This window comes from Podarcis gaigeae (assembly GCF_964106915.1).
Source record: "Podarcis gaigeae genome assembly, chromosome: 8".
Classification (NCBI taxonomy): domain Eukaryota; kingdom Metazoa; phylum Chordata; class Lepidosauria; order Squamata; family Lacertidae; genus Podarcis; species Podarcis gaigeae.
Genome location: NC_139684.1, coordinates 71,337,625 through 71,459,520, shown reverse-complemented (window position 1 = coordinate 71,459,520; position 121,896 = coordinate 71,337,625). Strand labels below are relative to the sequence as shown.

General features: G+C 47.9%; 2 protein-coding genes and 1 long non-coding RNA gene across 6 annotated transcripts in view; 2 read left to right on the top strand and 1 right to left on the bottom strand.

Moving 5' to 3' along the window:
• Positions 1–3,228: 3,228 nt before the first annotated feature.
• Positions 3,229–63,204, top strand: KIRREL2 (kirre like nephrin family adhesion molecule 2). Of its 3 annotated transcripts, none has more exons than XM_083751050.1 (15): positions 3,230–3,841; positions 40,169–40,318; positions 40,475–40,624; positions 43,513–43,670; positions 45,526–45,676; positions 46,699–46,804; positions 48,013–48,161; positions 48,811–48,938; positions 49,382–49,508; positions 49,933–50,033; positions 53,530–53,728; positions 54,645–54,752; positions 56,456–56,565; positions 59,510–59,593; positions 61,460–63,204. In XM_083751050.1, exons 1-15 carry the CDS (start codon positions 3,772–3,774, stop codon positions 61,901–61,903), a joined length of 2,235 nt encoding a protein of 744 aa, XP_083607176.1. In that variant the 5' UTR covers positions 3,230–3,771; the 3' UTR covers positions 61,904–63,204. The 3 variants fall into 3 exon arrangements, with proteins under 3 accessions (XP_083607177.1, XP_083607176.1, XP_083607175.1); XM_083751049.1 differs by having other exon boundaries at positions 3,231–3,841; positions 54,642–54,752; XM_083751051.1 differs by lacking the exon at positions 59,510–59,593 and having other exon boundaries at positions 3,229–3,841; positions 54,642–54,752.
• A 12,510-nt stretch (positions 63,205–75,714) lies between these two features.
• The window catches only part of APLP1 (amyloid beta precursor like protein 1), a 51,144-nt gene continuing 4,962 nt past the window's right edge, over positions 75,715–121,896 (top strand). The window contains exons 1-15 of one of the 2 annotated variants that reach the window (XM_083751059.1): positions 75,730–76,129; positions 83,501–83,668; positions 86,996–87,125; positions 87,512–87,624; positions 90,396–90,574; positions 90,917–91,173; positions 92,854–92,984; positions 93,697–93,771; positions 94,722–94,880; positions 99,799–99,927; positions 100,064–100,163; positions 102,459–102,605; positions 111,490–111,513; positions 111,679–111,746; positions 113,300–113,368. In XM_083751059.1, coding sequence (XP_083607185.1) covers positions 76,028–76,129; positions 83,501–83,668; positions 86,996–87,125; positions 87,512–87,624; positions 90,396–90,574; positions 90,917–91,173; positions 92,854–92,984; positions 93,697–93,771; positions 94,722–94,880; positions 99,799–99,927; positions 100,064–100,163; positions 102,459–102,605; positions 111,490–111,513; positions 111,679–111,746; positions 113,300–113,368 — 1,851 coding nt within the window. In that variant the 5' untranslated portion in view covers positions 75,730–76,027. Of the gene's footprint in view, positions 76,130–83,500; positions 83,669–86,995; positions 87,126–87,511; positions 87,625–90,395; positions 90,575–90,916; positions 91,174–92,853; positions 92,985–93,696; positions 93,772–94,721; positions 94,881–99,798; positions 99,928–100,063; positions 100,164–102,458; positions 102,606–111,489; positions 111,514–111,678; positions 111,747–113,299; positions 113,369–121,896 lie in introns of both variants that reach the window. The other variant, XM_083751060.1, reaches the window with a different exon arrangement.
• LOC310850089 lies at positions 89,489–92,295 on the bottom strand. Its single transcript, XR_014567214.1, has 2 exons — positions 91,534–92,295; positions 89,489–89,731 (listed from the first exon to the last, which is right to left on the bottom strand). It is a non-coding gene; the product is annotated as an uncharacterized lncRNA (long non-coding RNA).

Sequence of the window (121,896 nt, the reverse complement as noted above, 5' to 3'; positions counted from 1 at the left end):
GTGGAGACACTCCTTCAGGTATACTGGACCAAGGCCATTTAGGGCTTTAAAGGTCAGCACCAACACTTTGAATTGAACTTGGGAACATAGTGGGAGCCAATGTAGGTCTTTCAGGACTGGTGTTATATGGTCTCGGCACCCGCTCCCAGTCACCAGTCTAGCTGCCGCATTCTGGATTAGTTGTAGTTTCCGGGTCACCTTCAAAGGTAGCCCCACGTAGGACTGTATTATGCAGCCTACCTGTCTCTCACTTCTTCCTGGTCAGTCACAGACCTTACCTGTGAACGTTTCCCCCCACTTTCCCACTGAACCACAGAGCCAGCCCCTTACAGGACGTGGAAGATGCGTTTAGCAGGTCTGTCCAAATGATCTCACTTATAGGTCAGAACAGAGAGCAAACCTATCAGATGTGCTGATCAAACCTCCAACATCTCATAGGTCAACAACCCCTGCTGCTCCACACCAAGAAACATGGCTGTGCTCGCAAGGAATGCAGGGACGCTGCAGTGCCAGTTCACATCATGCCATGCGATCACCGCATCAAAAAGAACAGAGTTGCTCATTTTGGCAGTGTGGGGTAACCTGTCTTGCAAATGCAGAAATGCAGCCCATCCTAACTCTACATGCTTTTCACTCACAGCAGGTGACAGAACAGTCACAAAGCCATGCCAGTTGACACCTTTTTTTTCTACCTCAAACCATTAGCATAAATCAGCTTGTCTTTTCTCATATTGTGCAGAATTCCAAGCGCACGGGGAGCTACCTTTGAAACTGCCCCGCATGTGCACATATATTAATGGTAGCAATGCAGGATCAAAAGCAGAAGAAAGCTATTTTTGAGACTGAATATATTTTCTAATCAGTGTAGGGTTTGTAGTCAAACTACGGGCACAGGAAAGGAAGAGATAGTAATCATGGTAAACATGATGCAAAAAAATGCCTCTGACTCCACCCCCCCACCCCCACCCCGCTCCTTCTCTCCCAGGTCATCCCCCACCCATAATCACATGCTGCCCATCAACTAAAAACCAAGAAAGCCAGCCACTGATGCAGCCAAGCTCAGAACTGTTCACACTGACTTGGCAGGGTTTGAGGCAGAGCTCCTTCCCAACTTTATCTGGAGGTGCAGAGGTTGAACCTTGGATTTCCCACTGTAGCCTTTCTGTAATCTCTTTCATTACAGAAAGTATTTTGCAGGATTGCCATTGGTCCAGGCCCAGTCCAGGTTGCATGAAGTCATGGCGGTGTGCATTTTCCTCACCAAAGAATAACCGCAACTCCGAACATCTGGGATCAATGAAAAAGCCCAAGCCGCTCTGCCTCACCCCTCTCCCATCTTCAGTATGGGGATAATGACGACCCACTTTGCAGATGGTTGAGATCAGGTATACAAAGTTCTCTGAGCTGTCTCAAAGCACAATCCTATCCACTGCGTTCAGGATTTCAGCCTGGTAGTGCAATCATATACTTGTCTACTTCAATGGGATTTAAGGTAAAGGTAAAGGTACCCCTGACAGTTATGTCCAGTTGCAGACGACTCTGGGGTTGTGCGCTCACCTCACTCTATAGGCCGAGGGAGCCGGCATACAGCTTCCAGGTCATGTGGCGGCCAGCATGACTAAGCCACTTCTGGTGAACCAGAGCTGCGCACAGAAATGCCGTTTACCTTCCCGCAAGAGCGGTACCTATTTATCTACTTGCACATTGACATGCTTTCAAACTGCTAAGTTGGCAGGAGCACGGACCGAGCAACAGGAGCTCACCCCGTCATGGGGATTCGAACCGCCGACCTTCTGATCGGCAAGCCCTAGGCTCAGTGGTTTAGACCACACCGCCACCCGCATCCCTATCAATGGGATTTACTCCCAGGTAAATGCATATAGGAGTGCAGCCTAAAAGTACTGAATGAATGCCAACCTAACATTATTCATTTCCAAAAGCAGGATGGGAGAGTAGACTGGGTGTCATGTGACCTTTTGCCCTGAGGACTTGTGTACACATTCCCTCCTTTGCTCTGCATACAGTGCACTACCACTGCTGGTTTGGCAAGCAGAGTTAGCTACAACCCATATCTCTCCTGCCATTTCTTAGGCAATACTGCATTTATATGCATTCTCCCCCCCAAAAAAACCCCCGTCAATGCAAATTGAAGAAAAGAACAATAGCATTTTTTGATAGTAATGTGTACATAGCCCGATACTAGGGAGTCAAGAGGAATGCACTCTGAGTCAAGAGGAATGCACTCTGGGAGGAATGCACTCTGCACATGCTCAATGCACTCATGTTCCAAGGGTCTGCAGGTTAAAAAAAAATAGAGCTAAAATTTGGCTCCTATTAATCCCTGCCTATGAATTAGACAAGCAGAAATTTGAATTAGACAAGCCCCTCCAGCCTACGATTTAAACTATGGTTTTGCTTAGGCCTGCCTGGGGCAGTTTAAGGAGGGAGCTAGGTTATGTGCAAAAGGGGGCAGGCAGAGTCTCTTGGGGACAAGCAAGGCCCGGTCAGAAAGCTGCCTTGATGCATGTAGTTGTTGCATCAGATTGTTGCGCAATGTGCTTTCCCACCCCAGGGCCTTGCTGTTCAGCCCCCGCTATTTCTCGCCTTTCTCTTTCCCTGCAAAGCGGGTCAGCAGATCATCCCACCAGCACACCCACCACAAATAAATAATGCAACTTCCACACTTTTCAACATAGGAGCCCAGAACAGGCAAAATATCAGAGGAGAGATTGGATTTCAACAAAATAAAAAAATACCTTTTTCCAGGGTAGGGTAGGGGAGAGAAACCAGGAAAACAAATACTTTCCCCACCACCACCCCAGAGAAAAATGCAATTTAACGAGGTTCTATGTGGAAGGAGTTTGGAATATTGGAAGGCACCTCTGCATCCTTCCTGGGACTATCGGATGCTGGCATTCTCAAGATCCTTTTAAATATTAAAAAAGGACAATTAGCAACACACACACACAGCCTTTAATTTAACACTCAGTATACACGATGCGTTGGACGAGGTGCGTTTGCTAGCGTGCTGCACACCCTTCCGCAGGCAGCAGCTGCCTCCTCCCCCTCACACTCCCCACCGCACCCACTAAGCTCGGACCTTTTCACCCACGGGGGTGGGTGGGGAGGCGGGGAGAGGGGGGGCGATGCGCGAGCTGGTTCACCCATGCCCGCCCGCCCGCGAGCGAACCAGCAAGCCAGCCACCGCTAGCCAGCGAGTGGTTTCTGAATGCGAGCGTGTGATATATATTTTTTTTTTCTTAATGAGTGCAGCTTCCCAGGCAGCCAATCGGGAGCCGCGGTGGGCGTGGCCATGCTCTACCCTTGCTGAATGAGCAGGAGCTCCCTGGAGGTGGACGGCTACAGTGTGGAAGTAGCTGGGGAGCTGGCGAGTCCTGCAGGAGAGCGCGAGGAAGGCAGGAAGGAAGAAGGGAGAAAGTGGTCCGGTCCCTCCCCGCTTTCCTTTCCTTTTTTATTTTAAGGAGATGAGCTTCGGGATTTCCCTTGCAACTTCAAAAATCCCCCCTCCTCCCCCAACATCCTCCACTTTTGCTTTAAACCATCCCAGTCCCAGACACCAAGGTCACGGTAGACGCCCCCTCTCTTAAAAGCAGGAAAGAACCCGCAACTGTTGGAATCCCCGAGACCCGGGTCAGCCTCGCTGGGGAATTCGAAGGCGGACACGGGAGAAGGACGGTCGTGTGAACGGGAGGCTCCTGCAGTGAGACCCATCCCCGCTGAAGCGCCCATTCCCACCAGCACCCACCCTCGATGCCACCCACCATGAGGACGGCACTCCTGCTGACCTGGACCGTATCCCTGAGTTACTTTGCAGACCCAGGTATGAACTGCAACTGCTTTATATTTGTCAAACTTCCTTCTGATGGAGACGGGAGGGGTGTGTGAGGGGGGGGAATCTCTCAGTTTGCCAGCCTTAAGGAGACCCCCCCCCCCAAAAAAAAGCCACCCCACCTACTGACGCTAAACTGAAGACTTTTTAAAAAAAAAATTGAACGGGTCCAACTCTTTCACGAATGGTACCAGGCTATATATTATTAGGATTGGGACCGGGCTGAGAGTGCGGGGAGGTTGCTCTGTTTCTGGCTACAAGGGGGAGGGGGGACAAGGAGCAGTGCCTCAGGACACCTGGGTTCTATTCCTGACTCTGGGGGAGATCATGGGGCTTAATGGTTTGAGCAGAGGAACGGGAGGCGGCCGGCTGGGACCTTCCTTGAGGAATGGGACTCGGAACTGCTGGGGCGGGTGTTTTTTCTTTCCTGGGGTGGGGGTGGGGGGCTCATCCGGACTGTGCCAACGATTCTTGAGTACGCATGTATGTATGACCTTGAGGAGAAGTCGCCTTTGTACCACCGCCTTTGCCGCTCCCTGTTATCTGCGGGGGTGAACTTAAGCAAATAACCTCTGGTGCAGCCAGCAACGAAGTGAGTGGGTCCTTCCCCCTTTCTATGGGGAGGGGTATTAACCCCCCCCCCACACACACACACAGCCTCGTTAAAACCACGCGTTGCAGTTTCATCTCAGGGAGGGATTTTTATTTTTTTTTGCGCGTGGGGTGTGTGTGTGTGAATAATTATTCTAATTTTTCCCTGTGGGAATGGGAGGTCTAGCATCGCCCTGCCTGGTTCCCTGAAGTGCTCTTCTCCGCGGGGGCGTGCTTGGGGTTAGGGTTGATCTTTGAGTTCCCTTCCACCCGCAGACTCCCTCTCGTGGTTAACCTTGAACGGCTAAATCTCAAGCGAGCTCGGTTCGCACGCCGACCAGCGCCCCCCTCCCACCCACTCCCCCTTCCCTCCCCCACAGTGCTGCAACCCCAGCACCCACACCTCGTTGTCATTCAGGTGCGGCTTTATTATTTAGCAAGCATACGCGATCAGTCTTGAAGAGGGCGGGCGGGGGGGGGAGGAAGAGGAGCGCGGAACCTCTGAACTCCCCCCTCCCCTTCTGAATCTGGGTAAGCCTCGCCTGGCACTGGTGTGCTTCTCCCCATCCCACCCCCATCCCGCAGCACCTTTACTTTTAATATGATTTAATTTCTCCCCCTCCCCTTCCTGTCTTGTAATTTCTACCAGAGGTTCAGGATTTGGGAGGGGTGTTTCAGGAGGCCTGGCAAGTTCAATGCTAACCCTTCTTTGTACAGAAGTAAGTCCTATTGAGTTCATTGGACGCTTGCGCCCAGGTAAGCGGAATTTAGGATAAATTCCAGAAATACCAAATTCTGGTTGTTGTGGATGAGTAAGTGGAAACTTGGGGGGGGGGGGCGCTCTGCAGATGCTCAGAGTTGTGCCTCTCACCTCCCACAACTGGCATTGGTGTCTAGGGAAAGAGTTCTGTGATTGAGTCATGTAGGGAATGTTGGAAGGTGGTTGGCTAGTTAACCTGCCAATCAGCTTCAGTCTCTGGTTATGAGATTTCTTTGCCTTTATTTGGGGTCAGCCCCTCAATAGGCTGCACCCCCTACATGCACAGGAGCAGGCCTAGCTGGAGACTCATATACATTTAAAGCAATCCCCCCCAAAAAAAGAATTTTGGGAATTGTAGTTTTAAGAGTCCTGTGAAGAGTCCTCTGGATGAGTAAACTACAGCTGCCAGTGTGTTCTTTGGGTGTTGGAAATGTGCTTTAAATGTATGGTATTTAGGCAGCCTATGGCATGTTGGGGCCTGAGGCCAGGGGGGTGGAATCCAAAGAGCACTCTTCTCTCCACACTCTGTCCCCATTGGCATGTAGCGCCATGCGCTGGGAAAGTTTGCCTGTGCAACCCCCCCCCCCATGGAAAGAAGCAGGATCTGCATGTTAAGAGATAACATGGTTCCATCTCAGTGGGGTTTGTGCGGTGCAGCGGACAGGCCTGGTGGATTGTGGGTCAGGCATCTGCCTGTGTTCTGCTGTGCCTCCCTTAAGGGCATCATACACACACACACACACCTCCCCTTGGCCTGCTGCAACATGGGAAGCCTGCTTCCAAGCAGGGCACCCCAGGGTCATCCTGGCAGTGGGTCACTGGGAGGAGCCACCTGGGCCAGTGAGCAGCTGTGGTTGTGCCTCCTCCAATGTAGAAATGAAATCCTGTTAAATGGCTCTGCTGTTCGGCCAGGAGGAGCTCTCCTCCAGTCGCAGTGCAGTCATGGGGGAAGGTGCACCTGCTGAACTTCTCCCTGACAGCTCTTAAAGGCACAGGAGCCGTTTCATTTGAAGAGGACCAGAAGCTGCCTTATGCAGAATTGCACCAATGGTCTGCCTATAAGCTCAGTATGGTCCATACCAACCCTGGCGCAGCGCCTCTCCAGGGTTTCGGACAGCGGCCTCTCCCAGTCCTAGCTGGAGATGCTGAGGACTGAACCCAGGGCCTCATGAGTACAAAGCAAAAACAGGACTCTACCACCGATGCCAGGAGTTGAATGTGTCTTCCTTTGGGCCTGGCAACCCTCCGGAGTTGGCCGGGTTCTCTTGGCTCATCTGCTGTCAGATGCCTTCAGTGGCAGCGATGGGAGTGCAGAGCGGCGCCCCCAGGGCAGGGTTTGGGGGTGTCGGGGATGCGTGGGTTGCGGAGGTGTCGAGGGGATAAGTGAGTTCACACTTGCACGCCTGGCTTAGCCTCTGCCCCCTGGCTACAAGTTCCCTTTGCAGTAACGCTAATGATTCCTGAGTGGTTGTGGCGCTCTTTTCCCCCCATGGCGCCTGCTCTTCGCTGGCGTTGAATCAACCTCTGCACAAGGGTGGGGAGGGAGCTGGGGACGGAGGGGGGCAGTGTCTAATGATGATGTGTCTTGAGCCAGCAGCCAGAGGCAGCAGCCGAAACATGGGAGACTAAGATGCAGGGCGGGGGAGTTTAAGGACAGAAACAGGATTTCAAACGGTCGCGTTAGGGCAGCTGAACACTTCTCCCTAGAAAAAGAATTTCCCTGTGGCACTAATGCATGGGGTGGAAAGTTAACAGCCACCGCCGTCCTAGCACTGTGATTTATGACAGGAACCTGTGGGCATCCCCTGATGCCGTACTACAACTCCCAACACCCGCTGACCATTGGCCATACTGGCCGTGGGCCAATGCATATAAGCAGCTGGGGGATATTGACTCCATGCAAAAGATGGTCTCACCGGTGGTGCTAGAGAACAGCAGCCTATTGTAACTGGGGCCTTCAACATCCAAGCCAAGGCTCTCATTATCTGGGCTGCCTCAGGAGGACTCCGTGGCTGCCATCTTGGGGACCCTGTAGGCATCCAGATGTTGAGCAGATGATCATTGGTTATGCTGACTGGAGCCAATGGGAGTTGGAGTTCAGCAACAGCTGGAAGGCCACAGCTTCCTTCTCAGCTCTTTACCAACAGAATTTGGTTCAGTTATCTTTAAAAACAAAAAACCCCACACCCCTCCTGTTCCTATCTTCATTTCCCACAACAGGTTCGGTGTTTGCAGGAGACTGAGGAAGCAACCTGCAAAGTAGGTTGTTGTCTGTGACGGCGTGTGCAGTGATGCACTTAATTTCCAAGGAGCTGTTTTTCGTCCCCCCCCCCCCCTCATTCTCTGACATTGCAACGTCCTTATAATCTCCGACTTTTTTTTCAGAGCTGGGACCTCTCTTTAACATGGATCTCCAATACGGAACCCCTTTCTAGGTCTGATGTCCTCCTTTGCCGCATTTTTTTCTCCCCTCCCCCTTAACCTCTTTCACCTTCTGTAAAGGCAAAAGTCCCTCAGTCACTTCCCCCCAAGCCCCGGATAAAACAAAGGCTCCATCACTGACACAACCCAGTACACCAGGGATGGCCATGTTGGACTACAACTCCCATCATCCCTGACCATCAGCCATGCTGGCTGGGGTTGATGGGCGTCGGAGTACAATGACCTCTGGAGAACAGCACATGAGCTAACCCACATCACACCATTTGAAGGCTATTGGTCTTTGTCAATGTTTGTTGGTTTGTCCAATACTTCCTGCCTTCATCAAGGACCTACCACATATCTGGACCAACAATAAGTACTACCTTTGACAAAGGATTCTAAGAAATGTTTGGAGGAAATCTTGTTTTCAGCCCAGGGACCGCTTTCCTCAGAGGCAACCTTTCAGGGGTCACTTGGCAGAGTTGGGCACTCAAAGGAAGACACAGAGCAAGTCAGGGGTGTGGCCTTCAGCGGGTGGGTGTGGCTGTGAAGGGCAAAGGGGCATGGCCTGAGGAATAGTCCCGTATGTGGACAGAGGCCTTGAGGATGACATTTGAGTATCCCCTTCTCTATTTTATGGTGTACTTTTTCATCAGGGGGGTAACAATGGGTTGGTGAGATCAGGTTCAAGGGGGGCACAAAAATTGCAGCTCTCCACTCTGCTTGGGAGTGGCTAAGAGCCCACCCACCTGTTTGCACACTCTCCTTGCCAAGGGTTCAAGGGACGGGCAGGGGACGCCCTTGCCAAGGGCACAAGGGAGCCTAGGTACGCCTCTGCTCTTGGTTCCCATAAGGACCTGGCTATGGCTTTGCAGTTGTGACCTCCATGCTCCCCTTCATTGTAGGGGAAGGTCTGTAGTTACGGAGACTGTGCCTTTTGCAGGAGCTGCTTTTCTCTCCATCAAGGAACCCCTGGCAAGCTGCTATGGAACCCCAGAGTTCTTTGGAATATATTTTGAAAAGCACCGTTCTATTTTAGTAACATAGAATAAGGCAGACTCTCCCCCCCCCCCCCGACACACACACACTTTCCCTCTTTTTCTTTAGTTTAAACAAAGCTTTCAAAGAGCACACAATTCTCCACCAAGCCAAAGGTGTTCCGAGCTGGCAAAAAAAAAAATGGTATTGTGCGTCCCTGTTCTGTCCTTGCTTAAAAAAAAAAAAAGCATCTGATCTGAAATAGTCGTAATGAACCTGCTATTGTCAAACATTCACAGCTTCTGCCCATCTAAGGCTGCTTTTCTCTCTTCCCGCCCCCCCCTCCCCTCCTTCCTCTGTGCTTCAGGGTTCTGTTTGGTGTTCCAGCAGCACAAATAAATAAATAAATGCATTTCCAGCTGGCTCCCAGAATTCTAGAAAAGGGGATAATTTTCCCTCTTAAACCTTCAAAAAAAAATTATTTTTATTTTTTATTTTTTTAAATGCAGCCATCTCATTGAGAAGCTGTGTGACTGAAATTTGGCAGGAGCAAAAGCTGGCCTGGGGGATGTGCCTTCTGTTGTCTCTGTGGAAATCCACTCAAATTTGCAGTGATCTCAAGTTGGCAAAGTTGCAACGAGTGCATTTATCTGAATACTAATGCTGAGCCTTGCCTGTATTAAGTTATGCAAATGACTACCCCCTCCGCCTATCACTGACACAGAGCTGGGAGGTGGGGTGGGTGGGAGGAATGGCTGGTCGGCAGCCCCCAGCAGTGGTGGGGGTGGGGTGGGAGAGGAGGAGGAGGAGGAGGAGGAGGAGGAGGAAGAAGAGAAGGCTGCCTTGGTAAGGCTGACAAAACAATTATAACTGATGCATTGATCAACTAAAAATAAGCCTTGCCGTAATTCAAGGTGATCTTTAGAGTATCTCGGAGGAAACTTAACATGGTGCGGCTTCTTTCCCCCTCTCTGGGTGAAATGACAAATCGTTGAAGTGCTGGGAAACCTGCTTAGCCAGAGAGCTGCAGAGAGCGGGCAGGAGGGGTGGAGTGGGGGCCACGTGGCCGTCAGACGCCAGCTTCCGAACCATTGGGCATGCTGGCTTGAGCCAACAGGAATGAAAGGGCTTCAGGTTGGCCATATCCGGTATGCACAATGCATGCATATACAGTGGTACCTCGGGTTCAGGTTACACGCAGCCTTTCTCAACCTTTGGGTCCCCAGATGTTGTTGAACTACAACTCCCATCACCCCTAGCTAGCAAGGCCAGAGCTCAGTGACGATGGGAGTTGTAGTCCAACAACATCTGGGGACCCACAGGTTGAGAACCACTGGTACAGACTCCGCTAACCCAGAAATATTACCTCGGGTTAAGAACTTTGCTTCAGGATGAGAACAGAAATTGCGTGGCGGTGGCAGCAGGAGGCCCCATTAGCTAAAGTGGTGCTTCAGGTTAAGAACAGTTTCGGGTTAAGAACGGACCTCCGGAACGAATTAAGTACTTAACCCGAGGTACCTCTGTATATATATTTGCATACATTAACCTTCTGCAGGTCAAAGGGGCAAAAATGCATAGTTAAATCTAGTCCTATGATCCACTGAAAAACACCAAGTCCTTCAAGCCTTCGCCATTTCACCAGGCCCTGTCTGCAAACATTCAAGCCGGTCTTCTTAACCCTATGGGGTTAAGCGTGCTTTTATACTTTAAAAAAAAGAAGTGATTTTCCCCATGAGGCTGAATCCATCACTTGTTACCTGTTTCCACACTTGCACGGGAATTGGAAAATGGACACCATCCTGTTAATAGTTGTTTGGGCCATAAGAACTAAACAAATGCGCTGAATGATGGGTTGCATCTAGAGCCCATGTGCTTAACACGAAAAGAGAGAGAGAGAGACTTCTATGCTGGTGTGTTCTTTGCTGTGGAATGCTATTTGCTTCGATCACTTTGCATCTGTCCTGGGTTCATGTTGCAAAATTAAGTATTTCATGCATGTACTGACCACCACATATAGAAAAGTGTTAATAAGTTAAGTTTGGCACGGCACCAGGCAATTTGTCCCTGGCTGTTGGTGACCATGCCGCTTAGGGGGAATCACTAGAAGTTCTCATCTTGCCCCCGGCACACCAAGAAACTTGAGTATTGAAAAACTATGCTTTGCAGGGGCTTTGTGCTGGCTGTCACAGCTTGAGTTCTCCCATTTTGCTTCTCTGTTGGTTCAAGCAGGTAAAAAAAGCTACAGGTATGTGAGGGTTAGCACAGGGCTGGGTGTTTGTGACACCTGGCCCTCCAAATGCTCTTAGACTCCATATCCCATCAGCCCTAGGCCAAAGGTCAGGGATGATGGAAGTTGGAGTACAACAATAGGTTTTCCGGCCCTGAGCTAGCATCACATTCCATCCAAAACCCGGGACTGTGGTTTGTTTTGCTAGCCAGCCTTGAACCAAGGTTTGCTGGCTTTACTGGTCATGGTTCATCTGGGCAAAATGCAAAGGTTTCCCCTTTTGAAACCTTTACTTTATGAAGTAAGGGATAAAAGTAGGAGCCTTGAGCCTTGCACCAACCCATAGATCAGCAGTTCTCAACCTGTGTGTCCCCAGATGTTGTTGGACTACAGCTCACATCATCCCTGAGCTCTGGCCTTGCTAGCTAGGGGTGATGGGAGTTGTAGTTCAACAACATCTGGGTACCCACAGGTTGAGAAAGGCTACCAGAGATCATGCGCATTGTGTAAACCAGGGTTTCCCAAACTTGGATCCCCAGCTGGAGACCCAAGTTTGGGAAACCCTGGTGTGAGCCAAGCTAATTAGCTGGACAGTGTGTCCAAACACAGCCAGTGCTTGGCTGAGGATCCCCACTGTGCCTTTCCCCAAACCTTGGTGTTTTCTATGGATTATTCTGTTTACAGATTTTGGTTTGTGTCCACCAGCCTGTTGCATTGGCACAAACCGGGGCGGGGGGTGACGGGGAGGAGGAGAAGAGTCTATAGATTTGAAAAAAGGACGCATGAAAACAAATGAACAGCTCAGTTCCATAATGAATGGGGCATAAAAGTGCCTATCTCTCCATCTCCTGTAAATACTGGCATGCTTTGTGGATGTGAGGCTGCTTACACTGTATGAAGTGGCAGTTGCTATTAAACAAAATAAAGCTCTTATTTTCTCGCGTCTCATCTTCTGTCACGAAGTAATTGTCTGCTCCCTTAATTTCCTGCGGCAGTAAACATTTTGGATTGATTTTTCCTCCCTTTTTTTAACACGTCTGGAGAGATGCTTTAAGATAGCCATTGATTATTACCAGTGAAAATTGTTGGAGGAAATAGGGAAAATTGAATTTTCTCGGGGAGAAAAGACACAGAAGCCTTCAAAAACTGCAGTTATTACATGCTTGATGGCCACTAGATAGATTGGCAGGCTCCCAAAGATTTTGTCACTGCTGAACATATTTCATGGGGAAGAGAGGATTCAAAGAGCCGTGTGACTCTTCTCCTGCAGTTATTGCTCCTTCCAGAGCCAGGACTTAACTTGATGTATTGGTTTCGCCCTAGAACCTGGGGGTTTTTGTGCTTTTTTACTGCCAGAGCCCAGCCCCAGAACACATGGAGCTGTAGAATAATGGGTGTATCTGCTGTAAAATGAGGATGCTGTTCTCAATACATTGTTTTCTCCTCTTGCCATGGTGGGGCAGGATTGTGGTTCACTGGTAGAGCATGCACCATGTATGCAGATGGTCCAGGTTCAATCCCAGCATCTCCAGGTAGAACTGGGAGAAACGCTGGTCTGAAATCCTGGAGAGCCACCAACAGGGTAGACAGTGCTGAGCTTGATGAACCAATTCTGTAACAAGCCAGTTCATCTGTTGTTGAATTCAATTTCCCATCAGCCCTGTCCAGCATGAGCAATGGGTTAAGGTTGAAGGAGGCTGTAGTCATATCTGCAAGGACCTGCTGAGAAGTGGAATACAATGATCAGGCCCATAAGCTGGCTTCCATGGTGGTAGACAGGCTGGTGCCATCCAGATGTTGTGGACTACAACACTCGTTCTCCTAGGTTATTGGCCAGACTGGCTATGCCTCATGGGAGTTGCAGTCCACAACTGGAGGCCACCATGTCTGGCTGCCCCAACGCCCAATACATTGTTCAGCTGTGGTTTGTTACATGTTACACACCTCAAGGACCTTCAGACAGCTTGGACAAGAGTAGAATCAGCTTTTGTCCTTTTGTGTTTACACCCTCTGCTTGGAGTGGTACAATCCTCTCTCTTTTTTGGTGTGTCATAATGGGTATGAGTCCTGAACAACCTGGGATTTGGCTGCCTTTGCAAAAATCAGCATTTTGATTCCCTATGTTCTGTAGCACTTGGTCCACATGCAGCTTTAGTACTATATAAAATTTCTAGACCTCATGGTTGTGGTATGAAGTTGGGAAATGTGCAGCTGGTGTTTGCTGAAGCCCTTGAAAACCAGAAGACTGAACTGGGTGGGGAACCCCAGAAACCCATCTCCCTATGGGCGTTGTTGTTGTTTAGTCGTTTAGTCGTGTCCGACTCTTCGTGACCCCATGGACCAGAGCACGCCAGGCACTTCTGTCTTCCACTGCCTCCCGCAGTTCGGTCAAACTCATGCTGATAGCTTTGAGAACACTATCCAACCATCTCGTCCTCTGTCGTCCCCTTCTCCTTGTGCCCTCCATCTTTCCCAACATCAGGGCCTTTTCCAGGGAGTCTTGTCTTCTCATGAGTTGGTCAAAGTATTAGAGCCTCAGCTTCAGGATCTGTCCTTCCAGTGAGCACTCAGGGCTGATTTCCTTCACTATGGGCGTAGCCAAGATTTATTTTGGGGGGCAGATATTGTTAGAGGTGGGCAGAACCAAGTTATCTGTGGTACAAGTGTTCAATTAAGAATTTTTATTAATTTGCTTGATTTGGGGGGGCAGCTGCCCCCCTGGCTACGCCCATGCAGCTTCCCACTCCATAGGTGGGGTTTTTTGTTTTTCATTAAAGGTAAGTGTAGCTTCAATGCATGCATAAATTAGGACAATCTTTACAGGATGTTATCGTGGCATAATAAGCCACTAATCTATTAATTCCTGTGCATTCAGCTCCTTCTTTCCCCCTATTGCAGCACAAGGAACCTAACCAGTGCCTTTTCTGGTTTGTCCTGAACTGGAAACCTGTGGTTACCAAATTCAGAACAAAGCAGGATATGAATCCATGGGGCTAGTTCCTTTACATCCTGTCTTTTTTTTAACAAACTTCGCAAACCCTTTTCAGTTAAGAGTCTTCCTGATTTAATCACAGTTGGTCCAAAGGTAGGAGAGCACAGGGGCTCTGTTGGGGAATAGGCTAGGTAATATTTCAGCTGACAAACCTGAGATATTGTCCATACCGCACAAAGTCTCCAGCTGTAACTGTATCGCTTCACGAACACTATCTCAAGTGCAAAAACGCGTACAAAAAAATGATGGCCGGGACTGATGGGAGCTGGGCTTCAACAACATCTGGAAGGCAGCAGGTTTGGGAAGCCTGCTTTTCTGTTACGGTAACCCTGGAGAAACAATATAAACTTTCAGAAGTGCCCATCTGTGATCTTCCAGTTGTGGTTGGACGACCATTGGCCATGCTGCCTGAGGCTGATGAGAAGTGGAGTCTGGCAACATCTGGTGGGTCACAGGATTCCCGCCCCTGGTCTTCCTTGCTTCCCCTTCTGCCTGGAATTGCTTCCCCAAACACCTTTGTGATGCTGTTTCTCTCTTCCGCCTACCCTTCAAATCCTTCATCAAAGGCCAGCTTATCTGGGACGCATTTAGCCCAGCCCCTTCCCTTAGTCCTCACCCTCTACTGCAGATATAGCCTATGCAGTGGCCTCCAGATGCTAGTGGCTTACAACTCCCATTATCCTTCAGCATTGGCCAGGCTGATGGGAGATGGAGTTCTGCAACAGTATTATATCATTTCCCACCCAACCTTTGCCTACTCTCCACCTGTTATGTACTGAGGTTCTCACCCTGGGCCAGCAGGGGGATACTGTAGATAGTTTTCACTCAGGTCCACATATGCAAATAAGGAATTGAAAGTGACGTTCAGTGATTGGATAGTTACAGAAAGTTGTTACTGTTGCCTTGTAGTTGAGCTCTAAATAAGCAGGTTGGCTGAACCCTTCAGTTCAGTTCTGTTCTGGCCTGTGAATAAACAAGAGCTGTCTGAAAAATCGCTGTGTCGTCTGATCACCCACAACTTAACACCACCTTTCAGCAGTATCTGGAGGGTCACCACATTTGCTGCCCCCCTGCATTATGACAACGAGGCTCCCCTTTTTCAGTCATCATAATAATAATAATAATAATAATAATAATAATAATAAAAAATAAATAAATAAATAAATAAATAAATAAATAAATAAATAAATTTATTATTTATACCCCGCCCATCTGGCTGGGGTTCCCCAACCACTCTGGGCAGCTGCCAAGAGAATAAAAAAAGAATAAAACATCAGACATTAAAAACTCCCTAAACAGGGCTGCCTTCAGATGTCTTCTACAAGTCAGGTAGTTGTTTATTACCTTTACATCTGATGGGAGGGCGTTCCACAGGCCAGGTGCCACTACTGAAAAGGCCCTCTGCCTGGTTCCCTGTAACCTCACTTCTTACAGTGAGGGAACTGCCAGAAGGCCCTCGGAGCTGGACCTCAGTTAGAACCCTTCTCAACAGAATAAAAACAAACAGACAAGTGGAGCATTGGGTGCCACAATTTAGGGAGGAGGTTGCCAAGCTGGAGCTTGTGCAGAGGAGCGCAACCAAGATGATCAAGGGTCTGGAAACCAAGCCTTATGAGGAACAGTTGAAGGAGGTGGGTTAGTTTGGCCTGGAAAAGAAGAGACTGAGAGGATACCCATTTTCAAATATCTCAAGGGCTGTCACATGGAAGAGGAAACAAGCTTGTTTTCTCTGCTCTGGAGGGGAGGACTCAGACCAATGGATTTAAGTTACAAGAAAGTAGATTCAGACTAAATACCAGAGCTCTTCGACAGTGAAACAGACTCCATTAGAAGGTGGTGGACTCTCCTCCTTTAGAGGTTTCTAAACAGAGGTTGGATGACCATCTGTCATGGATGCTTTAGCTGAGATTCCTGCATTGCATGGGGTTGGACTAGGTGAATTCTATGATTCTCTATTCTGTTTCTGGATTTGTCATTTGTTCTGCTTCTAATGTTCAGGTGGGAGTAGCAGTGCTAGCATTGCCAAAACAGTGTCATGCAAGAGGGAGGTATGGGCAGGCTTGTGGGGACCCCAAAATTTGTAGGAATGCCCCCCAAATCATTAAAAAATTGATGGCTGGGGGAAAACACAAAGGGGAGGCGAACCCCAAAACAGACCAGTTGTAGACTGCATGTGTGCAGCGGCCACAGAATTCTGCCAGGGTCAGAGGGGGAATGGGATGGAATATCCTGGAGGGGGAATGTGGCTGGCTGGCTGGAACAGGATCGCTCCGTACTGCAACATTTTGTTGCAGGTCCTACTTGTAGGCATTCAGTCTGCCTCCCCAACACACCTAGCAGGCCCACGTTATCAAATGGCATTGGTGGTGCTGTCATGATTCGTGAAGCTGCGTAACTCATTAAGACACTGTTGTCTGCCATATTTTTGAAGTGTATATCCTTTAAAGACCGGGTACATGAATCACGAGAGCTGCATTTAAAGTGCAGTGCTGGTTGCGCATGATCCGTGGAGGGAGCGCATCAGAATGTGCCAGATAATTCCCCAGGTGGTTAGTGACATCTATATGCAAATATAGATGGATGTACATCCTGCAATCTGTTACATGCCACTGCCTCTTGGCAAAAAAAAAAAGGAAAAAAAGAAAAAATCCTTCATATACAAGGTAAAATGAAATGTCTGTATCATCCCAATGCCTGAGACTTGTGGGGCAGACCATAGTGCTATCATAGGGTGAGGCTATGTAGGACACCATGGGGCTGCCAACATAAAAGATCTAACTCATAGATCTCTTGAGTAATTTGCAGCAGATGAGCAAGATAATTGACTTCCCACTGTAATAACAAAAATAAGGGTCGTTCCCCCCCCCCCAACAAGGCAGCTGAGATGAAGAAAGCTTGGATTGTGGGGGAAACCAGGAAAAAACATGACTGACCTCTATTCTGGTACCCGAAACAAATTCCTGAGAATGTTCTCCAGGGGAATTCTGTTCCATAAACCTGAAGGTACATGTCTCACCACCACCCACTGCCAGCTGCTGTTTTCCACCTGGTTCCAGCTGGTGAATCTCTGGATTCCGGTGACAAATGAAGTAGACCACACAAGCCTGGTGTCTGCTTGCCCAAGTTACAGAAGACTTGCAGCCAAAATCTAGGCAGGGCCTGGGGAAGTGGTCCAGCAGGAAAAGGGCAAAGGTGACGATGTAAAGATGCAGGAATATGACAAACAACGAGGCTTTCCAGGTTCTCTCTCACGTTTTGGGCAAATTTTCCACCATGGAAAAATGAGGATCTGGGGGAAGCACTGGGAAAGAGGAGTATATTCTCTCTTTCATATCACTGTTCAAAAGCAACAGCTAGTATTTTGAAATAATATTGCCGCAAAACACCCAGGCCCAAGATTCAAATAGTTTGCAATATGAGACTGGTTCATGGTCTTGATATTGATGCTCGCTGGTCTCAGGCCCCGAGAATGGGCTTCCTGAACTGGATACTGAGCAACCTTAACTTCACGTGTTCAGAAGTCTCTGGGACAGCAAAGGAGCAGTGGAGGGATTGTGAAAAGACATGACAGGAGGCTTGGCAGTGTTCCTGATCCATGCTAGCTTTTGCCTTGAATGCAGCTCTCTTCCCACTTTCCAACTCGTGTGTCAAATGAGGGTGGCTGCTCTCACACTGCTGATAAAGACTCAATGCATTGCCAGAAAGACTGTTTTTGCATGCCATGTGCATTTGTTTGTTAATGTTAACTGCATCGATCTGCTAATTCATATGGATGGAGGCAAATTTAGAAATAACTACTATAATTTAAATCAGGGGTGGGGAACGTTTTTCAGTCTGAGTCATAGGCAGCCTTCTGGGGACCAGCCACTTAGTAAGTTGTGGGCAGCAAAAGTGGGCGGAGCAATGGATGCAAATGTTCTCCTTGTATGGTAGGCTAGTTTCTGCACATACTCATGTTCCCCTCTCTCTTCGTCTACCCAGGCAAGCAAGAGGCATTAGCAGAATTCGAGGAAACATTCCAGGCAGGCAAAAAAAAATTCAAGGGAGGTGCAAAGCAGGGCTAGCGAAAGGGTGTGGCCTGTGGAGAGTGGGGTGGTGGTCCAGGAAGACTCCTGGGGCCATGTTTGGCCCCCCAGGCCTAAGGTTCACAACCCCTGATTTAAATAGAAATATGGCACATCTCATCCAAGTGGGGAGGAAGAAGTGACCTGTGCAGTCTGCTGTCCTACACATTTTGCTGTCCTGGTGATTCAATGTCTCTGCTTTCTCACAGCTCAGTTGGTTAGAGCATGGTGCTGATAATGCCAAGGTTGCAAGTTTGATCCCCGTATGGGACAGCTGCATATTCCTGCATTGCAAGGGGTTGGACTAGATGATCCTCAGGGTCCCTTCCAGCTCTACAATTCTATTATTATTATTCTTGACATTATTCATCTTTCAACCGGACTTCAGCCAGACAGCCCTTCAGATAGGCATGGGAAACCTTTAGGCCACCAAACATTGCCAAACTACAACTCCCATCATCCCAGGCCATTGGTTACATTTGCAAGGACTGATGGGAGTTGTAGTTTGGCAACCTCTGGAGGGCCAAAGGTCCCCCACTCCTGAAATAGAGGGTTGTCCCTCTGCAAAGCAGGGCTGATGGCCAACCGACTTCAAACAGCATTGGGGAAAGCCCTAGCAATGTTGAAGAAGGGTGAGGCTGCTGCCCTCTCTTTCCCTCTCTCCACCCTGCCAGCTCAGGCTCACCTTTCTCCAGAACATTAACCAGACAGAAAAGCCCTTAAATTTGGCATGTGGCTCTGTGTTAATCTACTCAGGAGTCCCTTATCGGGCCTCACAGCCACTTAGGCATTTCCAAAAAGGAGACGGCACAGCCGACTTGCACTTTGTCACATCTTGAACACTTGTTGTAGCAGAAAGGGGAGAAGGTGAAAGAATTGGCAGGAGCTGCACCAAATGAATTGTCTGCCTCTCTCTCATTCCTTTTGGGGTTTTTTTGGGGGGGAATGTCTGCTGGGCAGGACTGGTGGGGGGTGCCTGGGCAGCAGTTTCACGGTTCCCCAACCCAACCAGCCACCATCAATTAGTGAGAAATGAAATTGCATTTTAAAGTTATGCACAGAAAGGAGAAGCTTTGGTGGAAAACTCGTGGCAGAGTGCATTGTTCTGGTTGTGCTTTCATCACTTATGAGTCCACCAAGGCATTGGGTGGCTGTCCGTCCTTTTATTCTACAAATGATATCTCTGGTAGGCTGCATCCTGCTCCTTTTCAGGGTGTGCGTGTCTCCTGGGGGAAAAACTACAGCATCCTCTGCGGGGCTTCGCTGTAAGGGCAGGAAGCTGGGATAGCAATCTATTGTACACCTGACTACTGCTGGTAGTGGTTGTTTTTTAAATTGAATGTAAAAGAAATCATTCTGGAAAGGTCTCTTTTTAAAAAAAACAACAAAAGAAAAGATAAAAGGGAAGACTTCCCTTAAAGACAAGATCAGCAGATGCACCTGTTTCAGGCACAATGGTTGCCAGCTTCCATTCTTGAATTCAAGCCCAGAGGAAGATATGAGAACACAATGGGGTGAAATTTGATTCAGTGCAAACCTCCCCGATTTGTACTTTCTGAAACAATAGATGACCTGAAACGCAGCTACGCTTTGAAATCCACGCCTCTCCAAAATTTGCAACGCAGTTCTTCAGCCAAGCAATGAGTACAAAAATGCATACACGTGAGACCAAATATGCATAAAAATGCATATATTAGTGGTAAATGCCTAAAAACGTGGTGGGGGGATATGGATAAATTTGGCATTAAAATGATGGTGAATTTTCTGGGGGGCTTTTAAATAAAAATCAGAAACGGATGTGGAAATGACAACAATTGAACCTGAGACTGGGAAAATGAGAAACCGAGAGGAGTTGAAAATGGCAGATTCTCCCATCCACCCTCCTCCTATGAGGTTTTTCCATATTGGGAAGCAGCTGTAGTTTAGGAAGCTGCGGAGCACAAGGCAAATGTTTAATGGAAAGAAAAGTACACCACACCAACCAAAGCGATAAAGGGTGTTCAAAACTTTCTTGGCTGTGAATGAGGAAGCAGCAGCAGAAGCCTCTTTCACAGGAGCAGAAAACCTCCAAGTAGTTGGAAGAATGGTTTTGACACAGCTCATGTAAAGGAACGGAAGTATCCAGTATGTAGCGCTAATTCATAGGGAAGAAAGTGGTCTGCTGCAGAGGACATCCAAACAGTATTCTGGAGCTCTTTACACCATTCTTGGGGCCAACCTCAACAAATGTGTCATAAGTCACAGGGCTCCTCTGCACTCACTTGCCCTGACACTTCCCTGTGGGAAAACCCAATTTTTACTGCAAATGTCAAAAGGGTTTTCTCCTGGTTGATGTTTGCTCTAATTTAGCTCTAAAGAGCAGGTTTTCGTGGGGAAAGTGGAGAGGCAAAGGTAAAACTTAACAGACCCTCCAGGTGTCCTTATTTTCCAGGGACAGTCCCAGATTTACAGAAGCCGTCCCAGTTTCTGATTGATCCTGGAATGTCCTGCTTTTCCTTAAGACATCCCTATTTCCACCAGAGAAATGTTGGAGGGCTGTGAGTCAAGCTGAGAAACCACTCAGACCCATGCTTCCTTGACATGAGACAAGTCCTTACGCAATCTTAACCCCACGGTTATTATTAATATGGGACATCAGGGATGGAGAACCTGTTTCTCTCCAAATGTTTCTGGGCTCCAACTCCCATCCACTGCATTCTGCATGGGCCATGACCACTGAAGAGGATAGGAGTTTTATTCTACCATCCTCTGGAGGGCCACGGGTTCCCCATCCCTGACACAAACACATAACGGGTGGTGTTTGCTGTGAGCCCTACTTAGATGAATATTATTTCCCAAAGGAGTTCGTATCAATAAAACAAAGTTCCAGACGAGAGCCATCTCCCTGCCTTCAGGCTTACGGACTAAAAAAAGACAGCCAGGGCAGGAGAGCGGAGGGAACAGGGACATCCGTTTTGACAATGCCAGGACAAAGTCGTGAGTTATAAACAGACATGCACATCCAGCTGTGGCCAGGCTGGTTTCGTCTTGCTTGGGCAGGGGTTGTGCAACTAACCCAGGATCCCTTAGTCCCTGGGATGATGACAGAGTCCAGAGTGTGCTTTCTTCCAGCTCTACAATCCGAGGGCTATCCATACAGATATATTTTAAAAGGAGATGCCCTGTTGGCTTACTAACACACTTGCTTCAGAAGTACAGGGCAGTTGATTGCACAGTCAAGGGATGTAGCAGGTGGAGAAGAGAACCGTAGAATTGTAGAGTTGGAAGGGACCCTGAGCATTGTCCAGTGTTTCCCAAACTTGGGTCTCCAGCTGTTTTTGGACTACAGTTCCCATCATCCCTGACCACTGGTCTTGCTAGGGATGATAGGAGCTGTTGTCCCAAAACAACTGGAGACACAAGTTTGGGAAACACTGATCTAGTGCAGCCCCTTGCAATGTGGGAATATGCAGCTTTCCCATACCGGGATTGAACCTGCAACCTTGGCGTTATCAGCACCTGACTCTAACCAACTGAGCTATCCATCTGCAATAGCAGTGGAGGCTGGTCCATTAGGACAGGTGAGGCCTTGCTCCACCAAAGATCATCTGCCCTCAGCCTAGACCCCACCTGCCTGCCTTCTTACTTCTTACAGTACATCACTTTCTCTAGGCTGAGGGCCTCCATCAGGCTATGGTTGGGGATGAAGGGAGCTGTAGTCCAATGACATCTGGAAGGCAACAGGCCAGGGAAGGCTGCAAACAAGTTGGAGCATATGTCCTAAGGCAAGAATAGGCAGCCTATGTACCTCCAGAGGTTGCTGGATTTCTCCTCCATCAGTGCCAGCTAGTATGATCAATGATCAGGGATGATATAAGTTGTCATGAAACAACATCTAGAGAGCCACATGTTCTCCACCTCTAGGAACATAGGAAACTGCCTTATCCTGAGTCAGGCCTTTGGTCCATCTAGCTCAGTACTGTCTACACCAGGGGGCCCCAAACATGCATGAGGGCCGACCATTTTGCCTGACATTATTTGATTGTTCCCCCAAAGTTATTGACTTTTTTTTAGGATTGAAGTCAATGCAGGGTCTCACAATCCTTACAAAATGGAATAGCGGAAACTAGGTTCATAGCAGAAACTAGGTTCACAGGCAGAACAGAGAGCCAAACGATGGGCTGCTGCAGAATTCCCCTCTCGCTTGCTTCGTCTGCATCATGCCTGCACACTGAGATCCTGAGCAGCACCACCTAAGCGACCAAACACACAGTACCACCGCCGGAGACGGACCAACCTCAGCCCGCCCTGCCCACCTCTAACCTTCCTTGGTGGAGCGTTGGCTCCAGGGGAGAGCAAGCAGACCAGCAGGCATGTGCTCGGGGGCCGCAACAGATAGATTTTTCCAAATTGCCTGTGGGGCCGGTTTAAACCAGGCCCTGGGCCGCAAATGGCCCCTGGGCCAGACTTTGGACATGCCTGGTCTACACTGACTGGCAGTGGCATTCCAGGGTTTCAGACTGGAGATATTTCCAACCCTACCTGGAGATCCCAGGGACTGAAGCTAGGACCTTCTGCATACAAAACAGATGGTCTACCACCGAGCTATGGACCTTCCATGTTTTGCCCCATGTTGGACACAAGGTTCCTGCATTTCATGGGGTTGGACTAGATCAGTGTTGGCCAAACTTGGCCCTCCAGCAATTTTTGGACTACAACTCTCATCATCCCTAGCTAACAGGACCAGTGGTCAAGGGATGATGGGAATTGTAGTCCCAAAAGAGCTGGAGGGCCAGGTTTGGCCATCACCGGACTAGATTATCCTCATGGTCCCTTCCAACTCTCTGATTCCCCTACAATCTGCCCAAGGGGTTCCTAGATTTGATTTTGGTTTAGCCTGAAGCTACTGGGGACAGAGTGTGAGGGCACCAGGGCCTGGGAAGACTCACAGAGCAGATAGTGGTGGCTTATATTAACATGGCGCCGTCCCCAAACTTTGTGTGCGTTTGTGGCAATAGAGGGGGTAAGCAGATGTGCCTGGTGGATTTCCACATGCCCTGTAATTCAGGGCAGAGGGGGAGGAGACCAAAGGAGTGGCCAGCTTTACAGAGACAAATGCACAAAATTAACATCTGTTGGCTTCTGGGAATGACCTAATTTCTGGCGGTTGAGCTGGTGCCAGGCAGCTATGGCAACATACTGCAGGGGTGTGCAAAGCTCAATGCCAGGCCTGTCAGCGTGAAGGGCTGGTAAAATGAGAGAGGTGTGTCCTTGTCACCATGATCTGTGCATGTTGGTAGCACAGACGAAGGTGCCTACGCTCACTCCCTTCATCAAAGTTGGTTCTGAGGAGCTTGGACAAGAGCCAATGGGTTTCCTTTGCTGTAAAAGCATCCTCCATACCAGGCATAGGCAAACTCGGCCCTCCAGATGTTTTGAGACTACAATTCCCATCATCCCTGAACACTGGTCCTGTTAGCTAGGGATGATGGGAGTTGTAGTCCCAAAACATCTGGAGGGCCGAGTTTGCCTATGCCTGCTCCATACTCCGCTAATAACTAGGGGGAGGTAGGAAAGACCTATCACAACTTCACGACACATCAGCCTCCCCCCCCCCCTCCCCGGGGAGTGGTTCATGTGCCTTATTTGATTTATTTTAACTTATTAATTTTTTTTAGCCATTCCCCCCCACCGCAGTGCAACCAAAAGAGACTTACAGCAACCAATAAATGGCATGCTTTAAAACCACCAGGAAACAAAACACAATACTGTACAGTCATACCTTGGATCCCAAACGTCTTGCAAGTCAAACATTTGGGCTCCCAAATGCCGCAACCCCGGAAGTGAGTGTTCCGGTTTGCGAACGTTCTTTGGAACCCGGAAGCCTGATGTGGCTTCCGATTGGCTGCAGGAGCTTTCTGCACCCAATCAGAAGCCATGCTTTGGTTTCTGAACATTTTGGAAGTTGAACGGACTTCCGGAAAGAATTCCGTTCGACTTCCGAGGTACCACTTTAAACGTAAGAAAAATCTAAAAAGCAGGAAACGTCATAAGGAATGGGCCGATCATAAAAATGTAGAACTGGAAAGGACCCCAAGGGTCATCTAGTCCAACCCCCTGCAATGCAGGAATCTCAGCTACAGCATCCATGGCAGATGGCCATCCAACCTATGCTTAAAATGTGGCCTGCAAGACTGTAACTCAGTGGTAGAGCATTCCCTTTGCATGGAAAAAATCCCTGAGTCCATCCACAGGTAAAGCTGAGAACGCCCTCTGACAGAAACCCTGGAGAGCTGCTGCCGGTCAGTGCAGACAGTACTGAGATAGATGGACCAATGATCTGACTCAATTTAAGGCAGCTTCTTATTTGTGCTACGTGTGCTATTAATGTGTTTTAATCTACATAGAGGGAAAGGCTGTGACGGGCATCGCATCAGTCAGGCCCTGTGTCCTGCATTGGCCAGATTCCCTTCTCCCAAAGTAACACAGGCAGCTGCTTTCTACTGGTTCAGACCCCTGGCTTATCTAGCTCAGTTCTGTCTACACAGACCGGCAGCAACCGTCTGGGATTTCAGGGATGGGAGATGCTGGGGACTGAAGCTGAGGCCTTCTGCATGCAGAGCAGATGCTCCCTTCCTTCCAGGCTCCAGCCCTCCCCTAAGCACAGGTGTGTGGAAAGTTACCAATTTCCCGGCGGGCAGAAGCTGAAGTCTTTTGAGAGGGTGCCCGAGCAAGGGGCACACATGGGTCAGAAGTCCTGGCAGCGCTGCTGAGCATGAGGGGCACCCAGACCAGACAGCCTGGAGGTGGCTGGATGGCGGAACTGATGGGAATTGAATGAGGCTGTGATACAAAGCGCCTATTGTCCGCCTGCCGACTTGCGCACTCACAAGCTGCCAGCTCTGGCTGAATTCCCCCAAGCCCACCCCCCACTCGCAGGACGGCAAGATGGGATTTGTGACACACACACACACACACACACACACACACACGGCTTTCCCCTCTTTTTGCCCTGTGTTCTCCCTCCAGGCTCACTTCTGAAAAGCATTCTTACTGAGCAAGAACCGATCGCGGCTTTCGATTGCCGTTGAGCCAATATCCCACCTCTGGGAGACCAAGCTGCCACCACAACCTCCTTTCTGCTTCCCATCATAGAGGAGAGCCAAGGCTCTCTGGAGCTGTAGGGGGCAAAGCACCTGTTTTGTACCCAAAAGACCCCAGCTTCAATCTCTCCATTGCCAGGTAGGGCTGGGGGGAACCCTGGAGAGCCACTACCAGCCAGTCAGGTGGACCACTGCTCAGAATAAGGTCACTTCCTGTATTTCTATCAACCCCCGTTAGCGCATTTGGATGACCATTTGGCTGGATGATTTTCGGAAGTGATCCTGGGAGGATGACTCAGCCTGTTACCCCATTTGCTAGCAAATTCCCTCCGACAACAACCCCAATTCCTATTGGATCCTTGTGGAATGGCTCTGGAAAAGTTATATACAGTGGTACCTCGGGTTACAGGCGCTTCAGGTTACAGACACTTCAGGTTACAGACTCCGCTAACCCAGAATTAGTACCTCGGGTTAAGAACTTTGCTTCAGGTTGAGAACAGAAATGGTGCAGTGGCAGCGGGAGGCCCCATTAGCTAAAGTGGTACCTCAGGCTAAGAATAGTTTCAGGTTAAGAACAGACCTCCAGAACAAATTACCGTAAGTTCTTAACCTGAGGTACCACTGTATACCATCCAACCTTTCTCCGATGAAAATAAGGACGTCCTATTCCACGATGATAGTAAGAATAATTTTATTATTAACCTAGCCCATCTGACTAGGTTGCCCCAGCCACGCTGGGTGGCTTCCAACATATATAAAACCATAATAAAACATGAAGCATTAAAAAACTTCCCAATACAGGGCTGCCTTCAGATGTGTTCTAAAGGTTGTGTAGTTACTTATCTCTGTGGCTTGGGGGTTGCGTAACTCCGTACCCTCCAACAGTTCTCCACTGAAAATGGGGACACCCTGAGGAAAAGCGGGACATTCTGGGATAAATCAGAAACTGGGACGGCTTCTGTAAATCCAGAACTGTCCCTGGAAAATAGGGACACTTGTAGGGTCTGGTCATTGACACCTATTGTCTGCTTCTCTCATCCTTGAGTTTTTATGCCGCCCAATTAAAAGCACTGGGGTTCTTTTAACCGACAGATGAAGCAACTTTCCATTTTATTTTTCATTGCCGCTCAGCCTCAAACACCTTTTCCAAATTTCTGCCACAGCAATGCCTCTTAATGCATAGTCTGCTCTGCCAGTTGCTATCAGCGAGCCGAGCATCACAAAAACATCCCAAACCCAAAGCCCAACACCAGCCAATTTTTTTGCCTGTTTGTGGGGGGAACGGGACGCCCTCTGTTCTGTGTTCTGCACTCTGCGGTTGGGGGGAGAAGGTGGATTCACTGCTAGCTTTAGAGCCGAGGGGCCAGGAAGTCCGCTGTGGGGCACAGCTGGGCCTTCCACACGAGGTTCATTCTACCCAGGTTTCTATCCAGCTTGGCGCTGCCACGGTCTCCTGCCTACTCTAATTGGCTCCCGGAGGTGAATTTGTTCCTGGACCCAGTGGTTTTCCGGCTTCTGTTCTTCTGGGCAAACTTTTTTGCTGGGGAGGAGGAGCCGCACACCTCCCTGGTGATCCTGCCCTATTTCCGTGGGGGTGGACAAGGAGCCTGGCAAGAGCTATTTGTGCTATCTGGGCGGCTTTCATCTCCCTTCCCCCTGCAGCTCTGGCACAATGGACCGCCGATTTCACGCCTATTAGCAGGCAGGAATGCAGCGGTTCGCCTCTGCCTCTGTGTAGCTTCAAAAAGGATTTGCCGTGAAGCGTGGAAATACAACGCAGAGGCGGCCCTGGGCCCGAGGCGGGGAGGGTGCGCGGTGGGAGGAGGACGAACGGAGCCAACAAGTGGGGAGATGGGAGGGGAAATATGCAGGGCAGTGTTTTCTAAGTGGAACACGGGAGTCGCACCTCCCGGCAGGCCCCGGCGATTGCAGCCATACGAAGAGCCGTGGATCCGGGGCAGACACATGCCTTGCTTGCAGAAGGTCCCAGATTCAATCCCCTGCATCTTTAGGCAGGGTTTGAAAAAACAAAAAACTATGGAGAACTTCTGCCAGTCCCTGTAGCCTAAAGGCTGGGCAACTTTTTCAGAGCCTAAGACTCATATTCCCTTCTACAGTGGTACCTCGGGTTACATACACTTCAGGTTACAGACTCTGCTAACCCAGAAATATTACCTCGGGTTAAGAACTTTGCTTCAGGATGAGAACAGAAATCGTGCAGCTGCGGCGTGGCAGCAGCAGGATGCCCCATTAGTTAAAGTAGTGCTTCAGCTTAAGAACAGTTTCAGGTTAAGAACGGACCTCCAGAACGAATTAAGTTCTTAACCCTACATTTAAAGTAGTATCGTAGCACTTTAAACAGTCACAGCTTCCCCCAAAGAATTCTGGGAAGTGTAGTTTGTAAACAGGTGCTGAGTGTCCTTAGGAGACCACCTCCCTATTGCCCTCCCAGAGCTACTGTTCCTCCTGCCCGTGAGTAGGCTTGTCAGCTTTTGACCCACCTCTGTGTCTTTTAACAGCCATTTGATTGGCAGCAATTAAGCCAGTGACTGAGCTTTATCTCCAGTCTATGAAATTCCTTTAGAGCTGATGACTCTGTGGCACATCCAGTACAAGAAGTTGGCAACCCTCTATTCTCATTCTCTCTCTCTCTCATCACTTGCACTTCAAGTACAACAGTTCTGACAAAGGGTTGTATTGCATGCTAGTTCTGCTCAGACTAGACTGATTTGAATTAATGAACAAGACTTAATATAGAGTCATGATTTCCAGTGGGTCTACTCTGAGTAAGACTTGGTTGGCTACGACCCCCATATCTGGTTTAGGGGATCCTGAAAAAGCATCCCTAGGTGTATTTTCCAGATGAAGTGTCCTTGTTTGTGGGTGCTATGCTGCCCTCTCTGACCCAGGGGCAGCAGAATTGTGATATCAGGTGAAGAACCTGCCACTCTTAAATGTTGTTGAACTACAACTCCCATCATCCCTGATCATTGGCTAGCCTGGCTGTGGCTCATGGGAGTTGGCCCAACAAGAGCCAGAGGTTCCCATCCATGATATAAGCTGTTTCAGGACTGGCAAAAAGCGGGGAGTGGGGGGGCATAAGAAGAAATGTTAGCTAGAGATGTTGACAAAGTTCTCAAGTTCAAGAAGCAACTCTAAGGACTTGTAAAAACCTACCTTAAATGAGAGCTGGGCTTGTAAAGTCCCCCTCTCTGTTCTTCTTGGGCTCAGATTAAAATCTAAACCAAAGAAGAATTCATGGCTTCCCCTGGCCCATCCCTGCTAAGCTTTCCTTCCCCCAAAGCTACCCATAAAGGTACCCATTAGGTCCAGTCGTGACCAACTCTGGGGTTGCGGCGCTCATCTCGCTTTATTGGCCGAGGGAACCAGCATACAGCTTCCGGGGCTTGTGGCCAGCATGACTAAGCCGCTTCTGGCGAACCAGAGCAGCGCATGAAAACGCTGTTTAGCTTCCCACCGGAGCAGTGTCTATTTATCTACTTGCTGACGTGTTTTTGAAGTGCTAGGTTGGCAGGAGCAGGGACCGAGCAACGGGAGCTCACCCCGTCACGGGGATTCGAACCGCCAACCTTCTGATCGGCAAGTCCTAGGCTCTGTGGTTTAACCCACAGCACCACCCGCATCCACCCACTCTAAAATGCATTCCCTTCCCATTCCCTGAAGCTGTGGCAGCAGCAGTGAAGGTGTGAAGGGGGGTAAAAGAAGGGAGGTGTGTTTTGGGTGTTGGTGGGGGGCTGGCCAGCTGGCTTTTGAGGGAGGGTATTTTTTCTGAACTCTCAGATTTGCTTGGGGAAATTACCTGAGTGTTTCTGATTCTCACCTCCCCCAGGAAAAAAAATTGTTTGGATAGTTTCCAGGTGAATGTAAGGCAGGTTTTTGGAGAGTTCACCCATTTCTAATCTTGGCTGCAGTGGTATCTTTTTGTGTATGGAGACGGCTCTCATAACAAAGGGACGTCTCCTAGCCAGATGACAGCCGTTTCTCTCCTCGCAGTCTATTCCTGCGGTGTTGACAACTTCTAATGGTAAAGCATTCCTTGCCTTGGTCTCTCCTTTCCAGAGCTGACAACAGAGCCCAGGCATCCTGACGCTTGATCTTTTCCCTCACCCCCAACCTCAGGGACGCAGGAAAAACAATTCTACTTACAAAGTGCAGTTACGAAGTACAATCCGGAAACTGCAGCTAGTGCAGAATGCTGCAGCACAATTGCTGACAGGAGTGAGGATTTGTCAGCATATAAGACCTGAGCTCTGGTTGCTGATGTTGCAAGGTGTTAATGTTAGCATATACAGACCTTAAAAACATGGGACCAGTTTACCTACGAAATCACCTTACCCCACATGTGCCCACTCAACTGCTTCGATCGGTTGAATTGGCACCATTACAGGTGCCACTCAATACCCATTTATGAGAATTCAATCATTTAGTGTGGCAGCAGCTGAACTTTGGAACTCCCTGCCACTTGAAATCAAGCAAGCGCCGTCATTGTACACCTTCCATTACCTGCTGAAAACATTCTTGTTTTGGCAAGCCTACCCAGGTGCTTAGAAAGTTGAAGTGATTTGAATCCGTTTTAGTATTTTAACTTTCGTACGTTTTAATGTATGGTTGTGCATTTCTCTCAAATTTACTGTTTTATCTCTTTGTAAACCGCCTTGAGGTTTCTCACAGTCAAGTGGGGTGTACCTTTTTGTGAAATAAATAAATAAGCATGTGTCTCACAAAGTCACACGGTGCACTCCTGGTTTAAAACGGAGCACAGATCAGACAAATCATAGTGTTTACATCTTAAAAGTTTCTAGATATCATTGTTCCTGGAATAAACAATCCCTGTTTAAAATGTGTAATGAATGTAAATCATGTCCCCGTAACCCTGTTCCATGCAGGGAACCTAGGAGTGGGCGGTTGCTATGGGCTATATTTGGAAGTGGAGTTATGGGATGTTTTCAATTTACATATTGGTGAACTTTGCAATCCCTTTGGTTCTGATGTACGCCGGTTAATTGTGGATTTGTTTATTTTTAGCGTTAGGTTGTAGCGGTGGTATTAGACTCTTTATTAGGTGTTATCGCGCTTCTGTATTTAGACTGTTTGTTTTGGTCCTGAACATCTTTGCACACAGATTTTTTTTGTGGGAATTGTGATATATATATATATAAATAAATTGGCTATGAGCAGGCTATGAGTAGACCAGGCGCCCCCTCTCAGTGGGTGACAGTGAAGGCCTATGAGTAGATGAGGGCCAGGGATGAACTATGAGTAGACCAGGCTCCCACTCCTTGTGGGTGGCAGGGACATTGGCAAAGGGGGCAGGGCTGGCACACTCATCCCCACCTCCACTTCAACGTGATTGGAATTGTGTGACTAACGGGATGCCCAAAGAGGACTGTAGCTTTGTAGCTCTTTACCACCACCACCCTCCATCCCAAACCTACGCACAATTTTGAACTCTGTCTTAGCAACATGGGGAGCTGCCTAAATGAGACCAACAGCCCATCTAGCTCAATATTGTCTGCACTGACTGGCAACGGCTTTCAGGCTGTCCCCCAACCCTACCTGGAGATGCTGGGGATTGAACCTGGAACCTCTTGCATACCTAGAATCAAAAAATCATGGAACTGTAGAGTTGGAAGGGACCGTGAGAGTCATCTAGTCCAACCCCCGCAATGCAGAAAAATGCAGTTGTCCCTTACGGGGATTGAACCTGCAACCTTGGCATTATCAGCAGCACCCTCTAACCAACTGAGCTATCCAGGCTGGTAATGCTACAGCAAAGCAGATGCTCTATCCCTGAGCTATGGCCCTGCCGGCTAGCCCCATGCTCTCACAACTATCCCAAAAGAAAGAAATGGTGTCACGTCCTTTAAAGGTGATCAGGTTGGTTGGAAGTCTCCAGTCTTGGGCACTGGAGAGTTAGTGGCTCATTCTGGCTCAAGGAAGGGAATCTCCAACCATGAATGTTCTTCCCTGCCTGACACTGCACTCCGGTTTCTGCCGCTTCCCCTCTCTCTCGCCAGCCCCTTTGCCTGCTATTTACAAACGGCATCTGCCGGCACCCCAACAGCCGTGGGGAGCATGGCACAAAGGAAAGGCGTTTGCCAGAACTGGAGTCCAGCAATGGTGCCACACACCCCCCAACCAGCAAAAGGGCACAAAGCGAAGTGATGGTTTAGGGAGGGTGGTAAGGTCAGGAGGAGAGCTCATCCACCCTGCCGTTCAGATGGAGTCACACTGCCCTACATGAGGCTCCCTTGCAATGGTGCAATGCTTTCGAATGTCACCAGATGGGAGCCCATATGGAGTCCCCCTTGTGGGATTGTGGCAGGAGTGTCCCCTGCAGCTGTGTGTGTGTTCAGGAAGCGTGTGTGTGTGTGTGTGTGTGAGAGAGAGAGAGAGAGAGAGAGAGAGAGAGAGAGAGAGGAGAGAGAGAGAGAGAGAGAGAGAGAGAGAGAGAGAGAGAGAGAGAGAAAGAGAAAAGGAGGGAGGTGAATGAATGAATTTGCCAGGCAGTGTCAGCTCCAGATATTTGGGCGTCCCATTGGGCAAGATGACCTCATCAGGGTCCCTGAATGTGCCCATCACCTCTCTGCTCTCCCCACTGCCAGCTCACTCTAATAATAATAATAATAATAATAATAATAATAATAATAATAATAATAATTTATACCTTCCCCAGCCACTCTGGGCGGCTTCCAACAAAATATCAAAATACAGTAATGCATCAAACATTTAAAGCTTCCCTAAACAGGGCTGCCTTCAGATGTCTCCCTCTGGATCTGAACTGCACCCAAAGGAGAAGGCAAGGCAAGCTGCTTGCACCCTTGGGGTTTGTATCCAGTTCCACTCAGAGTACACCCATTGAAATGAACAGACTTTTGTTAGTCAAGTCCATTGATTTCAAGGGATCTGCTCAGAGTAGAATTGGCTTTGGATACAACCCTCGCATACCCTACAACATTTCTCCGATGAAAATAGGGACATCCTCTTTCATTATTCTTATTATTTTATTAATACCCCACCCATTTGACTGGGTTGCCCCAGCCGCTCTGGGTGGCTTCCAACATATATAAAAACAAAATAAAACATTAAACATTAAAAAACTTCCCTCTGCAGGGCTTCCTTCAGATGTCTTCTAATAGTTATCTCCTTGCTCGGGGGTCGCATAATTCCATACCACTGAAAATAGAGGTGTCCTGGGGAAAAGAGGGACATTCCAGGAGTTTTTCCAGGCCAAGGGCCATATTCTTCTCTTAGCAACCTTCCAAGGGCCACATGCCAGTGGTGGGCAGGGCCAGAGGCCAAAGGGAGAGCAGCAACAGATGACAATTTTACCTTTCAGCATGTGGCTAATTCCCCCACATACATGTACCTCTCTTCCTCTGGAACACACTTCAGCCAGGAAAAAACACTCAAGGAACATGCAAAGCACAGCCAATGAAGGGGAGATTTATGAGGGCCAGGCAGAGAGACCTGGAGGGCCACATTCAGCCCCCCTGAGCCTGAGGTTCTCCACCTCTTGGGGGCATGTTCTCACTTTTCAATTATTTATTAATTACCCCCACTTTTTATTATTTCCCTGGTGGCCCCATCCAATCCAGAGGAGCAGGTGTGAGAAGTGACTTGCGATGGAAGAAGAGAATGTGCCCCATTTGTGCCTGGGGGGGGGGCTCAGGAGGGAACACGCACAAACACACCCCGTAAAAATAGGTCTGGTCCTTTCACTGTTTCATCGCTTTAAGAACTGTTTTGTAAGTGAGGTGATGGAGATCAAAAAGTGTTCTCCCTTGGGTGGTGAGTGCGATGAAACAGAGCCGTACAGAGGGCCCTTCTCTTCCTTGCTGTAAACACACACCCACACACCAACACACACACCATTTTAGAAAATGGTTGGGCAGCCGGCGCTCAGGCGGGGAGTTCAGGTTGGTACCAGGCTTGGTGGCCCTGTTCCAGCCGGCACCAGATCCCCTATTCCCCTGGGGTGGTTGGACCAGCCTGCCTTTCTGACTCTCTCCCAGCCCTTTGTCTCTGGCTCCATCTCCATGTCTCAGCCCTCTTGACCCTCTTGAGAGGATTATCGTGCTATTCAGACCCTCGTTTAGTGGGTAAACTTTTAAACAATAGGACAAAGGCCTGGCGTTATTGGATTGCATTTAAGCAGGCTTTAGTGAGGAGATAAGAGTCTCAAGATGGAGGGATCTGTGTGCCAATAAAGGCTCTTTCAGCCTTGGAGATCTTAACAGTCTCCCAGTGGCTGAAAGGGTGGAAGGCGCGGGGGGGGGGGGCAAAAGCTGGGTGCTGGAACAACTAGATATGCTTCAGCAGGGAGTGTGTGTATGCAAACCATCAACATTTATTTTATTTCTTTATTTAAAAGCATTCAGAAACACATTAAACAGGGTCTGATCTTATGGGTTCAAGAAAACCCGAGCAGAAAGGTGCATCTTTATCATATGTTTGAAGCAGCGGGCAGATGCTGCTTCATGTATAGAAGGGGAAATACTATTGCAGGTCACCCCAATCTCCAAGCATTGCAAGATTCCAGGGGTTCCAGGCAGACTTACCCAAGGTCTGTGTTTCCTTTTGGAAAATGAGGTACGGCAGAGACTGCAGTGTCTTCGTGATATATGGTTTATTTATACATATATACAACCTGAGCCGACGGTGGAGGAGTTCCCAGCATTACACTCCCAAGAGGATTGTTTCCTCTGTAGGCACAATTTAGGATCCCGATGGACAACAGCCGTCATGCCCTGGCTCCATTCTGCTTCCCTGTTGCATAACTGCTCCCCAAGCTCCTAACTCACATCGCTTTAGCTGTGGCATGAAAGCCCCCACTCACTTTACCGTCTCGCATAGTTCCCTTTGAAGCTTTGTGTTGTCCTAATGGCCCATCCCCAGGCTATCACCTCACACAGAACGCCAGCCTGGCATAATTAGCCCTTGACACATGCTGATTCCAAGGGACTAGCATCATCTAGCACACAGCTATATCCATATGGGTCTGGTCTAGTGCACATGAGTCTAATACTCAGGGTCTAGCTATTTCCTGGTTTTAACACTCCAAGCATTGATTAAATTCTAACGGCTATTAGGGAAGTTTTTAATGTTTGATGTTGTTGCTTTTGTATTATTGTTATTGGTGTTCTGTTGGGAGCCGCCCAGAGTGGCTGGGGAAACCCAGCCAGATGGCTGGGGCATAAATAAACTACTACTACTATTATTATTATTATTATTATTATTATTATTATTATTATTATTAGACCCAGGAATTTAGGGTGTCTAGCAGGCACCAACTCACAACAATACATTTCCATTCAATCTATTTATTTACTTTTATATCTCACCTTTCCACCCCTCCCCATCTTATGGTTTCCCCCACAAGACATCCATTTTATTCCCATAGCAGCCCTGTCAGGTAGACCAGGTGGAACAAGAATGATTAGTCCAAGATGATCTAAGTGCCTGTGAGTTTGAACCTGAGTCTCCACACAGTACTAATCTGACACTCACGCCACAGTAAGAAGGAAGCAGAATGAAAAGGCTGCTTCTGCAGTCTCAAAACCCAACTTTTTAAGGCTGATTCACCCATCCCCGTGTATCGCTCAGTTATTACCTTGAGCAGCTTTAGGGCCTTCCAGATCCCTCATATCCCAGCCTGATCACTGAGACCATCCATGGAAGCAAGGCTGGTTTTCCCCTGAGTTAGTGAGGCTCATTTGACATTGGCACAAAACTGAGCCTTTCAAGTCACAGTCCCCAGTCCTGTGGAAGCTTCTTCCAATAGAGATTCAGGAGACGTCTTCCAGATTAACCTTTAAACGTTTGCTGAAAACGTCTCTGTGCTACCAGGCTTATGCAGATAATAAAGACAAAATATTATCTGCAATAGTTAGCTGGTGGTCCGCTAACTACATAATTTTACATTTTTCTGAAGTTTATCACCATATGTGTGTGCGCGCGTATCTGCTTTGTGTGGTTTTTAAGTGAAAGTGCAGTATACGTGTAATTCTTACAAATGGGTGAATGTGTTGAATGTTACCTCTAGCAATACAGTGGTATCTCGGGTTACAGACGCTTCAGGTTACAGACTTCGATAACCCAGAAGTAGTACCTCGGGTTAAGCACTTTGCTTCAGGATGAGAACAGAAATCATGCGGCTGTGGCGCGGCGGCAGCAAGAGGCCCCATTAGCTAAAGTGGTACCTCAGGTTAAGAACAGTTTCAAGTTAAGAACGGTCCTCTGGGATGAATTAAGTTCTTAACCCGAGGTACCACTGTAGTAAGGATCTGTTTTATAGTGTGTGGACCACACCAGGATGTTGCAGCCATTGGAACATAAGAAGCTGCCCTATGCAGAGTCAGGCCATGGGCTCACCTTGCTCAGTAATTGCCCACACTTGATGCAGGAAGTCTGCTGCCACAGCATCCCCGACATTTGGCCGCTCAGCCTCTGCTTAAAAACCTCTTTCCCACTACCTCCTGAAGCAGGTTGTTCCAAGGTCCCACAATTGTCCCCTGAACAAGCTCTTTTCTCTCTCTCTCTCTCTCTCTCTCTCTCTCTCTCTCTGAGGACAGCAATGTCCCTTGAAAGAACCCCAGCTTGAAATGCATTTTCTACAGACAAGCAAGTGTTAGATTTTTCTCATTAGTCCCCCGACTAATGAATGATCAGTCCTCCCGACTCCTGGATAGGTCTGATCTCAGGGTTGCACAAGTTCACTCTGCAGTAAGCAAGCGAGCTTTATATGGATCAGCAGTCTCTGGGGAAACTTCTCTAAAATATCTATTTAAGCATCTCTTGTTTCTTTAATGGTCAATTGAGCAGGAAACCACGAGCTATTCAACGGAGCATGACATCCTCAGCAAGCAAACCTAGCAAATCCCCTTGGGGGATCTTTACACACAGAGAGTTGTGAAAAAGGATACCCCCCAATACATAAGTGGGGTAACATAGGAACAATAAGCAGAGGCCCTGCTGCATCGGACCAAAGGATCAGACCATCATCTAGTCTTGCCTCTTTTTCTCGCTATTTTCATATGCCTATGGGAAAATGAGGGCAATAGCTCTGGAGGTAAAGCGTAGAAATCTTTGTCCTCTGTGCATTTGTATAATCCCATTTTATTATTTACTTGTTGCAACGTTTCCATCCTGTCTTTCCTCAAAGGAATTCAAGGCAGCGTGCCTGGTTTTTCTGCTCTCTGTTGTGATCTTCACGACTACCTTGTGAGGTAGGATAACCGGGGAAACTTGCCCCTGTGCACACACTGCACCTTTGAAGCCCATTTGAAGCCCATTATTTCCCTCAAAGAATTCTGGGCACCGCAGTTTGTTGCTGGGAACCGTAACTCTGTGAGGGGCATACGACAATGCCCAGATTTCTTTAAGAGAAAGGAAGTGCTTTGACAATAAAGGCCTCAGGTGTACGCAGCCTTAGAGCGGACGAAGTGAGCTTTATGGCCGAGTGGGGATTTGAACCCTGTTCTCGCCCAGGTCCTAGCCTAGCACTTCCACCAATTCCCCATGTTGGTTCTATCTAAAAGCCACTTAGTATCCTCCACCGCAGCTGAAGGTAACTTCAGGGTGGCATGGGAGGCGGTGTGGCACACCTTGAATTATCCACAAGCATCTTCCTGCCCGCTGCTCTCCTGCCATCCACAATCTGCCCGGTGGTGGTTCCAGCAAGACATGATACCATTCACCTCTTTACCCTGGCCATTGAAAACCAGAGAATTGATTTTGGCATCTGCCCAGCAATGTGTTGCATGGATTATTGATTTTGGAGTTATGGACAGGTTGGTGTTACTTTTACTGTTTTAACTGCATTTTTATATGCTGTGATCCTCCCTGAGACCTTCTGGCGAAGCAGGGGCGGCTGGTACCCAAGAAGGACTGGGAGTGCGCAAGGCAGGGAGGTCATCAGTAGGGGGAGCTAGAGCAACTAATTCTAGGTTTGGCCTCCTCCCTGCTGAGTTCCACTTGAGCCATTCTAAGGAGGAGGAATCATAGGCTTGTGGAGTTGGAGCGGATCACAAGTATCATCCAGTCCAATTCCCTGTAATGAAGGAATCCTGCCAACAGCCGCCCCAAGGTGGCTAACCCTGGCTTAAGTCACCTCATTGACTCCAAAGGAAAAAAAGTTCACCCAACTTAGTCTGGATCCAACCAAAGAAGAAAGAAGTCATCTACCCACCAAGATCAAAATTGAAAGAGTAGTCCAAACTGAAGAGAGATAAATAATCCCTTACATTGGGTCCACTACACACACACACACACACACACACACACACACACACACACACATCTTTGTAACATTTCAAACCGCGATAGGAAACGGGTCTCAGTCCCTGGCACCTCCAGGTTGGGCTGCGAATATGCCTTGCCTGAAATCTTGGAGAGCTACATCAGTCAGTGTAGACAATGCTGAGCTAGATAGACCAATGGGATAGCTCAGTCGGTAAAGCATGAGTCTCTTAATCTCAGGGTTGTGAGTTCAAGCCCCAGGCTGGGCAAAAGTATCCTGCATTGGAGGGGGTTGGACTAGATGACCCTCGTGGTCCCTTCCAGCTCTACAATTCCATTTCTCTATATAGCTGGTTGCTAATTAACACAGAAAAAAGCTCTGCAAGTGATCCAGTTTTCACATCACAGACGCATGGGTCACCTCCAGAATGCTAGAACTTTGCAGAGGAGATTGAAGCGCATTCTGGAAATCTTGGTTTCCCGGATTAAAGTGCTCTGTTGCCCTACTGCAACAAATCCACTATTATTTTTATTATTTTTAAAAAAAACTTTTTGCAGTTAGGAAAGTGTTGGGGAAATGCACTGGGGAGGGTGGAATGTACATATGATGAACACCGTACCAGCAAATCAGGATGAAAGCTCATTGTCGTACAACTTCCCTGCCAATGGATTGGAACGAATGCATGATAAAAAGACTATGCACCGCCTACCCTTTGCATAAGCTTTGTGCAAGCAAATGAGGGGGAAATCTGAGTCTTCAGGTCCCCGGGAGGAGCCCATGGTCTCCGGGGCAGTAGCATGGATCTGTTCCACTGTCTGCGCGAAGGCAGGGAGTGGAGATCATCCACGGCTGCCTAGGCACATGTACGATCCTTGAAATCCATTTGTGTAATAGCCCCTGATAAGACATGGCACTCTGGCTGCATGAACATGTTCAGGATTTTAAAGGACATGCACAGGTGGAAAAACAGTCCTTGGTCCTATGCAAAGCTGCTCTGGGGATTTTATTGAAGCATGGAGTATAAATTCCTCAGATAAACAAAATAGCAAAATAAATGCAAGGGGACTGTTTCGTTTCTTTGTTTAAACAGTTTATATACCGGTTGGAAGGGTAAGGATTGTACACTGGCAGACAAAGGTTGGGGAGGGGGGCTGTCCACCCCTGATGCCATTCAGGGGGTGACATCGTGGCCACGCCCCCTCGGATGCGTGCCAGCCACGCCCCCTGATGTACGCCACTTCCGGTGCTGGACCAGGTAGCTTCACCACTGGGATTGTATCCATGTTTTACTCGAGTCAATCCATTAAAATGAATGGATCCAAGTTAGTGATGTCCATTACACTCAGTGGGTTTACTCTTAAGTATGATTAAGGTTAAATAGAACCCCAAGCACACATCTGACAATGTGTATGCGCTATGCCGTTAAAGCACCATTCTTTTCCTCAAAGAATTCTGGGCATTGTAGTTTGTTAACGGTTTCTGGAAATTGTTGCTCTGTGAAGGGTAAACTACAGTGCCCAGAATTCTCTGAGGGAAACAATGTGTTCCAAATGTGCCTTAAAGGTATAGTGTCTACACAGCCTCATAACATAATAAATAAAGATTCAGTGGGGGGGGACCCCACCCTTTAAAAACCCTACATTACAGATCATTATAGTTAACTGCTGAACAGGATGTCAGAATAAACCATTGCACATGAAGAACTACAAGCAATACAACGGAAATTCCACATTTTCAAGCAACAGCTAAACAAAATATCCTCCTAATACATTCATGACAAATGAAAAACAACTGCAAAGCAGGCAATAAAGAAAAACCTACATTGTTTTATTGGGATTGACAGTATAATGGGATATACTGATTTATTCCTGCATAATTTGGGCATTTCCTGCATTCTTATTGACCCCCAGATCCTCCCTCCACCCAAAACAAATATAGGACCCCAGAGGGTGCAGTGATTTACTTGCTTGCGCACGTGTGTGTGTCCGCACACACACACACACACACACACACACACACACCATCTCTAAAGTTTCTTTTAATGCAGTTGCCTAGAGCCAGGGGAAGGGAGAGCAAAAGAAAGCTGTTTGACGGTGGGAACACAGAGTGGAAACAGAGGCTTCCTTGGCTGAAGGGCATGTGCAGAGCACACCAAACCAGCACCTCAGCAGTCTGTGGCGCGGAGATAAGGCAGTGCCAGGGACCCGGGGGCTCCTGCGGCGCCTCAAAAAATTGAAACTCTCCTCTATCAGCTTTTCCTCCCTGCTCTCCTGCTTCGCAAACCCCCCTCTCACTCCTCCCAGGTCTCCTCAGTGTGTTTGTGGCTTTTGCTGCTTCTCCCACAAAAGGAAAGAGATGGAAGAATTTACCAACAGGAGGAGGAATATTTTTGGGACATGCACTCACCTCAGCTGGGGTACAGGTTTTTCCCCAGGGAGGAGGGTAAACAGGCACAGATCTCCCACATCACTAGTAGGGATGTGCAATTCTGTCGATTTCAGCTCCTTTCCATTTCCCCTTCTTCCGTTCTCTGCCTTTCCACATCAGAGTGTGTGTGTGTGTGTGTGTGTGTGTGTGTGTGTTGGGGGTGAATTCCACCTAAAATGCACAATTTCATGTACGATTTTGCCTGAAGTACACACGTCTGCAAAGCAATCTCCCCAACCCAGACACATCTCCCCACTCTGTTTTCACTCTTGTGTGCACTTGTAAGCACACACTACCCTCCTACATGCGTTTTCACAGACGTTTCTGGGCTGGGAGAACCACGCCGCAAGATTCGGAGGAGCTCAGGTCTCGACGGAAGGCTGTGTTTTGGCTCACGTGTTGTTTCAGAAAGCACAAGTGTGGGAGGTTCATCTTTAAACGCAGACTGAACTCTGAATCTCTCCCTAATTGCTTGACCTTAACCACCTTGGTACTGTTGTTCTTTCTTCCTCAGGGTTGGCAGCCTATTTCTTCCAACAGCCCATGGACCAGGTGATTGTGTCCGGGCAGTCCGTGACGCTGGCTTGCGTGGTGATGGGCTACCGAGGCATGGTGCAGTGGACCAAGGACGGGCTGGCCTTGGGGGGAGAAAGAGACCTGCCAGGTACGCTCGCCGTGGTACTGGGAGGGAAGCAGGTACAGTAGCGATTAGTCGCTGTAGTAAACCTGTACGACTCCAGGGGGCGCTGCGGGTGCCTCTGTCCATCCTGGGTTCTGCAAACTCACCTTACGTGATAACCTGCTTTTCTCCTCGCTCCAGGCTGGTCACGCTACTCCATCGTTGGAGATGCATCTGCTGGGCAGCACAACCTGAAGATTGACTACGCCGAACTGGATGATGATGCCATCTATGAATGCCAGGCCACTCAGGCCGCCCTGCGATCGCAGAGGGCCAAGCTGACCGTACTCAGTGAGTTCTCTTCCCTCCTACTTCATTTCTTAGACCACTGACACGATTCTCCCACTTCACCCTCTTTTTGAGGCGGCCCCATCCTTGACCAGTGTTGCTCAGGCTCGAGAGAGCTTAAAATCCAGTTTTTCAAAACCGTTCTTTCTCCACCCAATAATGATAATGATAATAAGGGCTCTACTTGTATTCTTAGCAGGCTGTGTACTTTGTGCATTGAATTAGTAGTAGTAGTAGTAGTAGTAGTAGTAGTAGTAGTAGTAGTAATAATAATAATAATAATAATAATAATTCATTATTTATACCACGCCCTAGGTTTCCCCAGCCACTCTGGGTGGCTTCGAACAAAATATTAAAAACACGTTACAACATCAAACATTAAAAACTTCCCTAAGCAGGGCTGCCTTCAGGTGTCTTCTAAAAGTCAGATAGTTGTTTATTTCCTTGACATCCGATGGAAGGGTGTTCCACAGGGTGGGCACCACTACCGAGAAGGCCCTCTGCCTGGTTCCCTGTAACCTTGCAGTGAGGGAGCCACCAGAAGGCCCTCGGAGCTGGACCTCGGTGTCTGGGCTGAATGATGGGGGTGGAGATGCTCCTTCAGGTATACTGGACCAAGGCCGTTTAGGGCTTTAATGGTCAGCACCAACACTTTGAATTGTGCTCAGAAACATACTGGGAGCCAATGTAGGTCTTTCAGGACTGGTGTTATGTGGTCTTGGCGGCCGCTCCCAGTTACCAGTCTAGCTGCCGCATTCTGGATTAGTTGTAGTTTCCGGAGCCCGTTCAAGGGTAGCCCCACGTAAAGCGCATTACAGTAGTCCAAGCGGGCGATAACCAGAGCATGCACAACTCTGGCGAGACAGTGGGCAGGTAGGGTCTCAGCCTATGTATCAGATGGAGCTGGTAAACAGCTGCCCTGGACACAGAATTGACCTGTGCCTCCATGGACAGTTGTGAGTCCAAAATGACTCCCAGGCAGCGCACCTGGTCCTTCAGGGGCACAGTTACCCCATTCAGGACCGGGGAGAAGACAATCCTGGTTAATATATAACGAGAGTTGAAAATTCCTGCATCCAGTTCTGGCTTCTTAGATCTCGTACTGGCAAAGCCTTCCTGGCTTTTCTGCTAATCTATCAATGTGTCTTGGCAGCATAAATGGAGCTGGAGGATACGTTGTTGTGACAGCCCATCAGAACACAGCCACAGGGGCCTTTCCAGTCCAGGCCCAGAGGCATAGCTAGGGGGGTGTGGGGCACTGGGTGCTACATCATGGAGGTGGCACTTGCCACAGGACCTGCAGCACGCCCGAGCCACATGTCTCTCCTGGGAGTGATGCAGTGGCTTGGGCGCCAGCGGGCTCTGCTCTGCCCAAAAAAGCAACACGGGCCTGCAGGGTCCCGGAGTGGAACATGGCTAGGGCACTGGGATTCCGGCGTGCCCTGCCTCACCCCACAGTCACCTCGCCCTGCCCCCTTTCTGTGGCATTCACATGCAGGGCGCTCGTGCCACCCCGGGTGTCCAAGTGGCTAGCTGCACCGCTGCCCTGGCCGAATCCTGTACTCTTTTAGTTGCTGGGAAGTAGGGCTGAACAAATGGGTCATTTGCAGTTTCTCTCATTTTTCCCAGTCTGGAATTTAGCTCCCCACATTTCTGCAGCAATTTGAGATTATTATTTTTTGCCAAAAACGAAAAACCCCGCCCTCGTGAAAATTCACCAATTTCAGTGTGGATTTCTCCTAACAGCTGCCATTTTGACAAACATACGCATTTCTGCAAGCAAGGTCCCCTAATACAATGCATTTTTTGTACATTATCCATTCATAGGCATGCTTTACCCTAATCTAGGCATTTTTGTACGCATGGCTTGGCTGCATTGCAAAATTCGGAGCTGTGTGAATTTTAAAGGGCAGCTGTGCCTCAGTTCATTGGCTCGTTTGGAAACGGCAAATTAGGTAGCTTTGCCTTTAAATGTGAGATGAATTGAATTTCTTCCCCATCCCTATGGGGTACTCAAGACGTCTCTCCACTAGTTAGGAATTCCTGACTCACTGCTTTTGTAGCACACCTTCCTATGTCTTGGCTGAATCAGAAATATACTTTTACTCTGGCTCAGTCTCCTATGTGTGGTGAAGAGTTGCCTGCATCTGCCCCATTACCACCAATGTGCCTACCTGGGGGTTGAACCTGGGACCTTCTGCATTCAAAGCAAGTGTCCTACCACTGAGCTACACCCCTTCGCTGCTATCAGAGGCCTAGATCTCAGTGCCATTTTAATGCCAGCTTTGCGAACAAGCTCATGCTTTGCATGCATAGTTCCTGGTTCTATCCCCACCATCTCACATTTAAAGGATCTGGCGAGCAGGTGATGGAACTTTCCACCTGTCAAAGTTGGCTTGTCGCAGGTGTGGGCAGGTAAGGATCCAGCCCACCAGCTGCGTTCAGCAGCCCACCCCAGCCCTATATTAAAGATGCACCCAAGGACCAGCTACTGCAGCCAGGACTTTGCTGCAATCCTATCTGGCTCTGCTCACACCTGGCAGTGCTGCTCCCTCTGTAGACCTCAGCTAATGGTTTTCTGGAGAAAGGACCCACATACATGATAAGCTGGTTTTGGTGCGTATCCCCTGAAGAATGGGGGCCAGCCAGAAAAATCTGCTGGCAGGAAGCTGCTGGCTGTTGTGCAGTAAACGATTAAGTGCTTCACTTCTCCCTCTTTACAAAATCTGGCTCTGATGGAAACTCTCTCCTGCTGCTTCTGCCCTGCCCAGAGTGTTTTTGGTGGGTTTTTTCTGGAGAAGCTTGTGTGGCCCAGTCCTCTTGCACCTGGGAGTGTGCCCCCTTACCAGATAACACAGCTAACTTATCTTCTCCATGTCTCTTCTTCCAAGTCCCTCCCAATGACCCCGAGATCCAGAACGGTCCCATTGTGCATGTGATATCCAACATCCCCTACAACCTGTCGTGCCGTGCTGCCGGGGCCAAGCCAGCTGCCGAAATCAGCTGGTACCGAGATGGGCAACGCCAGGAGTCTGCCGTGTACTCCAAGGTGAGACTTTGCTGAGTGTTGGCAAGAGCTAGCCAAGCAGAGGAGGGGGATCAAAAGTAGGACAGCGAGTCTGAGATCTATCTGGGTAAGCCTGCCGAAACGTCCAGCACCCTTCCTTTGTCCAACACAATCTGGGTTGTCAGGCTGACTTATCCTTTCACCTAATGCTGCTGTTGCCAAACGACAAGTCGGTCCGTAATAAAAGCAGGCTCCTCCACAATTTAATTGTGGATGACAGGACTGACCTGGTATGTATTACCGAGACCTCAGTGGACAACTGGGAAGGCCAGATCTCTCCCAAGCTCTTGGTGGTGCAAAAACACAGGTTGTCACTGTCACTCATTGTAACTCCATCCTTCTCCATTATTTTTCACCGAGAAACTAATGTCAGGTTTTAGGGGTTGTTCTGAGTGTTACGGTTAGGATTGGGGTCCCAGAGATGAAACAATAGCCCCCACTGCCCAATAAAAAAGGTAAAAGGTAAAGGACCCCTGGATGGCTAAGTCCAGTCAAAAGCGACTATGGGGTGCGGCGCTCATCTCGCTTTCAGGCCAAGGGAGCCGGCATTTGTCCACAGACAGCCTTCTAGGTCATGTGCCCAGCATGACTAAACCGCTTCTGGCCCAATGGGACACTGTGATGAGTGCCATAGCGCACGAAAAAACTGTTTACCTTTCTGCTGCAGTGGAACCTATTTATCTATTTGCACTGGTGTGCTTTTGAACTGCTAGGTTGGCAGGAGCTGGGACAGAGCAACGGGAGCTCACTCTGTCATGGGTATTCAAACAGCCAGCCTTCCAATCAGCAAGCCCAAGAGACTCAGTGGTTTAGACCACAGCTCCACCTGCGTCCCTGTTACTGCATGAGGGGTGCATGAGGGGTGCTGGTGAACCCACAGTTGATTGTGCTTGGGGACTTCAACCGCCACACCAAGCCTGCCTTATCTGGGCTGGCTCAGGACTTTGTGACCATATCAACTAAGGGACTATCTAAGCATACCAGGCATGGGGAGCCTGTGGCCCTCCAGATGTTCAGTGAATCATAGAATTGTAGAATTGGGTGGGACCACAAGGTTCATCTCGTCCAACCTCCTGCAATGCAAGAATCTTTCACTCAATGTGGGGCTCAAAGCCACAGTCCTGAGATTAACAGTCTACTGCTCTACCAGCAGGGTTGGACTACAACTCCCAGCATTCCTTAGCACTGGTCATGCCAGCTGAGGCTGGTGGGAGCTGTAGTCCAGTGGCCACTGGAGGGCCACAGATTCCTCAGTCCAGCTTCCTCAGTTAAGCCACCACCACTTTGAATCATGCTCAGGAACAGACCAAAGCCCAGCAAAGTTATTTCAATATAGATGAGATGCATTGCACAGCAGCGAACTTGGCTCCAACACTCAGTGTACATTTGAACAAGAAGACATGATCGATCCCGGTGTTCTATGAAATGTACCTGATGATATACAAGCTTTCAGCCACTGGTTGTTGTATTCACACATTCACAAATGGTAATGTTAGACCTGCCTGCCCTGAGGGAAGGAAGAAGCAAGGGAGCCTAGGCCACAAAGCATGCATGCCTCCAGATCCCCATTGGCCAGAGAGGACTCTGTTGCTCTACATTTGGTATATAATGTATTCATTTTAGGGTTTTAAAATGGTAAATCCCCTTGGGTGCCTTGGCGGACAGGCAGTGTACAAATCCAATAAATGAATACTAGATGCAGGCTGGAAAAAGGAAAAGAGTGTGTGTGTGTGTGTGTGTGTGTGTGTGTGTGTGTGTGTGTAGAGGCGCTGTCTCCAGAGAGTAGCTATCCAAGGAAATATTCAACATGGAAACCCTTCTCCTTCCTCTCCTGCAGGCCCTCATGGACGACGGCAAGCGAGAAGTGGCTGTCAGCACCCTCCTCTTGACCCCAAGCAGCAGGGACATGGGCAGCTCCTTCACCTGCCGAGTCAGCAACCCAGCAGCCCCAGCCGGCAAGCAGACCACGGTCACCCTCAATGTGCAATGTGAGCCCACAGGGCATGGGCCTGCCGGGAAGGGGTGGGACTCTCTGACAGCGCATCTTCCTTCCGCACAGAAGTTCCTGGGTTCAATCTCCCGGCACCTTCCGTTGTGGCTGGGCGTTTTCCCTGCCTGGAGGGGCGCTGCCAGTCAGTGTAGGCAATACTGAGTTGGTGGTCTGATTCAGTATGAGGGAGGCAGCTTCCTATGTTGAAGGAGAGCTGGGAAGAGAGGAAACGGAGCTGTTTCACATGGCGGGATGGCTTTGTGGTGCAATAAACGTGGCCACATTCGCACTGTAAATTTGAAACACTACGATGCCATTTTAAACAACCACGTCTTTCCCCAAGGAATCCTGGGAAATGTGGTTTGCTAAGGGTGCTGAGAGTTGTCAAAAGAGATTCCAGTTCCCCTCACAGAGCTACAATTCCCAGAGGGGTTGAACAGTCAATCCCCTTTCCCAGGGAACACTCTGAATTGTGTGTAGTTCTGTGAGGGGAATAGGGGCCTGCTGACAACTCTCAGGATCGTTGATAAAGTACGGTTTAAGTGCTGTGATACCGCTTTAAATGCATAGCTCAGATGGGGCCTCGGCCACTGTGGGGTGGTCCAATGAAATAAGAGCTTGGAGCCGCCCTTGGAGTCCTTATGTCCTGCAGAAGCAGTGCTCTTGGTACCTTGCTGTGGCTTGGGGCTTCTGAAAGCATGGAAACCTGGAGGAGCAAGCTATGTGGAATCCTAGCTATCTGCCCTGGCAGCAGCCTAACTGACTGTACCCAGGTGGAACAGCTAATAGACACTGCATAGGTTGATAATAAGGGTGCTAAGCAGATTCAGCGATGGATAGTAAAAGATCCAAGCTGATCCTGGCTATAGGTACAAACTTTGGTACCCATTTCCCAATTGGGATAAAGGCCTCGGGGAGAAATAAGGCATAAACCTTACCTTTGCTGGGTCACTGGGGCCTTTACACTAAAGGAAATAAATGTTCAGGATTTTCATCCGTTCCTCTCCCTCCGTCTTGCAGATCCACCGGTTGTCATGCTCTCGGTGCAGCCACAAACTGTGGCCGAGGGTGGCAAAGTGAGCTTCCTCTGCACGGCCACCTCCAACCCCGAAGTGACAGGCTACAGGTAAGGGCTAGAAAGAGCAGACAGCCTGCCCATCAGAGATCATGCATCAGCAATGGTGTAACTGGGATGCCCTCTAATGGCAACACTGGAGATGGCATGCTTGTTGACGCTTGCCAGTTAGCAAGACAGCAAAGTGTATTTGCTTTCTTTTGCTGTGGTTCTTGCACTTTCCTCGCCCTTCCTCACCTTTCAAAGGAAGACAAGACCCCTAGGGAATCAGGCCAGAGGTCCATCTAGTCCAACATCCTGTTTCCTTCAGTGGCCAGCCAGATGCAAAATGCAGGACATGAGAGCAATTTGGCCCTCTGCCGCCCTCTCAGGCGGTGGCGTTACTGCATAGCCATCATGACTAGTACCCACTGACAGCCTGACCCTCCAAGCATCTGCCTAATCCCTCTTTTAAACCTTCTAAGTTGCTTGCCATCTCCAAATCTTGTGGCAGAGAGTTCCACAGTTCGACTCTGCCCTGTGTGAGGAAGTAGTTTCCTTTTGTCCATTCTGAATCTCCCACCTTTCCACTTCATTGGATGGGCCCCGGGGAGGGAGATGAACTTCGGTTCACTTTCCCCACCCAGCGCATGATTTTATATATCTCTCTCAAGTCCCCACACGCTCCTTATGCACCTGCTTTCTAAATGAAAGATCCCACAGCATTGTATGGCATTCCACACAGGGCAGGAGAGGGCAATATTTTGGGGGTCCATTGGGTCAGAGATCTTCCCTTCCTTCAATGGGCCAACTTTGATGAACCAACCACCTGACATCGTATTGACTTTGGGTGATTGACAAGTGGGTTGTCACACCCTGCTGTCCAAGCTGAACTGCCGAGGTGAGCAGAGATCCTGCACAAAGCCAGGAGTGAACTGTCTGCCCATCAGGGGGCTCAATCCTGCTTTGTGCAGGGTTCGGGTACTGGGAACTGGCTGGTGCACCTGAAGTAAGCAGGAGTGAACTCCCCACATGTCAGCGGGTGTAGGGATGGTTCAATCCTGCTCTCTGCAGCTGTATCCCCACCTGCCCTGCACCTGATGTCACATACGATGGGCATGGTTTTAGGGGGGAAATGGCCTTGTGGTCCACAATGGGGAGGCATTGCGACCCACATTTGGCCCATGAGCCAGAACGTCCCTGGCCCTGACGTCGGGGAACCTTTCCTCATAAAGGACCCCTTGAGCCAATCTCTCGTAAGACCGCACATCTCTTCACAGGTGGGCGAAAGGAGGTGTGCCTATCTCGGAGGCCAATGGTGACAGCTACGAGGCAACGGTTGACCAGTCCTTCTTCACAGAGCCTGTGTCGTGTGAAGTGTCCAATGCTGTGGGCAGCACCAATGTCAGCACACTGGTGGATGTGCATTGTAAGTAAAGGAGGTGGCTCCAGATCCCAAGATAAATGGGGTGTGTAGCTCAGTGGCAGAGAACACACTTGATCCCAGAGTCAGCCCCCGCCATCTTCCCTTAAAAGAATAAAGAAGTAGAGCAATGGGAAAGACCCCTCTAGGAGACCTGAGAATGCCAGAGACAGTCCGAGTGAAAAACACTGAGCAGGGTGGATAAATTGCCAGACTTAACTTTGCAAAGAGTTAAGCTTTTGCACACAGACAGCAACCATTATTTTGTGATCAGCCCTGCTAGAAGTGCCCCTATGCAAGCTATTGGAGACATCATTTCCTTCAGTTTGCAAATAGGTCCTTTGATGGACTTGACCTTGGCTCAGAGTGTGACAACCTTGCTCAGAATGGGCTGTGGCTGCTTCAGTCCAGCTCACAAAAATTTGAGCAGGGACGCTCATAGATTAGTCAGGCACTAGCTCTAAATTTTCACCCCAACCCTAATTTACATGGGTCAATGTGCTTCCTATACACTCTTGCCATGATTCTTACAAAACCTCCAGAAGGTAGTTACTTCCAGTATCATTATTCCCACATTGCAGATAGGGAGACTGAGGTTGAAGGTCAGTCCCTCCATTCAACTAACTCTCGGCAACCCCTTTCTTTCTGTCTGCAGTTGGACCCCGCCTCGTCTCTCAGCCAAAGCCCCTGACGGTGGACATTGGTGCAGACGCCTCTTTCACCTGTACCTGGACTGGGAACCCTCCTCTCACCCTGGCCTGGACCAAGAAAGGGTCTAGTGTGGTAAGTGCAGCATCAGCCCCCTGTTCAGATTTTTATTATAGGAACAAATATGAAATAGAAAGAGTCTAATATGGCGAGTGATTTACACCAGGAGCCCATGCGCTCTGAACTTGCTTGCAACTTTCAAATCATGCCAATTTCCCTTTTTTTTTCCCAAAAGTTGGAAGTTAAAAAAATAAATAGCTCTGGGATTGTAATTTGCAAATTACACCAATTTTTGAAGAAGAAAAGAAATAGATCTCGGAGGCCCACCTGCCACTGCTTCACTTGCCTATAAACACAGAAGGCAAGAGAATGAAGGATGCCCCGCCCACTTTGCCTCTGGCCCCGCCCATCGCCAAATTACCCCTAGGGACTGGGGTCAGGAGAGAGACTCCCCACCCCTGCTGGAAAGATTCCTTTGGTCCTAAGAGAGCCACGACCAGAACTCCTTGTACCAACAGGTGCTGAGCAACGGCAACACTCTGCATCTCAAGGCAGTGACGCAGGAAGACGCCGGCGTTTATGTGTGCAAAGCCATTGTGCCACGCATTGGAGTGGCAGAGAAGGAGGTGACCCTGGCTGTGAACGGTGAGGGGCCTGGCCTTGCATTGGGACCGGGTGGCGGGTGTGGCAAGACTGTTCAAGGGAGCAGAGCAAAGCAAAGCAAAGATGGGATAGGATTGCAGCTTGCCTTGCCTGGGGACCATAAGAAGCTGGCTTAGCTTAGACCATTCTCGTTCCTACCTGGAAAAGCCAGGGATGGAACCATGGATCTTTCTGCTCTGTATGCATGGCAGATGCTTTACTATTGAGCTGTATGCCCCCCCCCCTTCCCTGGGAAAGATAGGAGGGAGCCTTGATGAAATCCGCAAGCCTCTACATCTGAGATGCTCTCTTTTTAACCAAATCATAGCCAGCTCCTGTAGCCTTCTAAAACAGTAACTAAGGGATGGGGAGGGAGAAAGGGCCTCTTCTGTTTTGAACACTGCCCTGATTGTGTCCTCTTTTCCAGGTCCGCCCATTATCAGTGCAGAACCAAGCCAGCAGACTGCGGTGGGGACCAAGGCACGGCTGGAGTGCTTAGTGGGGAGTGTTCCACCTCCTGATAGGATAGTAAGTGCTTCAGTCTGCTAGCCTTTACAGACCTGCTGTTCCTTGTCCCTTAACCTGTGTGTACTTCAGTATACCTGAAGGAGCGTCTCCACCCCAATCGTTCAGCCCAGACACAGAGGTCCAGCTCCAAGGGCCTTCTGGTGGCTCCCTCACTGCGAGAAGTGAAGCCACAGGGAACCCGGCAGAGGGCCTTCTCAGCAGTGGCACCTGCCCTGTGGAATGCCCTCCCATCAGATGTCAAGGAAATAAACAACTATCTGACTTTTAGAAGACATCTGAAGGCAGCCCTGTTTAGGGAAGTTTTTAATGTCTGTTGTTTTATCGTTTTTTTAAATATTATTATTATCATTAATTCTGTTCCCCAGAGTCGCTGGGGAAACCCGGCCGGATGGGTGCATTATAAAGAATGAATTATTATTATAAATTATTATAGTAGCACTTTGCAAGCTCAGGAATTCAGCATTCTGGAAATCTCAACTTTTAAATCAAGAGTACACAGGTTTCTAGCCCTCTGGAAGTACATAATATTACATAGGCACAGCGGCTATTGGATAGCTGTTCTTAAAACGTGTGCATTTTTTTCTGCCCATCTTGGGGCAAGCTCTGGCAGCTTTCACTATCGTTTCAAGTTGAATTTCACTATTTCTTTATTATACAAGTATCTTCATCCTACCTTTCAGCTGGAAAAAGGGGGAGGGAAGTGATGGTCAGGACTGCTTATAACAAATTTGACAGGAGCACATTATAAAAATGAAAACACATAAAATCAGGGATGAGCTGCAGCAGATAAAGCTGCTGTTAAAAATAAGGATTGATTCAATGAGCTCTTCAACTTGTGCTCTACAACAGAGTTATGGTTGTTCCCCAACCAAAACTGCTTGCGATATCCCAAATGTGGCTATGCTGCAGCTTCAGGGTTGCTCTGAGCTGAGACACATTCTGAGCAGGCTCTCCATTGGAGGGTGTGGGGCTCCGCCAGACACAGCATTGCCCTTTGCCCCCTTCAGCAGTGGCAGAGTGAATTGTGCAAAATAAGCAGCTCAGTGTGCAAAAGTTGCTTAATCTGCAGGATTTATATGGGTCACTGAATTCAGCGTTTCTTGGCCCAGAATCCCAATGTTCCTATCCCAAAGCACACAGCGTTCTGGCCTTTTAATTTCTCCTTGACCAACTAGAGGAGATCCATGGGATTTTTTATTTTTGCTTTTTGTCCGGTTCAGATTAGAGTTGCAGGGCTTTGTGGGGAACTTTGGGGCTTCCAGTTGTTGCTGAACTGCAACTCCCATCATCCCTGGCAATTGACCATGCCTACTGGGGCTGATGGGAGTTATAGTTCAGGAACGTCTGGAGGACCAAAGGTTCCCCACAATTGGGGTTAACCTTTGCCCCTCTGTGCTGTTGTTGTTTTTTCTGGCAGAAATCTCCCTCCACCTGCTAAAAAAAAACCTACTAGCTAATGAGTCAAAACATAGATGCCGTGGTTGCTCTCGGGCAAATGGCTTAAGGGGAGGGGTGCGGTGTTCACCTGAGAGAACAGCGCGGAGGGGGAAGGGTTAAACCCCTCCTCCAGTCCCAGCCTGAATCAGGATCCCATATGTGTTTCCACCTGCCTCCAGATGGCAGATTGCCACCCCCCACCCAATCCCAGATCAAAGGTTTTTGAGAGGCTGGTGGGTTTTTACAAAAGGGGGAGTGGGGAACCCTGCATTCTTGAAAGTCAGTGAATGATACAACTTGGATACACCAAGCAGAGCAAAGGTTTATTGACTTTGTTCCCACCACGCCGAGAAATCCTCAGAGGGCCTAGCGCTCCCCTTGCAGCTTTAAATCACTACGCAAGGTGCCTATTAACATCTGGAGAGCTATTTGTGGGTCATGACTGACTGTGCAGTTCTGGTGATTTCCCAGCCCCCTTCCACTTGAGAGGCAGAGATCAAACAGATCTGCAGCAGCCTGGACAAAAATAAGCAGATTTTTTTGTGTGTGGTCTATTTTTCTACATTTCACACAGGACTTTTTCTATGTTGCGCACAAGAAAGATTCTTGCATGGTGATTTTGGTGCACCATGAGTTGTTAGTTTATGTTTTATTTTGTTTTTGTATGGTGCAAACGATCCCATTTTTTCCATAGTGGTTTTTTATGTTGTTGTTTTTTGCACGATGCACGTGATCAGCCAGCCACCAGGTGGAGGAAATGCCACATGGAGTTGTGTTTCTAAAGAGTGTGCATGTGACAACTGTCACACATGCACTGGCTCTGGGTCAAAACCCTCTTAGCACACTTGAGTTTCCCATCTGCCTACCAATGGCATAAGGATACATTCCAAAGTGCAGGAGCTCTCCATGACAACCACCATTGCCATGACCTTTCTAAGGTGTACAGCAAATAATGAATATATGACAAATGCAAACAGTATAGCCACAAACCAGCTCTTCTAGCACACCCACCCTCCTGTTTTGCTTAGCATCCAGCCTGGTAAAGTCTTCTGGCAGACTCTAAAGCTTGCTCAATAGTTTGTGACATTTTGGCTGAGCATAATGAGGAATTGGGGACGCAGGTGGCGCTGTGGGTTAAAGCCTCAGCGCCTAGGACTTGCCGATCGAAAGGTCGGCGGTTCGAATCCCTGCGGCGGGGTGCGCTCCCGCTGCTCGGTCCCAGCGCCTGCCAACCTAGCAGTTCGAAAGCACCTCCAGGTGCAAGTAGATAAATAGGGACCGCTTACCAGCGGGAAGGTAAACGGCGTTTCCGTGTGCGGCTCTGGCTCGCCAGAGCAGCGATGTCACGCTGGCCACGTGACCCGGAAGTGTCTCCGGACAGCGCTGGCCCCTGGCCTCTTGAGTGAGATGGGCGCACAACCCCAGAGTCTGGCAAGACTGGCCCGTACGGGCAGGGGTACCTTTACCTTTACCTTTAATGAGGAATTGTGCAAAATAAAAGGGTAGCCATTTGGCCCGTCACCTTGCAAGCTGATGTAACCTCCCTCTCCCTCTGCTCGGCTTATTTGCTGGATATCTCTCTAGCTTATTTGGCATGCAGAGTGTTTGCAGATAGCTCTCCTGCAGGTGCCCCCATTCTCCCTTAGGTCCAGGTGCTGCGCCCCTGCCCACCTCCGTCCCAGTGCCCCACTGCTGTTCCATAGCTGTCAAGCGTCCCTTATTTGGTGGGACAGTCCCTTATTCCAAGGCCATGTCCCGCTGATGTCCCTTATTGATGATGTCCCTTAAATAAGCTACTGAAGGTAATGGGGCCCTTTCTATGTCCAGCTGTCCTTTGTCAACAACAAATTGTTGCTGTTTTTTTGTGTTGAATATATGCTATATGGTAACTTATGGACCTAATAGGTATCTAAAGCCATTTGCACGCAACAAAATATGTATTTTATCAAAGTATTTGTTGATCCCTTATTTTGGCTGCTGATCCCTTATTTTCAAATCTGTAAGTTGACAGCTATGTGCTGTTCATAGCCTTGATCCTCTCCCTTTCCCCTTGTCGCAGGCCTGGGCATGGGGAGAACGGGTGCTGGATGCTGGCTCGCTGGATCGCTTCACTGTGGACACAGTGGTGACGGACCAAGGGGTGCTCTCAGCCTTGCTGATCGACCCGACCCACGACGCCGACTTTGCCCTGCCCTACAACTGCACGGCCTGGAACCGCTTTGGTGCCCGCTCTGCAGCAGTCAGCTTGCGCCGCCAAGGTGAGGCTCCCATCTTTGGCCAGGAAGCCTGGGGCATGGAGGGAAGACTTGCAGCCCTCCAGATGCTGGCAGACTCCAAACCCCATCAGTCACAGCCAGCATGGCAGGGACGATGGGAGTTGTAGTCCAATGACATCTAGAGGGCCACATTTTTATTCCTCCAGGTTCTTTGAACCTTAATTTCTGCTTATCTTTTGATGGGGGTGGGATTCCGTTGCATTTGCTTTTTTATACATACTATTGGTGAGCATCTTAGGTTGCTTTTCCTCTTGTCCCTACGCTTATTTTTAACATTTGCTTCTCCAAGTTGCTTTGAGCTCACCTTTCTGGAAAAAAGTGATGATATGATGATGATCATTATTTCCCACAATGCCCCTAGCATGGCACTGCCCAGAGTATAGCAGGCTAGAAAAATAAAATTGTGGGGAATCCCAGAGCAGGCAGTATGGGTGAGTGCTTAGACAGTGGCGTAGCGTGGGGGGTGCAGGGGGGGCCAGCCACACCGGGCGCAACATCTGGGGGTTAGGGGGCGCAAATCCACATGTTAGGGGGCGCAAATTACTTGCCTTGCCCCGGGTGCTGACAACCCACGCTACGCCACTGCTCTTAGAAGCTGTCTGAGCATGCCAAGTGCTGACCCAGCCCTGCCACTACTAGGCCACCTAGTGTCAAATTCGGAGCAGGGAGATCTGAGTTCAAATCATAGCCACAAACCTCCTGTGAGCAAATTGCTGTCTCTCAGCAGCCACAACGTAGTTGCAGTGACAACATGGGATAATAAACCCTTGTAAATTGCTCTGAATTCTTTCAAGAGAGGGCAGGGCTACCTAATACGACAAATAAAAAGAGAGTGAGTGAGTGAGTGAGTGAGTGAGTGAGTGAGTGAGTAAATAACCCATCTTATTCCCATCAGAAGTCCTGTCCGTCCTAATTTTGGGTGCTTTGGCTGCCTCCGGCGTTGCTGCTCTCCTTCTCCTGGTGGTCTTCTTCTCTCTCTGCTACCGGCGCAAGCGCTGTGGGAAAGGTGAGGATCCCTGCAGCCCCTTCTCCCCCCCCCCCTTCCCTTGCTTTGTAGGTCGTTCCAGACTTGAAGTGCACCTGGAGGACTAAAGGAAGCCTGGGGAGGTTGCATTGTGTTTGAAGGAGGTGACAGGAGCTGGAATAGCACAGCAGAGAAGAGAAGGGAGGCTGGGAGGTCAAGTCCCAGCAGGAGGCTTTCTGTCATTACTGGAGAGGAGGGACCATTGCTCAGCACACCTGCTCAGAGCACATGCCTCACCTGGAGAAACTTCTTTCTCCAGTGTCCCCCAGTTCAAAAGGGGCTCCAAGACCTGTGTTTGGAGATCTGGCACTGCCAAGCAGAGTGAGCAAGACCGTACCAGATGATAGATAGATAGATGATAGATAGATAGATAGATAGATAGATAGATAGATGATAGATAGATAGATAGATAGATAGATAGATAGATAGATAGATGGTAGATAGAGATGGTAGATAGATAGATGATAGATGATAGATAGATGATAGATAGATAGATGATAGATAGATGATAGATAGATAGATAGATAGATAGATAGATGATAGATAGATAGATAGATTGATAGATAGATAGATAGATAGATGATAGATAGATAGATAGATAGATAGATAGATAGATAGATAGATAGATATAGATGATAGATAGATAGATGATAGATAGATAGATGAGAGAGAGAGAGAGAGAGAGAGAGAGAGAGAGAGAGAGAGATGGATAGATAGATAGATAGATAGATAGATATAGATAGATATAGATAGATAGATAGATAGATAGATAGATAGATAGATAGATAGATAGATAGATATAGATAGATAGATAGATAGATAGATAGATAGATAGATAGATAGATAGATGATAGATAGATAGATAGATAGATGATAGATAGATAGATGATAGATAGATAGATAGATAGATAGATAGATAGATAGATAGATAGATAGATGATAGATAGATTGATAGATGATAGATAGATAGATAGATAGATATAGATAGATAGATAGATAGATAGATGATAGATAGATAGATATAGTTAGATAGATAGATAGATATAGATAGATAGATAGATAGATAGATAACAAGCAATTCTGTAACATTTCAAGTTTAACAACCAATCACGCCACCTACGACCTCCCCTCTCTCCTTCCAAGGTTCTCCCAAAATTTCAATTTATGTTGCATATTATAGTTACCCTATACCTTCACCTTATCACAGAATTAAAACAGAAAGGTTGCCCCCCCCACACACACACACTGCTGTTCTTACTCAAATCCTATCTGCATGGGCATCTAGGAGCACGTACTGGAAAATGTTAAATTTGTGCCACTAAACAGTAGATTAAAGGGGTCTGATGCCCCAGTACGACAAATCCACTTTTTTTAAAAAAAAAAAGAAACAGACTCATTGCAGATCAGAAATGGACTGGTTTGGGGGAAGGGTACTCTCCCAGCCCTACCTTGAGGTGCCTGGGATTGCACCTGGAATCTCCTGCAGTGTTGCACCACTCAGCCATGCTGCCCTGTATAAAGGAGCAGACATTCAAGGAAGCACAATGGGGCCTAAGGTATCTCCTCCTGTGATACCTTCATGTGTGCGTCCATTCAAAAGCTCAAGTTCTATGACACAAGGAAGGTCATCTTTGTGTGGAGCTGCAGGCAAGGAAGGCCGATCTGTCACTCTGCCTCTTCTGCAGCCAAGCGGGGAACACAGCTCTCCAAGGCAGACATCCTGGTGCAGATCACGACGAGCGAGAGCAGCCCCAGCCGGCCGAGCGAGACCGAAGACGATGCCAAGGAGCCCATGGTGAGTAGAGCCGGTGTCCTGATGCACTGCCCAAAGACTCAAAAGGTACTTAATATACATGAAAGCACTCTCTGGGGGTCCTCTCTTGCAAGCCTATGGAGCAGGGGTGTGGAGCCCATCACCCTCCAGATGTTCTGGGACTCCAAGGGTTGTTGCCAACTAAGTTCTAATCAGAGTAGACCCATTTAAATTCATGGACCAAAGCTAGTCGTGTTCATTTATTGCAATGGGTCTCTCCGAATGGGACTGTGCAACTCCTCAGCCCCACCCAACACAGCCAATTAAGGCCAGAGGTGATGGAAGTTATCATTGAGGTTGAATCCTGACAAGACAGAAGTACTCTTTGAGAGGGCAGAAGTAGGGGACTCCCTGGTCCTGAATGAGGTAACTGTGCCCCTGACTCACAGCTGTCTATGGAGGCGCAGGTCAGTTCTGTGTCCAGGGCAGCTGTCTACCAGCTCCATCTCAGCCTCCATAAGCAGGCTGAGACCCTATCTGCCCGCAGACTGTATCGCCAGAGTGGTGCATGCTCTGGTTATCTCCCACTTGGACTACTGCAATGCACTCTATGTGGGGCTACCTTTGAAGGTGACCTGGAAACTACAATTAATCCAGAATGAGGCAGCTAGACTGGTGACAGGGAGTGGCCGCCGAGACCATATAACGCCAGTCCTGAAAGACCTACATTGGCTCCCAGTATGTTTCTGAGCACAAGTCAAAGTGTTGGTGCTGACCCTTAAATCCCTAAATGGGTTTGGCCCAATATACCTGAAGGAGCGTCTCCACCCCCATCGTTCAGCCCAGACACAGAGGTCCAGCTCCAAGGGCCTTCTGGTGGCTGCCTCACTGCGAGAAGTGAGGTTACAGGGAACCAGGCAGAGGGCCTTCTCAGTAGTGGTGCCCACCCTGTGGAATGCCCTCCCATCAGATGTCAAGGAAATAAACAACTATCTGACTTTTAAAAGACATCTGAAGGCAGCCCTATTTAGGGAAGTGCTAAATGTTTAATGCTGTAGTGTGTTTTTAACATTCGGTTGGGAGCTGTCCAGAGTGGCTGGGGAAACCCAGCCAGATGGGTGGGGTATAAATAATAAATTATTATTATTATTACTACTACTACTACAACTTCAAAGCACAAAGCACACAGCCTGCTAAGAATACAAGTAGAGCCCTTCCAGAGTCCAGCATCCCTTTCCCACTAGTGGGCAAGCAGATGTTTCCGGAAAACCCACAAGCCTCCAGTATTCAAAAGTGCAAGTGGGGCATACAATAAAATGTTGCAGGATGGAGTGCTGGGATAGCTTAGTCATTAGAGCATGAGACTCTTAATCTCTGGGTCATGGGTTTGAGCACCAAGGTGGGCAAAAGATTCCTACATTGTAGGGGGTTGGACTAGATGACCCTTCTGGTCCCCTCCAGTTCTACAAGTCTACGCTTCTGTTCTCTTCAGGGTGTCTGGCTGCCAGCCATGCACTTTCCCAATATATCCCATTCCCCCTACCAACCTGGTTTTCCATTTTTCTCCCCACTCCATTAGTTAGCAAAGTCTGGGCCCTCTTTTTTAATGCTCAGTCTTCATTGGGTTGTTAGAGGGTTTCGCCGACCACCAAGAACTGGCACCCAGGTATACATAGGCTGCGACATGGCCTCTGAACATGGAGGCTACATTGCTCCTCTCATGGTACCAATTTGTTCTACCCGCCATTAATTTTTGCCTAACTCTTCTAAAAGGCCATCTAAGCTAGCAGCCATCCTTGCATACTGATAATTAACCAAGACTTGAGCACTGCAATGCGCTCTTTGTGGGGCTACCCTTGTGTCTGGTCTGGAACCTCCAGCTGGCGCAAAATGCGGCAACTAGACCATTGATTGGGACAGGCTACCTACCACCAGCACATGCTTCAAGCTTATACTGGCTGCCCATGTGTTACTGGGACAAGTTCAGGGTTCCTGTATTAATTTGCAAGGCCCTTAACAACTTGGGTCAAGGCTATCTTAAGGACTGATCCTTTATATCCTGGCCTGACCACTGAGATCCTTCGGGGAGTCTCTGTTGGGGTTCCCCATAACTTAACTACTAGAAGCCCTGAATTCAGTGTTGAGGGCCCAAGTCCATTATATAATAGTGCTCATAATACTTATAACTCCCACGGGCACCTTTCTGGCACTTCGCACACATGACAAAAGACTTCCTTGTTCCAGCAGGCATGTTGAAGTAGGGATTGGCTTAACGGCAAACTTTAATGTTTTGTTGTCCCATTATCTATGGATTGTTTTTATGCACACGACACTTAGAAATGCAAACAATGACTTAAATAAATAAATGTGCTGTGTCTATTAATTTCAGCAGTCTAAACCAGTGATTGCCAACCTTGGATCTCTAGCTGTTGCTGGACTACAACTCCCATGATCCCTAGCTAGCAGAATGGTCAGGGATGATGGGAACTGTAGTCCAAAAACAACTGGAGGCCCATGGTTGAGAAATACTGGTTTAAACCATACGTTGTGTCATTGATCAATATCATCAGGCACCCGTGCCTAAGTTCTAGTAGGATGAGAGAGAAGATCCCTCTCCACCCTTTCCATACCATTCAAAACTCAGTAATAATTTGTCTTCCCGCAGCCCCACCTCCCTTAGACTGGTCCCTGATAGGACAGGAGGGTTTGGGCTGTTAGCCAGAGGTGGGGGTCTTCCCTTGAGCTTAAAACAATGTACTTCTGCCAGCCTCATTGTTTCTCTGAGCCTGCAGATTATGCGCCTGAAACTAGGCCTGTGAGGGAATGGCCCTCACAGCCTGAATGATAAAGAGAAGACAAGCGAGGTGCTGTCATGGATCTCCACTGTCTTGCCTCGCCTGGTCCTAAGGGACCTAAAGAACTCAAGCCAGGACAAGGAGGGCATTTTCTATAGGCTGCTCATCTTTCCCCCTTCATCTCCCTCCAGGCCACAAGCAGTGAGTCTCCAGCTACATCCCACACTGAGCACAGTGAGATCCTGGAGGATGACGAAGGGAGCCAAGAGCTGAAGGTGAGCTCAGCTGCGACTTTGGGAGGCTGGCCGCTCTGCCTACCGTACAAGAGCCCTACCTTAGGGTTGGCCAGCCAGTGGCTTCCAGATGTTCTTGGCTCCATCTCCCATCATCATCCCTGACTGTTGGCCAGGCTGGAAGGGGCTGATAACATCTGGAGTCCAAACATCTGGAGGGCCACAGGTTCACCACCACTGCCCTAAGTATACCTTTCTGAACCTCTCAAAGACCAAAGAGTCACACGAACATTTAAAAATGCCTTCCTAATCCATACCAAAAGCTTGTCCCATTTTCTAGCTATCTGTCTCCTCCAATAAGGGCATGGGAGTAATAGCCATCTCCTCCTCCTTTACAAAAAATGTTTAATCATTTAAAATACTTCTTCACCACCACCAAAGATTTCAAAACATAAATACAACATAAAAACCAACAAATAAACAATAGATTCTTAAATAAACAAATAAAATATTGCTATATTCAGCCAAGCAGAGGCAGGTAAAAACCGTTTTTAAAAGAAGTGAGAAACGAAGTAAGGCAAAATTCCACCTAAAATGTCACCTAAAATGCATAGGACTTGACAAGATTGTAATATGGGCACCAAATGTGCCTATTTGGAGAGGGCATTCCAGAGTGTGGGTGCCACTGCAGAAAAGGCCCTCTTCTTTTTTGTAAATACATAAGGCGGCTCAGTTAAAGGCAGGTCCCAGTAGTTGAAATTTAGCTCTTGGGTGCTATGGTTAAGCAACAAAATCACATCAGTGATTATTATGATTATTTGTCATAATTGTAAATGGCCCTTACCCCAAAAGAACCCTGGGCAATGAACAACAAAGGATAAATGACAGAACTGCATGACAGATTTAAAAAACATAGTTAAAATTTGGTGGCAAAACCCAGTTAAAAAAACAGTCATTTGACAATTGGCAGTAATCCTAAATTGGTGGTATACAATTGTACCTTGGAACTCGAACGCCTTGGCTCCCGAACAAATCGGCTCCTGAACAATCGAGATCCAGAAGTGAGTTTTCCAGTTTTCAAACAATTTTCGGAAGCTGAACGTCCAGCGTGGCTTGCGCGGATCTGGGAATTTTTAAGCCACTCTGGGGATTTTTAGCTCTCTGAAGAATCTCCAAACAGCTCTTGACACCCTTAACAAACCGCAGTTCCCAGGATTCTTTGGGGGGAACCATGGCTGTTAAAAGGGCTCTAACTGTGCTTGGAAGTGGCCAGAGGTGGTTTCAACCTGGGTCTCCTGAGTTCCAACCACTACGCCACACTGTCAATTCTCTCTCAGATTCTTTGCATATAATTTTTATTACCTTTTCTGTTTTACCATTGAAAATACTCATTTTACATCCTTAAGATATCAATGCCTTCCATTCTTCTCTTGCCATGGTTCATTTTACATATCATAAATCCCTGCACATTTTACAAAAGCAATACCATTCAGTATTGCATTACTGCATCCATCAAAACTTATTTACACTGTTGAATTTATCTTAATGCTGCCAGCGTTTTCAGCTGTACACAATTCTTTCCCATATACAGTGGTACCTCAGGTTACATACGCTTCAGGTTACATATGCTTCAGGTTACATACTCCACTATCCCAGAAATAGTGCTTCAGGTTAAGAACTTTGCTTCAGGTTGAGAACAGAAATCGTGCTCCGGCAACGCGGCAGCAGCAGGAAGCCCCATTAGCTAAAGTGGTGCTTCAGGTTAAGAACAGATTCAGGTTAAGTACGGACCTCCAGAACGAATTAAGTACTTAACCCGAGGTACCACTGTATTCAGATTCTTTGGGGCACAGCCTGACATTTGCTTCCCTGGCATTCCAATACAGATATATATATTTTCTTCCATAGGATCCCACCAATGGCTACTACAAGGTGCGTGCCCACGAGGAACCAAGTTTGGTTAGCAGCTTCTCGGAGTACACGCCGGCCCCCCGCCCATTGTTCGGGGCGACCTCTCTGTACCCTTCCACGGGGCCAGTTCAGCCCAAGCTGTACGAATACGCTCACCGCTATACCCTGGGCACGCCCGGCTCCCGCTCAGCCTACGACCCCCATGAGCGTCTTTTCCCCCAGGAGAACATCTACAGCGGGACGGCCTACCTCACCGCCCCCTATAGCCGGGCCTTCACCAGCTACGTCAAACCGAGCAGCTACGAGAAAGCGGAGAGTGGCTACGGGCAGTCGGACCAGGCCAGCAAAGTCTCGGGTTGCTCTCGCTTCTCCTACACGTCCTTGTCCCAACAGTCTGACTATGGGCGCCCCGCTCACCAGCGCATGCAGACCCACGTATGACTCATGCCCGTCCCCTGCCAAATGCCGGTCACCTCCGGAGAAAGAGAAAAGGGAACAGACTCCGCTCACTTGTGGCTAACGGACTCAGAACTGCCAGGGTGATAGACTTGCGACCCTCATTTTCCTCCTGAGGGTGCCCAATTCTCCTTGTGTGTATATCGGTGGGGTGGGGTGGGACGGCGGCAGGTAGCTGGCTTGGCAGCCAAGATGGCCGACAGCCCTCTTGCCATCTTCTGACAGAGACCAAGCCCATCTCCCTCGGGCAGCAAGGAAACCAACAACCTGCCTGCCTTCACACCAGGACGTGAAGAGTGGGTTTGAAAACGGCGGAAAGCGCACTGCCTTGGCTGAAACAGAGGACAGACTTTCCGGGGAATCTGTCTTCACTTGTAAGAATCCGGATTCAAAATGGCGGGCACGGTTGTCTGTCAGACAAAAGCATTGGCTTAAGAAGCTAGTGGGTGCTGAAAATGGTGCACAGTATGGTGCCGGGACAGTGACGGGACTACATGATGCTTGTTCTCTCTCCTCACCCTGAAACAGAGCTGCCTCGAGGGCAAATCCCCTGCCGTCAAGGCAAGATTCTCCACCAGCCGCATGATTCTGGGAAATCTCCAAGCATGGGCCCCTCCCTAGTGCTTGCCTTTTAATTTTTTCCTGGCTTGATGCTGTGGTTTAAATCATTCCCTCTGCCCCCCTCTTTAGCTGGGGTGTCTCCTAGACTCCCGCCCATCCCCTTTAATTAAAGACAAGCAAATAAACCAGGCACTGCGCTTCGAACAGGATGGCACCTGCACTGCACTGGATGGACAGGGAGGTGGCGATAGTGCTCAACGTTTATGCCATTTTAAGACTTGCCGGGACTCTCTTTAGGCACATTTAAAATGACAGGATGATGCTGAGGATTAAAATCCAATTATTAAAAAAGCCAAGGATGGGATGTGGGAGGATATAGGAAGCCAAAAGCCAATGGGATCTGTTGATTTCATTTGTGGGATTCTTTTTCTTTTCTTTTTAATAAGTTATTCCTTGTTATTCCTTTTTGCCTTAAGTGTGTTTCTCTGCTATTGATGGTTCTGACATTTTTGTTTCGGTCTTTCCAGAATCGCTTGGGAGTGGTTTAGGGTTGGGGGGGTTCTTTCCCCCTGTTTTGTTTGTTTTTGCATTTTTTTATTATTAGACTGGGATTTCACTCTAGCACACAACGGTCACGCCTGTTTGACTGCGTTGCGTAAGACAAGGGGGAGTTGTAAATGTATTGCCTACTGCAGAATTCAAATATTTATATTTAATTTAAAAAGCAGGATGGAGTTATGCTTTTGTTATTTTAGCCTTAGAATCCTAGGCAGCGGGACAGAGCACAAATACCAACCAGGGGAATTCTGGGAATAGAGGAAGCTGCCTTGTACCAGGTCAGACTGGCTGGTAGAGAAAAGTGTATGTTACCCATATACAGTGGTGCCCCGCAAGACGAATGCCTCGCTAAACGAAAAACCCGCAAGACGAAAGGGTTTTCCGATTTTTTAGCGGCTTCGCAAGACGAATTTCCCTATGGGCTTGCTTCGCAAGACGAAAGCCCATTGGGAAATCTCCGGGGACAGTGGGGAAGCGCAGCGCGCCTTCTCCTCTGTTCCCGGACCTGTCCTAAGGCTTGCGGTGGGAGGTCCGGGAACAGAGGGGAAGGTGCGCAGCGCTTCTCCTCTGTTCCCGGGGCTTGCGGTGGGAGGAGGGTTTTTCCTCCCCACCGCCAACATTCAGAACAGCATTCTGAATGTTGGCGGTGGGAAGGAAAGCCCTCCTCCCACTGCAAGCCTTCAGGACAGTTCCGGGAACAGAGGGGAAGGTGCGCAGCGCTTCTCCTCTGTTCCCGGGGCTTGCGGTGGGAGGAGGGTTTTTCCTCCCCACCGCCAACATTCAGAACAGCATTCTGAATGTTGGCGGTGGGGAGGAAAGCCCTCCTCCCACTGCAAGCCTTCAGGACAGGTCCGGGAACAGAGGGGAAGGTGCGCAGCCTGCTGCCCCGCGCGAGGGGCGCTCTTAAGCAGAGTGCCCCTCGCGCGGGGCCGACATTCGCCACTTGGAGAGCCCTGCGGGGAAGTCCTGCTGGGTTCCCCAAGCTGCGAATGTCTGCCCCTCGCGCGGGGCAGCAGGCTGCTATCCGCAGCTTGGAGAGCCCTCTGGACCTCTTCTGAAGGCGGGTGGGGGGCAAAAGTCTTTGTCCCCCCTGCCTGCCTTCCCGGGGGATTTTAAAATGCTGGCGGGCGGCAGCGCTGCCGCCCGCCAGCATTTTAAGATCGCCCCGGACAGCGGAGAAGTCCTCCGCTGTCCCGGGGTTTTTAAAATGCTGGCGGGCGGCAGCGAAGGCTTCGCTGCCGCCCGCCAGCATTTTAAAATCGCCCCAGGACAGCGGAGAAGTCTCCGCTGTCCCGGGAAGGGGGGGGAAGCAAAGACTTTGGCCCCCCGTCGGCCTTCAGAAGAGGTCGGGGGACAGACTGTCCCCGGACCTGGTCTGAAGGCGGTTTCCATAGGAACGCATTGATTGATTTTCAATGCATTCCTATGGGAAACCGTGCTTCGCAAGACGAAAAACTCGCAAGACGAAAAGACTTGCGGAACGAATTAATTTCGTCTTGCGAGGCACCACTGTACTTTCCAGCATATATTTGCAACCTATGAGATCTGGAGCCTTTCCTTTTAAAACTCAAAATCTGAAGGAAAAGGTGGGGAACCGTTGGCCCGCCAAATGTTGATGGTGTTAAGTTGTGGGTGAACATATCAGACGACACAGCGATTCTTCAAACAGCTCTTGTTTATTCACAGGCCAGAACAGAACTAGACTGAAGGGTTCAGTCAGCCTGCATATATAGAGCTCCAATACAATGTAACTGTAACAATTTTCTAAAACTATCCAATCACTGAACGTCACTTTCAATCCCTTATTTGCATAACTATCTACAGTATCCCCTGCTGGCCCAGGGTGAGAACTTCAGAACATAACAGATGGACTATAATTAAAGGTCACAGGTTGCCCACCTCTGCCTTAGATTCTCCAAAAGCGGTACCCAATACTCTCTTCTGCACTTCCATGGAACTGAAGCAGAGCCACAGCTCTGACCCAATGCAACAGTGAACACAACTCCTGCACATTTGACCCTTTTACAGAAGAACAGATTTCAGCAGCATTGGTAAAATCCCCTGTTGTACAAAAAACACTGAAGGTGCTGAACCCCTTTTCTCCTCCACAGTGGGGGCTTCCCCCTAGGATCTCTGACATAGCACAACACTCTTTGGGGAGAGACAGCATCTCAGGTTCCAGCCCTGGCATCTCCTGCTACAAAAACCAAGTAGCAAGTGGGTATGCAAAGGCCAGGTAAAGGGTTTTTTTTTTAAAAGGTAAAGGTACCCCTAACCATTAGGTCCAGTTGCAGACGACTCTGGGGTTGTGCGCTCATCTCGCTCTATAGGCCGAGGGAGCTGGTGTTTGCCCACAGACAGCTTCCAGGTCATGTAGCCAGCATGACTTAGCTGCTTCTGGTGAACCAGAGCAGCCCACGGAAACGCCGTTTACCTTCCTGCCAGAGTGGTACCTATTTATCTACTTGCACTTTGATGTGCTTTCGAACAGGAGCTGGGACTGAGCAACGGGAGCTCACCCCTTCATGAGGATTCGAACTGCTGACCTTCTGATCGGAAAGCCCTTTAGACCACAGCGCCACCCACATGAGAAGTAATTTGCACTTCTCAAACCGTTACACAACCCGAAATGCATCCTTCAAAATCCGTGCGTCTCCAAATTTTGCAATGCTGTTTTCCTACCAAATTATGTGAACAGAAATCATATATCAGGGGAAAGTTTGCAGCCCTAATGCACAGATTAGAGGAAACTACATACGAAAAATGCATTACGTTCGCAGAAGTTGCTTGTGTATATTAATCAAAACTGCATACAAAAATGTGTTTATTAGGAGAAATCCGCTGACAAATTTTCCTGAGGATTTGGGAGGGGGAGAGTTTTCACAAATCACTATGGAATTGTGACAAACTGAATTTAAGACTAGGAAAATGAGAAATTGAGCCTTGTCTATCCCTAAGTTACACCGGATGAGAAGTGCTTTATTTTGGGGGAAGGGGTGCACACGTTCGGTGGCATCACACAAGCACTGCATGCAGAAGACCTCAGGTGCAATAGCTGGTTGCAGGTGAAGGACACATGCTGGAGACTCCAGTCAGAGTGGATAATACCAGACGAACAAACAGTTTTACTTGATGTATAAGACAGGTTCCTATGTTACACATACACAACACAGTGAGCGAAAGAGATTTGCTTGCTACACCAAACCCTTCCTGTTTCAGCATTTCTTTTTCCACTTCAGCGATATTTCACAGGTTTTCTGCTGTGGCACTGCTGCTTTTGAAACCAGATGGGTGGGCGGGTATCTCACCGGCTGGGGGGCGGGAAATGACTGTGTGTGTGAAATCAGTGAAGATCTCTATTTCTCGTGAGTGTTACATTAGCCACATGCTTGCGTTGTTTAAAGAGCATCATCATTTTTATCCTTACTATATTTTAAATTGTCTGCTAAAAGTAGTGCTCCTCTTTGCTGCTGGTATACAACTTGCAGGGAATGGCAGCTTTCCCTGCACACGCGCACACACACACACACACACACACAAAAATGTGTGGTGCTGTGGCAGGGAGTGTGGGATGGTTTTGGTAAAACATCATCCCAAATGGGTGTCATGGAAGATATTGCTACCAAGAGATACTAGCATTGATAGTTGTGTTTCTCACTGCCAGAGGCAGTACCCTTATTAATGCAGTTGATGGGGAGAGTGTTGTTCTGCTGAGGTCCTGCTTGCAGGCTCCTGTTATTATTGTTGTTCTTGATGATGATGATGATGATGATATTATTTACTTGCACTTCAGGTTAAATGAACCTTGAGGTCCTTCCAACTCTACAATTCTATGATTCTACGATGTATGTACACACAGTGGTGAGCACATGAGGTTCCCAACTGTCCAGAAAAATAGCAGCCTGGCCTTTTCCTTTGTCATTTAACAGCAGCTTGATGTACAGAAATAAGCAGGAACATTCCACAACCCAGAGATAACAAGCGATATCACTTGCTAATTCGTGGTACATAATCATTATTTATTTTTGTTGCCAGTCTTCTTAACCTTGTGCCAGCTGGATGCATTGTGCCTTCAAGGTTAGAAGAGGGCAGCTCCCTGCCCCAAGGAGCCTACCATCTAACATTGCACAAAGGGCAAACAGGGGGAAAGGAAGTACCAGAAGCAGAGTAAACAGAAAAGCAATAGGCGATTATTTCCATTACATCAGCTTAGACAAGTTGAGTTACAGTAAGGTATGGAAACTAGGAGGCTTGTCCTTTTGTTACCTGAGGAAGTCCTGTAGCTCAGTAGCAGAGCATCTGCTTTGCATGCAGAAGGCTCAAGCCAAAGCAGCTTTGTGTAGGGCTGGGGAGGAAGGACTCCTGATCTGAAATCCTGGAGAGCAGCTGCCAGTCAGTGTTGACAATACTGAGCTAAATGGACCAATGGTCTGAGTCAGGAATACAGAAATCTGACTATTTCATTGTTGAAGTTCACATCCTACCCTTTCAACTCCCAAGAGTTCTCAGGAGGGCAAACAAATTAAACGAATAAAAACCAAAAGCACACAATAATAAAAACGCACAAAAGCGAAGCAGCACCAAAAGCCAATCTAAATTTGTGAACCTTACTCCACTGTTTAAAAAATGCAGACCACAAAAGCTGCAGCTTGAAGGCTCAGCTACACAGACCAGTTGCGCAAGTTGCCCACTCTGCAGCCATGTGTTTGAGATGCTACGAGGTGTGATATAATCCTAAATCTTAGGCAAGTCAGCTTCCCTCCACCAGCTGGCTTTGACTGCCTAGAAAAAAAACACAAGCCCCGCAACCGAGACAGACCCATTCTGTAAGCTTATGGGTTGCAGAATTAGCTCTACACAACCTATGCCAAGTTACAAAATATAACACTCATTTATTATTATAGCATTGCATTAATCAAATGCTATTGATTTATTCCACCACTTGCTGTTAGGTACTGCACAGGCAAATGCACAGGCAGGACTTATTCACGTGACCAGCAGACGCAGCACATAGCTGTGGCAAATAAGTTTCCAACGCTTGCTTGTGTGCTTTTGGCAAGTGCCGTTGCTGTGTGTTACTTAAGCGCAGGAGCTCTCGTGTAGCTCTTTTTAGAAAGTAGCAAACACCAGCAAAACTGCCTCCCTGCCTGAGATGCACATAACCACTCTCCCATTTTGAGGGCCCTCTATTTTCATTCCTATGATAACGCTTTAAAAGAAAAAGTGGTATGTTCTCCGCAGCACCACCAGGTTGCCAGCGTTCTCCGCACAAGGGTGCCTCTGCAGAGTTGTAACTGACGGATCTTTCCCCATCATGCCCCACAAGAAGGAAAACTTCACCTTATTTTTATTTCTTATCTGGCAGGGGGTGGGGGGGTGTTGCTGTTGTTGTTAAGGCACTGGAGTCCTGCCAGATAATAAGTTGGCAAACTTGCACTCCAATCTTCCTTGATTCCCCTCCCCTCCATTATAAACAGGGGACAGGATATTGCTTGCTCTACTCCCACGGGCATAAATGTCGTGCAGAGAGAAAAGTGCAGCATTTGTCATCTGGAAAGATCCTGGTTCGCCCCTGGAGGGCTTCTTCCACAACAGCTGGCAGACTTCACTCATCCTACTGGGGGCGCATCATGCAATATCAAGCCATCATCAGTAGAGGGCTGCCAGTGGTGTCTCTAGAGCAGGGGTAGGCAACCTAAGGCCCAGGGGCCAGATGCAGCTCAATCGCCTTCTCAATCCGGCCCTCGGACGGTCCGGGAATCAGCGTGCTTTTACATGAGTAGAATGTGTGCTTTTATATAAAATGCATCTCTGGGTTATTTGTGGGGCATAGGAATTGGTTCATATTATTTTTCAAAATGTAGTCCGGCCCACCACATGGTCTGAGGAAGGCATGGCCAAACTCGGCCCTCCAGATGTTTGGGGACTACAATTCCCATCATCCCTGACCACTGATCCTGTTAGCTAGGGATGATGGAAGTCGTAGTCCCAAAACAACTGGAAGGCTGAGTTTGGCCATGCCTGGTCTGATGGATGGTGGACTGGCCCACAGCTGAAAAAGGTTGCTGACCCCTGCTCTAGAGCGGCAGGAAGGGCCAACAGGCATGCTGGTTAAAAGAGGTCAGCAGGTTAATGTGACCTTCAGCAGCCCCAGCATGTGTCCTCTGAGGGCTGGTATGCAGATGGCCCAGCCAAATTCTGCTGTAAGCAATGAATCGCCATGTAAGTGTGTCATATAGATGGTTATCTCATGCATGTTCCAGGAAGCCAATGGATTGTGCCCAGCCTGCTTCTTGAAGGATCTAATGAAAAGCCCAATTGTTCCTCAAGTGCTCTTCTTACTTGATGACCTCACACTCACCCAAGCCTGTGTTTCATAACCATGAAGCTCTTAGTTCAGACACTGGGGTGAACTTTCCTCAGCCTGAGAGCCACATTTCCTCGTGGGCAAGCTTTCAGGGGCCGCATACCCTCCAACATTTTCTCCAATGAAAATAGGGACATCCTATTCTATTATTATTATTATTATTATTATTATTATTATTATTATTATTATTATCATCATCATCATCATCATCATTATAACTCACTCATTAGACTGGGTTGTTCCAGCCACTCTGGATGGCTTCCAACATATATAAAAATATAAGAAAACATGAAACATTAAAAAAAAACTTCCCTATACAGGGCTGCCTTCAAATGGCTCAGGGGTTAGATAACTCCATACCCTCATTTATCTGATGAAAATAGGGACATCCTAATGCAAGGCAGGGCATTCTGAGATCAAATCAGAAACTGAGACGGCTGAAGGAGCTTCTCCACCCCCATCATTCAGCCCAGACACTGAGGTCCAGAGCTGAGGGCCTTCTGGCAGTTCCCTCACTGCGAGAAGTGAGGTTACAGGGAACCAGGCAGAGGGCCTTCTCAGTAGTGGCACCTGCCCTGTGGAATGCCCTCCCATCAGATGTCAAGGAAATAAACAACTACCTGACTTTTAGAAAACATCTGAAGGCAGCCCTGTTTAGGGAAGTTTTTAATCTTTGATGTTTTTAATATTCTGTTGGGAGTCGTCCACAGTGGCTGGGGAGTCCCGGCCAGGTGGGCGGGGTATAAGTAATTTCTTTTTCTTATATTATTAAAATCTGGGACTGCCCCTGGAAAATAGGTCTACCTGGAGGGTCTGCATCCCAGTGGTAGATATGGTCAGTGGCAAAACATGGGTGGTAGAGGTGCCACTAAGCTATTTTCTAAATACACAAGTCATAGGTTCCTAGAACTCTGCCCCCCCCCTCAAAAAACCCATCTCAAGCCTCACAAGCAAGAGCCATTACCAGAGTTCGAAGATACACTCCAGTCAGGCCAAAGAGCTCAAGGAGGGTGCAAAGCAGGGCAAATCGGGTGTGGCCTAGGGAACATGGCCTGGAGAGAGTCCCAAAGGTAGAGAGGGCCTTGTTGGGTTGTTTTCAGCCCCCAGGCCAGAGGTTCCCTACCTCTGACATAGTGTTTTGAAGGGTGTTTCTCCAGCCACTGACTTCTCCACCTCCCTGTTCCTTTAAATCTGCAGATGTTTGGCCTATCCTGGGCCAAATGGTGCCCCAAGTGAGAGGCATTTTTGGCCCATCCCACATGAATACTGTCGCACCATCTCCAGAGGAGGAAAAATCTTTAACACAATGCAGAATTCCCAAAAAATAGACCAGAGGCAATTGTATTTCATTCAGCAGAGTTTTACTTCTACTGACGGCAAGTGAGCATCGTGGTCACAAATCCAATACATTCAGGATTGGCACAGTCCATTAAAAATCCAGTTGCAGCGCTTACAGCAAAACTTACAATACTTATAATAAGACAAACTTAACACTATAGCATACAGAACACCACTCTATAACAAAGAGACAGAAAGAGAAAAGTGTGTGAGATCCAGGCTTCTCCTGCCCTTACTATTATAGTCAGCACAACCTTGACAGAAAGATTGCAGAACCCGTTTAAACCAGCTGTACTCAGCTTCCCAGAAGAACTAACCCAAACATCAGAAACCTTCTTGAACCTTCTTGTATTAAACAGAATAGGAAAGATCTCTATACATCAGATCAGTACTTTCTGTACTAAAAAATACAAACTGACAAATACATGGGGTGGCATTCAAGTAAGTTATACGCCAAGTAGACCCACTGAAATTAAAAAGCAGGGCTAAATTGGTTCCGTTCTTTTCCGTGGGGCAGCTGGTGAGCAAAACATGGTTGACTACCTCCTCTTGTTTTTAAGAAAAGCATTTATAGCCCATTTCACAACTTCATGGCACCATTTATTCCCTTGCACTCTATATATAAGGTGGTAAATTTGCATGTGTGAATCTGCGATCGTTCAGATGTGGATGACTTGACCAAAAGGACACTGATATTGTCAATTTTTAATGCCAATGCAATGTTGACTGCACAAGTTAGTCTCACTAGCTTTGGGCCAATGTCTGGAGGGCACCAGGTTGGCAAAGGATGCTATATATTTTTCAGCTGCTGGATAGATAGTTGAGTAGAGGGGGCCAAAGCAGTGTTGCCAGCTCACAAGGTACAAAGCTCAGTCGTGCCAATGGGGCAGCAACTTCTAATCCTTCTATCCCTGAATGTGTCATCTCCACCCCCTGCTGTAAAAAGCAAGAATCTCTGGAATGGGGTGGAGATGGATGACAGGAGATAGGGGAGAAAGGTCAGCTTCTCTGCCCACTGCCGTTTCAGGGAATTTAAAGGTACAGGGTAGATCTCCAGGTTGCAACCCGAAATCATGCACGTGACCAGCAAATTTCATAGGTTTTGGCCCTTCCTAGCTAAACCTTGCTTCCTGCATATAAAAACACTCCAAAAGGACAGCTTCTTTCAGAAGAGGAAGGAGGGTTTTCCATATTCAGTAGTGAACTTTCCTTCATTTAAGGTTTTGGATAGCCACCCTTCAGCTGTGATTCCTGCATTGCAGGGGGTTGGACTTTTGCAGCCTCTTCCAACTCTGCAACCTCCACCAGCCCCCCAGCCAGGTGATCTGTGCTGCTTGAGTTGACGCTGCTCAACACCTGCTTGGTAATGTGCCTGCATTGGGGTGTGTGGACATGCAAACACACACACGGGATGCAAGGATTTTTCCTTGATGCTGATGAAAAACCCAGAAGGGCAATTTGTGGCTCCTGTGCTGAACACAAGGAACATCCTCGCCGGGTGAGAGCAACAAGCTGTGATTTAGCAAACCATCCAGCCTCCCCCTGCCAGTCATGCAAGGCGAGAGAGAGAGAGAGAGAGAGATCCTCTTCCTTCTCTCAGCTGCCTTAAGCCTTAATTGCATTTGCTGCACTAGCATGCTAGCTGGTTGCCATTGGTTGCAGCAGTCTCCTGGCCCTGGCTGCAGCTCTCCATAATGCATTCTGCTTAACACTGCTGGGCATCATAACAAGAGTGGAGAGCAGCTGGGTCCTTGCTCTGCGAGTGTTTGTTCACAGAGTGTGTCAGTGTCACAAGGCAGAGATGAGGTGATGCGATGTGGTTGTAACTGAATGCCAGAGGGCACTTTTCCTCCCTAAAAGAATTACGTCTTGATTTGGGGCATGGAGGACTTCTGCTTCCTCATCCTTCCTGTGCCGGCTTCACATCCCAGTTCACCATCAAGGGAGCAAAAAGATTCCCAGTTTTTCAGACATCAGTGAAAAGCCGAAGTTTTTAACTAGGGATGCTTGAGAACTTCAATCTGCACAAATCCTGACAAATCAGAATGGGCAAAAGATCACTATTGCGCTCACAGTCCTGTTTGCAGGATTCTCATAGGCATCTGGCTGGCTAGCTGCTATGAGAACGGGATGCTGGCCTTGACAGGCCAATGGCTCAGATCCTGATGTTTTTACAAGAGTAGCTATGCTTTGCATTTCACTCCAAGTGCATCTTAGGAGGAAATAGTATAAAAGCGTGACTTTAGGAGATGCTACAGAAATGCAAATGACAAAAGACATTCAAAAGTAGGTGTTTAAATATGAACTTTTGTGCAGTTTTTTTTTCTTTTTTTAAAAAATGTGCAGATTAGCACAGAAACAGGACAGAATGGGTATGGAACAAACACAGGCAAGAGTGGCTCCGACAGGAAGTTTTCCAGTATGAAGCACCAGAGGAGAGGAAGGAAGGAAGAGAGCTCCACCAGACTCATCCTCAGGCCAATAATGCCATGTTTACTGGACCAAGATGGTAACATCAATGTAGGGCTGGGCAGATCTTCAAAGCATGGAGAGAAAAGGGATCCAGCACCTGCAGATCAAGCAGCTGTTAAGAGGCAGTGGTCAGTCCAATGAAACCAGCCATTCTTCGTCCATTTGATCTCTCTCATTACTCAAAAATAAAGAGCAGCTAAATGTGCAAATGGCCTCTTTTTAGAAGGTACGTCTCGCTCACTGACACAGGTTATCACACGAGGCTGCCCTGAGCAAGGGGCCAACATCCCTGCATGAACAGGCCACAGAGACAAGGTGTGGCCGACTTAGCAGCAGCAAAAGCTCCCACATGAGGGGTCTCTGGAGCATAGGGGCACTGTTTTCAAACCCAGGGGCCATATTCCCTGCAGGGCAACCTTTTGGGAGCTAGATGCCAAGCAGTGGGCAAGGCCAGAAGGGAAAGTGAGCGAACGGAATGGGATGTTCTCCTTCATGCAGCAAGCTTCTTGCAGTCAGGAGCAGAAGTGGGTGAAAGTTTGCGCACCCACTCGTATACCATCTCTCTAGCATTATCAGTGTTCAAGGGCACATTCCAGAGAGGCAAAAGCACTCCTTGGAAAATTCAGAGCGGCTCACAGGGGGCTTCTAGCCATCTCTTAACCAGCTGCTGACCAAGTGCCCATTTCTTAAAGGACAGGAGAGCAAAATGCGCCCTTTCCATGTTTCACAGGCTGAATTAGCTGTCAAATTTACCCCTGAGGCTGCCATGTGCTGCCTTCCATGTGAATTTTGTCTTTTTCAGAGATGTGCCACACATTGGCATGACCAACATCATCATCAAGCTATTTACTGCAACCGCAAGGTCTTATTTCCGGTCACTCGCCACAAGTTCAAACCCCAATGAGCATATATGTGAAACTATGGGTCTTCACCCCCAACACACATCACTTTGCTCCTGTTTACACTTGAATTGCATTTGCCATGTTAACCATTCTCTCAGTTTGGAGAGAGAATTTTGGATCGTTTCTAGAGCTCTTCACAATCTCTTTGTGTCAGCGGTCAAAGGATTTGCTTACGGAGGCCACCTTACCCCATGGCGGGTCTCAAATGGGTGAGTTTCATGTCACTCAGAAGCACAGAACTTGCTCTGCATGTAAGTCTTGGGACCCATCACTAATTCCATGGCATCTCCATGAATGAAAAGATCTCTGGTACCAAGCAATGAGAAATAACTCTGCCCCAAACCCTGGAGAGCTGTTTCTAGTCAGAGCAGTCAGTGTTGGGCTACTAGATGCACCAAGGATCTGAAAGGTTTAACAACGTACACAGCAAACAGAAATTTACTAGGGAAGTCCAGATGATGGGGAACTTCTACCTGCTCTGAACTCATCTGAGCAACAGGAGTCTCTCAACTCAAAGGAGAACAGAAGGGGAAAGGCTCTTTGGGATGTTCAGAAGCTGTAAATAATCAGTGTTGGGATTGGTGAAGCAAGATCATGCACCCCACTGTCCCTGCAACAGGTTAGTGCACTGGGCTAGAGCGTGGGAAACCAGGGTTCGACACCCACCCACACCCAGCCATGTAGCTCACTGGTACCCCTTGGGCCAGTCATGCTCTCTCTGCCTAACCTAGGAGAGGAAAGGAGAGAACTGTGTGCTTCTCCTGGAGTTATTTGGAGGAAAGGTGTGATATAAATGCAAAAACAAGGTTTTTTGGATGTCTGAAGAGGGCTTGTGGGGGGAGCACTAGTTAGGCATTCATGTGAACTCACAGAGGGGGCAGTTGCCTCCTGCCCCTTTGACTGCTATGAACAAACAGTATCGGGGGGCAAGGCCCCACCAGAGTTTCCAAGTAGGAAGGAAGCAAAGTTCCACACTGTCATCAAAAGCTGGGGCATGGGACCATTAAGTCCAGAGTCTAAAGCTACCTAAGCGCATCACTAAGGGACTTTCGAACATCACCCAAAGGCTCAGCAAGAAGAGCTCTCCTCGCGCCGCACCCACTGTCTAATTAACAACCCCATCCTACTGGGAAATAAATCCCATTGAACTGAATGGGCCTTGCTCCAGGGTAAGCGGTGTCTCTGAACTGCAGCCTAAAGCGAGACCGCCCCTAAGCATGGACAGAGTACCATTCCCTTCTACCAGAAACCCTCTCCATGGTCGCCGCAGGCCCCTCCCTCGCCTCTCTCCGCAATCCCGCCGCCTTTCCTCCAGGCACCTCGGATCCGAGGGGCGAAGGGCGTTTTCCGGCTGCGAAGAAAAGCGCGCGGCGATCAGGTTCGACGGCGGGGACGGGACACCCCAGCCTCTCCCCCCCCCCCTTGTTTGGAAAAGGGGCAGCCGCGAAGGCTCCCCGCCCACCTCCTCCGTCCGCAAGCGGCCCGCGAGCCCCGCCCCCAGGCTGCTGCGACTCTGGCTCCGCCCTGCTGGGCGCTACGTCGCAGCTATTGTGGCTGCAGCCAGAGCGGCGGGAGGGGCAAGGAGGAGGGGCCAGGGAGAGGCGCTGCAGCCGCAGCGGCGGCGGGGAAAGAGGAGGAGCAGGCGGTGGCAGCAGCAGCAGCAGCGGGGCCAGCTCCTCCTGTCACAGCCCAGCTGGGAACCGACTGCGCCGCAGCAACAGCAGCAGCAGCGCTTGAGCTGGTGCAAGCGCGCGCAGGGAGGCGACCCCCAAGCCCTAGGATCTCCCCCAGCGCCGCCACCCATCCCGGGTTCCCCCTTAGCTTCGCCGCCAGAAGGAGGCGGGAAGCTCCCGAGCGCCGCAGGAGAAGCGGCCGCAGCGTCGGCTGAAAGGGAGAGCGAGCGAGCGAGCCATGGCTGGGGCGGCGGGATGCGCCGTCGCTGCGCGCTGCTTGCTGGCGCCGTTGCTCTTGCTGGCTTCTTGCCTGGGGCCCGGAGGCGCAGCCAACACCCAGGTGAGCCCGCCGAGAGGGTGGGTGGGTGGGGCAGGAGGGAGAGAGGGAGGGAGAGCCTCCTGGGCGGCTGCTGCGCCCGGGGAGCTTGCGGGGGCTTTTATTGCCCAGCCTCTTTGGAGCGCAGGAGGAAGGGACCGCCGGGCGGGGATGGCGCGCTCAAGGTGTCCGGGGCGGGCTGCCCAAGGTCACTGGCACAGGAGAGAGACCCCTTGATCCCCTCGGATCTCCTCCTGGTTAAGAGGCTAAGGAAGGAGGCGCTTATCGGGAAACCTGCGCCTGGAGGGAGAGCGGGCGGGCGGGCAGACTGGCTGGCTGGCTAGCATGGAGGGTAGCGGCTGGAGGAGGCGACGTCGTAGGTGATGTCCAGGCAAGGGACTGGGCAGGGAGGGGGAAAGCCCAGCAGCCGCCCCCCTTCTGCCTGCGCGCCTAGTGCTTGTTCCAAGGAGAAGCGGGCATCTGTTTTGCTGTTTGCTCGCCCTGCCCAGATTCCATCTGGAGATAGGCAGGCCTGGGGGGCGGGGATCGACACCCACCCACTTCATCTGCTTGGGAGACGGGGTGTCCCCAAAGCGAGAAGAGAGGCCGGCGTGGCGTGGCGCTCTCCCCCTCTTCCCTGAGACGTCCTTTGGACCTCAGGCGTCTCACCTTTTGCCTCTGGAGTGGGAAACAGGCATTTGGGGGCTGGGCTGCAAGACCCCCTTGTTTCAAAACCAGTGGGGCATTCTTTTAAGGGGCCCTTGGGCTCCTTTGGGGAGTGTGGCTCTTCTGTCCGGATTGGCACTTCTCTCTGTTTTGTTTTTGCTTGCCTGTGAGCAAGGCTGCATACAGACCTTGCATTTAAGCATAATCATGGGAATTGTAGTTTCCCCTGTCCAGATCTACATTACCAACTATGGTTCCCAGGATTCTTCTGGTGCGGGGAGTGGGGGGGAGTGCTTTGAATGTATGGTGTGCATGCAGCCCAAATCCCACTGACCTACCCAGGATTGGGCGGGGGGACACATTCCTCCAGGTGAACTTCACAGCCCCTCAGCCCCATGGCCTGGAAGTCAGGGAAGCATCCTGTTATCTGTCCCATCCAACACAGCAATGAGGGTTAAGCAGATGGTGGCCTTCCTGAGCTCAGGGGAAGTACCAAAAGAGACTTGTTTTGAAATGATGCGATGGGGCCTGCAGAGAGTCTGTCTGTCTCTCGTTTGCACAGCAGAGAGGGAGGCTGGTGGGCCAAGCCATGCCTGGTGATGATTGCAGTCCTCCATCTGGGCTGTCAACCTGCCATCTTCTGTGGAGCGCAGGATGGTCTCCCTCCTCCTCCATTCGCAACATCAAGCCTAGACTGTGCCATATCTTCCCTATCAAGAATTGGCATTGCTCAAGCATCTGCTGAGGCCCCCCTCCCCTGGCAAGAGACCCCCTGGACCTACTGCAGTGGGGAGTTCGCTCACTCACCGGGGGGGGGGGAGGCTGCTTAGGCCTAGGGCCTTTCAAAACATAGAGCCAGCATTGCCCCCACCATTTCTACTCAAATTAAATAGGGAGCCCCCCTTAAAAAAAACAACCCAGGAGCTCAAATTGCAGTTATTCCATGTCAGATGTGGTTTTGGTCTCGATTGTTGCCCACTCTCCTGCCTTTCCCCTCCCAGGCCAAAGCTGCAGGCCTGCTCTTCATCCTTCCTGGCTCTCTTTAGGACCTTGTTGTAACCCTTTGATGAAAGGCTGCAGGTGTTTCTGACTCAAAGGAGCCCCCGCCAAGTCCTGCCTCCCACCCTTAGCTCACTGAGATAAGATGCAGAAGCAACTTCCTGGTGCTGCACCATTCTTGGTCCTCTGTAGCACAAGACCCCCGTGCAAAGCCTTGGTTTGGATGCAGATTCCTCGTGGTGCATGTGTTGGGGCGGTGGAGGGGGTGGGGAAGACTTTGCTCGCTACTCCTTTCTTGCTTTGCTCTGTGGGGGGAAATGGCTTTTGGCCATGGGTTGGCACATTGCTCCGGAGAAGCACCATCTGTGTTTGCCATGGTGGTGAGGTTGTCAGTGCTGAAGAGCCTAGCTGGCAGAAGAAAACCAATACTTGCTTGTACCCTACCAGATCTCAGGATACTCCCCCGCCCCCCGGAGAACAGGTGAATAATGGCAATAGAGTCATCATGTGCTGTTTCTTGGTGGGAGGCATGCGATAATAATTATTCCTTCCCAAATGGGTCTCGGTCAGCGCTAAGATCCTGTGTTCTCAATACAGAACTTGGCTCCTTTCTGAACAGAAAGCAAGAAAGCCCATGGGAACTGTGGTTCTTTGTGTGTTCTTGTGATGGTGGCAGCTGCTAGTTTCAGACAGACCTACCTTCTATCATCTGCATATCTAATATACGGACTGGCAAGCTTTGTGGTCCTAGCAGGCTAGAGAAGGACAACAAATGAGACTTTAGCTTGCTCTGTCAACATAAAAGGTAGAGTATTTTGGGGGGAGGCAGCAGGAAGAGAGAATGGAATGGAATGGAGTACCTTGAAGTTGGCATGGCTAGCAGGCTCAAGCCCTGAACAGGAGCGCTTCCTACTGCAACACTTTTCTGCAGGCCCTACCTGCTGGCTAAATAGAGCACTTCTGTGAGAAGGTCCTCTGCTGGACCACATTTAACACCTCGTCTTGCCCAGCCTCCTTTTCTCAGTGGCCAAACACATGCCTAGGAAGTCCACATGCAGGGCATGAGTGCAACAGGACTCTCCCCACTTGTCCTTCCCCAGCAAAGTGGTACACCTCTGGAAGAGATGTGAAGGCCCAGGAAAGAAACTAGGAAAATTAAGGAAAAACCTGTCCCCCAGATTCCCCCCCCCCAAAAAAAACCACACACCCACACCCTGTTCTTCCCCACCAAAAAAGCAGGGAGAAAACCCAGATTTCCCCCCCCCCCCAGTTATTTTCCAGACCTTCACATCTCTAGATAGGGCATCTTCTAGTAGAGAAGCTCCTGGACAAGCCAAAAGCCCTGTCTTCTGGTCTCATGCCCAACTTACAACTGTCCAAGGCAGCAAACTAGTTATGGTTGGAGACAGAACATTGGTCTAGACAGAGCCATGATCTTTGTGTTCCAGCAAGACAATTATACGATCTCTTCAGTTAGAAAGAAGACTGGATGGGCCTGACACCCTTTGCCCTCCCCGTCATATTGAGGATGGGGTCAGCAGGGGTGGAACCCAAAGCGTTCTGCTTCGCAAGGCCCAGCCCACATCTCCCTTAGGTGTCCCCTGTTTCTACTTCACGGCAGCTGGGAGACTTGTGACGAGCTGTTCTTTGTTTTCCTTGAGAGAAGAGAACTGTCTGCAGCTCGGGCAATTTGTGGCTTGCTTGAAGTGGGACGGCAGTGGTAAAAGCCCACAGAGAAATTCCTGTTGTAAATGCAGTTGAGTTGCCATTGTTCCTAAATCCGAACATAGCGTGCGGTATTAGAAATGAAAGCTATTTCTAGTCTTCTACTTGTCCCTTCTGCATGCGCCACAATCTACCAATCTACCAAGAAGGACTCATCCAGTTGCTGTATTCATCTCCTCCTGGTCGCAGTGGGCGGTTGTGGCCGTATAATCACAGAGAAGGCTCCATACCCTTCATGAAGGTTCTGTTAGGCCTTAAAACCAAAGTGTGTCATGTAGAAGCCCCAGGTCACTCTCCCGCTAGAGACCATTCACCTTTTTTGCAGTGGTGTGTTTTGACTGATCTGCTTCAAGTGTGTGGTGCCAAGCAAGGCTTGGTGGGTGGGTGAACTTGCCACCCTCCTCCACTGGACAAGGGAACGGGGTCCCTGCACAAGCCTGAATTTCTGCAGAGACTTGCAAAATCCATCGTCTTTGCATGGTGAGGTTCCCCATAAATTTGGGGGTGCTTCCTGAGGTGCCTTCTGCTCCACAGGACAGCAGGAGCAAAAAGGAGCCTCAATTCTTCCACCTCTCACCCCTTGCTGCTTCTCGCTTGGCTCCTGGCCCGCTCTTCCTCCATCTCACACAGCTAGCTGGTGCTGTGATGCTCTGAGCAGCCTGAATCAGCTCAGGAGGGATGGGATACAGGGCGAGTTGCAGCTTTGAGGGAGGCAGAGAGAAAACATAAGCCTTTTCCATCTCCCTTCCTTTTTACCTCCCCCCCTCCGCACTTCTGCCTCTCTTAGGCTGCATCCCTCTTTTAACCCTGCACAGTTTCCTCCTGCAACGTAAAGTTGGGGGGGGGGGAGCCAGCAGACTGTGGCTTTTTTTCTGCAGGGTCCTTAACACTCACCCCCCCCCCCCGCAGATCCTGTGTTGGAAGGGGGGAGGGGGGAAGCAGGTGGATGCTTCCTCTCCTCTCTATCTCATCTCGCTAAGTGCTTGTGGGGGGGAGCAGGAGGGGGGATTAGCGCTGCACTTATTAATCCCGGTGCCAATTAACCACTTCCGTGCCGCTTTGGCTTCCATTTCCCGGCTACCTCTTTGTCGTCGTTCACCTGTCATTGATGCTGTGTGTATGCGCACACACACACCCCCCAGATTCTTGGTCAGGGTGCTGATTGGGTAGGGGGGTGATGACTCAGGCCTCTCCTTTTTTCTGCACCCCCCTTTTTGTTTTTGATGCCTAACCCCACTCCACCCCAGCCTGCAGGGAGGTCAGCCTGCAACCAAATTGCAGCAGCTGCTTAATCGCTCAGAGCAGCAGCTTAGCCACGGGATCCAACTTAATCCAAGCCTCACTTCTCCATTGTCCTACCCCTTGCACACACGCGCGCACACACACACACACACACACACAGAGTTGCCTGTTCTATTCCCCCCCCCCCCGGCCACCCTCCACCAGCTTGGAGGGAAAGTGTACCTGACGTGTGTTCCTGGTTGCACTGTCCATCCCCCCCATCTCTTAGGGGCATTGCAGAGCAGGTCTTCCTAATCTCCCTCCCTTGCCTCAAGCTGTCACCTTCTCCCTCCTCCCCAAGAGCAGGAAAACCGAGATCCTTAGTTCAATCCAGGCAGACTGCAGGGGAAGTGGGAGTGGCAGGGAAGTCTTTTTGCAGCTCCACTGCTGGTTCTCCTAGCCGGAACCAAAGCCATCTTTGCCTTCCCCCCATCTCCTCTCCCTCCCGCCCCCGCCAATAGCACCACAGGTCCCCCACACTCATCGTCCTCCTGCAGCTCCTCTTTACACTTGTCCCTCAAGTGCTGTGTTTGCTCTTGCTACACCCACGCTTAAAACAAACTCTGTGTGTCTGTAGCCCTTTCACAGGCTGGCCCCCATCCTTGGCCTGCAGCCAGCACTGCTTGCAATTTGTTTCTCCAGATTCGGACTTCCGATGGGTTGTATCTTATGCTAGTCCTACCCGGAGTAGACCTATTGAAACAAACGGGCATGGCCGACTTCATTGTGCATTTCGATTACGTACGAATTTTGTAAGGAATTTTGTGCTTGGAAACTGCTTAGAAGCCATTTTGGAACCAATATGTAAGTTAATAAATCGTAATATCACACACCCATTCATTTCAGTGGGACTACTCTGGTCCTTCCAGACCTGTTATTGCTTTGGCCTTAGCTAGGAAAGTGGGAAGAGATTCAGTTCAGCTTGCAATTACCAAATGTTTTATTAATTAAATGCCTGCTTTTAGTTTGGTTGTTTTGCTTTTAAATTAAAAATGGACTTGCACATCTTATAAATTCTGTGGTGGGTGTAAAATAGCTATGTTTGAAGGGTGAGTCTAGGATGCATAGCAAACACACTAATGTATTGGCTTTCTGCATGGAGACAATTTTTTTTTTTTGACACAGAGGTGGTTTCAGAAATAAATGAATTCCCTGTTGTGAATGTTGGTGTTTTGTGGAAGGTTGTGCCACATTTCTGCCTGGCTGTTTTGAATTGGCTCTGTCAGGAAAATGTTGGGGAAATGTTGGGCTGTTTTAGGTCAAGGGTGAGGAACCTGTGGCTAGGAATCAGGGGAGAGAGTTCAGTTCAGTTTGTGTTGTAATTCTCGTTTTCCAAGGCAGCACAGAAACTGAAATGCAACCATGCTGAGATAGCTCAGTCAGTAGAGCATGAGACTCTTAATCTCAGAGTCGTGAGTTTGAGCCCCACGTTGGGCAAAAGATTCCTGCATTGCAAGGGGTTGGACTAGATGACCCTCACATCCCTTCCAACTCTACAACTCTAGGATTTTATCCCTCGAAATTCACGCGTCTCTCTGAATTTAGCAATGCACCTCTCCAGCCATGCAATATGTACAAAAATGCATATAGGAGAGTAAAAATATACTATCCTAGCAGAAGTAACATAAACAATGTGTTTTGCTTGCAAACATGAATTAGGCAGAATTGCATAAAACACATATATATTAGGAGGAATCAGCACAAAAAATGTTGACAATTTTCATGGGGACCTTTCAAATTCGCGAACTGATGTGGAAATGTGGAGAACTGAGCGTAATATTAGAAAAAAGGGGGAGGAACTGAAATTAACAGACCTATCTATCCTTAGCCTACAGTTGCTTGTTTAGCTGGGGCCTTGTCTCCCCCTTTCTAGTGCCGCCTTCCGGCTTGCTACCTTGGACACTGTGGTGAATAAGGCCTTGTTTGTGCTTTTGGTCCAGCCGGGCGAAGTTATGAAAACAGCGTTGTTGTCACTAAACCAGGCACACTGGTGCTGCATTGGCCCTCAGAGGCCTGGGCCCCTTAGTGAAAGTGGAGAGGGGCAAGCACGGGACAGAGGAGAATGATAAGGTGGGGGAGCCCCTGCTCGCCCCACACCTTGTGTCTCAAGTGGGTGCCAGCTGTGGAGGCCCAATGAAGCGGCACTGTGAGAAACACTGACTGAGATGGGAGAAAGGGAGGAAACTGGGGGGGGGATGGTGTTTGGACAGAGATGGATGGCAGCCTAGCGAGATTCTAGATGAAGGAATAGAGAAAAGGAGTGGAAGGAAGGTGAGCTGGGAGCGGTGGGGGGCGGCGAGGAAGACAAGGAGGAGGTGGTGGTGCTGCCTGGTGGGAGTGGGCCCAAGATGAGAAACTGCTGAGGGAGGGGCTGGTGATGCAGTATTAATTTCCATCTGGGAGCTGGTCTCCATGGCAACAGAGAAGATCTGGCAACTCCATGGGGAGCGGTTGCCACAGCAACAACATCCCCACGGTTGCTGAGGAGGAGAAGACGGAGAGATGGTGCAAACAAAGATGGGGGGGAGGGAAACAGCAAAAGGGCAGGTAGATGCGAAGATGCGAGGCTTCGTGGGGGGTCATGGGAGTGATGTGGCCGGGGAACACCCTTCCCTGCTAGCTCTGGGAGGTGCCCTGCCAGGAGGAGACTGTTCAACGTGATCCAAACGTGTGTCTGGTGTTTTGCAGAACGTGCCCGTCTTATCACCCTTTTGTGTGTTGCAGGGGATGGGAGCAGCCCTTGGCCCGGCACTCGGGACTCCCCAAGTGGCCATGTTCTGTGGGAAGCTGGTCCTGCATCTCAATGTACAGACAGGGCGTTGGGAGCCTGACGCCTTCGGCACCAACACCTGCTTCCACACCAGTGAGGAGATCCGGAGCTACTGCCAGGAGGTATCAAGCGCTCACCTGCTCCTCTTCCACTCCCAGTGCTTCCTCGAGCCCTCCTTCTCCTTTTTGTCTTGTCCCATCTCCACCTTCCAGTTCTGCTTCAATTCACCCTGAACCATATGCTTAGCCTTGCACAGGAGTCCACACACACACACACACACCATTGTGAATCTAACCTTGGTTGTCTCTGTCTTTGTCATTTCCCAAACTTGGGTCTCCAGCTCTTTTTAGACTACAACTCCCACCATCCCTAGCAGGACAAATGGTCAGGGATGATAGGAACTGCAGTTCAAAAACAGCTGGCGACCCAAGTTTGGGAAGCACTGGTCTACCAGCTCAATCCATTGAAGCCCATTTCTCTATAACTGGGTCCAGAGAAATGACCCAAGGCTATTTGATCTAGTTAGGAACTTGCCTTATATCTGCTGAGACTTTTCGTCCAGCTAGCTTGGTAGCAGCTATCCAGGGTTTCAGGCAGACATATTTCCCATTGCCTGCTAAGTCATAAACGTACACAAAGAACCACACACATGCACCAGGAATAGATTCAACAGTGAAACCAAACAGGTCAGTTACCTGGCTGTCTAGCTACCTGGGCATTCCATGTATACAATGCTAAGCTTATTGGATGACCTATAAACCTATGGAGCAAGAAAACAATAAATGAGCTCACTTCTAGAATGATGTCCCTTTGCCCACTGCCATTCCCTATATGCTGAGGTGCCTGGGGCCATGAGCGCTGAAAGTGATGTTTGTTGGTATCTTTTATGTGCTGTTATCTTTACGTCCCACTTTTCCTCCAAGAGGCTCAAGGTGGCATGCGCGATTTCCCCCTTCCCTCATGTTTTCCTCACAGCAAGCCTGTGAGGTAGGTCAGGCTGAGAGCTGGTCTCTGGCCCAAGTTCTCCCAGTGAGATGAGTGGGATTTGAACCCAATTGTCCAGGTCCTACACTAACAAAACCACACAGGTGCTGGTTGTTGGCATCAGTGGAGACATAAGGACCATCAGAGGTCCCCAGTCCATCTCAAAATGCGTTGATAGACAGCCCCTCAAGTACACAAGCACCCAGAAGCATTGGCACCAGACTTTCTGTTTGTCTGACTCTCACGCACCAAGCTCTGTGCCCTCCTGCTTTGGTTAGGACTTCTCTCTCCAATGCTGAAACAGATGCATCTGGCAAGGTCACTATCAAATACCCCCCTCTTTGTGAATGTTATTGGCAGTGCCACTCCCCCCACCCAAGACAAGCATCTGCACCACTGGCGCATCAGGAAAGTCCAACTACAGTGGTTCCTTGCAAGACAAAAAGAATCCGTTCTGCGAGTCTCTTCGTCTAGCGGTTTTTTTGTCTTGCGAAGCAAGCCCATTGACAGATTAGCGGATTAGCGCTATTAGTGGCTTTTAGCGGCTTATCGGCTTATCAGAAAAGCGGATAAGCGGCTTAGCGGCTTAGAAAATTGGGGGGGAGGGGGAAAAACCCGCAGGAACTCGCAAGACATTTTCGTCTTGCGAAGCAAGCCCATAGGAAATTCATTTTGCTAAGCAACTCCAAAACGGAAAACTCTTTCGTCTAGCGAGTTTTCCGTCTTGCGAGGCATTCGTCTTGCGGGGCACCACTGTACCTGCCATAATAAGGGAGCGTCATCGCTCCTTCCCACTACCCCCAGTTAATCCAGATCATAATAAGCACTCTGTTTGCAGGCGCAGGACGCCTGCATGCTCTCAGTACGGACTTGGACATTCCCAGCCCTACCTGGGGATCAAACCTGGGACGTTCTGCATGCAAGGCAGATGCTCTACCACTGAGCTATGACCCTTCCTCAAAGTTTAAGCTCTCTCAGCTGCCATGAAATCATCAGCTGGCCCTAGCCCAGCCACCCCCTCTCAGCATTCCTGTCTGCAGTATGGGGATAATAACGCCACATCTGCATTTATGCTCAAGTATTCAAAGCGCCTTACGTATGCCGTTGTGTTGTAATAAACGGACCATTAAGTGGCAATTTAAGTCAAAAGGCGCAGATAAATTAGCCCAGCCAAATGATGTAAGGGGGAAGCAAGCCAAAAAAAGGACCCCCATAGCCATCCTTGCCCTGGAAGAAACACTGCAGCTCTATGGCTTTCCCAAGGGTGGTCCTACAGCAAAGAAGAGGAGGCAGATTTCGGAGTTCAAAGTGTTTGCAGAGGGGGGAGAGAGGTGGTCCGTAGGGCTCTATCTAGTCTCCAGCACAACTGTTGTTCAAACAAACCAGAGTTGTGTAATGCCGCCGCGGTAGATTTCCTACCTGCAGTTAACAAAACGTCCTCTGTGCAGATCACAAATAAAAGTTAAACTCACAAATCCACCAGGAGCCATGTGTTTAATGCAAGTAATTTTTTTAAAAAAAAAAAATGGAATATATACCACAGAAATAGTTAAAACCAGCAAGTGAAACAACAATAGCATAAATAACTGTTTTTAAAAGTTCTAAAACTGGAGAGAGAGAAACTGGGGAAATATAAAGGTCTTTGGTTGCTGCTGAAAAGAGCACAATGCAGTGAACAAGTGAGGAAGGCATTCCCTAGCCAGGAGCCACCACTGAAAAGTCACTATCTCCTGTGACCACTGGACTTGCCGCATTTGGCAGCAATATCCAGAAAATGTCTTCTGAAAAGGTTTTTTGAGTCCCGGCAGTTATATACGAGACCCATTGCCAGAAGGATGCCATTTTCCACCTCAGGCACCAAAGTTTATCATGAGCTGGCCATCCCATGGCCCTTCAGGTTCACCCTGCTCTTGTTTGGGAAATGGGATTTTTCTTGTTTGCCCTTGCAACCCACCCACCCACTCCTGTGCCTTGAACATGGAATCTGAGCCCAGAGTACGATCTGAAGGAGCTCTGCTCGTGCCTGGGGCAATTCAGGTTGACACCCTCTCCCCTTCATTGTACAAAAACATGCCAGAGAAGATTTGCAGTTGAAGCTGGCATCAACGCCACCAACAGGGCAGCATCCTCTACCCCACCTGAAGGCGTCAGGGTAGCTTACGGGGTTCAGAACAGGCCACCTAGCATGCACAGATGGCCCTCCCAACACATCACTATTGCTCACTGCTCCTAAGCACCTACCGCTTGAGGCAGCTACCTCCCTCTGCCTCATAGTAGGGCCATCACTGTACTTAGGAACTCCAGCTTTGCCACTCTAAGGCGCTCCTTCAGAGGGAGGAGGAGGAAGTGTATGTATGTGCCATTGTTCTCTGATGCATCGTAAGGATCAAAAGCTCTTGTGTCCCCTCTCCCTGTCTCCCCTTCCCTGCTGTGATTTGTGTGTCTCTTCTATGCACCACCCGCAGGTGTATCCCGAGTTGCAGATCACCAACGCCGTGGAGGGCACCCAGCCTGTCACGATTGACAACTGGTGCAAGAAGGGGAGGCCCAAATGCAAAGGCCACCAGCACATCGTGGTGCCCTATCAGTGTCTGGGTAAGTGCCAGATGAGGAACAGCCGCAGGGAGTTGGCACGAGAGCTGCGCTTGCTGTATTTCGTGTAGACCAGGGCTGGAGAAGCTGTGGCTTTCTAGGTGTGGTTGGACCTCACTTCCCATCATCCCTGGCTAAACTGACAGGGGCTGATGGAAGCTGATCAGCATGGAAAACACCAGAGGTTCCCCATTCCTGGTCTAGACCCTGCAGATCATTGTCTCTCTGCTTGTAAAGCAAGTGCTTTCCTACTGAGCTGCTTCCTACCTCGCAGGGTTGTGGTGAGGATAAAATGGGCCATGCACGCTGCCTCGAACTCTTTCAAGGATGGGTGGGATGAAAAAAAAAGTCATAAATTGTAACGCTGCCTCCTTCTGTCCCTTCTCTAGTAGGTGAATTTGTGAGCGAAGCTCTCCTCGTGCCCGACAAGTGCAAATTCCTGCACCAAGAAAAAATGGATTCGTGCGAGACCTACTTATATTGGCACAGCGTGGCCAAAGAGGTGAGCAGCTGGGAGACCTTAGGGAAGGGAAAGTAGCAGATACTTTAAACCTTTGTTTTTCCAGTTGAGGGTCACATTTCCTCAGGAGCAATCTGCCAGCCTCCCCTTTCCTCTCTCTCTTTTCCCCACTGCTGAGTGGGCTGTCGATGGTTTGTAGAAAACTCCCCCGTCCAAAGCTCTGCCCATTTTAGCATATCCTCCACCTGCCCTCTTTCCCTTTCTCCAGGGACTTGAAAACAAGCCAGGGACTGCAGGTTTCCTATCCCTGCTTTAAGGCAAGCTCTGCTGAAGGTGAAGAGGCTGCCAAGACTCTTTAAAACAGTGTTTTCCCAAACTTGGGTCTGTTGTTGTTGTTTTCGTACTACAATTCCCATCATCCCTGACCACTGATCCTGCTAGCTAGGGATGATGGGAGTTGTAGTCCAAAAACAGCTGGAGGCCCCAGTTTGGGAAACACTGCTTTAAGAGAGAGTTGAGAGAGTGTTTGTGCCACAATTACAGGCTGGTTTTTGATAACCCTCGCCGCTTCCTCCCAAAGTAGGATGCTGGCAATGATAACTTTTAACCTCCCAAGTTTCCTATGAAATGTCCCTGGAGGATGACAGTGATATAATGCAACCTAGGATTAATTTCTGGGCCCAATTCAAAGGGCTGGTTTTGACCTATAAAGCCTTAAACAGCTCAGGACCGCAATACCTTAAGGACCGCCTCTTCCCATATGAAGCTACCAGACCCTGAGATCATCTTCTAAGGCCCTTCTTTGTGTGCCTCCTCCTCAAGAGGTCAGGAGGGTGGCAACATGAGAACGGGCCTTCTCTGCAGTGGCTCCCTGTCTGTGGAATGCTCTCCCCAGGGAAGTCCGCCTGGCGCCTTCACTATACATCTTTAGGCGCCAGGCAAAAACATTCCTTTTCAACCAGGCCTTTGCCTGACCTGACATCCTATACCCTTTTTAAAATGCTGGCTCTTTTCAGGAGGGAGGTTAATCTGGTTTTTGTTTTGATTTTATGTAAGTGATTTTTCATGTGAACCTCCCTGAGACCTTCGGGTATAGGGCTGTAAAGTAAAATAAATAAATATTAATAATAATACTGTACATCATGTCAAGCAAGTCATTTTTACCGCTGACTTTCTTTTTGGGCTGGGGAGCAGAGGAAACATTGAAGTTCCTGCAGAGCTAGGCAGCTGTTGTGTTGTGTGTGAGTGGAGGGGAACACGGAGGGAATGTGGGTGTCTGGGATTGCGAGTCTGCGTGTCAGATAAGTGTTAAAGGGGAGAGTCTGTGTGAACTGGGTGCATTTGTGAATGGGGGACGAGGGAGATAGTAGTCCTGGCCAGGTCTTGATCCTACCCACTACCATGTGGTCCTTGGGCGCAAAAAGGCTGCCCACTCCTGGTAGTGTATAAGTGTGTGTGTGTGGCAATTTCACAATAGCACAGAAAAAAACTATGGAATTTAGCTTCCTTTTTTAAAATAGTGTGGGGTTTTTTGCTGCTTTTTAATTTCAAGTTACAAAACATATCCATACAAGGAATACAGAGCTTAGTAGGCATACAGAAAAGAAAGAAAAAAATAGGAGCTGATGGTTGTAGCTTTATATGTTCCAAGAAAGGCAGCCAAATGAAAGTAGCCATAAGGTTCCGTAAATCAATGGAGGGTGAAAACCCTGTCTGCTTCCCTTAACCAAGTCAATAAAAGGATACTATGTCGTTTAGAAGGTGTGAGTCTTTCTCCCCACCCCAAGGCGGATATTCCTTTTGTGAATTAGTTAATTTGTCCATATGCACAATGTCCAATACTTGTGAAATCCAGGCTTTTAAAGTGTTCCCCTTTTTTTGCAGTCACTAATCTCACTGCAGTTAATAAATGGAGGACGAGGTCTTTATGGGTTATGTTCTTAATCTGAGGAGTAAAATAAGATAGGAGGGCTTCCAAAAAACATAGGTTTCCTTTATAAAAAAAAGTTTTTAGACCTCATGAGTATGAAAATAATGTTGGCACGGTGCAATCAGTGTCTGCCAAAATCTCAGAAACAAGAATGGCTGCTGGATAAGGTTTCTAGCTGAGGGATGAGGTTTCAGGTCCCTGTGTTATTTCTTCTTTGCCCTGCCCCACTCTGGAGTAGCAGAAAGTGGGATAAATTAGGAAAACCAGTTTTAAAGTGTAGAATATATCATGCACAGCGGGAGAAATCGTGTAGATGTGTTTAATTTGCAAAAGGTCTACAAGTTACAGGATTTGTTTGGTATTCCTCGTAACAGAGTTTTGAGATACTTTGATGCAGAATTTTAATTTTCTTTTAAATGTAAAGTTCGCCAACCTCACAGTGAGAATTGGTTGCATTCAAACATAATTGGAAACCATTAATTGGTACTATGACTTTTTATGCTAGTTTACAAACCATGTTCTGTGAAAGCCTGCCAAATAAGAATATCCAAACCACAAACTGGGGGGTGGTTTGCAAACCATGGTTTGTACTAACCACGGTTTGCTGCGGCATCTGAAGTCACAAACCACAGTTAGGGTCATTGTTCTGCCTTAAAAGAGGCTGTTGCCCCATGGTGAGAGGGGTGAAGGTGTGTGTTGAGCAGATGGAAAATGAAAGGAGGCAAGTGGCTGCGAACCATGGCTTACTGTACATCTTGAAGCTCAAACCATAGCGCAGGTTCAAAGCACAATGGCTAGCGCAAATCATGCTTTGGCGTGGTGTCTGAACTGAGCCAATGAGTGACTTAGCAGCATTCTGACATTGTTCATCTCCCATTCCCAGGCCTGCAGCGGTGAGGAGCTGGAGCTTCACAGCTATGGCATGCTGTTGCCCTGTGGGGCAGACCGCTTCCGTGGGGTCGAATATGTGTGTTGCCCTGCACGCCCCACAGCTCTCAGGCTGGAACAAGCCACTGAGGCACCCCAGATCCTTGCCCATCTGAGAGAGGAGGCCCTGCACAGGTGAGCAAACGACCCCAAGCTGCACTTGCCACTCACCCTTTAATGTGGATGGTGTGCTGTATGGGACACTTTGGAGCTTAAGAGGATCCATGTTGGGAAATTGGAATATATTTTCCTCCCCCCCACAAAATAATCAGAATTTATTTTAATTCAGGTTTTTAATTGTGCAAAATTCAAGGCCCTATTTGCTTCCACCCAGGTGACATTCACACTGCTTAAGATGTTCTGCAAGGTGTTCCCCACACAGTTTCCCCCTTGCCAGAAAGACCCCCCCAAAAAATGCACACTCTTCCCTTTAAGTATCTATTGTGCAGACTCCTGACCAGATGGTTGTTTCTTCAGCAACAAGGTTCCGACAGGACGCATCCCAACAGAGGAAGAGAGCCTGGAAATGGAGGAAGAAGGGGACCTGGATGAAGATGAAGAGGTGGAGGAGGACGAGGACGATGAGGAGGAAAGCCCTGGAGATAGTGCCCCTGACCCCGACCCTTTCCCTGCTGCCTGGGATGACTATTTTGTGGAGCCGGGTTACTATGACGACAGCATCACCCAGACTACCATCACGACCACCACGCAGACCACCGAAGAGGATATCAAAGGTAAGCTCTGGAGGACAGGGCAGGGCTAGCGACTGGAGCCGGGATGGTGAAGCTGTGGACCACCAGATGTTGTTGGGCTCCAACTCCCATCAGCCCCTGTGAGTGTGGCCAATAGACGGGGTTGATGGGAGTTGTAGTCCAACAGCATCCAAAGGGCTACAGGTTCCCCACCTGCTCTTCCTCACTTGCCTGTTCACCTCTCTAGAAGTAGTAGGGAGGGAGGTAAAGGAGCTTCATCCTCCTCCATCCTTTCCATCACCTTTCTGGGAGGCCCTGTTGATCTGTCTTATAAAAAGCAAGGATGAGAGAGGCCTACTGAAGATGCTTATCTTAAGAAATGGACCCTGAACCTAGCCGTACTTTGTTTTTCTGAGAGCGGGTAAAGTCAGCACTCCCATTCGGGCCACTTCTGAAGGGCGAAGTTCATGGAATCCCTGCTGCAGATGTTAGCACATGAAAGGAGGGGCGCATGGAGCCAGCAAGCAGCTACAAGGGGTGGTAGGACAAGACGGAAATGCTCAGCTGCTTGTCCTGGTCACGTCTCCTCCTCGTCCTCCTCACAATGGGGCGCCTGTTCTAGAGGCAGCTCGGAACCTGGCTCTCCCTGACACAAAGGGACAGACGCAGTGAGCCAGTGCGTCCCTCAGCCGACACAGCTCGGGGGCGGGGCACAAGGGGGCACGCCCGCCTCAGTCTATGAGGCGCCAAGTGGAGCTGAGAATTCAGCATTTTTTTGCCTTGTACATTTTTTGTAAGAGGTGGGGTTTGATTCAATTCAATGTATTGTTTAGCTTTTCATTCAAATGGATCTCAAAGCGGCTTACAAGCAGTAAGAAACAACAACATGGTAGAACATCACAAAAACAGGCAGCGACCATTTTAGGCATGTCCAATACAGGCACAACCGCGCATGCGCACATCATGCTGAACCTGGAAGTGACCTGAAAAAGTCACAAAAAAGGGCAGAATGGGGCAGGGGCGGAATGAGGTGCTTGCAGGCTTTTTCAACGTTGTTTGAAATATATGTGATTTCCCTTAAATGCACAGTGCCTTGGAACGTAACCCCTTCATAAATTGGGAGTTGTCTGTACAACATAAATCATATAAAATAATCAACAAATACCGTATTTTTTGCTCTATAAGACTCACTTTTTCCCTCCTAAAAAGTAAGGGGAAATGTGTGTGCATCTTATGGAGCGAATGCAGGCTGCACAGCTATCCCAGAAGCCAGAACAGCAAGAGGGATCGCTGTTCTGGCTTCTGGGATTCAGAATATTTTTTTTCTTGTTTTCCTCCTCCAAAAACTAGGTGTGTCTTGTGGTCTGGTGCGTCTTAGAGAGCGATAATACAGTAATATATAAAACAGTGAATATCACAGTGAATATATAAAATCTGTGAAACACTATTAATGAAACATCAACTGAAAAATAAGGGGGGTGGGCCTGTTATGCCATGTGAGGCTATATTACAGCCTTTGACAACATGGCATCCTCCAGAGGTTATTAGACTATGACTCCCATCACGCTAGGGCTGATGGGAGCTGGAGTTCTAGAAGGTTGGAGAAGGTTGTGTATTGATGCCTTGCCTGAGTGGGGAGCCCCCTGTCCTGCGGGGAATGTTTCGTGTGGGTGGGAGGGCCGAGGCATGCTGCCTTGTGTAACACACTTCCTGTGTTTCCAGTGGCCCCCACCCCTCGCCCCACCGACGGAGTGGACGTTTATTTCGAAATGCCCGGAGATGGGAACGAACACGCCAACTTCCTGCGTGCCAAGATGGACTTGGAGGAACGGCGCATGAGACAGATCAATGAGGTGATTGGGGGGTGCAGCTCTAGAGTAACTGTCACCCCAATTGAGGGGTGTCCTTGGTGAAACACACTTCCCTTTGCTTAAATTGTGAACGTCTTCAATGCATCGGTAGCCTGTTTCACAATTTAGAAGGCACAATTTGTCCTCGTCGCATAGGATGATAAATTTGCATGTGCGGATTTGATCACAATCGCTCAGAGGCACATCTTGCTGAATAGGCTTTGATGTTGTAAATTTTCCCCATGAATAAGACAAACCAAGTGTTAACACAATGCCTGTCATGTAGGCCAGCTTTACGAGTGAAGATGAGCTGATTGTTTTGTTTTGGCTGCTGAGCGGATTGGAGAGAGTCTGTGGCAGGGGCTCCAAACAGTCACCTGGGACACCTGCCCATAATCCCATCTCTAAATGTAGAATTTACTCTATACCAGGGATGTCCAACTGGTCGATCCCTATCTACCGGTTGATCGCGGAATGTCCCTGGTCGATCCCGGTCCCTGAGTGCCCCCCCCAAAAAAACTTATTGGAAGTTGGACGTTCCTGCTCTATACAAAACAGCAATATCCAGTATATAAAATGCATGCCTGAGAAGCGATACTGGAGAGGGAGGGTGAAAGGAAACTGCATCATGGGGCCAGGCTTTGTGCCAGGAAGAGATGTGGGCCTTTTTGTGGGAGCATCATCCGCACCTTATTGCTTCGTTTCAATTCAACAGGTGATGAAGGAGTGGGCTGAGGCAGACAACCAAGCAAAAAACCTGCCCAAGACGGATCGTCAGGCACTCAATGAGGTGAGGACTAGAGAAGGATTGTATTGAGATCAGCTCTGGAGACGCTTTGCCAGTAAAATCAAATCACGTTAGTAAGGACCTTTTCAATGATGGCCCCACAGCTGTGGAACACTTTACTTACCAAAGTGTGAATGGAGCTTTTGATTGAGACTTTTTAATGGACTTTTTTTATAAAAAAAAAACCCACCTATTCCAGCTTACTTTTTCCTAGGTGTTTTTATTTAATGATGGTGCTGGTTTGGAAATAGTTTTACATCTTGGACAGATTGTTTCTATGCTTTTAAATGCTTTGGGGGGACTATTTTTCATGCCAGCATTAAAAATGTCAGCTGCGCTGGGAATTTGTTGGAAGAGTAGCATACAAATTCCCAAAATAAATTAAAACACCTTTAAAATAACACATTTTTAAGTTTCTTTCGTTGCTACTTTTGGCTCCTTTTGTAATTTTTCCATTTTTGAATGCTGGCTTTGGAATGTCTATATTTTTTTTATTTTGAAATGGCGTCATTTATCTCCCCCATTCCCAAACTGCTATTTTGTGGGGGAAAGCATATGAATTAACTTCATGTTTTGTCTGTGTAGATGTATTTACTGGGGCCGTCATCAGTTCAACCCCTCCTATAACATCTCCAAAAACCCCACACTAACCCGTGGGGAATCTTTTTTGCTTCTCCCCCCACCCCATGCGCCAATTTTGACAGGTGGGCATAGCTACCCGCACGTCAGTCGCATCACACAATTGTTATTTCACATGATTGACAGGCAGCGTGCTCCTCCCACCCTCCCAAAACTCAACATCAGGTGTTAAAGGGGGCATCTGGGAGTGCTTGCACATCTGCTTAACTTCAGCTGTGCTGTGCAGCACCAGATGCTCCCAGACCATCACCCTTTGGTCCCAGCAGATACATTTAACTTCATGACCCTCTCGCCTTCTCTCTTGGCTGACCCAGCACTTCCAGTCCATCCTTCAGACGCTGGAGGAGCAGGTGTCTCGAGAGCGACAGCGGCTGGTCGAGACTCATTTGGCCCGTGTGGTGGCCCTGCTCAATGATAACCGACGGGCGGCACTAGAGAGCTACCTGACTGCTGTGCAGACTGATAATCCCCAGGTAAGGAAAAGCATATAGAGGAGGGAGGAGATGAGTTGGGTGGGAAGCTGCTCAGGGATGATGTTCTTTACCTTTACCTGTACTTTTACCTGGTTGGATGCCATTGCCTCCCTCAAATGGCACCACTCTTTGGGCTTTTTGCGTCTTTTTGGTTTTGTTAAATTAGTTTTTGTTTTGTTTTTTCATTTTCATTATTTTATTTATATTTTATACATTTATTTACATTTTATACATTATTTTTTATAAAAAATACTTTTTTTTACAAAGTCATAATCATAAATAAATAAGAAAAAAAATGTGCACCCCACCACCGAGGCCATTCCATTGTAACTATCCAACCTCCCAGAATGTCAACACCTCTTGCGATGGTTTGACCCCTTTCCGTTTTAACAGTACAAATTCTACAAACACCCTCCGTATCTCCTCAAAATAATTTTTCCTGTGTATTCCCCATCTTACCTTAATGGCACATTTTAATTTATCATTAATAGTATACCCCACACCTCTTTATACCATTCTTCCATTTTATATTCTGCTTGCCCCTTGCACTTCCTGGCTATAATAATTTGTGCAGCTGTCAATGAATTTGTGAGCAAGTCCTTCATAGCCTGTGAACCTTCCACTGTTAAATTAGTTTTTAAAAATAAGATAATTGTTGCTTTCGTTTGTAAGCCACTTTAAGCAGCTCCCTTTTGTAGGGGAAAGTATGAGGGGTTTTTTAAAAAAAAAATATATGCATTAACTTATCCTTTTCTAGTTCAAACTCTTTCTTCTCCCCATTGTTATCACCCTCTCTGTTAAAGATCTTTTTGTTTCTCCTTGGAGACCTTATTACCCAGACGCCCTTGCGCTCTGCACTGACTATAAATCTGGGCATATTAATATACAGGACACATTTGTCCAGCACGTGCCCAATCTCATGTAGATTCACATGAATGCTTCACATTGCACATGGATGTGCCACTCCATGTATGTGTGCATTTAAATGTAACTGACTGCACATGACATGCTTACATGGGTAAATGCTTTACACCCATCACCTGTAAGAATCAAGCTTTATAATTCAAGTTATTTGTGTGCTTGGACTCTGTGAACTCCAGTGTGGAATCTGGCACTGGGGAAGAATCCTGCACATACACAGAGCAGCAAAGTGGCTAAAGTATTAGGCAGCAATCTTAGACATATTTTAAAAGAGAGTAAGCTCTATTGAACGCTTTGGGACTTAACATCAAGCAAACATGGCTAGAATTTCTCTGTTCAGCCCAGGACATCAAGTTCAACTCTCCACACAGCCATAAATCTCACTGGATGGCTTTGAGTCTTTATTCATTGTGTCTCAGCCTAAGCTCTACTTCACAGGGTTGTTGTGAGAAGAACATGGGGAAAGGGGACCGTGTTTGCTGCCCTGAGCTCCTTGGAGCAAGGGCTGAGCAAAAAATGAAATGAAAGATGTGGGTTCAGGTCAGTTTCTGGTAGAACTCCTGAGAATCTCTGATTTTGAGCAAGAAAGCATTTTTCCCCCTACCCAGCAAAGGCTGAGAATATGAGTTTTTGAAACCCGTATGGGCAATGCAAAGTTAAATTTCTGAAACCAGAATTCCAGTGAGCTAAAAGCCATGGCTGTTTGCTACATGACTTTTGGACTTCCTGTAATCAAAAAATAAGCAAAAGGGAGGAAGGTACAAGAGATCGCCCCTCTCTACTGCCTTTATCTTTCTGTTGTCTTTCATTGCAAGCTCCTTTCCTGTTTATCTCCTTTGTCTCCTCTGTGCTTTCTGCTGCTCCTTATGCCTGGTACAGCCTCTTCCCTGTTATTCATCAAGCTGTTTCAGGGCCAGCTTAACTGAAGGCAAACGTAGTGGCAGCCTGGGGTGCTGGGAGACCAGGGGTGTCTTCCTCAGCAGCCCCCAAGAGAAAAAAAATCTCTGCTAACCTGCAGTTTTGGGGAGGCAGCGCAGAGGCAGCTTAACCACTCCTTGGCATGGCTGATATCCCTTTGTTCCAGAAAAGAGGATCAGGGGCCTTTTCCTGCCTATTCCAGGGCACATTTGCAAAGACATTAAAGATTAGAGTAAGGAAACAATTTCCTGTTCAGATTTTGATCACCTGATGTGCTGAGCAGCAGAGCAAGAGCGCTGAGGCAGGATTAGAACTCATGACAAACTTTGGGACAGCATGGAGGGCAGGCTGAGAACGGACGGAGGCTGGCAGGATGTACTGAACCAGAATATGCTGCCCTAGATGGTACTGTTACCTTCCCTGTCCTGGACTCCTTGGAAAGGAAGGGCAGGATATAAATCCAATTAATAATAATGATAATGGCAATAATTGTCCAGAGCGCCAAGCCCTCTGGTCAGAGGACTGTGTCGCTCCCGTGGCCTCCGCAACAGGCCTCTAGTTGTGAATGGAGAACAGTAGCAAGCACGTTGTCGAGTGTCATGAATGCACAATAAAGCAACTGTTTGTTTATTGCATTTGCTCCACGGGGAAAGAGATGGAAATGAAGGTTGATCTGGAAGGATAACAGACAAGCAAACCCTGCCTGAACATTTTGAGAGGGCGGGTGAGGGGGGTTAGAACGGTTAGCCTGGAATAACCTCCGGAGCGTGCAGGTGCCGAGAAGAGAAAGATGCTCGTCCCTGTCATCCTGTGTCTTGTAATATGAACAGTGCGAGGCGAATGTGTTCCAAGCAATACAGATCAAAGCCATGCAAAGTGAAGGGCTGGGTATTGTGCGCCTCCTTTCGGTGCTTGGAAATGGACAGGATACAAGCAGGAAGGGGAAGCAGGACGCAGAAAAGTTGCGCGGAAGCTGTCGCAGAACTGTCAGGTTGGAAGGGACCACGAGGGCTGTCTGGTCCATGATTATTATTATTATTATTATTTATTTATTTATTTATTTATTTATACCCCACCCATCTGGCTGGGTTTCCCCAGCCACTCTGGGCGGCTTCCAACAGAACACTAAAATACAATAACCTATTAAACATTAAAAGCTTCCCTAAACAGGGCTGCCTTCAAACCCCCCTGCAATGCAGAATATCTTTTGCCCAACGCAGGGCTCAAACCCCCGACCACGGGCTTAAGACTCTCCTGCTCTGCCGACTCAGCTATCCTGCCTGGTGACGTTAAAGATGTTGCTGATAGCATGCTTGGAAGTGGACACATCTAACATCAGAAGGCGATCCGGCTGAATCAGGCCAATAGCTCATCTAGTCTTGCATCCTGTTCCCATGTATCTATGGAAACCCTGCACATGAGCAGAGCATTCTGCCTCTGACAGTGGAGACCAAACATAGCAATCGTGGCTGATGGAATATGTGCAGCTTGCGGACTTGTTGTTGTTTAGTCGTTTAGTTGTGTCCGACTCTTCATGACCCCATGGACCAGAGCACGCCAGGCACTCCTATCTTCCACTGCCTCTCAAAGTTTGGTCAAACTCATGTTAGTAGCTTCGAGAACACTGTCCAACCATCTCGTCCTCTGTCTCCCCTTCTCCTTGTGCCCTCAATCTTTCCCAGGGTCTTTTCCAAGGAGTCTTCTCATGAGGTGGCCAAAGTATTGGAGCCTCAGCTTCAGGATCTGTCCTTCCAGTGAGCACTCAGGGCTGATTTCCTTCAGAATAGATAGGTTTGATCTTCTTGCAGTCCATGGGACTCTCAAGAGGCTCCTCCAGCACCATAATTCAAAAGCATCAATTGTTGGGTGATCAGCCTTCTTTATGGTCCAGCTCTCACTTCCATTCATCACTACTGGGAAAACCATAGCTTTAACTATACGGACCTTTGTTGGCAAGGTGATGTCTCTGCTTTTTAAGATGCTGTCAAAAGGGCTGGCTCCGGAGAGGGGCTGCTTAAAATGGCGCTCAGCCAACTGCGGCTCAACAAAGCCCGGCCCCCTTCCTCCTCTAGGCAGGGCAGGGAAAAGCCAGGAGGAGGGAGGGAGGATGTGCCGCCACAGTGGGGGGGGGGAATGGTGCAGCCTAAATGATCAGAATCCCCACGCCGATCCATGCGCCAATTCCTGGAGCGTCCACAGCCTGAATCCAGAAGGCAATTGGGCCGGCTCCGGCTCCTGGGCCTTAGTTTGCCTACCCATGTTCTACCTCAATAATGCCCACACTGGCTGGCAGTGGCTCTATAAGATTTGAGGCAGAGATTTTTTCCCCAGCCCTACATGGAGATGCTGGGGATTGAATTTGGGACCTTTTGTGGTTTTCTATTGGGAATAGTACCAGGAAGTCTAAAGGAAGAAGACAAGACATTATATTTGGATGCAACAGTAGCCGCAAGGCTATTGATTGCGAAAAATTGGAAAAGTGGTATTATACCGACAAAAATAGAGTGGCTTGCCAAATTATTGGAGTACTACAATATATCCAAAACAATGGGAGAAATTGGAAGGATCTCAAAAGAGAAGATAGGCAGGGATTGGAGGGGGTTTAAAGGATACTTGCAAAACCATATCGAAAAATCAGAACTCCTATTAGAATAAACAAGTTCCGTTTTATATACTGAAATACTAACTAAGATGGATAACAATGTGTAATAGAAAAAGAAGCATGAAATTAGGTTAAAGGTGTGGAAAGAAAGTAATAGAAGTGGAAAGAAATTGCAATTGAGTAGATTGGAAGTCTAACACAAAGGTGGGGTGAGGGGTGGTGGATGGTGATGGGGAAAGGAATTGTTTGTGGGATTGAGTTTAGGTATGTTTGAACATTTTTAAGGATTGTATGAAATGTATGTTTGTATATTCGCAATATGTGTGTATTAATGCTGAAATATTTTAACAATAAAAACTTTTTTTAAAAAAAAGAAAATAACTTGGGACCTTCTGCCTGCAAGGTTCTACCTCTGAGCTACACCTGCACCTGCCTAACTTGTTTTGTTTTTTCTTTTGTCCCCTCCCTTTGACCCAGCCGGACCGCGTCCTGTTAGCCCTGAAGAGATACGTGCGTGCAGAACAGAAGGACCAGCGCCACACCCTCCGACATTACCAGCACGTGGCAGCTGCTGATCCGGAGAAGGCTGAGCAAATGAAGTTCCAGGTCTGGTTTCCATCCTTCCTCTTCTTCTTTCTCTTCCTACCCACCCGCCCTCCAGGTGCCCCTGTCTGGGGTCCCTGCACTCACACCTTCTTGGAGGAGGGGAGCAATAATAAACCTGGGCTGCTGTCGTCTCCAGGTCTATACCCACCTGCATGTCATTGAAGAACGGATGAACCAGAGTCTGGCACTGCTCTACAAGAACCCTCAGCTTGCCCAAGAGCTTCGAGGAGACATTGGTAGGTCTAGATGAGATGGACCCAAAGGCCTGACCTGGTAGGAGAGGGTTTCCTAGAGATTGCCTTCAGGGGGATGTTGTGGAGCTCCTCCTCTCCTTATCCCAGCTGCCCATATCGTAAGATCTTTAGATGAGGCGCTTATGCCCAGCCAGCTGTCCTATGAAGTTCAGACCCTTCTTTCTGATGGCACCATATCTGATGGAGATGAAGGGCCATGGCTCAGCGGTAGGGCATCTGCTTTGCACCCAGAAGGTCCCAGGTTCAGCCCCCTGACATCTGCAGGCAAATGCTTCATCTCTGAAATGCTGCAAAAACACTGCCTGTCAGTGTCAGGCTTCAGGGACTCGTCTTCTCCCCCCCCCTTTGGCAGTAGATAAGTAGAACAAGCGAAAGGAGTCACTTACCAGTTAGAGATTTTAATGAGCACAGCGAGAGAACAAAGAATCCATTCCTAGGAATGAAGGTGCTCCCAATTAAGGGTTCCACCCGCTTCCCCCCTAGTCACCCACATCAGTTCCGCGTCTTGCAACCTCATATTGTAACCACTGTGCTTTCTGTTCTGCCACCTTCTCTGCTCTCCTTGACCTTGGGCTGAGCGGATGGACGCTTTCCAGCGAGAGCAAGTCTGTTAACTCTCTCCCAGTTCTTCTTCTCCTAGCTGTTCACCACCCAGTTTTTCCCAGCTTCTGTCCTCTGAACTATGTCCCTCTGCAAACCACTGTTCCAAATCTATACTGTCCCACTGCTCCTGGGAAGATTCAGGGTCCTGATCAGGGGCGGGGGAGGCTCCCACCATTATTCCTCAGTGCAGCTCTCCTCAGCACGGTCCCTGACAATCAGTTGGCAATACTGAACTCAATGGACTCAGGAAAAGGCAATTTCCCATGTGCCTATTTTGGAGAAGGGCCAAATCCCCATAGAAGAAGATCTGCATTGCGTGTGGAAGGTCCCAGGGTCGGGCCTTATGTCTCCGGGTAGAGCAGGCAATGTCCTCAGTCCAAAACCCTCAGGAGCTGCTTCCAGTTAGCAGAGACAATATTGAATTAGCTGGCCTAATAGTCCAACTCAGTTTAAGGCAGCTGTCTTTATAGTCTTAATGCCCTCACTTAAAGGGTAAAAACTGCCAGCAGTGTTATAATCATTTCTATGTCAGATCAAAACTCCTTCATTTGCCTGGGCTGTTCCAAAAAGTCCCAAGTTTTAGGAATTTTATTAGTAGGCAGCCTGTTCTGCTTGCTTGTTTAAACCTTTATCTTTGGTTGTTATGTATGCTGATGTGCTTCTTAATTATACGGCATTCATTTTTATTTAGACAGTGGTGCCCTGCAAGACGAACGCCTCGCAAGACGAAAAACCCGCTAGATGAAAGGGTTTTCCGTTTTGGAGGCGCTTCGCAAAACGAATTTCCCTATGGGCTTGCTTCGCAAGAAGAAAGCCCATAGAGAAATCTCTGGGGACCTCTTTTAAATGCTAGCGGTGGGGAGCAAAGCCTTTCCCCCCCCCCCCCTCCGGCCTTCAGAAGAGGTCCAGGAAGGCCGGCGGGGGCCGAAAGGCTTTGCTCCCCACCGCCAGCATTTTAAAAACAGTCCGGGATAGCAGGGAAGCGCTTCCCGCTATCCCGGATGGCTTTTGAAGGCAGGCGGGGGGGAGCAAAGACTTTTGCCCCCCGCCCGACTTCCCGGGAGAGCGGAGAAACGCAGCGCGTTTCTCCGCTGTCCCGGAGGGCTTTTGAAAAAGGGCGGGAAGGCAGCGCTGCGTTTCTCCGCTCTCCCGGGAAGGCAGGCGGGGGGGAAGCAAAGACTTTCGCCCCCCGCCAGCCTTCAGAAGAGGTCGGGGGACAGACTGTCCCCGGACCTGGTCTGAAGCCGGTTTCCATAGGAACGCATTAATTGATTTTTAATGCATTCCTATGGGAAACCGTGCTTCGCAAGACGAAAAACTCGCAAGACGAAAAGACTTGCGGAACGAATTAATTTCGTCTTGCGAGGCACCACTGTATTTGCTTTTGTATACCATCCTGGTGTCTCTGTAGATGAAGGGTGGTCTAAATGCATTTTTTTTTAAAGAAGGGAAATTCTGCAAAATGCTGAATGTCCTCTTTGAGTGAGGGGTTAGATTTGCCAAGCAAGCACAGAGAGGATCCCATAAGGATGGCTGATAATAATGATGATGATGATGATGATGATGATGTTTGGGGGAAACGGTTGCAGCACACGTAATTGTGGGAGGGTAGGAGTGGAGTCGGCTGATGTTCAGGGCAACTCTCTGACCCCTTTCTCTGTAATGCTCTCCTAGAGGAGCTGCTGCGCTCAGAACGGGTGACCACCAACGACCTGCTCACCACCTCCATCTCAGAGACACGCACCACTGAGGAATTCCTGCCCATGGACAGTAGCGAGGACTTGGTTTCTGAGAGCCATTCATACCCACGTGACGGAGAAGGTGAGTTCAGGATGCCTTTGAAAGAGACGGTGCTTTGCTTAGCTAAGGTGACCAGCACACCCCTCAAATCATGACTGTCCCTGGAGCATCATAGTGGCCCAGTACAAAAGGAGCCAGTTCACAGGAGATCTTGTTTTTATTTTAAAATATGTTTAGGCTACTTACTATTCGAAGAATTGCAAAACAGTTCACACCATAAAGATATGCATTCATAACATTTGGGGGGGGGGTGATACAGGCATATAGGATTGAAGAATCCAGCATGAATCATCAGGAACTGCCTGAACGATGGGCAGGGATGGAGGAGAAACTTGGTTCTGTTTGAGTTTTAATGTGAACCTGCCCAATTTGGATTTTTCAAAACATAGCTTTCCTTAGAAATTCTCACTTCTAATTTTGTCACTTCTAATTCGGCTTGTTTGTTTCCTCTTGTGAGTGAAATCGGTAGGACTTGCTTTTTGGTACATAGATATTTGGGGAAGACATATCCGCTGGGGAAACTAAGGTGCTTCTAGGCTGTCGCTATTTGCAGGTGTGATTCAGTCACTTGCGAACAAATTCAGGTTGTATGATAATAGTTGATTAGGAAGCCTCAATCTTGCTTCTCCCCCCCAAAAAGCCAGACTTCTTGCAGTAAGGAAAGTGACAGTGAAATGCACCTGGAATTGTGGGTTGCTAATTGCTTTATGCAATGTCATCTAACCTCCCTGCGATCCAATCAGAACAAATATTCAGTAGACAGCATCTAATCTCTCCAGAAAGAAATTGCAATGGTTTCTCAATAAAGACTTTTCTAGATCCGGCTCTGTTGACACCAGGACTAGATTTCTTGGCTCTGTTTTCAATTTAGCCAAATTCTCACTTAATTTTGTATTATATTTTAAGTTGCTTTGATTTTCGTTCCTTTCTTAAAAAAAATAAAAACCACAACTATAAAGTGCAATAAACCAATCATCACGAGTGCACGAAAAGCAGGCTGTCTGGAGAGGCATACAGGTTTGAAAATAAGAGCGATAGAGATGAACCCAGCAAAAAGAATCCAGCCACAGAGAAGAGAAATAATGAGAGAAGCCACCAAAGCAAACAGCAGCAGTCTGGAGACAGAAAAGAACAGATATAGACACATTCCAGATGTAAAAATGGCTGGCTTGGTGACTGATTGTATCCGAGGATCAAAGGATAATGAGGAGTGCCGAGATTGCATGCTTGGGCAGAAGGATGGAGGGTGAGATGATCAAAGTCCACAGAGATGCAGACTGTGAAAGAAACGAAGAAAGAAAATATCTTAAATTTGATGGGGAAGGGCCATAGTTCCCTGGCGTGTCTGGTTAAAAAGGATCTAAGAGCCGATGGTGGGACAGACCTTTGCTGGAGACATTGGAGAGCCACTCAGACAAGGCTGAGATAGATGAATAAATATTCTGACATGGATGAAAGCAGTTTCCTATGGGCTATTCTTAACCTTTATAAAACTCAAGTTTTAGACCTGGAACTCATGCCCCATATGAATGGGTTGAGTGATACAGCCGAGTGAGAGACTTGTGGATGGGTTCTCGCTCATTATTTGACTCTTTTTGCAATTTGACTCTATGGTTCAGTGCTCTCTTTCCATCATCTGACGCATTATGGTCAGTTTTGCTTCTATGTTGATAATGACCATAATGGTTGAAATTCCATTTATCTCCCATTTTAAGGAGATCCGAAAAGATCTCTCCAAACAGGGCAAATGGGCATTAAAGCAGCTCATGCAATTCAACGCAAGCAAGTGCAAAGCTTTGCACTTTGGGGGTAAATGCTGCATCTTCACGTCTATGTTTATGGGGTCTGAACTAGCTAGCGGTGACTGGCCAAGAAGGAGGTCTTGGGATTATTATGGTGGATAGCTCAATGAAAATGTCTATCCAGTCTGCAGCAGCTGTGAAAAATGTGAATTCCGTTTTGGTGGCCATTAAGAATATAAATTAGGAAAGGAATCGAAAAGCAAAACTGCCAATATAATAATGTCATCGTAAAAAATCTATGGTGCGACCACATTTGGAATACTGTGTGCCGTTCTCGTTACCGTGCCTGAATACAATACAATATTGTAGAGCTGTAAAACATTGAAGAAAAGGCAATTAAAAATGATCAAGGGGCTGGAGCAACACTCCTTTGAGAAAAGGTTACAGTGTTAGGAGCTTTTAGTTTTGGGCAGGGTGGGAGAAAGTGAGCAAGGGAGAATATTATGTAAAGAAAAAGGATAGAGAGATGTTTTCCACCCTCTCTCATAATATTAGAAGCCAGGATCTTTCAATGAAGCTGAATGTTTGAATCATAGAATCAGAATCATAGAGTTGGAAGAGACCACAAGGGCCATCGAGTCAAACCCCCTGCCAAGCAGGAAACACCATCAGAGCACTCCTGACATATGAAGATTCAAGACAGATACAAGAAAGTGCTTATTCACACAGCACATAGTTAATGGCCACAAGCCTGCGTGGATTTAAAAGAGGGTTAGGCAAATTCTTGGAAGACAGAGCTGCCAATGGCTACTAATCAATTTTATGGAGTTGTTATTAGTGTACAAAGCCCTGAACAGTCGGAACCCACACGCTTGAAAGAGTGCCTCCCCCAATACGTACAAGTCCTGCCTCTTCATCTTTGTGGGAGGGGCTCTGCTTGTGATTCCACCAATGGACATGGCCTTTGGCGTAGCAATGTGTGGCAGGGCCTTCTCTGTGGCTGCCCCTATTGCAAAATTGCCTCCTGATGGAGATCCAATTGAGCCCCACCCTGATTTCCGATGGGCAGCAGTTTAAGACCTATCTATTTATTTGGGCCTTTGGTGTATAGTCAGATGGGAGGTTGAGTGTCCAGTTGTTTTCTTTCCGCTGTATTGCATCTAATGATTTAACCTTTCTGTGTTTATTGTTTGGATGCTGATTTTATCTGTATGATTATTGTTAGACCGCCTGGGCTCCTTCTGGAAGCAGGGTGGGATATAAGAATAATAAAGAAGTGAAAATAATGATGGCTGTGTACTACCTCCCAATATTGAAGGGGATATGCCTCTGAATACCAATTACTGGGGGGCACAAGTGGATAGGTTGCTATTGGACTCAGCTTTCAGGCTTCCCGGAGGCATCTGATTGGCCACTGTGAGAACAGGATGCTGGACTGTTTAAGGATAGCTCAGTTGGTTAGAGCATGGTGCTAATAACGCCAAGGTTGCAGGTTCAGTACCTGCATGGGACAGCTGCATATTCCTTCATTGGATGGGGTTGGACTAGATGATCCTCGGGATCCCTTCCAACTCTACAATTATACGATTTTATGACTAGAAGGATCTTGTTCTCTTATGTTCACAAACCCAATCCTGATCAGGCCCTCCTACAACAACAATTTAAACCAGTGTTTCCCAAACTTAGGTCTCCAGTTGTTTTTGGACTACAGCTCCCATCATCCCCAGCTAGCAGGACCGATGGTCAGGGATTATGGGAAACGTGGTCCAACAACACTGATTTAAACAATGCAGTGGTAAGACTCAGCACACTGAATGCGTTTCCTTGTTTAATAGCATGGTCTAATTGGACCCTGTGAGAGTGCAGCATAACCAAAGCTGAGCTGGGATTTGAACTTGCATCTCAATGCCCAGTCTTAGACACGCAGCAGAATGAAGTGTTGGAATCGACTGCAGCGAGGCATCACGCCCTTTTGAGTGCTCCCCTATGTTAAAAGCTCCCCGCAAACAGAGAATGAGCTCAGCAGACAGACAGGCTAGAGCTCTGCTGTTCTGCTTTGCTACTTGCTGAGTGTGTAACATGAGGAAGCATTCCAAAGCAGTATCCCCCACCTGTAGTCTGAAGAGGTTGCAGTTCCAAGACTTTTTTCAGATCCTAAGCAGTGACATCATCTTCTGGAGCACCGTGGGGGGGGGGGGGTAACTGATGGACTTTGTTCTTCTTCTGGCAAGTGAATTAGGTAGTAGCTAGACTTTCATGTTTGCTTGTGACAGAGTATCATAGAGGAAGTCAGGGAATGAGGAAAAATAATCAGAGGCTGGAGACGTCGTTCCTTTTATTTTGATAGGGTTCCTTTTTCATGTCTTCAGTTTTTGAATAGCAACATTTCTTTACTTGGTTGCTGGCATTTCTGATTTAAAAACTAAAGTTTGCACTTCAGTTGGCTGAAGTGTGTTTATCGGTGTGTTTTTAGAAGTTGAACCATGGGTAGGCAAACTAAGGCCCGGGGGCCGGATCCGGCCCAATCGCCTTCTAAATCCAGCCTGCGGACGGTTCAGGAATCAGTGTGTTTTTTATATGAGTAGAATGTGTGCTTTTATTTAAAATGCATCTCTGGGTTATTTGTGGAGCATAGGAATTCCTTCTCCCCCCCCCCCCTTCAAAATATAGTCCGACCCCTCACAAGGTCTGAGGGACAGTGGACTAGCCCCCTGCTGAAAAAGTTTGCTGACCCCTGAGTTGAACCTACACAATGAGAAGGTCAATGGAGCTACTCCTAGGAAACGAAGCATAGGATTGCAGTGGTGTTAATCTTAATAAATTGTGATTGTGTTAATGTGCTACTGTGCGTTCCCATAATAATGCCTGCATTTTTGGACTTGGGGTGTGTCTATAGGGGCCCTTGCACTTTACCACTTTGCCATGTATCACAATAATAATAATAATAATAATAATAATAATAATAATAATAATAATAACAACAACAACAACAACAATAATGATTTATTATTTATACCCTGCCCATCTGGCTGGGCTTCCCCAGCCACTCTGGGCGGCTTCCAAAAAAATATTAAAATACTGTAATACATCAAGCATTAAAAGCTTCCCTAAACAGGGCTGCCTTCAGATGTCTTCTAAAAGTTTGGTAGTTGTTGTTCTCTTTGACATCTGATGGGAGGGCGTTCCAGAGGGCGGACGCCACTACCCAGAAGGCCCTCTGCCTGGTTCCCTGTAGCTTTGCTTCTCGCAATGAAGGCCCTCGGCGCTGGACCTCAGCGTCCAGGTAAAATGATGGGGGTGGAGACGCTCCTTCACTTTACCACTGCTTCTCTTGTGTATGGACCCAACCTGGGTCCAAACACCAGCAGTCATCGAAAGCATTCCCGTTCTTAGAAGAAAATTCTGCTGGCGGCTTTTGCAGATGCTCACCTGTTCAGCCCAAGGCATCTCCGGTGCAAGTGACCGGCAATGGGGAAGACCCTCTGCATGAGACTTTGGAGGGCCATTGTCAATCTGAGTAGGCAGTACTCTTCCATTTGAGGAAGGGCCCCATTGGCTCAGTGGTAGATAATCTGCCTTGCCTTGCAGAAGCTCCCAGGTTCAAACCCCAGCATCTCCAGGCAGGGCTGGGACAGACTCTTCTGTGAAACCCCGGAGAGCGCTGCCAGTCAGAGTGGACAGTACTGAGCAAGATGGGCCAGTGGTCTGGCTTGGTGTAAGGTAGCTTCCTTTGTGCTGGACAAGATGAGGAAACAGCAGGCCTGGCAAAAGGCAATTCCCTGTGCCTGTCTTCTGCAATCTGCAAGCCTCATTGGAAGGTCCTAGGTTTCAGGAAGAAACTTATTTCACTGAAGCCCTTTCTGCTTGTGTAACAAGAAAGGATGAGAAAATCTGTCTGTTTCAGTTTCTCTCTGCTACTAATTTTTCTCATCTTAAATTCAGTTTACTAGATTTTTGCATCAGTTTGTGAATCTTTTTTTTAAACTCGTGAAAATGCATCAACATTTTAGTTGTGTACATTTCTGCTAATATACCCATTTTTGCAAGTGATTTTCCCCATCATAGAATTGTAGAGTTGGAAGGGATCTTGAGGGTCGTCTGGTCCAACCCCCTGCATTGCAGGAATCTTTTGCCTAAGATGGGGCTCAGGCCCACGACCTGGAGATTCAGAGTCCCACGCTCTACCACCTATTAGATCATTTTTGCATGTTTTGTGTGTTATTTTGCAGTCAGAGATGCATTTTATGTACACTTTCTCCCAATTTGCACATTTTTGGGATGTGCAGATTTTGAAAGACAGCTGTTGTTTTGCAAAAGCCTGATACAGATAATCTCTCTTCCAATGCAAACTGAACTGAATTTCTCACCTCCCGCCCCTCGCCCAATGCTAGCAGCAGTATGATCTGGACATGTTTAACATCAGTTATCCTGTGGTGATAACCTAAGTTATATTGCAGCCAGAAATGTTGTGGTCTAAGGGGATTTTGTTGCGGGGAGCCAAAACCCAGCCGTGTACAGGAGATATTTTACTCAGTGTCTCACAAAGCAGCAATACAGCTCACCAGCTTTTAAAACAGAGCTTGCCTAATGGGGTTAGAGTTGTTTGCTTGCACTGATGCTTATGAGCAATTGAGTAAAATACCTACGTGCTTCTTCTTTTTTGTTCTGTCTCCACAAGCAAAAGGTCTGACTTCTGTCTAATGAAAGCAGAACGTTCTAGGGAAGGGGATATCTTTAGAGGAGGTCAGACCCCAGGAGCACTCTGTTGGCTATAATCTTATAATAACCCTTTGGTTCATGTCAACCATTCAATTTGCTTGTATGAGTTCAAAGCATGAATGGTAAAAATAATAATGCTCTCTGGGGTGTGCAACTCGCCTCTTGCTTTATCCTGGATTAATAAGAGATTCTGTAGCACAACAGCAGCGATGCCGTCTCCTCTGGTATGCAGAGTTGGGCGGAGGGAATGGCACAGTTCCCTAGAGGAAAACAGCAGCCTATGAATGAACTAAGAGAAAAGAGGGTGACTGATGCAGTGATCTTATTATGCTGGATGGCTGCTACACCAGAACGATCACCTCTGTGATGTGAACGGTGCTCCAAAGAGGCAAAGTCGACAGCGTACAACAGCAGCTGTAGGAATGAACGCGCACAGAGCAACATGGACGGCCAGCATTGCCAGGAACTCCTGCTGCTACCTATTAATCATTGCTTTACGCACTGACGGTGCCTCGAGGCTACCTGCGCGAAGAAGGGGCCAATCGGAAGGTGCAGAAGAGCAAATTGCTAGGCTGAGGCTGCCTTCCCCGTCCCAGGCACCCTCATGCTCTCGTTCATTGGCATTCTCCCTGACGTCCACATTTCTGGCCCTAACCGCTTGAGGGGAAAGGCAGTGAAGTCATTGCGACAATAGTTCTGTGTCCAACAGGGAGTGTTGCATCAGAATCACGTCTCCAGTTTTGCTGCATGTATCCTGCAAGGGTCCCCAGTCATGGGTCCACGAATGTAAGGAGACGTATCAGATGTTGGGAGAGTGACCCTTCCCCATATTTGTTTTTGTCTCCCTGCTTGCCACCAGCTGCGGTTTTTATTTTCTTCAGATGGTGTCTAAACGATGATATCTCATGATGGGGAGGGCGCAATGCCCTTGTTCTCTGGTGTGCAGAAAGTGGACAGAGATCTGGGTTTTTCTTGCTCACTGGAACGTGGAGTCTCAACAAATCGAAACAAAGTCCTTCCCGGTTCAGCTAGCCTTTTAAGTAGTCATCTTTCCTGGTCTGCATCTTTATTAGAATGTTTTTTGTACGTTCTGATTGTTTTATATTTTGTGGATTTACTGCCCAGGGCTCCTTCAGGAGGAAGAGTGGGAGATACATTTTATTATTAATAATAATAATAATAGTAATAGTAGTAGCAGTAATAATAAAAGGTTGTCAGGGCTGACAAACTACTTCACACAGTGCATAGTTCAACTGCGTCATTCATCACCACAAGGTATAGCGATGGCCACTAAACGTGGACAGCTTCCCATGGAGGTGAGACAAATTCATGGGGAATGAAGCTATCAATGTCAACTAGCTATTATGCCTGTGTACTGCCTCCAATATGCCTCTGAACACCGGTCACTGGAGATCACGAGTGGGAGAGGTCTCTTGAACTGTGTCCTGCATCTGGGCTTCCTGTATGCTGGACTAGATGGGCCTTTGGTCTAATCCAGCAGCGCTCCTTTTATGTTCTTAACTTTCTTTTTCTGGCATGCCTTGTTTCAATGGCTTTCAAACATTTTTTGCCTGTAGAAGGAATTCTTTCTTCCACCAATGTGTTTGCCTCAGGAAGAGCCCCTTAAATATCAGTTGTGGAATTCTGATTCAGTATAGAAGGTTCTGGAACATCTTCTTGCTATTCCCATGGGTGCAATAGACCACACACTCAGAACTCACCCAATGAGAGTGAGAGGAAGTGATAACCAAAGCATCTTTCAGGGAAGCTTTTCTGCCATTGCTGGTCTTCTCTTTGAGGGGAACCCCAGATTAGGGGTGAGGTAGGCAAATTTATCTAATTCACACTTCCTGAAACAATATGCAAACCGAAACACAGACATCCTTTCACATGTGAAAGTTTCTGAATTTTGTAGTGAAGTTCTCCAGCCAAGTAATGTGTACAAAAAATAACATACTAGGGTAAAGTATGCAAAAAAGTGCACATTTTAATGAAAATAACATACAAAAATGCATTGTTTACAAAAAAGAAACCACTTTACTTTAATGTGTATGTTACAAACATTGCATACAAAAATCTCTGTGGATAAATTTGCAATAAAATCCTGGCGAATTTTCCTGAGAACCTTTTAAAAAGAGATTTGCAAATTGATATGGGAAGGTGGAGAGCTGAATTTAAGATTTGAAAAATGGGGAATTGAGGGAAACCAAAACAGATAGGTTAGCACCTGTCCCTACCCCAACCACTAATGATACCATGTCCAGTGAATCTGCAGTGCTCCTTCAAACACAGCTTGAAAACCAGTTGCCCTACTTGCTAGCTTTGCCTTCTGCTATCTCAACACCCTTGGCCTCAAACTTGTCTTCTTTTTTCCTTTTTCTGTTCTTTTCTTTCTTTATGCTATGCTTAATCTCTCCTCCTGCTGCTCTGTGGGGAACGGGCAGATTCTGAACAAACGGACAAGAAAGGTGAGTGCCCCACTCCCATATACAACACCACCTCCATGTGAGTTTTGGTGGTGTGGGGGGAGAAGAGTTTTGGGTCGTTTGTTGTCCAGAATAACTCCATGCCAGAGTAAATGGTGATACCTGAGATGCTTAATGACTTGAGACCTCTGTTCCTCTGTTCCACAGCTTCAGGGCTGGCAGAATATGACTATCCAACCAGTGACAAGGCCTTGCTGTATGAATATGAACGTAAGGTAAGCTGGATGTTTCTGTTGCATTCATTGTTTTTATTAATATTTACAGCCTTCCTGTACTCCAAGCAGCTCAAGGTGATGGTTCCCCTACCACAACTCTCATTTCAGCCTCACAATAACCCTGTGAGATATTCTGAGACCCACTCTATCTTTAAAGCACATCCCTCCCACCCAAGAATTCTGGGTACTGTGGTTTCTTAAGGGTTGCTGATTATTATAACTCCATGAGGAGTAAACTACAGTGCCCAGAATTCTTTGAGGGAAAGCGTGCTTGAATTTGTACACAGCCTGAGAGACATACTTTCTGGCTCAAGGTCAACCAGTGAGTTGAATGGGGTTTTGAGCTTGAGTCTCCTCAGTCCTAGCCTGACACCCTGTCTAGGCACCACAACTCTCTCGCTAACATTTTATCTTCTTACTTTTATTAGCTGTGTGAGTAAGTGTGGCTGGTTGCTTTCAAAATCAAAAATGGCCTTAGTCATCTTGCAACTTCTAGGGATAGCAGGTCTCAGATGCCTACCAAACTCTCTGATGTGTTGGCTTTCCAAATGGAGGGAGAATTTTAGGCCATGAGGTTCTGAAAACAAATAGTACCCCATGGGGATGTTGACGTACTGTGGTTTGGTGGATGGGCTGTACCACATTTCCTCCCCACATGTTTTGAGCTGCCTCTGTCAAGCATGAATTGGGGAAATGCTGGGCTCTTTTAAGTCAAAGATGACTGGGGTCAGGAACTGTGTGTGTGTGTGTGTGGTTGGGTTGGCATTTCAAGGGGAACCTACCCAATTCTCACTTCCTGAAACTATATGCAAATTGAAATGCAGCCATCCTTCATAACTCCCCATTCTCTGAAAATAGCCATTCTGTTCTCCAACCAAGTAACTTGTACAAAAGTTGGAGTTGCTAGGTAAAGTGGCCATAAGGATGCATATGTAAGTAAAAACATCATACAACCATGCAAAATATTCCTACCTTGCAGAGGGTTGGACTAGATGACTCTTGTGGCCCCTTCCAACTCTACTATTCTATGATTATACTGGGGGAAATTGCTTGCAAAAATGTGTATATTAGAAGAAGCTCTCAAAAAAATGCTGATAATTTTTCATGAGGACTTCTTTAAAAATCATTTTAAAACTGATGTGGAGAACAAAACCTAAGCTCTTGAAGGGGGAAAATAACAAACAGAAAGAAACCAAAACTGATCTGGCCCTCCAGATGTTGTTGGACTCCTGTTATTAAAATTATTATTCATTTTTTTACCAGTAGGTCCTAGTGTAAGTTACAACCATTTAAAAACCAATATTGAAAACATAACTGGCCATTGGCGATGTTGACTGGGATGGATGGGAGTAGGAGTCCAGCAATGTCTGGAGGAAGCCCAACTGTTTAGAGCTGATATGAGTTGGAGTCCAGCTATTTACGCTAGATGACAGCTGCCCTATGTTGCTGGAGGGATTCGGTGCTGAGGAGAGGGGAAACACTGCTTTGAAGTCTCCTTTTTCTCCCTTAGCCCTTCCAAAATCTAAGTATCTCCTCCTCTCCCCTCACCACAGGTCAATGTGTCCGCCTCAGATGTCAAAGGCATGGTGTACAAGTCCCAAGAGATCCAACGTGACGAGCTGGTAAGTGGCTTTGGAGCCAGCCAGAAACAACTGCACCTCGCCATCCCACCTGGTCAGGTGTGCATCCAACCCCACACCCTCCCTTATGTGCATTCTGTACCCTGTTTTCATCCATCCAGACTCATCTGTTTCCCCACTCCACATCACAGACTAAGGCCCAAACTAGAAGAAACACCTGTCACCTAGAATGCAAGCTTTTTCAACAAAAATAAAGTAGCTGGGGAGAGACATTTAGTTTGACCCTGAGAGCTGGGTGAAGTGGCCGTCATTTATCTCCCTATTTATTTTTTAAAACTGGGCATTGAGGCCTGCCTCTCTCTCTCTCTCTCTCTCTCTCTCTCTCTCTCTCTCTTTTCAGTGGTTCAAAGCTATTCTGTCATGTGATCATGCGTAGGTATGGGAGAACGTATGCAGCAAGTAAAAATATGCTTCTGAAGGCAATTCTCCCTCCTTTAAATTCATGAATGAGCTTCCTGGAATCACTCCCGAGTTTTCAGCACACTAGGCCCAGACCACAGATGGAAGTAGTGGTGTGGTGGCAGGTTGAGATGTAGAGGGTGGAGGCCGCTCCCTGAGATAGTTCAGTGGCGGACAGAGCAAGTCCTCTGCAGGCAGGAGGCCCCAGTTCCATCCCTGACACCTTCAGGTGATGAAGCCTGTGCCTGAGGCTTGGGACATAGAGAGAGGCCTTGTAATGAGTCCAGACATCGGTGCAACTCAGCCCCACTTGAGTATACAGCCACAAATGGATTGGCATCAGTTCTCTAGGGCTTTATAGAGGAGTCTTGGTCAGACCACACCTGGTGTCCTGTGTCTACTTCTGGACACCACAATTTTAGAAGGATGTTGACAAGCTGGAACATGTTCAAAGGAGGGCATTAAAGATGATTAAGGCGCTGGAAACCAAGTCTTATGAGGAGCGGTTGAAGGAGCTGGGTATGTTTAGCCTGGAAAAGAAGAGACTGAGAGGAGATAGGATACCCATCTTCAAATACCCCAAGCGCTGTCCTATGGAAGATGGAGCAAGCTTGTTTTCTCTTGCTCTGGAGCATAGGACTTGACCAACGATCCTCTCGTCTAACCCCTTGCAATGCAGGAATGTTGCTGGACTCCAGTTTCTGTGTGCCCCAGCAAGCCAATGGCCAATGGTCAGGGATGGTGGAGGGATAAGGAGGTCAGCAACATCTGGAGGAACACCACACTGTCTACCCTTGACCCTAAGGCTTCCAACATCATACCCAGTTGTTGATTTCTTTTTAATTAAAAAAAAAACTAGTAGAATGTTAGCATTTCTGTAGCTCTTCTAAAGCCCTGAAACTCCAAGGCAAAGCAGCTGAGTGCATGGACAAATTTCCCAGCTAGCAGATGTTTGGCACCGTCAACTTTGGCACTATCAATCACCTCTGGGTGGATGGGAAAGGGGTGCTTAGATGCAGTTCCTCTATCACCACCACCTCCCCAAAATGGTACTGGATGCTGTCGAAACTGGCAGCGCCAAGCATCTGTTAAGCAGGTGTGCGTGGCATCCCATGTTCTGCAAATGGGAATAGCGCTGGATCCATGAGCTTTGGCCATGCCCATTTCTGCACATGTGGTCATTATTCAGCAAGGCAAACATCTCTCACAATCTGGGCTTCGAAGCACGGATTGCCCTTGTTGGATCCGGGTTCTAAAGTTACTCCCTCCCCCCCTTTTTTTTTCTTTTTTTGCTTTTAACTTTAGTTCCTTTCAGAACTCTTGGGAGAATTCCATCTGCTCCTGGTGATTTATGAGTTTAATCTATCCGTTTGCTCTAAAATGTCCTCCAAAGACGATTCAGTTTCTGTCATTTCTTCAGATTTATTGCCTTCATGGGGAACAGCTTGGGTGTATCTCACCAACCTTGTCTTTGTCTAAGACAGATGCAAAGCACTCATTTAACTTCTCTGCAATATTTCTGTCGTCCTTAAGTGCTTTTTTTACATCTTGATGGTCTAATGACCCAAGCAATTCTCCCTGGCAGGCTTCCTGCTTCTAATGTAACCCTTTTAAAATTCTTCTCCTTGGGCTTTTATGTCTCTATCTAGATGCTTCTCATTCTTCCTTTTTCTTCCTCTGTTCCTTCCCCCCTCCCCCCCTTCTCCTACCTTATTAGGCATTTTATTACGTTTCAGCTGATAGAATTTCAGCTCCTTCATTTCCCTTCATTTGGGCTGAATCTCCACTTTTAGAAAAGGACATTTTCTCAACGTTATTCAAGTCAGTGCTCTTGGATCTTTATTCAGAAAGGCTTTAAAATGTGCATCGGCAAAATTTCCTAGTGGGATATCTTAGGAATTGCTCTTTTGGAAAACAAAGAAAGAAACCTCTCCCTTCTGTAATGATTATTTCATCCTTGTTAATAGTAGGGAAGGGGAGAAACTCAATTTTCTTTGCATTTTAATGAGCAGCTACCTATTTCACACTTCTTGAAACAAAACACAGCTGTTCTTTGAAATTCACACATCCCTGAATTTTGCAATGCATTTCTCCAAACAGGCACAAACTTTGCATATATATGGAGAAACTGTCTAAAATTCATAGTTCATGAATATAACATACAAATGCATTACATATTGGGAAACTGTTTTGCAAAGATCTATATAGCAGGCAAATCTGCATTCCAAAATTTGTTAGAAATTTGCACTAAAATGCTGACAGATTTTTTAAAGTTTTTTTGTTTTTTACAAAAAAAAGAAGGAAATTGCAAACTACTGCAGAAACATAAAGAACTTAATTTAAGGGTGGCATAGATTTCATTTCATGCATATATTAGCATTACGTGGCTAGACTGCTACATTGCAAAATTTGGGGAAGTGTGAATTTCAAGAGATAGGTGTGTTTCAGTCTGAATATTGTTTCAGAAAATGTGGTGGGTTTGACTTTAAAAGCAAATAATCAAATTTCTTCCCCACACCCCCTACCCCTCTTTTGTGTGGCGGCCATTCATATATTTTTCTTTCTTTCTGTACAAATGTGTATGTACACGGAATGACCTTATTTGTTTGGTCCAACTTTTTGGGATACAGAAATTGTGTCTGCTCCTTCTAGCCAATATTCATTTCCTAGCCTGTTGCAGCTTGAAGCACTTCTCCGAGTATCTCCTTTGATGTTGATGTTGTTGTTGTTGTTGTCCTGCGTACAAAAGCCATTCTCTGGCTTCTGTCTTTGCCGCATTCTGTTCAAGCCATAGAATCCAAAGCAGGGAGGTACAGAATGGGAGCAGATTGGGAGAGCCAGTGTGGTGTAGTGGTTAAGAGCGGTAGACTCGTAATCTGGTGAACCGGGTTACCTGCTGGGTGACCTTGGGCCAGTCACACTTCTCTGAAGTCTCTCAGCCTCACTCACCTCACATAGTGTTTGTTGTGAGGGAGGAAGGGAAAGGAGAATGTTAGCCGCTTTGAGACTCCTTCGGGTAGTGATAAAGCGGGATATCAAATCCAAACTCTTCTTCGTCTTCTTAATGAACTGATTTTGGGCAAAGCACTAAACCATAGATTAGCAATTTGAGGGTGAGCTGAGAAGAGTCCCTTCCCCTTGGTGTTGCCATGAAGAGAAATTCAGAAGCTTTTGCTTCTGTTCTAGATTAACTGCAGTATTAGCATGTTGTCTGAACCCAGACCAGACTGTGGTTAATCTTAAATAAGATTAGTGAAAACAAGCCAAATGACAGTGTCCCCCAAAGGGGAGAATTTTATTTCTGTAAAGCATTTGTGTCCTGCTCTTCAGCCCGGAGTGTCTTTCATGAAATCAGTTGAAACAAGACAGTCCCTACCTGCAGGCATACTATCTTACAGAGGGCCTTCTTCATAGTGGCACCTTCCCTCTGGAACGGCCTCCCTTCAGATGTCAAGGAGATAAAGAACTGCACAACTTTTAGAAGACATCTAAAGGCAGCCCTTTATTGGGAGGTTTTTAATGTTTGATGTTTCATTATGTTTTTATATATGCTGTAAGCCACCCAGAGTGGCTGGGGAAACACAGTCAGATAGGCGGAGTATTATTATTATTATTATTATTATTATTATTATTATTATTATTACTGACAAACATGACGCACAAGGAGAAAGGGACAAGGAGGGAAGAGGAATAACTCAGGCACCACATTTCTGGAAGACTGTGTTCAATAAGATCACTCCAGGCACTGATGATTCCGAAGTTGAGAAGAAGCAGAAACATGCCCCATATCCATGGTCTTGCCTATATGCAGACACTTGATTTTGTGCCGTAGAAGTCAGTGCAACCATCCGTTTTAAACAGACTAAAGCTTAAACACCCCTGCCACACTGCTACGCCCGAAGAACTTTTAATAATTGATCGCCATTTATGAGCGGGCTCGGGGTCTGACTTTGAGTCAGGGCTTTAGACCTGCGACACATGATGAAATAAGGAAGGGAAGGCTTCAGAGCATGCACAGAGTTCCTTAAGCAAGTATTCTCATCAGGGATGAAAAGGAGGGATTGATGGGCAAGGATGGCCAACTATCAGGGATGCTGTACAAGTGACTTTCCTACATTGGTGGAGGGTTAGACTAGAGGATCTTTTGAGGTCCTTTCTGACTCTGTGATTATAAGTGCTATTGGCTCATCGAAGCCTTATGCACATTTTGTCTTTTAAGGTCTTTATGATGCTCTTGGTTATTTGCCGAATTTCAAATCCCCATTCGAGTCAGTTGACTCTGTGCCCCGTGTACATCTGTTGTAATATAAACCTCCAGCTACACCATGGCCTCTGCTTTCTCTGTTGTGGCTGGTTGTTAGTTCAGCTCTTTTCCAAAAGGATCACTGGCATCAGATTACTCTGCGGGAAGCAGGGTGATCCGGTTTGCTTCTCTGCAGAATCCCAAACCAAAGAGAACTTTATCCTAAGGGAGTTGGGTGTTTTGTTTTGTGTTCTGTGACTGAGGTCACCCTCTGCTTTGTGTCGCTTTTTGCTTCCTGGTTTATAGATTTTTTCAAATTGCGCTTGAAGGAAAGGTCACTTCTGCTACATTTCTTTTGTTTGTGGGCCTTAAAGGAGTTTTCTTAGGGGAGCAATTGGAGATGGAAGTGTTGGCTTTCCAGTAAGGGCAAAACTGGGAACTGTCATCCAGTTGGCTTGGCCACAGACGTCCTTTGTTTTCTGCAAAACCAAGTGATGGCAATCAGTTAAGGTGCCTTGACAAGGGATGCTAAAGTTGAGTTTTTGCCTGTTCTTTTTTAATAATAATAATATAAATAACCCACCTTCTCCACATAGCAAAATGGCATAGAAAGTAGAAGCACCATTTTGCAAACTGAAAAAGTCTTCATTCCAGCCCCATGTAGCTTTTACATCTGAATTACAGATGCAGGAACTGGAAACATTGACTTAAGAATCATTTGCGAAAATGGCCTTGGGCAGGAGAACAAATCCCGTTTTATTTCTGCTCTGAATGCCTGACGAATGCTGCTGGGATCAAAAGCTTACTCAGAGCGCTGTGGAACTTTGCAGCAGTTGATGTAATCTTTACCTAATCCTTTTCTTCTTAGTAAGTAATGCCTTTTGTAAGTGCAAATTCCATCCCAGTCTTTATCCGCACAACAGCCCTGTGAACAAAGCCCCTACTCTCACTTTTTAACAGGTCAGAACCAAGGCAGTAAGTGGCTTGCCATTGGCTTCATCGTGATCGGTGCCTTTCTACGCATTTCATGGCAGAAAACTGACATTTGCCACGAGTGGCGTAGTGCTCTGGGGTTGGGGAGGTCAAAGGCCCATTAGTATTTCTGTAGCAGGGTCCCTCTCTCCAGGGTCCTAGAGACACCCCATCAGGGTTTGTTGTTGTTGTTTAGTCGTTTAGTCGTGTCCGACTCTTCGTGACCCCCTGGACCAGAGCACACCAGGCACTCCTGTCTTCCACTGCCTCCTGCAGTTTGGTCAAACTCATGCTGGTAGCTTCGAGAACACTGTCCAACCATCTCGTCCTCTGTCGTCCCCTTCTCCTTGAGCCCTCAATCTTTCCCAACATCAGGGTCTTTTGCAGGGAGTCTTCTCTTCTCATGAGGTGGCCAAAGTATTGGAACCTCAGCTTCAGGATCTGTCCTTCCAGGGAGCACTCAGGACTGATTTCCTTCAGAATGGATAGGTTTGATCTTCTTGCAGTCCATGGGACTCTCAAAAGTCTCCTCCAGCACCATAATTCAAAAGCATCAATTCTTCGGCGATCAGCCTTCTTTATGGTTCAGCTCTCACTTCCATACATCACTACTGGGAAAACCATAGCTTTTCAGGGTTTGTAGTATGCTTCAAAGCTGAGCATCTAGGAACCACCGGAAACACAAGGTGCTTCAATTTCAAGAGAATGGTGTGTGAGTTCTGTAACATCCAATGAAAACACAACATCTCGCTCCAAAAGGAGATATTGGAGCACTCCAAATCATTTGCTAACCTACGTGCACACAAAAAATGGCAGATCTAGCTGAAAGGAAACATAAGGAAATCTGCACTGATGGTTGCAATGCGTGCTAGATTATACAATAATCTTATAATTGTACAATAATAATAATAATCTTAGAAGTGAGGAGCAACCAACACTAGTTCTCTGATGATTGTGCCTATATTATTGCTCCCTATAATAAACCCTCAACCAGCTGAGCTTAATGTCATCTTAGAAGTAGAGGTTGTCTAGGACACAGTTGTCAAGAACCTGTGAACTTCCAGGACTTCGGTAATGTTTTGCTTTCAGTTTTGCCGAAATAGAGAAGAAATACTAGTGTAGCGTCAGGAAGTGATACTTTTTAGTGCAGGAATTCAGGTCCTCTATTGGTGTGGTAGTAGGGCCCATCAAAAATAAACCAGTCATTTCTTCATACTTGAACTGGGCTGCAGAAATATATACATGTGTAAAAGGGCATGTTCCAGCCGGGCAAAGGCACTCAAGGGTACAGAGCGTGGCTGGTGAGGCTAATGTCTTGGAGAAAGAATGTGGCCTACATAGAAGGCCAAATTCTGCAACCAGTGGGATGTTATGCAAGTTGAGAAGAAGAAAAGCTAACTGGGTAGTGGAGGAGAATAGGCTTGCTGAACCCGTAGCAGTTCTATCCAGCTTTTTCCATTGAAGTGCTTAAGGCAGCTTATGAGAGGTGTTAAATAAGTACTGTAATACACAACATAAAACCAGCAGATAGCACATGAAAACCAAAAAATCAAAAATAGAGTTTATAACATCGGCAGGACAGCTTGCCAAAGAGAGAGAGCAGGGTCTTGGTGGGCCATTGGAGTGTCATCAGGGAAGAGTCAAGGCAGTCTTCCTCAGAAGAGGAAGGCTGGATGCAGTTACCAAGAAGGCTCTCTCTTATGTCCTAGCAAACAGTTTGCATGTTGGCAAGATTCAAAGGAGGTGCTCTCCAGAAGATCTTAATGAGCTCATATGGGAGGAAGATGTTTAACTTTCCTGGTGCTAAGCATTTAAAGGTTGCATTCGGAGGTTGCAAACTCTTATTTATCATAACAGGAACAAGTTATGGCGTGCCTTCGTCTTTCATGCTCCCTCCTTCCCTCTCCTCCTCCAACATAATTACAAGGAGCTTCATAGTTGGAAGCTTCCACATCCATTTTGGATTAACCACGGTTTAGCATTATGTCCGAAATCTAAACTGTGGTTAACCTTAACAGCTTGTTGAAACAAGCTAGCTCTGTAACCTGTGTTTGGAAGTTGGCTTGTTTAAAACAAAGCGTAGTTAAGATTAACTGCTGTTAAAAATTAATTGAACTTCAGTTTGTTGGGTTCAAGTGAAATGGCAAACCGCGGTTATTTATTTATTTTAAGTAAGAGCTTCCCAGCTTCTCGTCATAGTTTCACCAAAGGCTCACCACAGCTCATTCCGATTATTAATTTTTTTAATGTCTTTTTATGAAAGATTTTCTTGATTTACAAAAGTATGTGCAATGTCTCTCTCCCTTATTTTTTCCCCCATGTAACATTTTTACAAATCGGTTTCATTTGTTGAGACATTAGGAAGAAAAGGGGGAAAGAGGTGGAGGGGGGGAGATGAGTGGGGGTGGGGATAGGTGGCGATAGCTCATTCCGATTATGACAAACCATGTTCTATTGCGATGTCTGGGTGCAGCCAGAGTTGTTGTTGGCATCTTTGTGTCTCACAATACAATGGAGTGTGTCTCCAAGGATGAAGTCAAACCGCTGGAGGATCACAGCGCCTGCTGTGGCTGCAGAGACTGGTAACTTACAACTGGTGCCTCCTGCATTGTTTTTACTGTATTAGCAGCACCAAAGTGACCTCCCCGGGGTGCAAGCCTGGGCAGTGTGAATGGAGGCCCTGGGCTGCCCAGGCAAGAGGAGCGCCTTCTCTGCCTTCCTGATATGGTCCAAAGGAAAGCAGAGCAATACATCGGGCACCAGCTTGACTGCAGGAGTTGCTGGAAGGAGGCATACAAGGCGCCACCCAACCATCTTAAGGACTCCACTTGGGATTTGTGTAGGGTTTATTTTTTGGCCCTTTCTCCCAAAGACGTCCCAAAAGGCTGCCAGAGTA

Coding starts and splice junctions, on each gene's coding strand:
- KIRREL2 (XM_083751049.1), top strand. CDS start 3,772: ATGCCACCCACCATGAGGACGGCACTCCTGCTGACCTGGACCGTATCC. Junction 49,509..49,932: donor GGTGACCCTGGCTGTGAACG/GTGAGGGGCCTG, acceptor CCTCTTTTCCAG/GTCCGCCCATTATCAGTGCA. Junction 59,594..61,459: donor AAGGGAGCCAAGAGCTGAAG/GTGAGCTCAGCT, acceptor TTTCTTCCATAG/GATCCCACCAATGGCTACTA.